The sequence below is a fragment of the Oncorhynchus mykiss genome, chromosome 18 (assembly GCF_013265735.2).
Source record: "Oncorhynchus mykiss isolate Arlee chromosome 18, USDA_OmykA_1.1, whole genome shotgun sequence".
NCBI lineage: Eukaryota > Metazoa > Chordata > Actinopteri > Salmoniformes > Salmonidae > Oncorhynchus > Oncorhynchus mykiss.
This window is the reverse complement of record NC_048582.1, coordinates 48,769,482-48,913,660: the sequence shown is the minus strand read 5'-3', so window position 1 is coordinate 48,913,660 and position 144,179 is coordinate 48,769,482. Positions and strand designations below refer to the sequence as shown.

The 144,179-nt window shown below is 43.6% G+C and overlaps 4 protein-coding genes, 2 long non-coding RNA genes and 5 other non-coding genes across 21 annotated transcripts; 4 read left to right on the top strand and 7 right to left on the bottom strand.

Annotated features, from left to right (window-relative positions):
• Positions 1-49,112: 49,112 nt before the first annotated feature.
• Positions 49,113-62,734, bottom strand: LOC118941179. Its single transcript, XR_005037495.1, has 3 exons — positions 62,664-62,734; positions 52,211-52,404; positions 49,113-52,095 (listed from the first exon to the last, which is right to left on the bottom strand). It is a non-coding gene; the product is annotated as an uncharacterized LOC118941179 (long non-coding RNA).
• LOC110496409 (CTP synthase 1) lies at positions 62,426-76,248 on the top strand. Of its 3 annotated transcripts, none has more exons than XM_021572293.2 (17): positions 62,426-62,537; positions 63,946-64,118; positions 67,908-68,078; positions 68,625-68,725; positions 68,891-69,091; positions 69,216-69,296; positions 69,516-69,667; positions 70,238-70,370; positions 71,552-71,640; positions 71,926-72,020; positions 72,170-72,276; positions 72,367-72,463; positions 73,957-74,012; positions 74,092-74,188; positions 74,283-74,427; positions 74,554-74,636; positions 74,733-74,909. In XM_021572293.2, exons 1-17 carry the CDS (start codon positions 62,488-62,490, stop codon positions 74,747-74,749), a joined length of 1,848 nt encoding a protein of 615 aa, XP_021427968.1. In that variant the 5' UTR covers positions 62,426-62,487; the 3' UTR covers positions 74,750-74,909. The 3 variants fall into 3 exon arrangements, with proteins under 3 accessions (XP_021427968.1, XP_021427967.1, XP_021427966.1); XM_021572292.2 differs by lacking the exon at positions 62,426-62,537 and adding an exon at positions 62,710-62,931 and having other exon boundaries at positions 74,301-74,427; positions 74,733-76,248; XM_021572291.2 differs by lacking the exon at positions 62,426-62,537 and adding an exon at positions 62,710-62,931 and having other exon boundaries at positions 74,733-76,248.
• Positions 75,019-77,994, bottom strand: LOC110496411. Of its 3 annotated transcripts, none has more exons than XR_002469553.2 (9): positions 77,925-77,994; positions 77,219-77,283; positions 76,894-76,952; positions 76,605-76,671; positions 76,364-76,411; positions 76,078-76,136; positions 75,712-75,791; positions 75,465-75,522; positions 75,019-75,272 (listed from the first exon to the last, which is right to left on the bottom strand). It is a non-coding gene; the product is annotated as an uncharacterized LOC110496411 (long non-coding RNA). The 3 variants fall into 3 exon arrangements; XR_002469550.2 differs by having other exon boundaries at positions 75,716-75,791; positions 77,925-77,992; XR_002469551.2 differs by lacking the exon at positions 77,219-77,283 and having other exon boundaries at positions 75,716-75,791; positions 77,925-77,964.
• LOC118941244 lies at positions 75,338-75,411 on the bottom strand. Its single transcript, XR_005037573.1, has one exon. It is a non-coding gene; the product is annotated as a small nucleolar RNA SNORD99 (small nucleolar RNA).
• LOC118941231 lies at positions 76,498-76,576 on the bottom strand. The gene has a single exon (XR_005037560.1). It is a non-coding gene; the product is annotated as a small nucleolar RNA SNORD103/SNORD85 (small nucleolar RNA).
• LOC118941232 lies at positions 76,769-76,848 on the bottom strand. Its single transcript, XR_005037561.1, has one exon. It is a non-coding gene; the product is annotated as a small nucleolar RNA SNORD103/SNORD85 (small nucleolar RNA).
• On the bottom strand, positions 77,042-77,177 carry LOC118941233. The gene has a single exon (XR_005037562.1). It is a non-coding gene; the product is annotated as a small nucleolar RNA SNORA16B/SNORA16A family (small nucleolar RNA).
• Positions 77,995-79,012: 1,018 nt separating the features above from the next.
• Positions 79,013-84,473, top strand: LOC110496408 (ras-related protein Rab-39B). Its single transcript, XM_021572290.2, has 2 exons — positions 79,013-79,509; positions 80,605-84,473. The coding sequence occupies exons 1-2, from the start codon at positions 79,295-79,297 to the stop codon at positions 81,038-81,040; spliced, it is 651 nt and encodes a 216-aa protein (XP_021427965.1). The 5' UTR covers positions 79,013-79,294; the 3' UTR covers positions 81,041-84,473.
• Positions 84,474-85,556: 1,083 nt separating this feature from the next.
• LOC118941242 lies at positions 85,557-85,692 on the top strand. Its single transcript, XR_005037571.1, has one exon. It is a non-coding gene; the product is annotated as a U11 spliceosomal RNA (small nuclear RNA).
• On the top strand, positions 85,579-94,724 carry LOC110496407 (glucocorticoid modulatory element-binding protein 1). Of its 7 annotated transcripts, none has more exons than XM_021572288.2 (10): positions 85,579-86,007; positions 87,064-87,211; positions 87,411-87,457; positions 87,540-87,661; positions 88,122-88,225; positions 88,496-88,644; positions 88,961-89,098; positions 92,029-92,166; positions 92,559-92,681; positions 92,947-94,724. In XM_021572288.2, the coding sequence occupies exons 2-10, from the start codon at positions 87,081-87,083 to the stop codon at positions 93,924-93,926; spliced, it is 1,932 nt and encodes a 643-aa protein (XP_021427963.2). In that variant the 5' UTR covers positions 85,579-86,007; positions 87,064-87,080; the 3' UTR covers positions 93,927-94,724. The 7 variants fall into 7 exon arrangements, with proteins under 7 accessions (XP_021427963.2, XP_036808876.1, XP_021427961.2 ...); XM_021572286.2 differs by having other exon boundaries at positions 85,580-86,007; positions 87,067-87,211; positions 92,544-92,681; positions 92,947-94,723; XM_021572287.2 differs by having other exon boundaries at positions 85,581-86,007; positions 87,543-87,661; positions 92,544-92,681; positions 92,947-94,723.
• A 15,945-nt stretch (positions 94,725-110,669) lies between these two features.
• Positions 110,670-112,117, bottom strand: LOC110496406 (intelectin-like). The gene has a single exon (XM_021572284.2). It carries the CDS (start codon positions 112,105-112,107, stop codon positions 111,112-111,114), a length of 996 nt encoding a protein of 331 aa, XP_021427959.2. The 5' UTR covers positions 112,108-112,117; the 3' UTR covers positions 110,670-111,111.
• Positions 112,118-144,179: the final 32,062 nt, after the last annotated feature.

Below are 144,179 nucleotides of genomic sequence, written 5' to 3'. Positions count from 1 at the left end.
AAGTGGGACTGTGAGTTAAGTGTAAGTCAGTCAGTCAGTCAGAAGTTGGTCAGGTGGGTGGTATGTGAGGGTGGTGACATTAAGCCAAGATCATGAATCATTGAGTAGCCCAATTAACAGTGTGGCAGCTCCACGGAGTGGGAGCTCAGCTCAGCTCTGGGAATAAGCGCTGATAACAGCTGAAGGTGCAGGCGTGGCAGTCGCCTCAAGCCACAGATGGGCCAAACATAACACAATAATCACGGAGATGTGTGTAGTTAAGAGCCAACCCCAGTCCCCGAACATTAAAGAAGATTATTTTCAATTCAGTCAATTTTGTATTTTAGATTATTTTTTATGAGGATTTTTCAAGAAATTCACCCCAACCCTGACCCCTAGGGAGAATGGGGAGTAGGGTCCTTCTTGTATATGCAGTAGAGGAGTTGGTATGTGTTACCAGCCCAATGGGCAGGGTAGTGTGTAGTGGAGGCCTCCATCCCACCACTCTCTTTGTGTTAAAGTGGGACTGGGAGGGAGCAATGTGGCCATGGACATCAGGGGACAAAAAGCTGGATGCACAGGAATCACAGACAGACAATGCTTGTGGCAGAGCGAGAGAGCGCGCTCGCTACACACACACACACACACACACACACACGCACACGCACACGCACACAAGAACAAATGCATGCACGTACACATACTCTTTCTCTCCCCTCTCTCTCCCTCTTTGTCTCTCTCTCCGTCTCTCTTTCTCTTTGTCTCTCATTCTCTCTCTCTGTCTCGCTTTCTCTCCACTCTGTCTCTCTCTTAATTCATTAGTGAAGTGTGGTGTACCCATTGACATCTCTCTGCTCTGCTCCTGAAGAGTCAGGCTTGGTTTGGGGCTTTTCCTTCTCTCTCCTTGACAAACAAAAGGCTGTGACACAGTCATTGTCAAACCACAATTGAGCCTCACTACACAACAATTACACTGTGGTGATGCCTCATGCATAGCCACACAAGCCATGGACATATGCCGCCAGTGGCCTAATGAAGTCATGTGCGCGCACACACACACACACACACACACACAAAGCAGCTTGGCTGTGCTGTGCTCACCACTCAGCACTAATCAATGCAAGGCTTAGCTGTGACAAGGCAGCAAAAGTCACACAGCAAATGCCAGCTTGTCTTTACATTACTGTGGAGATTAATGATATAAACTACTACCAAAAAATTATATAGTTGAAAACTAGAATTTTTACAAATAAAATAAATGTATAAACATTTGTTGTTGTTTTTCTCTCCGCATGGAGATACTGTGTAACATATGTTTAATGCATATCATTAATTAGTCTAATACAGAATTATAGGCCTTCATTAAATATAATATTAAGAAAACACGTCTACACACAGGAATGGTAAGGATTTGAAACACCAAGCTGCTCTGACATAACCAGGTGGCCTAGCAGTTAAGAGCATTGGGCCAGTAACCGAAAGGTGGTTGGTTCAGGTGAAAAATCTATCGATGTGCCCCTGAGCAGGGTACTCAACCCTAATTGCTCCTGTAAGTCACTCTGGATAAGAGTGTCTGCTAAATGACTCAAATGTAAAGGTAAATATAAGACTTTACTTCAAAGTAGATAGCTAACTGGTACATTATTACATGACAACTCAGGTAAAGGTAAAGTTTGCTTACATTGAATACCCCCTTAGGTGGACACACAGGATCCAATTCAGGTGTTGCCCAGCTAGTGTCTCTCCTATTTCTAATGCCTTGTATGTTCTCATACAAAGACAACTCTATGTGGGCAGCAGCAGTAGTCTGACTGCTGGTCTTCCCATGACCGGGCCGGGCTGACCGGCCATGTGTAACTCTATAGCAAAGTAACACACACACACACACACACACACACACACACACACACACACTTACTAACATTAAAACGGGGCGGGTGCCACAGCGACAGTGTCACGGCAACAGTGTGACGGACAGGCCTGTGTCATGGATAACACGACGTGACTGTTGCCTTCGACTGCTGTGTCAGACGTGTTAAGCAACAGGAACAGGGGGTGGGGTCAGTGGACAGTAGAGTACAGGGCATTGGGTTGGATTCCTCTAGAGCAAAGGGCAGGGCAACAGAATAGAACACAGTGATTCAATGAGATACTGCTATTTATCACATGCGCTGAATTAAACTTTACAGTGAAATGCTTGCTTACGAGCCCTTAACATACAGTACAGTTTAAAAAAAATAGAGTTACTAAATAAACTAAAGTCAAAAAAAGTAACACAATAAAATAACAATAACGAGGCTATATACAAGGGGTACTGGTAAGGAGTCAATGTGCGGGGGTACAGGTTAGTCGAGGTAATTGAGATAATTTGTACATGTAGGTAGGGGTAAAGTGACTATGCATAGATAATAAACAGCGAGTAGCAGCAGTGTAAAAAAAAAATGCAAATAGTCTGCGTGGCCATTTGATTAATTGTTCAGCGGTCTTACGGCTTGGGGGTAGAAGCTATTGAAGAGCCTGAAATTTGCAATGCATTAGAAGGTAAAGCCTCATTGGCCTTTTGTTTTTTCCTGATTGGATTGTTGTCAGGCTGTAACTGTTGTTGACTACAACACACACACATACGCACACAAACAAACAACAAAGTGTAATGAGGGACATCAAACCCCCCCAGTCAGTGCTGTGCGTATCAGCCACCTCCCTTTCCAAATGACCAGTAGTCCTTTCCCAACACACACTGTGGACTAATCCTGTACAGGGGTAGTTAAGGAAAACAATGAGAGGGGGTAGGATAGAGGGAAGGAGGGAGGGAGGGATAGAGGGATATGTGTCAGAGACAGAACAAAGACAACTCAATCTAACTGCAGATGACTGTTTCACACCATTAGCATAGGTCTGGCCCCAACACAATACCCTGGCATAGCATATCCTCTAGGGTCACAGGAGTTAAAGAGAGATTTGATGGTGTTGGATTTGATGGTATGTTTGAAGGCCATTTGATCAAACCATTTGAAATTCTGATCAACTCATTTCTGCAATAGAAGATGCATGTATATTGAATGTCAAACTGATGAAAATAACCATATATTTGACAGTAAACAGGTTGGTGTATGGACTGGGAGGAGGAGAACCCCAAAACATTCCCTGGCTAGTTTCCATGCCAAATATTCCTGAAATTCTGTGTTAACCTGTTCAACCAGAACAAATAAATTTCACACGAACACTCGCGCATACACAGACATACACACGCACTAATTTCTGACAAGAGTCATCTTTTCATAATCCAGGCAGACAGAATGATTATGTAAGCAGTTATCCAATCGAAACCCGATTGGATCACAGAGTCCTCTCCTTTCTGCTGCCTGTTTGTTCCCATAGCAGAGAGACACCGACCAACTCTGCTGCTGCCTGTTTGTTCTCATAGCAGAGAGACACAGACCAACTCTGCTGCTGCCTGTTTGTTCTCATAGCAGAGAGACACAGACCAACTCTGCTGCTGCCTGTTTGTTCCCACAGCAGAGAGACACCAACCAACTCTGCTGCTGCCTGTTTGTTCTCATAGCAGAGAGACACAGACCAACTCTGCTGCTGCCTGTTTGTTCTCATAGCAGAGAGACACAGACCAACTCTGCTGCTGCCTGGAGGACAGCAGGACAAAGAAACCAGACAATTTAACAGAGGTTTATGTAACAATACAGAACACACACACACACACACACACACACACACACACACACACACACACACACACACACACACACACACACACACACACACACACACACACACACACACACACACACACACACACACACACACACACACACACACACACACACACACACACACACACACAGTCTTGTACAACTAACCTTGTGGGGCCAAACAATTAAGTCCCATTCAAAATCCTATTTTCCCTAACCCGTACACAAACCGTAACCTTAACCCTAACCTTAACACGAAAACCTAACTTTAATCCTAACCCTAAAACTAACCCTAGCTCCCAACCCTAAACCTAATTCTAACCCTAGCTCCTAGCTCCTAACCCTAAAACTAACCCTAAACCTAATTCTAACCCTAGCTCCTAACCCTAACACTAATTCTAACATTAACTCTAAACCCCATAGAAATAGCATTTGAACTTGTGGGGACCAACAAAACGTCCCCAGTTTGTCAAATTTTTGTTCATTTACTATTCTTGTGGGGACTTCTGGTCACCACAAGTATAGTTAAACGCATGCACACGTGCAGAGGACCTGGACATGCCTGGCTGAGGCAAGGAGAGTAGGAGAGTAGGGTAGACGCACTGTATAGCACAGAACATGAATACAGAATGAGTGAGTGAATGATTCTCCTTTGGCCCGTTTTACTGCGTTGAATGGTAGACTGTATAGTTCAGGGGCAAGACTTTGAGACACAATTGAGTACAGGCTAACGAGGGTGCTTGATAGAGTGATGTAAGTGATTCTCCTTTGGCCTGCTTTCAGTGCAGACTGCACGGAGGCCAGGCAGACTGGAGAGGGAGTGGAGGAATTCACAGGTCCACCTTTGACCTATCTATCTATCTATCTATCTATCTATCTATCTATCTATCTATCTAGAATATATGTAGCATCTATGTAGGGCATATATGTAGCATCTATGAAGAATCTATGTAGCATCTATGTAGGGCATCTATGTAGAATATATGTAGGGCATCTATGTAGCATCTATGTAGTGCATCTATGTAGCATATATGAAGGGCATCTATGTAGCATCTATGTAGGGCATCTATGTAGCATCTATGTAGTGCCTATATGTATCGTCTATTTAGGGCATCTATGTAGGGCATCTCTGTATCATTTCTGTAGGTCATCTATGTAGGGCATCTATGTAGGGCATCTTTGTATCATCTATGTAGAGCATCTATGTAGGGCATCTATGTAGCATCTATGTAGAGCATATATGTAGGGCATCTATGTAGCGTCTATTTAGGGCATCTATGTAGGGCATGTCTGTATCATCTCTGTAGGGCATCTATGTAGGGCATCTATGCATCATCTGTGTATCATCTAAGTATCATGTATGTAGAGCATCTATGTAGGGCATCTATGTAGCATCTATGTTGCATCTATGCAGCATATATGTGAGGCATCTATGTAGGATCTATGTTGAATATATGTAGGGCATCTATGTAGCATCTATGTAGGGCTTTTATGTAGGGCATCTTTGTAGCATATATGTATCATCTATGTTGCATTTATGTAGGGCATCTATGTAGCATCTGTTTAGGGCATCTATGTAACATCTATGTATCATCTACATATCATCTATGTATCATCTACGTAGGATCTATGTAGAATATATGTAGGGCATCTATGTAGAATATATGTAGGGCATCTATGTAGAATATATGTAGGGCATCTACGTAGCATCTGTGTAGGGCATCTATGTAGCATCTATGTAGGGCATTTATGTAGCATCTATGTAGGGCTTATATGTATCATCTATGTAAAATATACATTAGCACCTATGTAGGGCATCTATGTAGACTATATGTGGCATCTATATAGGACCTATGTAGCATCTATGTAGCATCTATTTAGGGCATTTATATAGAATCTATGTAGGGCATCTATGTAGGGAATCTATGTAGCATCTATGTAGCATCTATGTAGGGCATCTAGGTAGAATATATGTAGGGCTTTTTTTTACCTTTTAACTACGTAAGTCAGTTAAGAACAAACACTCTAACCACTAGGCTACCTGCCGCCCGAAGTAGAATCTATGTGGAATATATGTAGCATGTATGTAGGATCTATGTAGAATATATGTAGGGCATATATGTAGCATCTATGTAGCATCTATGTAGAATATATGTAGCATCTATGTAGGGCATCTATGTAGGATCTATGTAGAATATATGTAGCATCTTTGTTGGGCATCTATGTGGGATCTATGTAGAATATATTTTTTTATTTTTATTTTTTTATTTTACCTTTATTTAACCAGGTAGGCAAGTTGAGAACAAGTTCTCATTTACAATTGCGACCTGGCCAAGATAAAGCAAAGCAGTTCGACAGATACAACAACACAGAGTTACACATGGAGTAAAACAAACATACAGTCAATAATAAAGTATAAACAAGTCTATATACAATGTGAGCAAATGAGGTGAGAAGGGAGGTAAAGGCAAAAAAAGGCCTTGGTGGCAAGGTAAATACAATATAGCAAGTAAAACACTGGAATGGTAGTTTTGCAATGGAAGAATGTGCAAAGTAGAAATAAAAATAATGGGGTGCAAAGGAGCAAAATAAATAAATTAATTAAATACAGTTGGGAAAGAGGTAGTTGATAGGGCTAAATTATAGGTGGGCTATGTACAGGTGCAGTAATCTGTGAGCTGCTCTGACAGTTGGTGCTTAAAGCTAGTGAGGGAGATAAGTGTTTCCAGTTTCAGAGATTTTTGTAGTTCGTTCCAGTCATTGGCAGCAGAGAACTGGAAAGAGAGACGGCCAAAGAAAGAATTGGTTTTGGGGGTGACTAGAGAGATATACCTGCTGGAGCGTGTGCTACAGGTGGGAGATGCTATGGTGACCAGCGAGCTGAGATAAGGGGGGACTTTACCTAGCATGGTCTTGTAGATGACATGGAGCCAGTGGGTTTGGCGACGAGTATGAAGCGAGGGCCAGCCAACGAGAGCGTACAGGTCGCAATGGTGGGTAGTATATGGGGCTTTGGTGACAAAACGGATTGCACTGTGATAGACTGCATCCAGTTTGTTGAGTAGGGTATTGGAGGCTATTTTGTAAATTACATCGCCAAAGTCGAGGATTGGTAGGATGGTCAGTTTTACAAGGGTATGTTTGGCAGCATGAGTGAAGGATGCTTTGTTGCGAAATAGGAAGCCAATTCTAGATTTAACTTTGGATTGGAGATGTTTGATATGGGTCTGGAAGGAGAGTTTACAGTCTAACCAGACACCTAAGTATTTGTAGTTGTCCACGTATTCTAAGTCAGAGCCGTCCAGAGTAGTGATGTTGGACAGGCGGGTAGGTGCAGGTAGTGATCGGTTGAAGAGCATGCATTTAGTTTTACTTGTATTTAAGAGCAATTGGAGGCCACGGAAGGAGAGTTGTATGGCATTGAAGCTTGCCTGGAGGGTTGTTAACACAGTGTCCAAAGAAGGGCCGGAAGTATACAGAATGGTGTCGTCTGCGTAGAGGTGGATCAGAGACTCACCAGCAGCAAGAGCGACCTCATTGATGTATACAGAGAAGAGAGTCGGTCCAAGAATTGAACCCTGTGGCACCCCCATAGAGACTGCCAGAGGTCCGGACAACAGACCCTCAGATTTGACACACTGAACTCTATCAGAGAAGTAGTTGGTTATATATATATATATATGTATATGTAGGGCATTTTATAGCATCTATGTAGGGCATCTATGTATCATCTATGTAGCATAAATATAGCATCTATGTAGGGATTGTATGTAGGGCATCTATGTACCATCTATGTAGGGCATCTTTGTAGCATCTATGTAGGGCATCTATGTAGTACCTATGTAGGGCATCTATGTAACATCTATGTAGGGCATCTTTGTAGCATCTATGTAGGGCATCTATGTAGTACCTATGTAGGGCATCTATGTAACATCTATGTATCATCTACACATCATCTATGTATCATCTATGTAGCATTTATGTAGGGCATCTATGTAGCATCTATGAAGAATCTATGTAGCATCTATGTAGCTTCTATGTAGGGCGTCTATGTCAGATCTATGTAGATTATATGTAGCATCTATGTAGGGAATCTATGTAGCATCTATGTAACATCTATGTAGGGCATCTAGGTAGAATATATGTAGGGCTTTTTTTACCTTTTAACTACGCAAGTCAGTTAAGAACAAACACTATAACCACTAGGCTACCTGCCGCCCGAAGTAGAATCTATGTGGAATATATGTAGCATCTATGGAGGATCTATGTAGAATATATGTAGGGTATATATGTAGCATCTATGTAGCATCTATGTAGAATCTATGTAGCATCTATGTAGGGCATCTATGTAGGGCATCTTTGTAGCATCTATGTAGGGCATATATGTAGTACCTATGTAGGGCATCTATGTAGGGCATATATGTATTATCTATGTAGCATACATGTTGGGCATCTATGTAGCATCCATGTAGGGCATCTATGTAGCATCCGCGTAGGGCATTTATTTATCATATATGTATCATCTATGTAGGGAATCTATGTAGCATCTATGTTTCATCTATGTAGGGCGTCTATGTAGAATATACTTACGGCATCTATGTAGGGCATCTTTGTATCATCTACAGTGGGGCAAAAAAAGTATTTAGTCAGCCACCAATTGTGCAAGTTCTCCCACTTAAAAAGATGAGAGAGGCCTGTAATGTTCATCATAGGCACACTTCAACTATGACAGACAAAATGAGAACAAAAAAAATCCAGAAAATCACATTGTAGGATTTTTAATGAATTTATTTGCAAATTATGGTGGAAAATAAGTATTTGGTCACCTACAAACAAGCAAGATGTCTGGCTCTCAAAGACCTGTAACTTCTTCTTTAAGAGGCTCCTCTGTCCTCCACTCGTTACCTGTATTAATGGCACCTGTTTGAACTTGTTATCAGTATAAAAGATACCTGTCCACAACCTCAAACAGTCACACTCCAAAATGGCCAAGACCAAAGAGCTGTCAAAGGACACCAGAAACAAAATTGTAGACCCGCACCAGGCTGGAAAGACTGAATCTGCAATAGGTAAGCAGTTTGGTTTGAAGAAATCAACTGTGGGAACAATTATTAGGAAATGGAAGACATACAAGACCACTGATAATCTCCCTCGGTCTGGGGCTCCACGCAAGATCTCACCCCATAGGGTCAAAATGATCACAAGAACGGTGAGCAAAAATCCCAGAACCACATGGGGGGACCTAGTGAATGACTTGCAGAGAGCTGGGACCAAAGTAACAAAGCCTACCATCAGTAACACACTACGCCGCCAGGGACTCAAATCCTGCAGTGCCAGACATGTCCCCCTGCTTAAGCCAGTACATGTCCAGGCCCGTCTGAAGTTTGCTAGAGAGCATTTGGATGATCCAGAAGAAGATTGTGAGAATGTCATATGGTCAGATAAAACCAAAATATAACTTTTTGGTAAAAACTCAACTCGTCGTGTTTGGAGGACAAAGAATGCTGAGTTGCATCCAAAGAACACCATACCTACTGTGAAGCATGGGGGTGGAAACATCATGCTTTGGGGCTGTTTTTCTGCAAAGGGACCAGGACGACTGATCCGTGTAAAGGAAAGAATGAATGGGGCCATGTATCGTGAGATTTTGAGTGAAAACCTCCTTCCATCTGCAAGGGCATTGAAGATGAAACGTGGCTGGGTCTTTCAGCATGACAATGATCGCAAACACACCGCCCGGGCAATGAAGGAGTGGCTTCGTAAGAAGCATTTCAAGGTCCTGGAGTGGCCTAGCCAGTATCCAGATCTCAACCCCATAGAACATCTTTGGAGGGAGTTGAAAGTCCGTGTTGCCCAGCAACAGCCCCAAAACATCACTGCTCTAGAGGAGATCTGCATGGAGGAATGGACCAAAATACCAGCAACAGTGTGTGAAAACCTTGTGAAGACTTACAGAAAACGTTTGACCTCTGTCATTGCCAACAAAGGGTATATAACAAAGTATTGAGATAAACTTTTGTTATTGACCAAATACTTATTTTCCACCATAATTTGCAAATAAATTCATAGAAAATCCTACAATGTAATTTTTGGATTTTATTTTCTCATTTTGTCTGTCATAGTTGAAGTGTACCTATGATGAAAATTACAGGCCTCTCTCATCTTTTTAAGTGGGAGAACTTGCACAATTGGTGGCTGACTAAATACTTTTTTGCCCCACTGTATGTAGGGCATCTATGTAGGGTAGCATCTATGTAGTGCATTTATGTAGCATATATGTAGAGCATCTATGTAGGGCATCTCTGTAGGTCATCTATGTAGGGTGTCTATGCATCATCTATGTATCATATAAGTATCATCTATGTAGAGCATCTACAGTGCCTTGCGAAAGTATTCGGCCCCCTTGAACTTTGCGACCTTTTGCCACATTTCAGGCTTCAAACATAAATATATAAAACTGTATTTTTTTGTGAAGAATCAACAACAAGTGGGACACAATCATGAAGTGGAACGACATTTATTGGATATTTCAAACTTTTTTAACAAATCAAAAACTGAAAAATTGGGAGTGCAAAATTATTCAGCCCTTTTACTTTCAGTGCAGCAAACTCTCTCCAGAAGTTCAGTGAGGATTTCTGAATGATCCAATGTTGACCTAAATGACTAATGATGATAAATACAATCCACCTGTGTGTAATCAAGTCTCCGTATAAATGCACCTGCACTGTGATAGTCTCAGAGGTCCGTTAAAAGCGCAGAGAGCATCATGAAGAACAAGGAACACACCAGGCAGGTCCAAGATACTGTTGTAAAGAAGTTTAAAGCCGGATTTGGATACAAAAAGATTTCCCAAGCTTTAAACATCCCAAGGAGCACTGTGCAAACGATAATATTGAAATGGAAGGAGTGTCAGACCACTGCAAATCTACCAAGACCTGGCCGTCCCTCTAAACTTTCAGCTCATACAAGGAGAAGACTGATCAGAGATACAGCCAAGAGGCCCATGATCACTCTGGATGAACTGCAGAGATCTACAGCTGAGGTGGGAGACTCTGTCCATAGGACAACAATCAGTCGTATATTGCACAAATATGGCCTTTATGGAAGAGTGGCAAGAAGAAAGCCATTTCTTAAAGATATCCATAAAAAGTGTTGTTTAAAGTTTGCCACAAGCCACATGGGAGACACACCAAACATGTGGAAGAAGGTGCTCTGGTCAGATGAAACCAAAATTGAACTTTTTGGCAACAATGCAAAACGTTATGTTTGGTGTAAAAGCAACACAGCTGAACACACCATCCCCACTGTCAAACATGGTGGTGGCAGCATCATGGTTTGGGCCTGCTTTTCTTCAGCAGGGACAGGGAAGATGGTCAAGTCAAAGTCCAGACCTGAATCCAATCGAGAATCTGTGGAAAGAACTGAAAACTGCTGTTCACAAATGCTCTCCATCCAACCTCACTGAGCTCGAGCTGTTTTGCAAGGAGGAATGGGAAAAAATGTCAGTCTCTCGATGTGCAAAACTGATAGACATACCAAGCGACTTACAGCTGTAATCGCAGCAAAAGGTGGCGCTACAAAGTATTAACTTAAGGGGCCTGAATAATTTTGCACGCCCAATTTTTCAGTTTTTGATTTGTTAAAAAAGTTTGAAATATCCAATAAATGTCGTTCCACTTCATGATTGTGTCCCACTTGTTGTTGATTCTTCACAAAAAAATACAGTTTTATATCTTTATGTTTGAAGCCTGAAATGTGGCAAAAGGTCGCAAAGATCAAGGGGGCCGAATACTTTCGCAAGGCACTGTATGTAGGGCATCTATTTTGCATCTATGTAGAATATTTGGAGGGCATCTATGTAGGGCATATATGTATCATCTATGTATCGTCTATGTAGGGCATCTATGCATCATCTAAGTATCATCTATGTAGAGCATCTATGTAGGGCGTCTATGTTGCATCTATGTATAATATATGGAGGGCATCTATGGAGGTCATCTATGGAGGGCATCTATGTGTCATCTATGTATCGTCTATGTAGGGCATCTATGTGTCATCTATGCATTGTCTATGTAGGGAATCTATGTAGGGCATCTATGCATCATCTAAGTATCATCTATGTAGAGCATCTATGTAGGGCATCTATGTAGGGTATCTATGCATCATCTAAGTATCATCTATGTAGAGCATCTATGTAGGGCATCTATGTAGCATCTATGTAGAATATATGTAGGGCATCTATGGAGGGCATCTATGTAGTGCTTATGAATGTTCTATAATGCCTTATAAAGTTGGACCAAACAGATTAAAAATAACACAGACTCCCATTCAAACACATTCCAGTATTGATATTCTGTCCAATCTATATACTGTTCAGGTGTACTGCAAGAGAAAGTCATCTACCTTGGAAGAGGGGATAATTGCATTTCAGTGTTTATGTGGATAACTTGATCAGAGCTGAGGTGTGTTAAGGTAAGCCTGTTCGTGAAATCACACAGACAGAGGAATCAATATTGTGAAGGGCACATGTTACTGTGGTGTACGATAAGCCCTGCTGTTAGTGCCAATGTTATTTTACCATTCTTTCTCCACGTTACACCACGTCAAATAAAAGTCTAATAAAGATGAAGGGTTGGCATCATGAAAAAGGCTTCAATCAACTGGAGCAGTGAGTGGAGAAAAGAGATGGGTGAGTGCAGAGAACAGAGATAAAAAGAGGTGAAAACATAGATAGAAATGATCTTGTCCCTCCTCTCTTTCTCTCTCCTCTCATTCTCCCCTCCTCCCTGGTCCCTGTCAGTCCACTCAGTGTTGATTTCCATATCAATATTTGAGTGGTGCTGAATAATTTAAAGGCATGTGGTGACACAACAGGATGGGAGGCAGAGTGGCACTTCCCTTGCCACCGCTAGCTAGCTCCTTATTGTGTGATTACTGTGTGTGTGTGTGTGTGTGTGGGGGGGGGGGGGGGTCTGAATAAAACGTGGGAGAAAAAGGATCTCAAATGCTCATGGGAGAAGAAAAAACATGTTGGAAAACAACCAGTAAGAACACTTGACGAAATGACAAAAATAAGTGACAATTTCTCTGAATGAAATACATTGCTTTGTATCAGCCTGGTTTGTAAGGTAGGCATATGCACTTTGTGTTGTGAGGCCAATGCACTGGCAATAACCTGATGAAGCAAGCCACCTTTGTGGAGAGTATACCAGTGATCACTGGCACACAGCTGAGAGATAGAGAGATTAGATATAGAGTAGAGGGAGAGAGAGCAAAGAGAGAGTAGAGGGAGCAGAGAGAGAGTAGAGAGAGTGTCACGAATCCCGTTTCCTGAGTCTGTTTTTTACCTATGTTCTGTCCTGGAGAGTTTTTCCGGCGTCCTGGAACGCACCCTGTCTGGTTGCCGGGCAATGTAGCCAGTTGGGGTTTCTGATTACCCACACCTGTATCCCATCAGCTATCTGCACACCTGGTCCTGATCATCTCTCCTCTTCATAAGCCCGGACCTGACATCCATTCCCTGCCGGATCGTTAGCCATGAACAGTATGTTGTGCTAGAGTATCAGCCTCAAGTTGGATAGAAGTTGTTTTGTTGTTTGTTACGTATTGCTTGCCTTGAACTTACCTCTGTTTGTTCTGTCTTCAGTTACTCACCCGGATCATTTACCCCATTCCCGCCTGGTCGTCAGAAGATTCCGCTTCCCCATTGGATCCACCTATTTACTCCCATCAACTCATCACCGCTACCCGCTACACCACCTGGATATATCTACCCATTCACTTGTAAATAAATACTCACCTTTTTCCTACTCTCCTTGTCCTGGTCTGCTTCTGGGTTCGACTTTGAAGAATCGTGACAGAACGATCCAGCCAAGAATGAACCCAGCGGACCTGGATTCCGTTTGCCATGCCATTACCCAGCAGGGGAGGACATTGGGACAACACAAGACGGAGCTACAGGAGATAGCGGTTGCAATCCAGAAATTATCTGCTAGCTTGACACAGATCCAGGATCAGCTCAGTTTGCTGGTGATTCATTCACCACCTATTTCACCCATCTTACCTGCCGGGCCTGATGCGTTTTCCTTCCGTGAACCCAAGGTACCGACGCCTGATAAATATGAAGGGGATTTGGGAAGATGCCGTTTGTTTCTTATGCAGTGTGGGTTAGTGTTTGATCTGCAGCCCCATTCCTACGCCACTGACAAGGCTAGGATAGCCTTTGTTATTGAACTGCTGCGTGGAAGAGCTCTGGAATGGGCTTCAGCCGTTTGGGAACGACAGGGGACCTGCATGTCTTCATACCAGGAATTCACGGGAGAGCTGAGAAGGCTTTTTGATCATCCAGTCCGAGGTAAGGACGCAGCTAAACGTTTGTTCACTCTTCGCCAAGGAGCTCGCAGTGTGGCAGACTTTATGATCGAGTTCAGGACATTGTCTGTGGAGAGTGGTTGGAATGAGGAGTCACTACAAGCGGCTTTTTACCAGGGGTTGTCAGAGCAACTCAAGGACGAGCTGATATCCTATCCAGAGCCTAGTGATCTAGACAGCTTGGTCACTTTATCTATTCGGGTAGATAATAGAGTCCGAGAGAGAAGGAGGGAGAAGCATTGGGGCCCCTCCAATCAATCAGCAACTCGGTTACCATTCGGTTCAGGAAGTCAACCAGAACGTATTGATCGTTATTCCCCACACGGGATTAGTGGAGGGGTCTTGCCACCAGATCCTGAACCAATGCAAGTGGGGCGACACAGGCTAACTAAGGAGGAGCGCCAATGTAGATGTGAGACCAACAGCTGTTTCTACTGTGGTAGCTCAGGACATTACATCTCCACTTGTCCACAGCGCTCGTTAAACTGCCCGGCTCGCTAGTTTTGGGAGGAATTCAGTAAACAGAAGGCTCAGTCCCTTCCTCCCCACCGACCTTATGACTGTGCGATTAATCTGTTTCCTGGAGCTTCCTTACCCAAGGGACGGTTATACAGTATCTCTCGACCTGAACGTGAGGCCTTGGAGACCTACATCAAGGAGTCTCTAGCTGCAGGTCTCATTCGGCCCTCATCATCACCTCTGGGAGCAGGATTTTTTTTGTGAGCAAGAAGGATGGCTCTCTTCGACCGTGTATTGATTATCAGGGTTTGAATGATATTACGGTCAAGAACAAGTATCCCCTGCCCTTGATGAGCTCGGCTTTCGATTCTTTACAGGGTGCTACGGTTTTTACGAAGCTTGATTTACGTAATGCTTATCATTTGGTTCGGATCAAGGAGGGAGACGAGTGGTTGACTGGGTTCAATACTCCGATGGGACATTTCGAGTACCAGGTGATGCCGTTTGGACTGACCAACGCTCCTGCTGTGTTCCAAAGTATGGTGAATGACGTTCTGAGAGATATGATTGGTATTTTTGTGTTTGTTTACCTGGATGATATCCTCATCTTCTCGAAGGAGCTTTCTAGCCACGTTCAGCATGTCAAGCAGGTCCTGCAGCGGTTATTGGAGAACCGTCTGTTCGTGAAGGCTGAGAAGTGTGATTTTCACGCCCACACAACGTCCTTCCTCGGTTACATCATCTCCAGGGGAGAGCTCAAGATGGACCAAGAGAAGGTTCGGGCGGTTCGGGATTGGGTCCAGCCCGGTTCGAGATTGCAGCTCCAGAGATTCCTGGGGTTTGCAAATTTTTATCGGAGGTTTATCCGTGATTACAGCCGGGTGGCCGCCCCTTTAACTGTACTGACGTCTTGCACCAGAAAATTCTGTTGGTCTCCTGAGGCAGACCGAGCATTTCTAGATTTGAAGAGCCGATTCACCAACGCCCCGATTCTCTCTCAACCTGACACTTCCCGTCAGTTCGTTGTGGAGGTGGATGCGTCTGATGTGGGGGTGGGCGCCATCCTGTCCCAGCGTAGCTCCACTGACGGTAAACTCCATCCCTGCGCCTTCTACTCTTGTCGTCTTTCTCCAGCTGAAAGAAACTACGATGTGGGTAACCGGGAGCTTCTCGCTGTGAAGCTTGCCTTGGAGGAGTGGCGTCACTGGTTGGAGGGAGCGGAGCAACCGTTTGTGGTCTGGACTGACCACAAGAATCTGGCTTACGTGCAATCGGCTAAACGTCTCAACTCTCGTCAGGCCCGATGGGCTTTGTTTTTTGGACGCTTGAATTTTTCCCTGACGTTCCGACCTGGGTCGAAGAACGGGAAGGCGGACGCCCTGTCCCGGATGTTCTCCAAGACGGAGGAGAGTGGGGCCAAGACTGAGACGATTCTTCCCCAGAATGTTGTCGTGGGAGCCGTTACATGGAGGATTGAGGAGGAGGTGATGGCGGCTCTTCGGACACAGCCCGGGCCCGGTAACGGTCCACCCGGTCGGTTGTTTGTGCCTGAGTCGGTTCGTTCTGCTGTCCTTCAGTGGTCCCACGCCAGCAAGATAGCTTGTCACCCTGGTGTTGCTCGGACTATGGCGCTACTGCGCAGACGATTTTGGTGGCCTGCCATGGGAGAAGATACTCGGAGGTTTGTTGCCGCTTGTCCTGTTTGTGCGCAGAATAAGAGTACCAATCGGGCCAGCTCTGGGCTTCTTCACCCCCTACCTATTCCCCGGCGACCTTGGTCGCATCTGGCTCTGGATTTTGTCACGGGGTTGCCCTCTTCTGTTGGTAACACGGTTATTCTGACCATTGTAGATATTCTGACCATTCAGCAAGTTTGCCCACTTTGTTCCCCTCTCCAAGCTGCCTTCTGCCACTGAGACGTCCGAGATCCTGGTTAGGGAGGTGTTCAGGGTCCACGGGTTACCCTGTGACATTGTTTCTGACCGTTGTCCTCAGTTTACCTCTGCTGTCTGGAAATCCTTCTGTTTGGCCATTGGAGCTACAGTCAGTCTCACATCTGGATTTCACCCCCAATCTAATGGTCAGGCGGAGAGAGCCAACCAGAAGATGGAGTCCACGCTGCGTTGTCTTGTCTCCTCTGATCCCACCTCTTGGTCAACTCAATTACCCTGGGTCGAGTATGCCCATAATACCCTTCCTTCATCTGCCACTGGGATGTCCCCCTTCCAATGCCTGTACGGATACCAACCTCCCTTGTTTCCTTCTCAGGAGAGGGATCTTTCAGTCCCTTCTGTCCAGGCCCACATTCGTCATTGCCACCGGACCTGGCATCGGGCCAGGAAGGTCCTCCTTAGAGTTTCTGACCGGTATCAGATCCAGGCGAATTTTCGCCGTATTCCTGCTCCCGCTTATACCATCGGAGATAAGGTGTGGTTGGCTACACGGGATCTTCCTCTACGGACTGAGTCGAGGAAACTGTCACCAAAGTTCATTGGTCCGTTCGTGGTGGAGAGAATCATTAACCCTGCTGTGGTCCGACTCAAATTGCCGGCAACGCTTCGAGTACACCCCACCTTTCATGTCTCCTGCCTCAAGCCGGTTCACCTCAGTCCTCTGTTACCCCCTCCTCCTCGTCCTCCTCCTCCTCGGATGATCGGAGGTGGTCCTGTCTACACGGTGCGCCGCATCATGGACTCCAGACGGCGGGGTCGAGGGTTCCAGTATTTAGTGGATTGGGAAGGATATGGTCCTGAGGAGAGGAGTTGGATTCCTCGGCGTCAGATCCTTGACGATGACCTGCTTCGTGACTTTTACCGCCTCCACCCTGGCGCTCCGGGTAGTCCGCCCGGTGGCGTTCGTCAGAGGGGGGGTACTGTCACGAATCCCGTTTCCTGAGTCTGTTTTTTACCTATGTTCTGTCCTGGAGTTTTTCCGGCGTCCTGGAACGCACCCTGTCTGGTTGCCGGGCAATGTAGCCAGTTGGGGTTTCTGATTACCCACACCTGTATCCCATCAGCTATCTGCACACCTGGTCCTGATCATCTCTCCTCTTCATAAGCCCGGACCTGACATCCATTCCCTGCCGGATCGTTAGCCATGAACAGTATGTTGTGCTAGAGTATCAGCCTCAAGTTGGATAGAAGTTGTTTTGTTGTTTGTTACGTATTGCTTGCCTTGAACTTACCTCTGTTTGTTCTGTCTTCAGTTACTCACCCGGATCATTTACCCCATTCCCGCCTGGTCGTCAGAAGATTCCGCTTCCCCATTGGATCCACCTATTTACTCCCATCAACTCATCACCGCTACCCGCTACACCACCTGGATATATCTACCCATTCACTTGTAAATAAATACTCACCTTTTTCCTACTCTCCTTGTCCTGGTCTGCTTCTGGGTTCGAATCGTGACAGAGAGAGCAGAGAGTAAAGAGAGAAAGTAGTGAGAGTAGTGAGAGTAGTGAGAGCAGAGAGAGAGTAGCGAGAGTAGAGAGAGTAGAAAGAGAGTAGAGAGTATAGGAAGAGAAAAAGAAAGAGAGTAGAGAGAGGGAGAGAGTATAGAAAGAGAGTAGAGAGAGGGAGAGTAGATAGTAGAGAGTAGAGAGTACAGAGAGAGAGAAAGAAAGAGAGTAGATAGAGAGAGAGAGTAGAGTAGAAAGAGTGTAGATAGAGAGAGAGAGTAGAGTAGAAAGAGTGTAGATAGAGTATAGATTATATAGTCTGTAGAGAGAGAGTAGAGAGAGTAGATAGAGAGTAGAGAGTAGCGAGAGAGATTAGAGAGAGAGTAGAGAGAGTAGAGATAGCGAGGGAGTAGAGAGAGAGTAGAAAGAGTAAAGAGAGGGAGATTAGAAAGAGAGAGAGTAGAGAGTTGAGAGTGAGATTTTAGAGTGAGCAGAGAGATAGTAGAGAGAGTAGAGTGAGTAGAGAGAGTAGAAAAAGTGGAGAGAGAGAGAGTAAAAGTTACTGAAAGTGGTGTAGGCGGTAAAACATCTGACATAATTAAATCAATGTATACTGGCAATATGTGCAGCATTAAAATTGATAGGAAAAGAACATAAGTCTTTAACCAGGGGCGGGGCCTTCGCCCGGGTTGCAATCTGAGCCCTGCACTCTTCAAAATATACATTAACAAATTGGCCACTATTCTAGAAAAATCCTCAGCTCCTGGTGTTAGTCTCCACAATTCAGAAGTTAAATGCCTACTCTTCGCAGATGACCTATGCCTGCTGTCACCCACAGCACATGGCCTACAGCAGAGCCTGGACCTGCTAGAGCAGTAGTGGGCTCTGGCAGTAAACCCCAAAAGACTAAAAATAATGATTTTCCAGAGAAGATCAAGATCTCAGGGAATTAGACCAAAGTTCTCAATTGGTACAAAATATATAGAGTACTGTACACACTACAATTTCTTAGGTTTAAAAATAAGCTCAACTGGACACCTTAATTAATGAGGCAGTGAATGAGCTGAGAGAGAAAGCATGCAGGGCATTCTATGCCATTAAAAAGTTAATTCCAATTGAAATAGCTATTAAAATGTGGCTAAAACTAATTGAATATGTCATTGAACCAATTGCACTTTATGGCAAGGAGGTGTGGGGTCCACTTGCAAAACAAGATTTCATCAAATGGGACAAACACCCCATTGAAACCCTGCATGCAGAGTTCTGTAAGATTATCCTACATGTCCAGAGGAAAACTACAAACAATGCATGCAGGGCAGAATTAGGCCAATATCCACTAATAATAAAAACTAAAAAAAGAGCAGCTGGATGAGTCCCCTCATCCAGCTAGTCCTGGGGCTGAGTTCACAAACCTGTTCTACTAACGCACTGAAGCTTCAGGACCAGAACATCCAAATCAATCAGGATAAACCAAATTACAAGACAGTCAAAACAAAACTATATTGCTTATTGGGAAACACAAACACAAGCACAAAGCTAAATGTAGTGCTATCTGGCCCTAAATCGACAGTACACCGTGGCTAAATATTTGACCACTGTTACTGATCAAAACCTTAGAAAAACCTTGACAAAGTACAGGCTCAGTGAGCACAGCCTTGCCATTGAGAAGGCTAGACACAGGAAAACTTGGCTCCCTGTAGAGGAAAGGCTGTGCAACCACTGCACAACAGCAGAACCTGAGACGGAGCTGCATTTCCTGACAAAATGTCAAAAATATAAAACAATTAGAGAGTGTCATTTTCTCAAATTTGAAACCCTTCAAGGTTTCAAAGACCTCTCTGATGAGGATAGGCTACCCGTCCTGTTGGGGGAGGACACAGAGAGCTGTGGGTTGGCAGTGCACTACATTGCTGCCTGTCATAAGATGAGGGACAGTGTTGGACAGACCAACCAACCTGCACATGTCCTCTACTGTATGCTTATTGTTATTGTTGAATGTATGGTTATTTTGACCCTTGGTTATTGTTGTCCCGTTGACAATTTTGATTCTCATTTTTTATTTATTTTTATAATGTAAATATCCAAAATAAGCCTTGGCAAAATGTACATTGTTGCGTCATGCCAATAAAGCAAATTGAATTGATATTGAAAAAATTGAGTAGAGAGAGCAGAGAGAGAGTAGAGAGAGTAGACAGAGAGAGTAGATAGAGAGTAGAGATAGAATAGATAGAGAGTAGAGAGATTATATCGAGAGTACAGAGAGAGTAGAGAGAGGAGAGAGAGTAGATACAGAGTAGAGAGAGTAGAGAGGGAGAGAGAGCGTAATTAGAGAGTAGAGAAAGAGTAGAGCAAGAGAGAGAGTAGATAGAGAGCAGAGATAGAGTAGCGCGAGTAGATAGTAGAGAGAGGGTAGAGAGAGAGAGTAGAGAGAGAGTAGAGAGAGAAGATAGGGAGTAGAGAGATTTTATAGAGAGTAGAGAGAGGGCAGAGAGATAGTAGAGAGAGTACAGTGAGAGTGGAGAGAGTAGAGCGAGTAGAGAGAGAGTAGAGAAAGTGGAGAGAGAGAGAGTAGAGAGAGTAGATAGAGAGTAGAGAGATTATATAGAGAGTTGAGAGAGAGGAGAGAGAATAGATAGAGAATGGAGAGAGTAGAGAGTGTAGAGAGATTAGATAGAGTAGAGAGATTATATAGAGAGTAGAGGGAGAGTAGACAGTCGAGAGACGGAGAGTAGAAAGAGAGTAGAGCCAGAGAGAGAGTAGAGAGAGAGTAGATAGAGAGCAGAGATAGAGTAGAGAGAGAAGAGAGTAGATCGAGAGTAGAGAGAGAATAGAGAAAGAGTAATTAGACAGTAGAGCGAGAGTAGAGTGTAGAGACAGAGAGTAGAGGGAGAGTAGAGAGAGGGTAGAGAAAGTTTAGAGAGAGTAGAGAGAGAGAGTAAAGTGAGAGAGCGAGAGTAGAGAGAGTAGGGCGAGATAAAGAGTGGAAAGAGTAGATATAGGGTAGAGAGAGAGTAGATAGAGAGTAGGTAAAAAGCAGAGATAGAGTAGAGAGAGTAGATAGTAGAGAGAGAGAGTAGAGAGAGAGTAGAGAGAGAAGATAGGGAGTAGAGAGATTTTATAGAGAGTAGAGAGAGAGCAGAGAGATAGTAGAGAGAGTAGAGTGAGATAGGAGAGAGTAGAGAGAGTAGAGAGAGAGTAGAGAAAGTGGAGAGAGAGAGCAGAGAGAGAGTAGAGAGAGTAGATAGAGAGTAGAGAGTAGAGATAAAGTAGATAGAGAGTAGAGAGATTATATAGAGAGTTGAGAGAGTGGAGAGAGAATAGAGAAAGAGTAATTAGACAGTAGAGAGAGAGTAGAGTGTAGAGACAGAGAGTAGAGAGGGAGAGTAGAGAGAGGGTAGAGAAAGTTTAGAGAGAGTAGAGAGAGAGTGTAAAGTGAGAGAGCGAGAGTAGAGAGAGTAGGGTGAGAGAAAGAGTGGAAAGAGTAGATATAGGGTAGAGAGAGAGTAGATAGATAGTAGGTAAAAAGCAGAGATAGAGTAGAGATATTATATAGACAGTAGAGAGAGAGTAGAGAGCGAGATAGTAGAGAGAGTAGCCGTGGCTTTTGTGGCGCGATGGGTAACGATGCTTCGTGAGTGACTGTGGTTGATGTGTGCAGAGGGTCCCTGGTTTGAGCCCAGATTGGGGCGGAAGCTATACTGTTACATTGGCAGCAGCACTTGGCAGCAGAGAGAGAGAGTACTGTAGACTACTACCTCACCGACCTAAACCCAGCGTCTCTCAGAGCCTTCACAGTCAGCCCACTAACACCTCTCTCAGACCACAGTAAAATCACAGTGTATCTGAGAAGAGCAGAACCCAACCATGAAGCATCACGGCCCAATAATTTATATGGTACAAAACAGGCCTATAGATGGAGTGCAAACAGTACAGACATCTACCAAAAAGCATTTAGTAGCCATGAAGGTGTAAATGTGGCTGTTTGGAACATAAACTTTATATTTGACAAATTAGCCTCCTTGGCTAATTTAAAGAAGCATAAGAGCAAACCAGAAATAACAGATAATGAAAAATGGTTTGAAAATGATTGCAAAAATCTAAGAAAGTCATTGAGAAATATATCTAATCAAAAACACAGAGACCCAGACAACAAAAATATACGCCTTCACTATGGGGAAACACTGAAGCAATACAAACACACCCTAAGAACAAAAAAGGAACAGCACATTAGAAGTCTGCTGGCTGTAACTGAGGAATCCATAGAATCCAACCACTTCTGGGAGAATTGGAATAAATTAAACAAACCTCATCATGAGGAATTGGCTATCCAAAATGGGGATATGTGGAGAAATCACTTTCCAAACCTCTACAGCAATATAACAAAGAGCCCAGAACAAAAGGATATACAAGAAAAATGACAAATCCTTGAATCAGCAGTCAAAGACTATCAGAATCCTGTGGATACCCCAATTACAGAAGAATAATTATTGGGAAAACTATGCACTCTCCAACCCAAAAAGGCCTGTGGTGCTGATGGTATTTTAAATGAAATGATCAGATATACAGACCACAAATTCTAATTGGCTATACTCAAACTCTTCAACATTATCCTCACTGCAGGTATTTTCCCCGATATTTGGAACCAGGGATTGATCACACCAATCTATAAAAATGGAGACAAATTTGACCCAAATAATTACAGAGGAATTTGCATTAACAGCAACTTGGGGAAAATTCTCTGCAGTATTATAAATAGCAGACTATATCATTTCCTTGACGAACACAACGTCCTGAGGAGAAGCCAGATTGGATTTCTATTTTGTTTTTTGTACAACAGACACATTTACACCCTCCACACTCTAATTGACAAACAAGTAAATCAAAACAAAGGCAAAATCTACTCGTGTTTTGTAGATTTCAAGAAAGCATTTGATTCAATTTGTCACAAAGGCATTTTTTATAAACTAATAGAAAGTGGTATTGGAGGTAAAACACATGATTTTACTAAATCAATGTACACTAAAAACAAATGTGAGGTTAAAATTGGCAACAAGCAAACAGACTTCTTTTCTCAGGGATGTGGAGTGGAACAGGGCTGCCCAATAAGTCCAACACTATTTAACATCTACATTAATGAACTGGCAAAAACATTAGAAGAATCGGCAGCACCTGGTATCACCCTACACAACACTGAAATCAAGTGTCTGCTGTACGCAGATGACCTGGTGCTGCTGTCTCCCACTAAAGATGGGTTACAGCAGCACCTAGACCATCTTCACAGGTTCTGTCAGACCTGGGTTCTGACCGTTAACCCCAAAAAAACAAATATAATGATATTCCAAAAAAGGTCCGGTAATAAGGATGACAAATATAAATTCTATTTGGACACAGTTCTATTAGAACACACCTAAAACTACACATATCTAGGACTAAATATCAGCCTTCACATGGCTGTGAATGAGCTGAGAGACAAAACAAGAAGAGCATTCTATGCCATTAAAAGGAACATCAAAATCGAAATTCCAATTAGAATCTGGCTCAAAATGTTTCAATCAGTTTTAGAACCAATTGCTCTATATGGCAGTGAAGTGTGGGGTCCAATCTCTAATAATGAATTTACCAAATGGGACAAACATCCAATCGAAATACTGCATGCAGAGTTTTGCAAGACCGTATTGCAAGTGCAAAGAAAAACTCAAAATAACGATAACCAATACCCCCTCCTCATTCGAATAGAAAAAATATCCATCAAATTTTACAACCATCTAAAAACAAGTGACCCCAAAACATTCCATCACACAGCTCTACAATGTCAAGAGATGAAACAAGAGAAGAGTCCCCTCAGCCAGCTGGTTCTGAGGCTCAGTTCACCAACCCAAACCAACCCCATAGAGCCTCAGGACCGCTCTCAGAAAATCTGGCCCAACCAAATCATCACACAACAAAAATAAAAATATATCACCTATTGGAAAGACACCACAACAAATCTAAGTAAACTTCAATGATATTTGGCTCTAAACAGACAGTACATGGTGGCAGACTATCTGACCACTGTGACTGATAGAAAACTGAGGAAAACATTGACTAGGTACAGACTCAGTGAGCACAGTCTGGCTATAGAGACCGGTCGTCACAGACAAACCTGGCTGCCCAGAGAGGACAGGCTGTGCTCACTCTGCTCCAGGGGAGAGGTAGAGACAGAGCTGCATTTCCTATTACACTGTGACAAATACTCAGACCTAAGAGAATATTTCTTTCCCAAAATTATAATTCAATACAAAGAATTTGAAACTATAAAATGGGTTGGGTGAAAAGCCAAAATATGCAGTTTTGGCAGCCAAATATGTGTCCTCCTGCCACAACCTGAGGGACAGCCAGTGAAAAGTGCAAAGTAATGTTGATAATATTTCCCATCTTGTTTTGTTTTGTCTTTCCTACCACGTCATGTGTCTTCTCAGTCATGTTGCCAATGCTCTACTACCATTGCTTTAATGTATTGTTGTTCTCATTAATATTGTTGTTGTAGTTCTTGCTAATGGTAATCCCATGTCCACTACGACTATTATTATTGCTGTTGGTCCTACCATTTATTTATATATAAATATGTATATATATTTCATATATAAATATATATTTTTATTTTTCGATATGTATACTTTGACAATGTAAGTAATAATGAACTTGCCATGTCAATAAAGTCAATTGAATTGAATTGAGTAGAGAGAGAGTTGAGAGAGTAGATAGAGAGTAGAGCGCGGGCACTAGAAAAGTCTGCAGCACCCGGCCTCACCCTACTAGAATCTGAAGTCAAATGTCTACTGTTTGCTGATGATCTGGTGCTTCTGTCACCAACCAAGGAGGGCCTACAGCAGCACCTAGATATTCTGCACAGATTCTAAATCTCAGTAAGACCAAAATAATGGTGTTCCAAAAAAGGTCCAGTCACCAGGACCACAAATACAAATTCCATCTGGACACCATTTCCCTAGAGCACACAAAAAACTATACATACCTTGGCCCAAACATCAGCGCCACAGGTAACTTCCACAAAGCTGTGAACGATCTGAGAGACAAGGCAAGTAGGGCATTCTATGCCATCAAAAGGAACATAAAATTCAACATACCAATTAGGATCTGGTTAAAAATACTTGAATCAGTCATAGAGCCCATTGCCCCTTTATGGTTGTGAGGTCTGGGGTCCGCTCACCAACCAAGATTTCACAAAATGGGACAAACACCAAATTGAGACTCTGCATGCAGAATTCTGCAAAAATATCCCCCGTGTACAACGTAGAACACCAAATAATGCATGCAGAGCAGAATTAGGCCGATACCTACTAATTATCAAAATCCAGAAAAGAGCCGTTAAATTCTACAACCACCTAAAAGGAAGCGATTCCCTAACCTTCCATAACAAAGCCATCACCTACAGAGAGATGAACCTGTTGAAGAGTCCCCTAAGCAAGCTGGTGCTGGGGCTCTGTTCACAAACACAAACAGACCCCACAGAGCCCCAGGACAGCAGCACAATTAAACCCAAGCAAATCATGAGAAAACAAAAAGAGAATTACTTGACACATTTGAAAGAATTAACAAAAAAACAGAGTAAACTAGAATGCTATTTGGCCCTAAACAGAGAGTACACAGTGGCAGAATACCTGACCCAAACTTAAGGAAAGATTTGACTATGTACAGACTCAGTGAACATAGCCTTGCTATTGAGAAAGGCTGCCGTAGGCAGACCTGGCTTTCAAGAGAAGACAGGCTATGTGCACACTGCCCACAAAATGAGGTGGAAACTGAGCTGCACTTCCTAACCTCCTGCCCAATGTATGACCATATTAGAGACACATATTTCCCCCAGATTAAACAGATCCACAAAGAATTCGAAAACAAACCCAATTTTGATAAACTCCCATATCTACTGGGTGAAATCCCACAGTGTGCCATCACAGCAGCAAGATTTGTGACCTGTTGCCACAAGAAAAGGTCAACCAGTGAAGAACAAACACCATTGTAAATACAACCCATATTTATGCTTATTTATTTTCCCTTTTGTACTTTAACCATTTGTACATTGTTACAACACTGTATATATACATAATATGACATTTGTAATGTCTTTATTGTTTTGAAACTTCTCTATGTGTAATGTATACTGTTGATTTTTATTGTTTATTTCACTTTTGTATATTATCTACCTCACTTGCTTTGGCAATGTTAACACATGTTTCCCATGCCAATAAAGCCCCTTGAATTGAATTGAATTGAGTAGAGAGAGAGAGTAGAGAGTAGAGAGAGTAGAGAGAGAGCAGAAAGTAGAGAGAGAGTTGATAGAGCGATGACACAGAGAGCAGAGAGAGGAGAGACATTAGCGAGAATAGATATAACGTAGAGAGAGCGAGAGTAGAGAGAGAGAGTAGAGAGAGAGAGTAGAGAGAGAGTAGAGGTAGAGAGATTAGAGAGAGAGTAGAGAGTAGAGAGAAAGAAAGAGTAGAGAGAGTAGAGAGAGGGAGAGTAGAGAGAATGAGAGAGAGTAGAGAGACAGAGAGTGTAGGGAGAGAGTAGAGAGAGTAGAGAGAGAGATTAGAGAGAGTAGATAGAGAGCAGAGAGAGGAGAGACATTAGCGAGAATAGATATAACGTAGAGAGAGCGAGAGTAGAGAGAGAGAGTAGAGAGAGAGAGTAGAGAGAGAGTAGAGGTAGAGAGATTAGAGAGAGAGTAGAGAGTAGAGAGAAAGAAAGAGTAGAGAGAGTAGAGAGAGGGAGAGTAGAGAGAATGAGAGAGAGTAGAGAGACAGAGAGTGTAGGGAGAGAGTAGAGAGAGTAGAGAGAGAGATTAGAGAGAGTAGATAGAGAGCAGAGAGAGCGTAGATAGAGAGTAGATAGAGAGTAGAGAGAGTAGAGAAAGTGGAGAGAGTGAGTAGAGAAAGTGGAGAGAGAGTAGAGAGAGCAGAGAGACTAGAGAGAGTAGAGAGAGAGTAGAGAGATTATATAGAGTAGAGAGAGAAGATAGAACAGAGAGAGAGAGTAGAGAGAGCGAGCGAGAGTAGAGAGATTATATAGAGAGTAGAGAGAGAGAGTAATTAGAGAGTAGAGGGAGAGGAGAGAGTAGAGCGAGAGAGAGAGAGAGTAGATAGAGAGCATAGAGTAGAGAGAGAGAGAGTAGAGAGACATCAGAGAGAGAGCGAGAGTAGAGACTAAAGAGAGTAGAGAGAGAGAGTAGAGAGAGTACAGAGAGCAGATAGAGAATAGATAGAGAGTAGATATACAGCTGAGATAGAGTAGCGAGAGTAGATAGTAGATAGAGAATAGAGAGAGAATAGAGAGAGTAGAGAGAGAATAGAGAGAGAAGAGAGAGTAGAGAGAACCAATGAAGAACAAACACCATTGTAAATACAACCCATATTTATGCTTATTTATTTTCCCTTGTGTACCCTAAAGCCTGTTAAAGAGGCTGCGAATTTTCGCAGCTTTTTGTTAAAAATCGCGCAACATTTCAACGTCCTGCTACTCATGCCAGGAATATAGTATATGCATATGATTAGTATGTGTGGATAGAAAACACTCTGAAGTTTATAAAACTGGTTAAATCATGTCTGTGACTATAACAGAACGCGTTTAGCAGGAAAAATCCCAAGGAAAACTGTTCACAAAAAAAAACAAAAAATATCCCTCCGCCAGTCTCTGTATTGTCTATGGCAAGGGAAAATAGATAGGGCCCTGTTTACAATGCCTACAGCTTCCACACAATGTCGCCAGTACTGTCAATTGATAAATTAATCCTTGGTAACATGAGGAATAGGCACTTCCTGTCGTCCACCACACCACAGGAAGTAATGAAACAGAGAATGTGGACCATGATTTCAAAACGTGCTGCTATTGAATACAGATCGCCCCGTGATCAATTTGATTGATTACTAACGTTTACTAATACCTAAAGTTGGATTACAAAAGTAATTTGAAGTGTTTTGTCAAAGTTTATAGGTAACTTTTTTAATTTAAAAAAATTACGGTGCTTTTCCATGGATCAGACGGCCTTCATAAATGGACATTTTGGGTATACATGGACGGATTTAATCGAAAAAAAGACCCAATTGTGATGTTTATGGGACATATAGGAGTGCCAACAAAGAAGCTCGTCAAAGGTAATGAATGTTTTATATTTTATTTCTGCGTATTGTGTAGCGCCGGCTACGCAAATTATTCTGTTTACGTCCCCTTTGTGTATTTCGGGGTTGCATGCTATCAGATAATAGCTTCTCATGCTTTCGCCAAAAAGCATTTAAAAAATCTGACATGTTGGCTAAATTCACAACAAGTGTAGCTTTAATTGAGTACCCTGCATGTGTGTTTTAATGAAAGTTTGAGTTGTATCGAGTACTATTAGTTGTCACTCTGAAATTTCCGCTGATGTCCGCTGATGTTGATCCCTGTACAGGGACAGCAGCCGTAACAGGTTTTAACCATTTGTACATCGTTGCAACACTGTATATATACAGTGGGGCAAAAAAGTATTTAGTCTGCCACCAATTGTGCAAGTTCTCCCAATCCAGAAAATCACATTGTAGGATTTTTAATGAATTTATTTGCAAATTATGGTGGAAAATAAGTATTTGGTCAATAACAAAAGTTTATCTCAAAACTTTGTTATATACCCTTTGTCGGCAATGACAGAGGTCAAACGTTTTCTGTAAGTCTTCACAAGGTTTTCACACACTGTTGCTGGTATTTTGGCCCATTCCTCCATGCAGATCTCCTCTAGAGCAGTGATGTTTTGGGGCTGTTGCTGGGCAACACAGACTTTCAACTCCATCCAAAGATTTTCTATGGGGTTGAGATCTGGAGACTGGCTAGGCCACTCCAGGACCTTGAAATGCTTCTTACGAAGCCACTCCTTCGTTGCCCGGGCGGTGTGTTTGGGATCATTGTCATGCTGAAAGACCCAGCCATGTTTCATCTTCAATGCCCTTGCAGATGGAAGGAGGTTTTCACTCAAAATCTCACGATACATGGCCCCATTCATTCTTTCCTTTACACGGATCAGTCGTCCTGGTCCATTTTGCAGAAAAACAGCCCCAAAGCATGATGTTTCCACCCCCATGCTTCACAGTAGGTGTGCTTTGGATGCAACTCAGCATTCTTTGTCCTCCAAACACGACGAGTTGAGTTTTTACCAAAAAGTTATATTTTGGTTTTATCTGACCATATGACATTCTCACAATCTTCTTCTGGATCATCCAAATGCTCTCTAGCAAACTTCAGACGGGCCTGGACATGTACTGGCTTAAGCAGGGGGACACGTCTGGCACTGCAGGATTTGAGTCCCTGGCGGCATAGTGTGTTACTGATGTTAGGCTTTGTTACTTTGGTCCCAGCTCTCTGCAGGTCATTCACTAGGTTCCCCCGTGTGGTTCTGGGACTTTTGCTCACTGTTCTTGTGATCATTTTGACCCCACGGGGTGAGATCTTGCGTGGAGCCCCAGATCGAGGGAGATTATCAGTGGTCTTGTATGTCTTCCATTTCCTAATAATTGCTCCAAGGGTTGATTTCTTCAAACCAAGCTGCTTACCTATTGCAGATTCAGTCTTCCCAGCCTGGTGCAGGTCTACAATGTTGTTTCCGGTGTCCTTTGACAGCTCTTTGGTCTTGGCCATAGTGGAGTTTGGAGTGTGACTGTTTGAGGTTGTGGACAGGTGTCTTTTATACTGATAACAAGTTCAAACAGGTGCCATTAATACAGGTAACGAGTGGAGGACAGAGGAGCCTCTTAAAGAAGAAGTTACAGGTCTGTGAGAGCCAGAAATCTTGCTTGTTTGTAGGTGACCAAATACTTATTTTCCACCATAATTTGCAAATAAATTCATTAAACATCCTACAATGTGATTTTCTGGATTTTTTTGGTCATTTTGTCTGTCATAGTTGAAGTGTACCTATGATGAAAATTACAGGCCTCTCTCATCTTTTTAAGTGGGAGAACTTGCACAATTGGTGGCTGACTAAATACTTTTTTTGCCCCACTGTACATAATATTTTTAAAAATAAGTTTTTATTGTTGTGAAACTTCTGTATGTGTAATGTTTACTGTTAATTTTTAATGTATATTTCACTTTTGTATATTATCTACCTCACTTGCTTTGGCAATGTTAACACGTTTCCAATGCCAATAAAGCCCCTTGAATTGAATTGAATAGTAGAGAGAGAGCAAGAGTAGAAAGAGAGAAAGAGAGTAGAGAGTAGATAGAGAGAGAGATTAGAGAGAGCAGAGAGTAGATAGAGAGTAGAAAGAGTGAGAGTGTAGAGAGAGAGTAGATAGAGTGAGAGTGTAGAGAGAGAGAGTAGAGAGAATGAAAGAGAGTAGAGAGATAGTAGAGAATGGGAGAGAGGGAGAGAGAGAGTGATAGAAAGAATGAGGGAGTAGAGAGAGAGAGGGAGAGAGAGTATAAACAGAGTAAACTGAAATGACTGCCCTTTGGATCCCATTGAGCCACATCAGATAATTTTCTCCTGTCCGCGTGACGGATCAGCCATTTATCACCGTGGTAACTAACCTGGGACTGAGTAGCTAGGCTCTACTGTCGTCACAGAGCCTTTGTCCTGGTTGGCTGGTATAGGGCTGTTCTCCTTTCATCCATTTCAGTTAACACAGTGGAAAGGAGGATGATACTATAAACCTGTCTTGAATATTGTATAATACATTGTAATAAAGTTACTAGAAGAGGCATACCCATTCAAGTCAATGAGGCTCTCATTCTATTCTGCGGTTTTCTAACAGCAAGGCTCAGTGCAACATGGCAGTTGTCATCGTTTATAAAAGTTTTTCTCTAAAAGGTCCAAATAAACATGTCTCCAACCGCCATATAACACACTGAGAGCATAAAACATTAGTAATTAGTAATTGGTAACATTACTAATTTTGAGTTGCACCCACTTTTGCCCTCAGAACAGCCTCGATTCGTCTCTAATGCGTTTCACAGGGATACAGGGATACTGGCCCATGTTGACTCCAATGCTTCCCACAGGTGTGTTGAGTTGGCTGGATGTCCTTTGGGTGGTGGACCATTCTTGATAGACATGGGAAACTGTTGAGTGTGAAAAACCTTGCAGCATTGCAGTTCTTGACACACTCAAACCAGTGCCCCTGGCACCTACTACCATAACCTGTTCAAAGGCACTTAAATATGTTGTCTTGCCCATTCACCCTCTGAATTGCACACATACATCTACACTGATTGAAGTGGATTTAACAGGTGACATCAATAAGGGATCATAGCTTTCACCTGGATTCCCCTAGTCAGTCTAAGGGAAAGTGTTCCTAATGGTGTTCCTAATGTTTGTGTACATTGTACAATCAAATCAAAATCAAATCAAATCAAATGTATTTATATAGCACTTCGTACATCAGCTGATATCTGAAAGTGCTGTACAGAAACCCAACCTAAAACCCCAAACAGCAAGCAATGCAGGTGTAGAAGCACAATCAGTTGGCGAGAGAGAGAGGGTCTTAAATATCACATTAATTTGTACATATGCATTAGCATACATGAATTACAGCAAAGTTGGTTCCCGTTTCAGTCATGTCTTTGGTCACGTTCGCGTGCGTCAAACAAAAACACCCAAATTGATTGGTTGCCAATAGAGCAATACAGACGATGGATGAAGACAGTGAAGAGCAACTGTGGAAACTGTTCATCCTGCAGCCATCACCTGCATTGTGGGAGGATCTATTGTCAACCAATCATTAAGGTGTTTTTGTTTGACCCACCTAAACGTGACCAAAGACATGACTGAACCAAGGAAACAAATGTGAGCCTCTCTCTCTCACTAATTGATTGAACAATGTTCACACATGCAGTATATTTTCAGTTTGCAAGTGATGTGTGATTTGGGGTTGGAGACTGCCATGTTACACTGAGCTTTGCTGTAGGAAAACCACATCAGTGTCTTCTGGCTGTCCCCCAACTCCACTCCTCAACTTGTCTACAGTCAGTTGCTTTTGCCTTACCACTCAAATGAGCCCATCTCTCTTTCTCTTTATCTCTCTCTCTCTCTCTCTCTCTCTCTCTCAGCTCCCACATGTGTGGGTCAATACTCAATAGATTTAGAGGTCACTGCGATGGATGCTTCCCTCGGATATGATTGAAAAGGACAAAAGTGATTTTAGTCCATCACACTACAAAACCAAACTATAAAATAGGAGCACCACTGACCATGCTTGGGTTGAAATATGTTCAAACATGTACAGCCCTTCAAAACTACTCTGAATCCTCAACCTCAGACTATATATGGTATAATATCAAACAGCTTGTGGTCACCTTCCTCATGGTCATACATGTCATATACAGCCAGGGGAAGGGAGGAAGGAAGGGGGAGGAGGGGAGGGATATTATTGTGCCAAACCCATCCCTCTCACACCACATGATTCGGAGAGATAGCCAGGGAGAGAAAGAGAGAGAGTGGAAAAGAAAGAGAGGGAAAGACAGAGGGACAGTGACAGAAAAAAAGAGAGCTCAGCCATCCATGAGTTATTTATATTCTAATTAAACTAGTCAATGAAGGCATGTTGGGCAGGCAAGGAGAGGAGAGAGAGAGAGGCTGTTTTCCACCCTGAAACAACATTCATGGTCATGTAGCACAATGGGCTGAGCCCCCACCAGATAACGCTCTCTCTCTCTCTCTATCTCTCTCCTCCCTCTCTCTCTCCTGCCTCCCTCTCTCTCTCTCTCCCTTGCATGTCTCTTGGTGGTGAGAGCCAGGTCCAGGGCTGCGTGTGTGTGCATTCTGTTAAAAGGTCCTTGCTGGATGAATGATCAGAGATCGTCACCTTCTAGTTAGTACATTCACTTTCCTGTTCAGGGTTTCCGCCCTCGTCACTGAGCATCAGGGATGAACTGGTACCAGAAATAAGGGGTATTTCACACACACCGGACCATTTTTCCCTTTAAAAACCTTCATTATTCGCCAAATAATGGACATTTTGTGCAAAACCCTACGTTTTGACGGGCACACTGGGCTAAAAATGGACCAGCCTATCTAGCAGTTGCCGGAACTGCCCTGTGGCCAGTCCGTCGCTGCGGGGCATAAAAAATAACAACTCGAGCACACTGGTAATCTGAATGCTTCCAACAATTTAATGGATCTTATTTACCAACATTCCGGTCAAACGACCTTCATCAGGTTGTTTTAGTACTGAACATGCCGACATCTCACATTCTGGAGGGAGATTATCATTGTATAAAGAATGTTACAGGTAATCAGTAAAGCATGGCAGAGATATTCAGTCTCGTTGAAAGCCACTGATTCTCCAGAGAGAGGAAGGTCTAATCTACTCCTCAGAAGAATGCATGCATCCTGGGATAGCTGATCCCAATGTATTCCTTTCTGAATTACATTTTTAAATGCATGCAATATAATCACGTGAAAGCGGTTATAATGTTTAGAACAGAGGCTAAGTAGCGTCTTTGTGTCCATCGAGTGACGGAGCCTGTATCTGACAGCCTATGGAAGAACAGTCAAACACACACACACACACACTCCGACACCAGTGAATGGCAGCCCTGTCATGGTAAGTGGACTGTCAGTACAGTCTCTCCTTTATTCTTCTGCCCTCTAGCTATATAGTCTACTGTCTGTCTCTTGACTGTCATCTGGTCATGGCACACAGGGCAGCTCAGCTCAGACACACAGCAGGTGGTCAATACATACATGCATACTACACTCCATGGCAGAGGATGGAGGACCACTTGACTCAGGAGAGTCTATGTCTGCGTCCCAAAAGGCCCTGGTATAAGGAAGTGCCCTATTGAGGCCATATGTTGTCAGGAGGGCAGTTTACATGTCTGTGATGGGATGGACAGTCACAAGGCTGTGGAGTATGGGTACACACAATGGATCTGTATGTTAAGCCATGATCTACACCAGCAGCGGTTATTTCAAGAACAGATGGGGTTTTTGTCCCCTTTCTTTGTCTCTTCTGTTGTGAGTGGGAAAGTCCCCTGTGTTCCTCTGAACTGATAACTAGGAACTATGAAACAGACACGGAACTGCCAGCTGCAGTGTCCTAATAAGAAAACATATTTGGTTTTGGTTTTCAGTTCTCAGACCAAATGGAGAGCTTTGATTTCACAAGTGCCCTACTGTTAGCATGTTGTTATTCAACAACAATTCTCTGTCCATGACTGCCGTTATGTATAGTCAGAAGGTTAGAATTACAAGAACAAACAAAGCCCCTTAGATCATGGCTGTGTCCCAAATGGCACTCTATTCCCTATTGAGTGCACTACTTTTGACCAGGGCCCTTAAGGAATAAGGTGCAATTTGGGACATATCCCACAGCTTAGCGTCTCAGTAGAGCTCTCCAGATTTGGTATTCGTCTGTTATCTGCTGTAGTAGAGTGCTATTTCTGTCGCTCAGATGGTGAGCAGCTTCAAGCTGTCTCATGGAATTCATTCTTCAATACAACTTGAATTCCTCCCTCTCCTCCTTGGGTGTTCTCTGGACAAGTGTGTGGAATGAGAGAAAGGTCAGCTGCCTCATTGGGAAACGCCATAGAATAGAAACAACATAGCCTCGCAATGTATGTAAATGATAGGAATTTCCTGTCTCTCTGTTTTGGTCTGGTCTGGCCTAGTGTAGCATAGGGTAGCCTAGCCATATATATGAATGATAGGAATTGAATTCCCTCAGTCTGTACAATATAGTCACACAAAAGAATGCTCACGCCTGTCTGATATCTACAACTGTGATATGTGGTTGTCTTACCTAGCTACCTTAAGATGAGTGCACTAACCGTAACCGTATGAGTGCACTAACTCTGCAATTTAAAAAATGTAAATGCTGGTCTGGAGGTTGGGGTCGATTTGGATGTCATTCCTTCTCCCTCTCCCTCTCTCCCTCCCGCCCTTTGTCTGTGCATCCAGCTGGGAGCTCGGCCAGGCTGTGGGGGGAACATCACTCTTCTCTCTCTGTGATTATTGTGTTGTTATAGCAGGGTGGAGGGAGGTGACAGGGGCAGACAGAGGAGGTAGAGGAAAACACAATAGACTGGCTGGCTGATGTTGGCCTACGCCATGTGTGAGTGTATGTGTGTGTGTGTGTGTGTGTGTGTGGGTGCATGCTTACGTCCATGCGTCTGTGTGTGTCTGTGTGTGGGTGCATTTGTAGAGGGTGGCAGCGTATGTGTGTGCATCCTGTCCCCTCCCTTGAATCCCTCATATTGTTGTGATGGGGCTGTCCTGAGCAGTGTGGCGTTGCTGTAGACCCACTCTTAATCACTTCCCTGCATTGTGTGTCCCTGCTGAAGGAAGGGGATGGAGAAAGACTGCACTTCCTTTCAACGCAACACAACTGTCGCCTGGTGGCTTTCTGTTTAGGAAAAGTGTATTTTCTGAGGCAGCTGCTGGGGGTGTGTTTTGTACTGTATGGATGTAGAAGTGGTGAGCGAGGGAGGAAGGTTTAGTAACAGGAGGAGGAGGAGGAGGAGAGGAGCGGTGAAATATCTCAAGGGTGTTCGATTTGGAGAGAGGACAGACAACAAGATGGAGAGAGACAAAAAGGAGTAGGCAGTAGAATGTAAAGAGGGAGAGGGTGGAGAGGAAAGAGAGAGGGAGAGTGGGGAGAGGAGAGGGAGAGTGGGGAGAGGAGAGGGAGAGTGGGGAGAGAGGGAGAGAGAGGGAGAGAGGAGAGAGAGGAGAGAGAGGGAGAGAGGGAGAGGAGAGAGAGAGGAGAGAGAGAGGGAGAGAGAGAGGGAGAGGAGAGAGAGGTAGAGAGGAGAGAGGGAGAGAGAGGGAGAGAGGAGAGAGAGAGGGAGAGAGGAGAGAGAGAGGGAGAGAGGAGAGAGAGGAGAGAGAGGGAGAGAGGGAGAGATAGAGGAGAGAGAGAGGGAGAGAGGAGAGAGAGAGGGAGAAGGGGGAGAGGGAGAGAGGGAGAGAGGAGAGAGAGAGGGAGAGAGGGCGGAGAGGAAAGAGAGAGGGAGAGTGGGGTGAGGAGAGAGAGAGGGAGAGAGGAGAGAGAGGGAGAGAGGAGAGAGAGAGGGAAGGAGAGGAGTGAGAAGGGGGAGAGGGGGAGAGGGGTAAGAGGGGGAGAGGAAGAAGAAGGGGAGAGGAGGAAGAGGGTGAGAGGGGGAAGAGAAGGTCAATAACTTCAAATTCCTCAGTGTACACATCTCAGAGGATCTGAAATGGTCAAACCACACAGACACCGTGGTGAAGTAGGCACGACAGCGACTCTTCAACCTCGGGATGCTGAAGAAATTCAGGCCCTCACAGTGTTCTCCAGAAGAACCATCAAGTACATACTGTCAGGCTGCATCATAGCCTGGTACGGCAACTCCACGGCCGTGGACTGCAAGGGGCTTCAGAGGGTAAAACCCATAGCCGAACTCACCATTGGGGGCCCACTGCTTGCCCTCCAGGACAGATTCAGATTCAGAGATTCAGAGTGTTTAATAGTCACATGTAAAGGGTTGCATGTGTGATTGCAGGGTACAGTGAAAATCTATTGATTTACTCTGTCTCCACCCAGTCCAATGGAAATGTGTTTATTCATACTGCTACGGTTGTTATTATGTATATAGAGCTATTTTTATTTCTATTGTTGTTGTTGTTGTTGTTGTTTTATTACCCCTTTTATTGCTTTTTTTTCACATAGTCCTGCATGTTGGAGCTCGGAAGACAAGAGTTTCACTGTACCCTGCAAACACACCTGCAACCCTGTACATGTGAATCTGAGTGTGAAAAGAGGGGGAGATGAACACAGAGAGAAGCAGGAAGTTATTTGAGGAAGATAGAGTTTAAATAGAGATACCAAATGAAAAGCTGCTTGTTGAAATGCTATCTGGGTAGCATCTTCACTCAATAATTACCACTCAGCCTGTCTCTCTTTCTCTTGTCTTTCCCCCTCTGTCTCTCTCTCTCGCTCTCTCTCTCTCCTTTTTCTCTCTCTGTCATTGTTTCTGTCTCTCTCTTTCACACGCACGTACCACACAGACAGACAGACACACACACACACCAAACACACAGATCATCGCCCTTTGCCTGCACGTCCTCACAGTAACGCTACCCTCACAGAAGCATGTGTGGCACACTCTCCATGAATCATTAACCATCTGCTGGCTAGGAGGAACAAGGGAGGGGAGGAGAGAGGGGAGGAGAGAGAGACAGGGAAGGAGAAGATAGTAACGAGAACAAAGTCTTCCTTTTGTTTGGCATGTCTTTGACCCAAAACAAAGGGTCTGTTACGTTGCCTGCAGGAGGACAGCACAGGGTGGCTGGGAGGGGAGGGATAGAGGGACGGAGAAGGGGGAGAGAGGGAATAAACTGCAACACAATTTGACCCAACCAAATCATGAGAAAACAAAAATATATTTATTTGACACATTGGAAAGAATTAACAAAAAATCTGAGCAAACTAGAATGCTATTTGGCCCTAAACAGCGAGTACACAACGGCAGAATACCTGAGCACTGTGACTGACCCAAACTTAAGGAAAGCTTTGACTATGTACAGACTCAGTGAGCATAGCCTTGCTATTGAGAAAGGCCACCGTAGGCAGACCTGGCTTTCAAGAGAAGACAGGCTATGTGCACACTGCCCACAAAATGAGGTGGAAACTGAGCTGCACTTCCTAACCTCCTGCCCAATGTATGACCATATTAGAGACACATATTTCCCTCAGATTACACAGATCCACAAATAATTTGAAAACAAATCAAATTTTGATAAACTCCCATATCTACTGGGTGAAATACCACAGTGTGCCGTCACAGCAGCAAGATTTGTGACCTGTTGCCACAAGAAAAGGTCAACCAGTGAAGGACAAACACCATTAGAAATACAACCCAGATTTATTTTCCCTTTTGTACTTTAACCATTTGTACATCGTTACAACACTGCAAATATATACATAATATGACATTTTAAATGTCTTTATTCTTTAGGAACATCTGTGAGTGTAATGTTTACTGTTAATTTTGATTGTTTATTTCACTTTTGTATATTATCTACTTCACTGCTTTGGCAATGTTAACACGTTTCCCATGCCAATAAAGCCCCTTGAATTGAATTGAATTGAGTAGAGAGAGAGAGTAGAGAGTAGAGAGAGTAGAGAGAGAGCAGAAAGTAGAGAGAGAGTTGATAGAGCGATGACACAGAGAGCAGAGCGAGGAGAGACATTAGAGAGAATAGATAGAACGTAGAGAGAGCGAGAGTAACGCATGTTTCCCATAATAATAATGATAATAAAGCACAGTAAGCACATCCTTCCAGTGGATACAGCTGCTCTCCTTGGCCTGGCCACTAGTCCTTGCCATCAGGGATCCTTGGAACACCCAAGTCTGACGTCACCCAATTCAAGTTGACATTTAAAATGGTTAAGGTAAGGGTTAGGTAAGGGTTTAGGGTAAGGATGTCCAAGGATACTCAATAGCACTAACCATGGCCACTCCCCACTGACCACCCAAGGCCTGGTCCTCACAATCTGCCAAACAGCTGTTTCAATTACCCAGCAGGTTAGTCAGCACACACACACACACACACACACACACACACACACACACACACACACACACACACACACACACACACACACACACACACACACACACACACACACACACACACACACACACACACACACACACACACACACACACACACACACACACACCAGTGGCGGTCATTGCCGTTTATGATGAGGCAGGACACATTTTTTGTTCATGAGCATGGCCTTATTTCTATTACAGCATATTGGATGACTGTGATTCATATTCCATTCACCCAGCTCAATGTAACATCGGTAGGTTTAGGCTACTACATGATACTCTCATTTCCCCTATACCCATCATGAGGTTGCTACAACCTAACCTATGAATGAAAGTTTACAACGTAGGTGCACACAGGTAGAGACGAATTTGAGGTGACAGTGACACATGGACAGACAGTGACATTCAATACTGTCTTGCACACTCTTGCCTGCATCTAGCTGATATAGGGTGTGATCATTAGTCCAAAAGTTGCAAACAAGAGTTTCTATTGTACAAATTCAGGTATGTTTATCCCCGTTTTGTTCCGTTTGCTTCCGTTTAAGAAACGTTTTTCAACAGATTCGTCAGAATGAATACACCCCTGATCACGAGTAAACACAGTTCACTTTCATAGCAGCCACATTGTATTAATTCTCGCATCTATGCGTCTCCTCCTCTCACCTCTTCCCTTTGCTTGTGGACTTCAATGCACAACACATCAGCTGTATGTGACCAGGCGAAAAAAAAGATTTTCAAGCCAAACCTCTACAAACAACCTACATCATTGTCACCATATTAGCTAAAGTAATGCCATAGTCAGCATAGCTAATAGAACTAATGTGTTGGTAAACCCACTGCTATCATACAGTAACGTTACAGGGTACAGTCAGTAAGTGGTTACACCGGAGGGCCCCGGTGGCATTAAATTAGTCAAATCAAAAGCTTACCTTGACATGGAAGAGTTCCAGTGTTGTGTTGGAAGTCATAGCCAGCTAGCTAACATAGCATCCCTCTGTTTGACCAGGGTGTTTCAGTAGGCTAAACTAGCTAGCTGCATTTGCTAGCTAAGTAACGTTAAATGAAACTGAAGGTGAAAAAAAATATTTCTCTCTTGCTTCTTTTTCATTTTGGAAGAAATGAATTTGTTAAAAACTGTTCATCTACTGTCTTTCTCTCTCTTTGAGTCAACTACTCACTACATGTTATGCACTACTGCAGTGCTAGCTAGCTGTAGCTTATGATTTCATACTAGATTCATTCTCTGATCCTTTGATTGGGTGGACAACTGTCAGTTCATGCTGCAAGAGCTCTGATAGATTGGAGGATGTCCTCCGGAAGTTGTCATAATTACTGTGTAAGTCCATGGAAGGGGGTGAGAACCATGAGCCTCCTAGGATTTGTATTGAAGTAAATGTACCCAGAGGAGGATGGAAGATAGCTGTCCTCCGGCTACACCATGGTGCTGCCCTACAGAGTGCTGCTGAGACTACTCTTTGCAAAATAGTGTGTTTTAGCCAATTATTTGGTCATATGTGATTGTATTTAGCATAGTTTTATCTAAAAAATAATAACTTTTTAAATGTTTAACCATTAAAAAAAAACATTCCATAAGTAGGATGGTCCTCCCCTTCCTCCTCTAAGGAGCACCCACTGACACACACACAAGAAGGCTGGCTGGCGGTCAAACCCAGCCTCAGGTATTCATATTTAGTCCTGACAGCCTAAGTTGGTTGACCACGTTCATAGTTCACTATGGCTGGCCACAGGCAAGTTGTATTCTGGTCAATTGTTGGCTAAAACCAAGAGTCTAATGAATGGTGTTTTAAACTATTATTCTATGCATCTGTGCTGGTGTTATTAAACCCTCGAATATTATCTAAGGATTTATCTAAACTCATGAGGAGTCCATGGCGAGTCTATGGCAATGTGTTACAATGTGTCATTGTGAACCCGCAAATAAAGCTTTGAGCTGAGTGTGTGAGGCAGTGTGTGACAGTGTGTGGCAGTATGTTTAGTGGTGGGGGGTAGAGGCTGGTGCATAGCTGCAAGCTGTTACACTCCTGGCTTAAAGAAGCAGCCTGCAGACTCCTTCCAACAGCACACAGCGGCACACACTCACACTCTCACACACTCTTACACACTCACACACATACTCACACACACAGTGGCTGAAGGAGCCCATTGTTGCAGCAGGCAGCCAGTCTGGGTGGAAGGAAAAGCACACACACACACACACACACACACACACACACACATCCTCCAATGGAGTCCATTGTCGAGGGAAGAGAGACAAACACAACAAAGAAAGACTGGGACAAAGAGAGGAGCGGAGAGGGCCACTGAGAAAGCAGAAGAAAAGAGAATGGAGAGAATTAGAAAGCGAGAGATGAGAAAGAGAACAGAGGGGGTGTTGTGATGGACAGGTGGAAGGATGCAGGGAGGGAGGGAGGGAGGGAGGGAGGGGTGAAGCAGTCTGTGTACTATGTGTACTGTGTACTGGTATATTGAATGTATGTCTGGCTATGTGTCTTTCTCTGCTTTATAAGTGTAGAGGGCTTTCATATGTTGTCATTTAGCATGTACGTAATGGACCACTGATCCTTACTAATGTGATGTATTTCTATAGTGATGTATTGACTGTCTATAGATTGATCACTTGCAGCTTGGGATCAGGGTTAAGAAACGGTTCTACACCTATATCCTCCCTCATGACACCCCCCAGAACAGTATTGCGGATGGCTAATACTTCCCCATGCACTCTCAGATACCTAGGCTGGCCTATGGGCGCTGGTCAAAGTAGCTGACTAATAGAATAGGGTGTTGTTTGGCACGCAGCCCTATTGTAGTCATAGGAAAGCAGCAGCTGGGGGTAGCACAGGATTAGAGCTATTTAAGGACCTGCACGTCTGGCTATCTGACTCCAGGCCCAGGCACTTTGTAAAGCACACGCACATGCATGAACGCACGCACGCACTCATAAACACAAACACACACAAACGACAAACACACACACACACACACAAACACACGACACACACACAACCATCCCCCCCTCCTATAGCTGTAGTGTTCATAGAATAAGAGGTCAGTGAGTGCAGTAGCCCAAGGCCCAGATGATTCTACTTCCCTCTACCATGGAGGATGATGTTATATAACCTAGCCCAGAAGACCAGGCCTGTCTGCCTTCCTGCCTAGCCTAGATAGAGAATAGAAAGTGAAGGACACACAGAGAGAGACAGAGAGAGAGAGAGACAGAGAGAGAGAGAGAGAGAGAGAGAGAGAGAGAGAGAGAGAGAGAGAGAGAGAGAGAGAGAGAGAGAGAGAGAGAGAGAGAGAGAGAGAGAGAGAGAGAGAGAGAGAGAGAGAGAGAGAGAGTGAGAGAGAGAGAGAGAGCGAGAGAGGGAGAGGGAGAGAGAGAGAGAGAAAGAAAGAACAAGACAGAGAGAGCTTTAATTCCATAAGTGTTTCAGTCTCACAAATCACCTGTAAGCGATGATGAGGTAGAATTGCTGGACATGTTCTCACGAAATATCCCAAATCCTGTTTAACTACAGGAATTCTCCTCGGCACATCTGGTTGGGGTGGGGAGAGGGGGAGAGGGAGAGAGGGGAAGAGGGAAAGAGGGGGAGAGGGAGAGAGGGAGAGAGGGAGAGAGGGAGAGAGGGGAAGAGGGAAAGAGGGGGATGGTTACTATTGAGTAATGGAGGGATGACAGTCTGATGTGTGTCCTTGTATCGAGGTTAACACAATGTCTGTTGGACATAAGCTGTAGTTCTGACTGAAGCATGCAGAATGGAGATGTCTGTCTGTCTGGTCTGTCTGCTTCTCTCTGTTTAAAGGAAACACACTGCACAGCAGACACGCACACTGTGCTTGATTGAGCTTGTCTGGCCCAATGAGCCAATGGAATAGTACCAAAAGTGCAAACACAGCTCATCGAGCTCACCAGGGCAGGTTCAAGCAAACTCGCAGTATTTGACAAAGTTGGAATAGGGAACTCAGGTCTGCCACACAGCCTTCCTCCCATGGGACCCTGCGTCTTCCTTTCCCTGACACCCAAGTTAATTATGTAGCTTAGAGGGTTTCTCCCTTTGGGGATTCAAACCTCTTTCAACATGCTTTAAAAATACTTCACTTGCAGAACTTCACTTGCAGGATGAGAAGCAGACTGTGCGTGTGTCTCTCCATCTTTCAATTTATCTCTGCTACATCTGAGCTGGGGGTTGACAGTTTGACAGGTCTGATCTGTGAAAGGGGTCACGGCCTAGCCTTGCTGTGTTTTGATGCTGTCATCCTGCCTGCCGCCTCACGCTGCTACGGCTTCAGACCATCACCAGTGAGACTCCTGCTGTGTTTCTATAGCAGGCAGCTTTTCTGTTGGGGCCATTGAGCACCTAAAGCTGGAGAGCTGCTGGTAGGAAAATAGCCTTGTAGAAAGCAGTGTGAGTGCAAAGGACTCTTCATTTGTGCCTTCCAGTCCTGTCTCTCCCAGTAATTACCTCACCACAACGCCACAGAGACTGAAGCTGAGACTGTGCATAACGCAAAACATTTTTCTACATTTAAATTTTTGCTACAATATTTGCTTGCCCTAATGAACACAACCATGCTCTGTTTGGTAGCAGGACTGAGGCAGAACACATTCAGCCTGGCCCAGGGCTGAGGCCCATCATTAATGACCTCCCTCCCTTCTTCAGCCTGGCCGAGGCCTGGCCCAGGGGAAGGGAGCTGCGAGCTGACTCTGAGGCAATCTGTCGCTTGTTTGTGCCTGTGACATCTGCTCCCATGGGGACCAGGATTAGTTCTCTCCCTGAGAGAGAGAGAGACAGCGAGAGAGAGAGAGCGCACAGGCACATAAACAGCGACAGTGTACACAAACAGGCATGTACACTCAGGCATGTACACACACATAGTCACACCGACATATTGTATATATTCGTTGGGGAGGTTCATATCCTTATGGCCTCTGTAAAGGTCTTGTGGAGACCTGATAATTCATAACAAGGCACAACACCACACAGGGACAGTGCAGTGTGCCATGTATAGCAGCTCTGAGAGAGAGGAGTAGAGGGAGAGAGAGAGAGAGAGAGAGAGAGAGAGAGAGAGAGAGAGAGAGAGAGAGAGAGAAATGAGAGGAGGAGGAGAAGAGTGACAGGCAGGGGAGTATGTGTTTTTCCTGAGTGAAAAAATCTAGCGTGCATATTGGTTTTTCAGTATTCATCACACGTCGACACAGCAGTTCTATGTCCTTAATCACGACTTAAACACAGTCAGCTATATAACACTATCATGGCTACCCATCCATAGAGAGACAGAGACCGAGAGAGAGACCGAGAGAGAGAGAGACCTAGAAAGAGATAGAGGGGGGAGAGTTTGATAGAGAGAGAAAGAGGAGGGAGAGAGAGGGAGAGAGATGCTATGTTGTGATAGCATAGGAAGACCCTACTGCTGGTTATGAGGGGACCAAACCATTGCCTCACTTCCCATTGATGTGAAACACATCAGCTCTCCAAACAGACGGGTCAGTTCTGGAGCTGTCCAGTGTCCCGTGGCCTGCTTGCTGAGTCCCAGCCTGCTGGGTGCATGTTAAGCTGCTCAGAACAGCTCTGATGACACACAAGATACAGGACTGTGTCACGATGCTGAGAGGGAGTTGAGTAAGGGGCATGTCTCTCACACACGTAAAAGACTTGCTTAGCAAGCACCACATCCTCCTGATTCGGCTCACACCAAGGCTTGAACAGAGGACCTCTGCTGTGCTAGCACACGTGACCACCCTCCTGAAGCACCTTACCAGTCACGCCACGTGAAAAGCTAGCGACTCACTGGCACAAGTGGTGCCACTTCAGGCTGAGGAGAACGTTTTACATCTCCCCATGTGCTACACACACACTTATCCCTCTCTCTCTCTGTCTTGTTTTTCCTAGCAAGCAGAATACATTTTGTTCCACGGTGTTGTGCTACGTTCGTAAGACTTGCCACTAGTTCTTAGAACTGAAACAAACAGACTTAGGACACAGATATTGTGTTCTCCCTTTTTCCTCTCTTTCTCCCCTCCTCTCGCTCTATTTTCTCTTGCTGTTAGCTCTGAGAGAAACAAAACATTCTAAACATTCCAGACGTTCTGATTGGACAGTGTGGACGCAGCTGGCCTCATTCACAACTATCCCAATCTTCATCACAATCATCATCTTTGTCATCATAATTTCTAAAACATAACACCCTGAACTGAAAAAACAACACAATACACCCTACTAACCGTAATGGTTCTGGAAGTATAAACATTATCAGGTGTGTTGCAAAGTCCTGAGTAACCTTCACTCCGACGAGCGTCGGAGCCGATGTAGTATGATTCAATCTTAGCGTCAATACAGGGCTAAGATTAAATCATACTACACCGGCTCCGACGCGCGTCGGATGTGGCAGGGCTTGCAAACTATTACAGACTACAAAGGGAAGCACAGCCACGAGCTGCCCAGTGACACGAGCCTACCAGACAAGCTAAATCCCTTCTATGCTCACTTCGAGGCAAGCAACACTGAGGCATGCATGAGAGCATCAGCTGTTCCGGATGACTGTGTGCTCACGCTGTCCGTAGCCGACGTGAGTAAGACCTTTAAACAGACCAACATTCACAAAGCTGCGGGGCCAGACGGATTACCATGACGTGTGATCCAGGCATGTGCTGACCAACTGGCAGGTGTCTTCACTGACATTTTCAACATGTCCCTGATTGAGTCTGTAATACCAACATGCTTCAAGCAGACCACCATAGTCCCTGTGCCCAAGAACACAAAGGCAACCTGCCTAAATGACTACAGACCCGTAGCACTCACGTCTGTAGCCATGAAGTCCTTTAAAAGGCTGGTAATGGCTCACATCAACACCATTATCCCAGAAAGCCTAGACCCATTTAATTTGCATACCGCCCAAACAGATCCACAGATGATGCAATCTCTATTGCACTCCACACTGCCCTTTCCCACCTGGACAAAAGGAACACCTATGTGAGAATGCTATTCATTGACTACAGCTCAGCGTTCAACACCATAGTACCCTCAAAACCCATCACTAAGCTAAGGAACCTGGGACTAAACACCTCCATCTGCAACTGGATCCTGGACTTCCTGACGGGTCGCCCACAGATGGTGAGGGTAGGTAGCAACACATCTGCCACACTGATCCTCAACACTGGAGCTCCCCAGGGGTGCGTGCTCAGTCCCCTCCTGTACTCCCTGTTCACCCACGACTGCATGGCCAGGCACGACTCCAACACCATCATAAAGTTTGCAGATGACACAACAGTGGTAGGCCTGATCACCGACAACAATGAGACAGCCTATAGGGAGGAGGTCAGAGACCTGGCCGGGTGGTGCCAGAATAACAACCTATCCCTCAACGTAACCAAGACTAAGGAGATGATTGTGGACTACAGGAAAAGGAGCACCGAGCACGTCTCCATTCTCATCGACGGGGCTGTAGTGGAGCAGGTTGAGAGCTTCAAATTCCTTGGTGTCTACATCAATAACAAACTAGAATGGTCCAAACACACCAAGACAGTCGTGAAGAGGGCATGACGAAGCCTATTCCCCCTCAGGAAACTAAAAAGATTTGGCATGGGTCCTGAGATCCTCAAAAGGTTCTACAGCTGCAACATTAAGAGCATCCTGACCAGTTGCATCACTGCCTGGTACAGCAATTGTTCGGCCTCTGACCGCAAGGCACTTCAGATGGTAGTGCGTACGGCCCAATACATCACTGGGGCAAAGCTGCCTGCCACCCAGGACCTCTACACCAGGCGGTGTCAGAGGAAGGCCCTAAAAATGGTAAAAGACCCCAGCCACCCCAGTCATAGACTGTTCTCTCTACTACCGCATGGCAAGCGATACCGGAGTGCCAAGTCTAGGACAAAAAGGCTTCTCAACAGTTTTTACCCCCAAGCCATAAGACTTCTGAACACGGACTATCTGCATTGTGTCCCACCTCCCGCCAACCCGTCCTTTTACGCTACTGCTACTCTCTGTTCATCATATATGCACAGTCACTTTAACCATACCTACATGTACAGTGGGAAAAAAAAGTATTTTCTGTAAGTGAAGACTTACAGAAAACGTTTGACCTCTGTCATTGCCAACAAAGGGTATATAACAAAGTATTGAGATAAACTTTTGTTATTGACCAAATACTTATTTTCCACCATAATTTGCAAATAAATTCATTAAAAATCCTACAATGTGATTTTCTGGATTATTTTCTCATTTTGTCTGTCATAATTGACGTGTACCTATGATGAAAATTACAGGCCTCTCTCATCTTTTTAAGTGGGAGAACTTGCACAATTGGTGGCTGACTAAATACTTTTTTGCCCCACTGTACATACTACCTCAATAAGCCTGACTAACCGGTGTTTGTATATAGCCTTGCTACTCTTATTTTCAAATGTATTTTTACTGTTGTTTTATTTCTTTACTTACCTACACACACACACAGACACACACACACACACAGACACACACACACACACACATACATACCTTATTTTCCGCACCATTGGTTAGAGCCTGTAAGTAAGCATTTCACATTCCAGCTATTTGACTTGGCATATTGCGTTCTCGACTGCCGGGTGACCTGTTGTATTCGGCGCACGTGACAAATAAACTTGGATTTTATTTGATTTGAACTCCAGTTATATTCCAGCTATATGACTTGGCATATTGCGTTCTCGACTGCCGGGCGACAAAAAAGTGAGTTACTGCATCTTTATTCGATGTAAACAAAGGTCCATAGAAGGTTGACTTCTTTTTGTCACAAACAAGATTGAAGTCCGGCAACATGGCAGTACCCATGAAGTGTTGAGTCTACATGGTTACTACATACTACACGCCTGTCCCACACAGCCAACCGATTACTGTAGAAAGGCACAGATCATATGGGTTGTGAACTGTAGATGTAGCTTAGACCTTACACAAGAGTACAATTTTACCTCATTCAATGAAACGTTTTGTATTGTTACGCATGTACTATGGCGCAAAGTGTTCATGAATCTGTCAGATAGCTTATGTTTCACGAGGCTTCTAAGGATTCATGTCGCTTGTTCTTCAGTACAGCTGTGACTCATTGTTACCATTGTGCCTATGCAAACATCCTTCTCCGTCTCTCTTGCCCACTCTCTTTAACACACACACACACACACACACACACACACACACACACACACACACACACACACACACACACACACACACACACACACACACACACACACACACACACACACACACACACACACACACACACACACACACACTGAAGCTAGAACACTCCCCCCACTGCTGCCCTTGTTTGAAACATATATCCTGCCTAATTCACTGTTATATAAGACACAATTATACAAGCAATTCACGGGGCTCCTCAAAGACCCCGCCCGCCTAGCGTCACAAGGGCACTTCAAACACATAGCAGGGAAAGGAAGGGGGCAGGGGAGAGAGAGAGATATAGGAGATAGAGTGTGGGGGGGAGAGCGAGAGAGAGAGAGAGGGGATAAACGTTATTGAGGGAAAAAAACATTATAGAAATGGAATAGAGCTGGAGATCCCTCACAGAGAAAAGGGGAACAAGGGAGGAGAGGGGGGGGATATAGGGTGCTAGACTAGTAACCATTAATCATTACAGTTTATGGAATATTTTTCTTCTCTATATAACTGCACTCTTCCATTCCTCTCCTGCTCCTCCAGATATGAGTGTCTACATAGTGGCAAGGCAGCAATGCTGTGTCCAAAAGGCTTTTGCTTCCTCTTTGCAATTCTGTACACTGATGACTGTGTGTCCGGCCTTCTCACACCAGCCTAACATTCCAGTAAACATGTGACTGATCCTCCTCTCCCTAGTACCTTCCCTACCCCCGACCATGTGACCGCAAGCCTCAGCTAGCCATCGACAAAGTTGATAAGGAATCGGATATAAGCAAATGAGTTAGGGCAGTGCCAAAACTATTATTATGATTCATAGCTACCACCGCCTGCCTGCCCACACACACACACACACACACTCACACACACACACACACATCCCCAAATGGACAGACATATTGGTTTGCATGTCTGTCACCACTAAAGACAGCAAATCAAACATCTGTTGAAGACTGTCCAATCATCTGGCCTGGCCATCACGTCTAGGAAGGTCACTAATACAGCCAGCGGTTGGAATGTACCCACACACACATCTGCCTCTCACAGAGAAATAGTAGTCCTGTGTGGGTCAATTGGTAAAAGTGTGATGCTATCAATGCCAAGGTTGTGGGTTTGATTCCTGCAAGAGTCATTTACAAAATGGATGCACATACTGTAGCCTACTATAATACCTCTTATATACCAGGTGGTGTTAGAGGAAGGCCATAAATTGTCAAAGACTCCAGCCACCCAAGTCATAGACTGTTCTCTCTAGTACTGAGGCGCCAAGTCTTGGAGAAAAAGGCTTCTAGACATAAGACTGCTGAACAGTTCATCAAATGGCCACCTACTTGCATTGACCCCCTTATTTATTACTATTTTTTGCACTGACTCTCTTGCACAGGCTGAATGTACACTCACTGGACTCTACCCACACACTCATAAATACTACACTGACACTCCAACACACACACACACTCACATTCCTTCACATACACTGCTGCTACTCTCTGTTTATTATCTATGCATAGTCACTACCCCTACCTACATGTACATATTACCTCAATTACCTGGACTAACCCATACCCTGCACACTGACTCAGTACCGGTAGCCCTTGTATATCGCCTCGTTATTGTTCTTTAATGTGTTACTATTTTTCCTTTAGTTTAGCAACATTTTCTTACTTTTTTAAAACTCTGCATTGTTGGTTAGGGGCTCGTACAAGTACAATTTGATTTGTACGTTGCTTTGTATAAATGTCTCTGTTAAATGGCATATATCAGGAAGATACATCAACCGACCAGTAGATATAGAGTAGAACCAACTGGATTTACACTATGTAAGTTCAACAGGGAATGACATAAAGGATACATTGGGATAGTATAATACAATATGTGAAACCTGCAGCTTGTGTATGCACCATTATACTGTACTGCCAAGGTCATAGAGGAATATATAGGTTAGGAAGACCTCACACAAAGTAACATCCTAGAAGATTTTATGGGATTTGTTTTTCAGCATGAATATGTTTTTGTCCCTCTCTTTTCCTTTCCCCTCACCAGCTGTATCATGTTGTTCTGTTGGGCCAGGAAGACACCCAACCAGCTGCATCACGTTGTTCTGTTGGGCCAGGAAGACACCCAACCAGCTGCATCACGTTGTTCTGTTGGGCCAGGAAGACACCCAACCAGCTGCATCACGTTGTTCTGTTGGGCCAGGAAGACACCCAACCAGCTGCATCACGTTGTTCTGTTGGGCCAGGAAGACACCCAACCAGCTGCATCACGTTGTTCTGTTGGGCCAGGAAGACACCCAACCAGCTGCATCACGTTGTTCTGTTGGGCCAGGAAGACACCCAACCAGCTGCATCACGTTGTTCTGTTGGGCCAGGAAGACACCCAACCAGCTGCATCTCGTTGTTCTGTTGGGCCAGGAAGACACCCAACCAGCTGCATCACGTTGTTCTGTTGGGCCATGAAGACACCCAACCAGCTGCATCACATTGTTCTGTTGGGCCAGGAAGACACCCAACCAGCTGCATCACGTTGTTATGTTGGGCCAGGAAGACACCCAACCAGCTGCATCATTTTGTTCTATTGGGCCAGGAAGACACCCAACCAGCTGCATCACGTTGTTCTGTTGGGCCAGGAAGACACCCAACCAGCTGCATCACGTTGTTCTGTTGGGCCAGGAAGACACCCAACCAGCTGCATCACGTTGTTCTGTTGGGCCAGGAAGACACCCAACCAGCTGCATCACGTTGTTCTGTTGGGCCATGAAGACACCCAACCAGTTGCATCTCGTTGTTCTGTTGGGCCAGGAAGACACCCAACCAGCTGCATCACGTTGTTCTGTTGGGCCAGGAAGACACCCAACCAGCTGCATCACGTTGTTCTGTTGGGCCAGGAAGACACCCAACCAGCTGCATCACGTTGTTCTGTTGGGCCAGGAAGACACCCAACCAGCTGCATCACGTTGTTCTGTTGGGCCAGGGAAATGAAACAGTCATATGCTGGCCTTTCCATCCCCCTCTTTTCAGCCTGTGATATAGATATGAATGAGATGTGTGGGGGATGAGGCTTTAAATATTATCACTGTGTCCTTGTCCTCTCTCTCTCTCCCCACTCCTCTCCCTCTCATCGCTCCCCACCCTCGCTGCTTCTCTCTCCATGGCAGCAACAGTAGTTTGATTCATGATTTGTGTTATCTGTTCTCCAGGAACCACCAAGCCCAGCTGTTCCAACAGTCACCGTGGAGCAGAAGGCTAAATGTAATTAGCCAATGGATGGGAGAGTGGGAGACGGGGCCTGGGTTTGGCTGTGTGTGTGTGTGTGTGTGTGTGTGTGTGTGTGTGACACTCCAACATGAGTGTCACACACTGTATAAACACACTGCACCATGTATAAACCCCCTGGTCGAATGTCATCCTCTCAGAATAATCAAATGAGATAAAAGTCACAGTGGGTGGAGGAGAACAGCCCCAAACACCCACACACACACCCTTCACACACACGCACACACTGCCATGACTATTAGCTGGGTTTTGGTTGTTCTGATGTTGATGAGATAACATGTGTGGATACATGTGGCTGTCCTCCTGACTTGGGACCCTAGGGAGATAGCTGTAGATTAGAAAGTGAGAGAAAGATTGAAAGAGAGAGAGAAAGACAGTGAGAGAGAGCAAGAACACACAGTCCTCACTACCCTTCCCCCCTCACACACATACTCACTCTATCAGCCTGGTCAGTGGTATGCTCTGAGCATGTCAAGGTAATCCACACCAGCATTAAAGAGCCTCCACTAGGTCTGACCCCTACCTTTATTACAACCCAGCCTGACCCGAAGATATTACTCTCTTTTCCCACCCCCTATGTTGTTACCTGCACTTCCCAGTCTCCAGCCTCACAGATCAGGCAGGATTGAGAAAGGGATGAAACCCTGTTATTTTCTTTTATCACACAAGGCAAATGGGACTTAGGCCTAGTACACCATGTGGTTAATCAGCTGCCATGCTGCTTTTCCATTTCTAACCAGAGGAAATGGCTTGTGGAGGAGGCAGGCAGCCAATCAGCCAGTCACACTGTGGGAGTTTAATGAGATCATTGCCATGGTCAGATTCCATATTAAAATGGACTCATTAGGCGTTACTTCCCAGAGACAGGGGCCTGATGATAATATTCACTAGCGTGGGATGACTGTTCTGGACTAAAGGAATCATTTAGCCCTAGGAAGTGCTGTGGTCGTCACCCCTCTGGTCCAGTCGTCAGTCAGACACTCCAATACTCAATGCCCAGGGTTGTGTTCAATATAGATGAACGTTCTAAAACGGGGAGGTATTACCTGAACACATATTTTCATTGTCTGTTGCTAAATGTTTTCCTACTGTGTGCCATATTGGAATATTGAAGATAACCCTGCTCTCCTGTATATTGGCCAGTGGCGCCCCGTCATTCAGGGCAGGTGGGACAGAGCCCCACCTATTTTGAGCTCCACCTGTTTAGCAAAAAATAAATGGAAATGTCATGTAATTCTGGCATTATTACGTGTCACATATCAGTTTGCAAACAACGTAAAAAATGTTAATAATTGAGTTAATAAAGCTGCATACCAACATGGTCTCTTTTTTGCTTTCTTCAATGAGGCAGCTCCAAAATGCAGGTGTTTGAGCCTAGCTCAGTGTTTTCTGTGGTAGTGGGGCAGCCAGCGGAAAATACAGCGCGTAGGGGTTGGTAAAGTTCTCTAGTTGTGCCATGATTGGCTCAGTTTTCTGTCACTCATGGGGACGCTACGTCACCGCAAATTCTACGGGGAGAGCAAAAAAATTCAAGCACCTAGGTTGCTGCCATAGAAGTGCCCATCCAAGAAGGCTCAAGGTCATTGGCCAGATAAAATGATGTCAAATCACGTTATATCTACCATAGCTTTGATTGGTCTGATCATATCAACATCATACTTTCAAAATCTTAGCTAGCAAGCATGCAATCATCATCATGAATCAACTGGCAAATTATTTTCAATCCTTTGTCATTTGAAGAGAAATTATAGATCAAACTCATCGACCATAAACATCACACAATAAGTTAGAAATCACAAATTCAACAATGAGTGGTTTGTAAGGAATCAGTGACTAACTGCAAGTATGGCAAAACAATCACTAGCCTGCTATTCAGTGGAGTGGCTGTGTGGTCCAAATCTGGGTTTAAAGGTTTATTTTCAATCCAGCATGACTTCTGCCACGTTAAATACAATTGGAAATGTCATACTGGGAAACCTCAGACTTCAGTGAGTTCAAGACAACTGGGAACTCTGAAAAAACTAGCTCTGACTGGGAAAATAAGTTTTCAAAAGTCATCCAACTTGGAATTGCAAGTTGGGAACTCGGGCCTCTTTCTAGAGCTCTTGAATCATGTCATGATTCCACCTTGTTTTTTTCAGAGTTCCCAGTTGTTTTGAAAGCACCATAATTCCAGAGAATGCCAGACTTTGATGACAAAGTCTGATGACAGAATTTGTCCATGAAGGACCGCCATACCCCCTTCCTGTTCAAGTGAGCACAGCACAACAAGGTGAGTCCAAAAATGTCTTGTATGTTGCTGCATAAATGATATGCTGTACCTAAGAAAGTAATACTAAGTGTATGATGTGTAAGCTGTTGGTAGCCCATGTGCCTCGCCCTAATCATTTGGTCCTAACAGTCCATGTGCCTCACCCTTATAATTTAGTCCCTTTTCCTTTCATAATTTAGCGTACTGTTCTGACTTGGTGGTGGACATGTAGCCTTTAGCCTGTTTTAGAGAAATGTCATCAAATATTGAAAAATATTGTCAGCTTATATGCCCCCTTTTTTATCCTAACGTTCTGACTTGGTGTACAGGGAAAATACTGTAAGAATGGCTCATGTTCTGAATTCTGTCGCTGTACATTTCAAAAGAGCTGAACAAATAGTTACAATGCATTCGGAAAGTATTCAGACCCCTTGACTTTTTCCACACTTTGTTAAGTTACAGCCATATTTTTTCATTGATTTAACAAATGTTTTCCTCATCGATCTACACACAATACCCCATAATGACAAAGCGAAAACAGGTTTTTAGAAATGTTTGCAAATAAAGCCCTAAGCCTAATTTATTTACTTCAAGTGACTGATTTCATTGTATGAACTGTAACTCAGTTAAATCTTTGAAATTGTTAGATGTTAGATTATATTTTTGTTCAGTAACATTCCCCCATAGTAGAAAGGTGTACGTATTCTATTGGTCAGTATGTCGAAAAAGAAATAACTCAAACAGACTATGGGACAGTAGTGGGAAGATAGATCCCAAATTCATATAACCAGTAGGCCTAGGCTACATAAAAATATGTTTAAAATGATTGAATCTGATGCAACAGATCAGAACGTTTAGCTTAACATTTTGAGAAACTATTATTTCTTAACATTGTTAGCACATCAATGCGCACACGGCTGTAGGCTACGCGCAAATCTGCATTTGGCTACCAGACAATGAAAGAAAGTTGAAAACCAAAGAACATGAGAGAAATAGGCTACTGGTTCCAATGCATGTGGAAGTCTTATAAAATAATTGCCTCTTCTAATATGGACGGATTTTGCCTAGGCTACTTTGAGGCAAGGTAAAACATGCCTAATAATTTGTAGTAAAACATTCAGGTTTCAAACAATTAAGTAGCTACAGTGCCTTGCAAAAGTATTCGGCCCCCTTGAACTTTGCGACCTTTTGCCACATTTCAGGCTTCAAACATAAAGATTTAAAACTGTATTTTTTTGTGAAGAATCAACAACAAGTGGGACACAATCATGAAGTGGAACGACATTTATTGGATATTTCAAACTTTTTTAACAAATCAAAAACTGAAAAATTGGGCGTGCAAAATTATTCAGCCCCCTTAAGTTAATACTTTGTAGCACCACCTTTTGCTGTGATTACAGCTGTAAGTCCCTTGGGGTATGTCTCTATCAGTTTTGCACATCGAGAGACTGAATTTTTTTCCCATTCCTCCTTGCAAAACAGCTCGAGCTCAGTGAGGTTGGATGGAGAGCATTTGTGAACAGCAGTTTTCAGTTCTTTCCACAGATTCTCGATTGGATTCAGGTCTGGACTTTGACTTGGCCATTCTAACACCTGGATATGTTTATTTTTGAACCATTCCATTGTAGATTTTGCTTTATGTTTTGGATCATTGTCTTGTTGGAAGACAAATCTTCGTCCCAGTCTCAGGTCTTTTGCAGACTCCATCAGGTTTTCTTCCAGAATGGTCCTGTATTTGGCTCCATCCATCTTCCCATCCATTTTAACCATCTTCCCTGTCCCTGCTGAAGAAAAGCAGGCCCAAACCATGATGCTGCCACCACCATGTTTGACAGTGGGGATGGTGTGTTCAGGGTGATGAGCTGTGTTGCTTTTACGCCAAACATAACGTCTTGCATTGTTGCCAAAAAGTTCAATTTTGGTTTCATCTGACCAGAGCACCTTCTTCCACATGTTTGGTGTGTCTCCCAGGTGGCTTGTGGCAAACTTTAAACTACACTTTTTATGGATATCTTTAAGAAATGGCTTTCTTCTTGCCACTCTTCCATAAAGGCCAGATTTGTGCAATATACGACTGATTGTTGTCCTATGGACAGAGTCTCCCACCTCAGCTGTAGATCTCTGCAGTTCATCCAGAGTGATCATGGGCCTCTTGGCTGCATCTCTAATCTGTCTTCTCCTTGTATGAGCTGAAAGTTTAGAGGGACGGCCAGGTCTTGGTAGATTTGCAGTGGTCTGATACTCCTTCCATTTCAATATTATCGCTTGCACAGTGCTCCTTGGGATGTTTAAAGCTTGGGAAATCTTTTTGTATCCAAATCCAGCTTTAAACTTCTTCACAACAGTATCTCGGACCTGCCTGGTGTGTCCCTTGTTCTTCATGATGCTCTCTGCGCTTTTAACGGACCTCTGAGACTATCACAGTGCAGGTGCATTTATACGGAGACTTGATTACACACAGGTGGATTGTATTTATCATCATTAGTCATTTAGGTCAACATTGGATCATTCAGAGATCCTCACTGAACTTCTGGAGAGAGTTTGCTGCACTGAAAGTAAAGGGGCTGAATAATTTTGCATGCCCAATTTTTCAGTTTTTGATTTGTTAAAAAAGTTTGAAATATCCAATAAATGTCGTTCCACTTCATGATTGTGTCCCACTTGTTGTTGATTCTTCACAAAAAAATACAGTTTTATATCTTTATGTTTGAAGCCTGAAATGTGGCAAAAGGTCGCAAAGTTCAAGGGGGCCGAATACTTTCGCAAGGCACTGTATATGTTTTCAAAATGCGAACTGCCTCCAGATCATTGCAAAGCGGTGTGTGAAGCGCCGATGAAGTCTGCCTTCCGTTGTCTATTCATTTGAACGGCGAATGGGAAGCTTGCTTCAATTAATTACCAGTTGTGAAATAAAAAGAGTAGCTTTTTTAGAATCTTGCATTTAGAACTGTTGCGCAATGATTGGGCTTATAAAAGCGCTGTCTGACAGGCCCTGTATCTGTATGCTGTGCAAGTGTGATACATAAGATACATAACGAATATACACACGCACCAATTGAATTCCACTGAATTATGCAAATTAACTCATAGACCAACTTCCACTTCTATTTCCATCAATGAATAGGCTGAAAAGCATTATTTCTAAATAGTATTTTTTTTCCTTCTCCCAGTGTGAATTTTATTTATCTGCATTTCAACAACATAAAATTTACCTGCTAAGGGAAATGCACACGCACGCACACACACACACACGCACACACACACGGAGCCAGTGCGTTGGAGTGGAGGACAGCATGTAAGTGTAGTGCTCCTATGAATTACTATGAGTCAGAAGGAGATCGTGTAAGATGCACCACTCTGTCCTGCCCAGGAAGCTCTATAAAGGGACGGTTTGATTTGGAGTTTGCTACATAAGAGAGGGTGACCTTTGTCTGTTCAACTACACTGAACTGAAACTCACCCTAAAACATGCGCTTTTACTCCCCCCACAAATTATTTTAGCCGACTCCTGCTGTACCCTGATAAACTGCCTGCATGCTTGGAAGCACATCAACATGTCACTGGCAAGAAACCATATTGATATACTGTAGCAATGCTCCAAGAAACACACAAACTCCAAAAGGACTCACATAGAATAGAGAACCATTTGTTCAAACTGGCTGCTTGTTCATCAGCCCCATACAAAACTAAGGGTGTAATCATACTGATACATAAGAAACTCAAAATCACCATCCTTGGCAAAGGTAGAATCACTTTCCTTAAATATATCCAAAATTGAACAAAAATGGCCTTTATTAATGTGTATGTTCCAAGTTTTTTGAGTCTCTGAAGAGCATATTGTTATAATTAATTGAATTCCAACTAGATATTGGGACAGACATGAATGCCATTTTGGACATGTGGGACAAATCTAATAAGACCAACTACAATCCACAGGCAACTAAGGCTCTCCAACATATACTCTCTGATTACAACCTCATTGATGCCAGGCGAACTCATAACCCTAAAGCCAAAGAGTACACTTTCCATTCAAAAAGGCACAAAACATTCCCCCGAACCCATTTCAAAACGATTATCTACTACTCTATTTTCTTCAATCACGAAAATAGAAATTTGGCATATGAGCCTATCTGATCATCATGCTTACTACTTACTGCCTGTTACACATTTCAGAATTTCCTAAAATTGCCACAAGATGGTGCTTTAATGTTTACTACAAAATCATTACTTTTTATGAAGAATTTGAAACTGAATTGAATGAATTCATATTAACTAACAAAAATTCAGTCGATGACCCCTGGATTCTATGGGATGCCACCAAAGGCTTTATTAAAAATAATAATGCAACTGCATTTGCATCTAGGTTGAATAAATCACAATTAAAGAAGATATCAGAATTTTAAAGGTTATTAACTGTGATAGAGCGTACTCAACAAACACACATTTCAGACCTTGGTAGCTGTTACTCTTTCCAAAGTCAGGACAGAAGAATTAAGAACTCCTCTTTCAACAGAGGTAGCCACCTCGCTGGGAGACCAAATCACTCTCAATGAACTCAAAAGGACATTGGATAGCATGAATAAAGGCAAATCACCTGGATGGGACAGTATTCCTCCTGAAGTCTATTTAAAATGTTTGAAGTTAAATAAAGGTTAAATAAAAAATAAATAACATTTTTTAATCAATTAGGTCCACTATTGCACAAAATGATTAACAAAGCCGTTCAGTATCTTCCACTATCTTTGATGAACACAGATATTAAACTGTTTTACAAAATGTTGTGGTTCTGTCTAGACATTTACTTACCCAAATTGTTCCACACGGACCAGAGCTGGTTTGTTTAAAAAAAGACCTTTATCCCTGGATTACCTCAATTGACTATTTATTACATATCTTAAATGCTTCATCAGAAACAACTGCTTATTTCTCGATACAGAAAAAGGTTTTGACAGACAAGAATGGCCATATCTCTGGTCTGTCTTGGAACATATGGGAATTGGCTCAGATTTCATGAATATGATTAAAATGCTTTAATCCCTCAGCCAAAGTTATAAGAGACAATATCTTCTCTACTCCGTTCAGAATCACTAGAAGCAGCATACAAGGCGATTCAAAATTCATAATGCCGTTTTCTAAATTTATATGGCAAGGTAGGCTAAATGATCCCCGGAAAAAATTAACAAACCTACAAAAAGGGAAAGACGTAGGAGGAATATCCGTACCAAACATAAATAGTATTTCCAAGCATTAGCATTTCACCCAATCCTAAATTGGTTTAGACATGGTTTACCCCGACTGAGTATAGAGAGAAATATGGTGTCTCCTATTGCCCTGGAAGAGGTGGTCTTCACTGATATACAGTGGGGCAAAAAAGTATTTAGTCAGCCACCAATTGTGCAAGTTCTCCCACTTAAAAAGATGAGAGAGGCCTGTAATTTTCATCATAGGTACACTTCAACTATGACAGATAAAATGAGAAAATAAATCCAGAAAATCATATTGTAGGATTTTTAATGAATTTATTTGCAAATTATGGTGGAAAATAAGTATTTGGTCAATAACAAAAGTTTATCTCAATACTTTGTTATATACGCTTTGTTGGCAATGACAGAGGTCAAACGTTTTCTGTAAGTCTTCACAAGGTTTTCACACACTGTTGCTGGTATTTTGGCCCATTCCTCCATGCAGATCTCCTCTAGAGCAGTGATGTTTTGGGGCTGTTGCTGGGCAACACAGACTTTCAACACCCTCCAAAGATTTTCTATGGGGTTGAGATCTGGAGACTGGCTAGGCCACTCCAGGACCTTGAAATGCTTCTTACGAAGCCACTCCTTCGGTGCCCGGGCGGTGTGTTTGGGATCATTGTCATGCTGAAAGACCCAGCCACATTTCATATTCAATGTCCTTGCTGATGGAAGGAGGTTTTCACTCAAAATCTCACGATACATGGCCCCATTCATTCTTTCCTTTACACGGATCAGTCGTCCTGGTCCCTTTGTAGAAAAACAGCCCCAAAGCATGATGTTTCCACCCCCATGCTTCACAGTAGGTATGGTGTTCTTTGGATGCAACTCAGCATTCTTTGTCCTCCAAACACGACGAGTTGAGTTTTTACCAAAAAGTTCTATTTTGGTTTCATCTGACCATATGACATTCTCCCAATCTTCTTCTGGATCATCCAAATGCTCTCTAGCAAACTTCAGACGGGCCTGGACATGTACTGGCTTAAGCAGGGGGACACGTCTGGCACTGCAGGATTTGAGTCCCTGGCGGCGTAATGTGTTACTGATGGTAGGCTTTGTTACTTTGGTCCCAGCTCTCTGCAGGTCATTCACTAGGTGTGGTTTTGGGATTTTTGCTCACCATTCTTGTGATCATTTTGACCCCACGGGGTGAGATCTTGCGTGGAGCCCCAGACCGAGGGAGATTATCAGTGGTCTTGTATGTCTTTCATTTCCTAATAATTGCTACCTCAGATGATTTCTTCAAACCAAGCTGCTTACCTATTGCAGATTCAGTCTTCCCAGCCTGGTGCAGGTCTACAATTTTGTTTCTGGTGTCCTTTGACAGCTCTTTGGTCTTGGCCATAGTGGAGTTTGGAGTGTGACTGTTTGAAGTTGTGGACAGGTGTCTTTTATACTGATAACAAGTTCAAACAGGTTCCATTAATACAGGTAACGAGTGGAGGACAGAGGAGCCTCTTAAAGAAGGTCTGTGAGAGCCAGAAATCTTGCTTGTTTGTAGGTGACCAAATACTTATTTTCCACCATAATTTGCAAATAAATTCATTAAAAATCCTACAATGTGATTTTCTGGATTTTTTTTCTCATTTTGCCTGTCATAGTTGAAGTGTACCCATGATGAAAATTACAGGCCTCTCTCATCTTTTTAAGTGGGAGAACTTGCACAATTGGTGGCTAACTAAATACTTTTTTGCCCCACTGTATCCCTTAATGCAAACTATGCTTTGGTCCTATTATTGCTCCCAGAATTTCTATTTGGCGCAACATTTTAAAACAATGTAACTGGGAATCAAAATGGCATGCTCCTACTCAAATATTTCACAATAATGACTTGCGATCTGGCGGACCGCCTTTTGCATCCCCCTAATGGTCCAAATGTGTAATCCATACCCATGTCAATATCATGGACAGTAATGGTTTGAGAACATTCCATGATTTGGAAGATACATACACATTACCAGGCAAATCCTTTTTTCTATATTTACAATTTATGTAAACTATGCTGCCTATGGAGTCCCTTGGGAAACCCAACTACCGAACTAGCTAATGATGGTATTTATAAATAAATGATCTGGTCAACTTTTGGAAAGCTCATAGTCTGAGCTAGCCATTAAAAAAGTATGGTCCACAGATCTATGTTGAATCTGAACAACCCTTTATCTGGAACAGAATATGGAAAAATATGTCCTTGGCATCCCGTAAACAGAACCATCAGTTTGCTCACAAACTGTTTTTAACACCAAGGAAACAGTTTATGATGAAATTGGCCCCAACTCCCATCTTTTCACTGTTCCCAGAGTTTTTATTTAACTAGGCAAGTAAGTTCAGAACAAATTCTTATTTACAATTACAGCCTACCCCAGATGAAGCTGGGCCAATTGTGCACCGCCCTATGGGACTCCCAATCACTGACAGATGTGATACAGCCTGAACTTGAACCAGGGACTGTAGTGACACCCCTTGCACTGAGAAGTAGTGCTTTAGACCTCTGCACCACACAGGAGCCCTAAATTAGGTATGCACATTCCTCTATTTGATGTGGGAGTGCCCTGCAGTTAAATACTTATAGGGTAAAGTTTTTATTCGTGCAAGAATGTAAATATTCAATTATTTGCATCTATTATGTTACCTAACAATGATAGCTCCTTGAATCTCTCCATAAATCAGAGACGATTACTGCTGGCAGGCAACACTGCAGCAAAAACCATGTTGGCTCTTAGAAGGCAATCACCTACTATTAGAAGTTATAAAAATCAACAGTGAGAAGGAATGGTGCTAGTCAAAGAACAATTGAGGCCTGGACAAATATACTTGACTTTAAAGTCAAGTATATTCGGTTCCTGTATAGCACAGTGGTCTAAGGCACTACATCTCAGTGGAAGAGGCATCACTACAGTCTCTGGTTAAAATCCAGGCTCTGTCACATCCAGCTGTGATTGGGAGTCCCATAGGGTGGTGCACAATTGGCCCAGTGTTGGCTGTCATTGTAAATAAGAATTTGTTCTTAACTGACTTGCCTAGTTAAATAATTATCTCAGCAAAAGCCCAACACTTACAAATGAGCCATTCATAAAGCCCAACACAAGCATGTAAGGGATCATGGATTCACCTGGTCAGTCTATGTCATGGAAAGAGCATGTGTTTCTATTATTTTATACACTCAGTATATATACTATATTTGAATCTTTTTTACTTTCTTTGCTTTCAGGCCCATGAGAAAGGGTTAATATGGGGACGGTTTTCTCTGGTCTGAGGGAGGGTGGGGGTTGCCTGATGAGCAACCGTAGTTGCTAGGGAGGTGGGAAGGTTTCCGTGGGGGAAACGGGAGGTTGGGGGTTGAGGCCCATTTATTTTTGTTTTCTTTTCCTGTTTATACTGAAAGTATTATTACTTAAACTCTGTATTTTTTTCTTCTTCTTCTTTTGAGTGGCAGCTTACTAGTACATGTTTTATAAACATATCATTTGAAATGGATAATGGATAAAAAATAACAAAACAAATAAAAACGTGGTAAAAAAAAATAAAAAAAATATGTCAACCTGCCCCCAGGTAGAACAGAGTTTGAAAGTGGACGTGATCTTGTGTGTTTGCATGTAAACATAATTATAAAGGCCTTAGGTACCAGGGGTAGAGCGAAGAGGCATTGCACCACTATTGTACTCCCTCCATTTCAGAATATATTATATACTTTTCAAAATATGTCTATGCATTAAAGACAACGTTTATTGTTTCTAGTTTATTCATTGCATTTTTCTGCCATGTACAGCCCGTCAAAGCAGCCAACAAGAATTTTAGATGGAGCAATACTGTCACCTGCCGGTTGTCCCACTAATTATCAGCTGTAAACACTTACCCCCACCATCACGTGGACTGTTCGGAGTATTTTTTGTTTGTTTATTTAACTAGTCAGTTAAAGAACATATTCTTGTTTACAATGACGGCCTACCAAAAGGCAAAATACCCCCTGTGGTATTTTGGGGGCTATGATAAAATTAAATAAATAACATAAATATAGTACAAAACACACATCATGACAAGAGACAACACTACATAAAGAGAGACCTAAGACAGACACCAACGTAGCAAGGCAGTAACACATGACAACAAAGCAACATGGGAGCAGCACAAAAATTATTGTCGTATGCTGGTTTGTATCGGACATCGTTTGACTATTTTACTCACAATAATGCAATTAGTATGAAAATGTAGACAAAAAATTGCAATAACGATTGGCATATTGATATAGCTACCCTTAAAAAAATACAATAGTTACATTTCCAGCGTGTTGAATGCGCAGATCCTACGCAACCTTGGCGTCCTCGTCGCGCGTCGTTTTCTGTACTGCTCTGATACAAGATTTGGCCAGTGAACACGTGTTGGAACTTGGAGTGGATGGATAGTCAATTCTAATTAAGTCACCTTTTTTAAAAGTATTATTCAAAATTTGAAGGAAAAATTTAAATGTGTATATATATCGACAATTTAAAATCAATCAAGTCCAAATATTTACCATTTGACCGCCTTACACTATTTCGTTTTTGGTGAGTTGAAAAATATGCTTCCTTTGTGAACTTCACCGCAGCCCTGAGGTAGCCTAGCCTGCGGTTAGCTCAATTGACGCGATGGAGTCAAATATTTTTTTATTATAAAAAAAAGATTATTCATAATACAAAAATCAACTTTATGGAGTCAAATATTTGTAGAGCTCGTTGTTCTATCTATGACGGAATCCTCGGGCCTGTTTCCCGTGGAGTCCGCGTGTTCTACATCCCCTGTACTGTATTATGACAGGTTTGGGCGCGTGGTACATCAATGCATTGTCCTAGGTTAGGATTCAGTTTAGCTAGCTATCCGGCTAGTGTGGCTCAAAGTTATTGATAATGGAATAGGATATCAAGCTAACTAGCTAGTAAAGCTAACTGTTCTGTAGATAACGTTACTTTATATGTTGCAAGACCTTTACTGTTAGGTAACTTGTGTTACAACCTTTGCACCTGGCTAACTGCAATGTTTATCAACGAGCTCAGTTGTTGTACATTGTTGCATTTACTTGGTGGTTGTAACCGCTGAGAGTAGCTAGATTTCCGATTTTAGAAAAAAAGTAACGTTGATGCCTTAGATGCGCGCGCCCTCTTTGTCCTTTATTTCTCTGATCAATGTAACGTTAGCCACCACGCAGCTACCACTGTACGGTCTTTGCATGTACAGTACTATTGAACGATAGGAATCAGCAAGACCCCTCCCATCCTGAGGGGAAGGACTGTTGATTACAAAAAACTATTGTGCAATTTTTCCACCATTGCAGAGGGGTAGACCTGCTTGGTTGAGCAACACCACCTGAAAAAGACAGAGCTTTATTGCTTAAGGTCACAACAGCAGGTGATGGCATCTAGGTGTAGGATACCTAGAATCATCCCAGTCGGACTTGGGATTCGAACCAGAAATTATCCAGTTTTTGTTGCACCTCTCCAGCTTCTAGGCTACCTGCCGCCTCAAGTAGCTACTAGAATCAATTAACTACATTACTATAATCTGTATTTTTGTCTCCTACCCAGTGCCACAATGAAGTACATCCTGGTCACTGGTGGTGTCATCTCAGGCATCGGGAAGGGCATCATAGCCTCCAGTGTGGGAACCATCCTCAAGTCATGTGGTCTGCGTGTCACCGCCATCAAGATTGACCCCTACATCAACATAGATGCAGGGACCTTCTCTCCGTACGAGCATGGTGAGTTCAGGAAATGTTCTGTATTATAGAAATAGTGATTTTAAGATCTGTCTTGTGTGTATGCTGTGTAACGTGGTTCACAATGGTGAGTCCAGGGTCATGAAACAGAAGAAAATGCTAACTAACTATTATAGGTTGAAACGACAATGTCAATGCAGTTATATGCCATGATGAGGCGTCCTAAGTACTATTCTCTGTTTGTTATGGAATTACTTTCTTTGCTCAAGCACAGTTGTCAGAATCAGAAAAATGTTATTGCCATACAATAAATGTTACTAGGAATGTGTGTTGGTGTCCTGTGTACACAGAAGGGTAACTCAACATCAATAGTCTTGATCCCTCAAACTCAACTCTGGACCTTGAAGTCAGTTCCCCTCCCCTCTAATCAGGGACTGATTTTGACATGGGGCTCCGGGTGTGTGTAATTAATTATCAGGTCAAACAGAGAACCAGCAGGCTCTGGACCTCAGGGTAAGAGTTTAATACCCCTGGTCTAGATCAACATCGATACAGATGGAGACACCTATTCAAATATACAGAATCCTGTCCCTCGCTCTGTGTCTATGTGACATGTTTGCGTGTTGGCTAGGGTTTTCAAATCAAATCAAATTTATTTATATAGCCCTTCGTACATCAGCTGATATCTCAAAGTGCTGTACAGAAACCCAGCCTAAAACCCCAAACAGCAAGCAATGCAGGTGTAGAAGCACGGTGGCTAGGAAAAACTCCCTAGAAAGGCCAAAACCTAGGAAGAAACCTAGAGAGGAACCAGGCTATGTGGGGTGGCCAGTCCTCTTCTGGCTGTGCCGGGTGGAGATTATAACAGAACATGGCCAAGATGTTCAAATGTTCATAAATGACCAGCATGGTCGAATAATAATAATAATAATAAGGCAGAACAGTTGAAACTGGAGCAGCAGCACAGCCAGGTGGACTGGGGACAGCAAGGAGTCATCATGTCAGGTAGTCCTGGGGCATGGTCCTAGGGCTCAGGTCCTCCGAGAGAGAGAAAGAGAGAAGGAGAGAATTAGAGAACGCACACTTAGATTCACACAGGACACCGAATAGGACAGGAGAAGTACTCCAGATATAACAAACTGACCCTAGCCCCCCGACACATAAACTACTGCAGCATAAATACTGGAGGCTGAGACAGGAGGGGTCAGGAGCTTGAAGGTTTAGAGGCCATGATTATTTTCATCATTGTGTCGAGAGATATAGTCCTAAAACACTTGAGCGTCTCTCTTGATCCTAGGTCCTGGCAGAGTTGTGCAGACTCAGGACAACTGAGCTGTGAAGGAATACGCAGATTTAAGGAGGAGTCCGTAATTTGCTTTCTAATAATCATAATCTTTTCCTCAAAGAAGTTCATGAATTTATCACTGCTAAAGTGAAAGTCATCCTCTCTTGGGGAATGCTGCTTTTTAGTTAGCTTTGCGACAGTATCAAAAAGGAATTTCGGATTGTTCTTATTTTCCTCAATTAAGTTAGAAAAATAGGATGATCGAGCAGCAGTAAGGGCTCTTCGGTACTGCACAGTACTGTCTTTCCAAGCTAGTCGGAAGACTTCCAGTTTGGTGTGGCGCCATTTCCGTTCCAATTTTCTGGAAGCTTGCTTCAGAGCTCGGGTATTTTCTGTGTACCAGGGAGCTAGTTTCTTATGAGAAATGTTGTTAGTTTTTAGGGGTGCAACTGCATCTAGGGTATTGCGCAAGGTTAAGTTGAGTTCCTCAGTTAGGTGGTTAACTGATTTTTGTCCTCTGGCGTCCTTGGGTAGACAGAGGGAATCTGGAAGGACATCAAGGAATCTTTGTGTTGTCTGTGAATTTATAGCACGACTTTTGATGATCCTTGGTTGGGGTCTGAGCAGATTATTTGTTGCAATTGCAAACGTAATAAAATGGTGGTCCGATAGTCCAGGATTATGAGGAAAAACATTAAGATCCACAACATTTATTCCATGGGACAAAACTAGGTCCAGCGTATGACTGTGACAGTGAGTGGGTCCAGAGACATGTTGGACAAAACCCACTGAGTCGATGATGGCTCCGAAAGCCTTTTGGAGTGGGTCTGTGGACTTTTCCATGTGAATATTAAAGTCACCAAAGATTAGAATATTATCCGCTATGACTACAAGGTCCGATAGGAATTCAGGGAACTCAGTGAGGAACGCTGTATATGGCCCAGGAGGCCTGTAAACAGTAGCTATAAAAAGTGATTGAGTAGGCTGCAAGCCATGTTTCAGTCAGGCCAATCACATCAAGATTATGATCAGTGATTAGTTCATTGACTATAATTGCCTTTGAAGTAAGGGATCTAACATTAAGTAGCCCTATTTTGAGATGTGAGGTATCATGATCTCTTTCAATAATGACAGGAATGGAGGTGGTCTTTATCCTAGTGAGATTGCTAAGGCGAACACCGCCATGTTTAGTTTTGCCCAACCCAGGTCGAGGCACAGACACGGTCTCAATGGTGATAGCTGAGCTGACTACACTGACTGTGCTAGTGGCAGACTCCACTATGCTGGCAGGCTGGCTAACAGCCTGCTGCCTGGCCTGCACCCTATTTCATTGTGGAGCTAGAGGAGTTAGAGCCCTGTCTATGTTGGTAGATAAAATGAGAGCACCCCTCCAGCTAGGATGGAGTCCGTCAATCCTCAGCAGGTCAGGCTTGGTCCTGTTTGTGGGTGAGTCCCAGAAAGAGGGCCAATTATCTACAAATTCTATCTTTTGGGAGGGGCAGAAAACAGTTTTCAACCAGCGATTGAGTTGTGAGACTCTGCTGTAGAGCTCATCACTCCCCCTAACTGGGAGGGGGCCAGAGACAATTTCTCGATGCTGACACATCTTTCTAGCTGATTTACACGCAGAAGCTATGTTGCGCTTGGTGATCTCTGACTGTTTCATCCTAACATCGTTGGTGCCGACGTGGATAACAATATCTCTATACTCTCTACACTCGCCAGTTTTAGCTTTAGCCAGCACCATCTTCAGATTAGCCTTAATGTCGGTAGCCCTGCCCCCCGGTAAACAGTGTATGATCGCTGGATGATTCTCAAGTCTAATACTGCGTGTGATGGAGTCGCCAATGACTAGAGTTTTCAATTTGTCAGAGCTAATGGTGGGAAGCTTCGGCGTCTCAGACCCCGTAACGGGAGGAGTAGAGACCAGAGAAGACTCGGCCTCTGACTCCGACCCGCTGCTTAATGGGGAAAACCGGTTGAAAGTTTCTGTCGGCTGAATGAGCGACACCGGTTGAGCGTTCCTACAGCATTTCCTTCCAGAAACCGTGAGAAAGTTGTCCGGCTGCGGGGACTGTGCCAGGGGATTTATACTACTATCTGTACTTACTGGTGGCACAGACGCGGTTTCATCCTTTCCTACACTGAAATTACCCTTGCCTAGCGATTGCGTCTGAAGCTGGGCTTGTAGCACAGCTATCCTCGCCGTAAGGCGAGTACAGCGACTGCAATTAGAAGGCATCATGTTAATGTTACTACTTAGCTTCGGCTGTTGGAGGTCCTGACGAACCGTGTCCAGATAAAGCGTCCGGAGTGAAAAAGTTGAGTAGGAAAAAACAAAAATATAAACGGTAATTAAAAAGTAAAAACAAGCAACTCAAAAACAAGTCTGCAAGTCGTGACCGGAAATGACGTCCAGCAAGTCCTTCTCCAACCCTGTCTTCATAGAGAATGATAAGGTTTAACCATAGTTTTAAGTTTTAACCATACCACTCGACTTCTTCCAGGTGAGGTGTTTTAACGCTGTTCCTCTGCTCTCCCTCCAGGTGAGGTGTTTGTGCTGGACGATGGGGGTGAGGTGGATCTGGACCTGGGGAACTACGAGAGGTTCCTGGACATCAGACTGACCAAAGACAACAACCTGACCACCGGCAAAATCTACCAGTCTGTCATCAACAAGGAGAGGAAAGGAGACTACCTGGGAAAGACCGTACAGGGTAAGATTAACTATAAAACAGTGCGGGACAAGGGCTGGCTTGTAGAAACTGTGTATATATATATTTTTTTCCTTTATTTAACTAGGCAAGTCAGTTAAGAACAAATTCTTATTTTCAATGACGGCCTAGAAACAGTGGCCGTCAGGGGCAGAACGACAGATTTGTACCTTGTCAGCACGGGGGCTTGAACTTGCAACCTTCCGGTTACTAGTCCAATACTCTAACCACTAGGCTACCCTGCCCTGTATATACAGGGGTTAAAGGAAGAGCTACCAATCTGTCATCAACAGGAAGAAGAGACAGAAAGATAGTCATGCTGGGAGAGAGACTGGGTATACAGGAGTTCAGACCCTTGTTGAATAGTTGATTTTGATTTATGCATTTGCATTTATGCATTTGATTTAGCTTGTGTGACATGGCAGTTCTGACCTCAGTCCAATATCCTATGAAGAACCAATGACAAAAAGGAAGGGTATGAGCTATCAAGTTCTCGTCACTTTCTCTGCATCTCTAGACTAACTGTCCCTGTTTGGTGTATCCTTGCAGTGGTGCCCCACATCACTGATGCGATCCAGGAGTGGGTGATGCGTCAGGCCAGAGTACCTGTTGACGATGACGGTGTGGAGCCTCAGATCTGTGTCATCGAGGTAAAAGATTATGGTTAACACTGGTAGATCAATGACTTCCAGAGAACCTTTATTGGTTTGATAATAGTGTGACATATGTACTTGCGGAGCCATTTCAGGCTGGGTAGTTACTAGTTGTATTCCTGTGTAATTGTGTTTCCCGGTATGTCTGTTTCATGTGTGCAGCTAGGAGGCACTGTGGGAGACATCGAGAGCATGCCTTTCATCGAAGCCTTCAGGCAGTTCCAGTTCAAGGTGAAGAGGGAGAACTTCTGTAACATCCACGTCAGCCTGGTCCCACAGCCTAGTGCCACAGGAGAGCAGAAGACCAAACCCACTCAGAACAGTGTCAGAGAGCTCAGAGGACTCGGCCTGTCTCCTGATCTGGTGAGTTTAAATGAACCCAAGTTTTTTTTCTAATCCTAGCAAGCCGTCATAACCACTGTCCATTTGTACATTTAGTGCAAGGATTGTCTGTTAGCTAATTGTGTTTGTTGTCAATTCCCTCCAGATCATGTGTCGCTGCTCCACTTCCCTGGAGAACTCTGTTAAAGAGAAGATCTCCATGTTCTGTCATGTAGAACCTGAACAGGTAAGACCTGATCGTACAGTCACACACTAGGATGAAATGACACTGGCTCAATAAATCTTCCCAGTGATTCCTCACATCCTACCTTGTCACCTCCTTCTCAACTGTATTAGAGAAGGTCCAATAAATCTCCCCTTGGTTGATGTGAGGAATCAAGGAAAGATGAATAAAGAACCACTGAAGCCTCTAGTTGTGACTGTTAGTTCTCCCCTCCTCTCCCAGGTGATCTGCGTGGCAGACGTGTCGTCCATCTACAGAGTGCCTCTGCTACTGGAGAACCAGGGGGTGGTGGGCTACTTCTGTCAGAGATTAGACCTTCCTATAGAGACCCGCCCCAGGAAGATGCTCACTAAGTGGAAGGAGATGTCTGACAGGTGGGTGTGTCTGACAGGCGTGCGGGCAGGCAGTCTCTGGGACTGGTAGTGCTTGATTATTTAGACCAGGGCTCAGTTTCCCGTGATTAAGATGCTTTTGGGAAACCGGGCCCTGGGCTGTTAATTGTCGGTTCTAATAAGGGACCGATTCAGACCTGGGACACCAGGTGAGTGCAATTAACTACCAGGTAGAAACAAAAAACAAGTGTGTCGACCCTCCAGGACCAGAATTGAACAGCCCATATTTAGACCCACCGAGTTTGAGTTTGACCTCTGGATAAAGAACTACAGAGGTATGTAATGATGCTGTTTGATTGCTCTGCCTGTTCACCTGTTGTATTGCAGCACTATGGAGTGACCTGTATTCAGATGATTGGTGCTTTAAGCCAACTGGGAACTCTGAAAAAGGGGGTCAAATCATGACAGCGGTTATCTTCAAGTCGGGAGCTCTAGAAAGATGTCATAGTTTCCGAGTTCCCAGTTGTCTTGAAAACACCGAAGTTGGAGATTTCAGAGGTCTCAGTTTTGAACACGGCATATAACTTTGCCTGTGGTGTTTTTGAATCCCAGGTCAGACAGGCTCCTAGAGCAGTGTTCTATAGCCCTGGTGGGGAAATACACCAAGTTCACAGACTCCTACGCGTCAGTCATCAAAGCGCTAGAACACTCGGCCTTAGCCATCTGCCACAAACTGGATATCAAGGTAAAACGCACACAGCCAGGCTAAAACACATGTACAAACTACACATTTGGAAAGGCACTACTGGCTGGTTTCCTGGGCATATAATAAGACTAGACCTGGACTAAGAAAGACTTTCAATGAAGAAAGCGCATTCTAGTCCAGGATTACGCTTAATCGGTATCTGGGAAACCAGCCCAACATCCACAAGCATCTTAACCTGTGCATGACAGTGCATCTTTTTCTATTTAGTTTATTTCACAGCAAGGCTAAATTATACTGTTCCTCTGGCTTGGATGTCCTCAGGAATAGGTTTTATTTTGAAGAAGATTGCTGCTATAATGTGTGATTTCATGTTTAAGTCTTACTTGTTTGTGCAGTCATGTCAACGATACTGAACAAAAATATAAACGCAACATTTAAAGCGTTGGTCCCGTTTTTCAAGAGCTGAAATAAAAGATCCCAGGAATGTTTCATATGCACAAAAAGCCTATTTTGCTCAAATTTGTTTACATTTCTGTTAGTGAGCCTATATCCTTTGCATAGATAATCGATCCACCTTGACAGGTGTGGCATATCAAGAATCTGATTAAATATCATGATCATTACACAGGTGTACCGTGTGCTGGGGACAATTTAAAAGGCCACTCAAAAATGTGCAGTTTTGTCACAACCCAATGTCACAGATGTCAAGTTTTGAGGGAGCGTGCAATTGGCATGCTGACAGCTGGAATGTCCAACAGAGCGGTTGCCAGAGAATTTAAGGGTAATTTCTCTACCATCAGCCACCTCCAACGTTGTTTTAGAGAATTTGGCAGTACATCCAACCGGCTTCAACTGCAGACCACATGTAACCACGCCAGTCCAGGACCTCCATATCCGGCTTCTTCACCGGGGGGCTGCTGAGGAGTGTTTTGTCTTTAAAGCTTTTTGTGGGGGAAAAACTCATTCTGATTGGTTTGGCCTGGCTCCCCAGTGGGTGATCCTATGCCTACCTATGGCTGTGCCCCTACCCAGTTATGTGAAATTCATAGATTATGGCCGAATGAATTTGGTTTAAATTGACTGATTTCCTTCTATGAACTTTAACTCCGTAAAATCGTTTGACATTTTTGTGTTATGTATTGGATAAGCTATGTCCGATCAGGTCAATAGCAACCCATTCTCATGTCTCCCCCTCCCCTCATCTATTTTTTTTTTCTCAGTATATTGACTCAGCAGACCTGGAGCCAAACACACTGAAGGAGGAGCCTGTGAAGTACCATGAGGCGTGGCAAAAACTCTGCAGTGCTGAGTAAGTATGGTAGGGTCCGGGGTAGAAGGTCTAGCGGTGGGATGTGGCATCTTTTATGGTATTGTTCACTTATTTTATGTACGGTAGTCCAGTACCAGCACAGCTGATTCATCCAGTTGAATAGGGTATGCCTGAACTTAAATACATAAATTAAGTAGAAGTGGCTGGGGGACACACGGGGAGAAACACTGAGATATGGCATCACGGGGGGTCAGTTGGACTGGTAGAGAACAGGGTCAATATTGTGACTATGTTCATGATAATGGTGTTTCCCTCCCTCCACAGTGGCATCCTGGTACCTGGAGGATTTGGAGTCAGAGGGACAGAGGGGAAGATCCACGCCATCAACTGGGCACGCAAACAGAAGAAACCCTTCCTAGGTACAGAATTGTCTGTATTGGTGGCAGGTAGCCATGAGGATGCAGTCTTTACATCAAGGAAAAAATTACACCTAAGGATGGAATTAAAGCTTTCCATTCACATTCCTTCATGTATGTGCAGCGTTAACCTGACTTCTATGGGTTTGCAGGTGTGTGTCTAGGGATGCAGCTGGCTGTGTGTGAGTTTGCCAGGAATGTGCTAGAATGGGAAGATGCCAACTCTACAGAGTTTCATCCCGAATCAAAGCATCCTGTTGTAGGTTCCACCTTCATAAGATCTCGCCTCCCTTTTACTGGTCGTGAAGGCCAACAAAAAGAAATCTGTTTCCTTACTGGTTCTTTCTAGGTGATTGACATGCCAGAACACAATCCTGGGCAGATGGGTGGGACCATGAGGCTGGGAAAGAGACGGACCATTTTCAAGACCACCAACAGTATACTAAGTAAGAGACCAAACTTTGAGAGTAAAGTCACTGTTGTAATCACACACTATACAGTGCATTCGGAAAGTATTCAGACCCCTTGACTTTTTCAACATTTTGTTATGTTAGACTTATTTTAAAATTGATTAAATAAAACATTTTCCTCATCAATCTACATACACTACTTCACATTGATAAAGTGAAAACTAGTTTTTAGGATATTTTTGCACATTTATAATAATAATAAAAAGATACCTTATTTACAAATATTCAGACCCTTTGCTATGAGACTAGAAATTGAGCTCAGGTGCATCCTGTTTCCATTCATCTTCCTTGATGTTTCTACAACTTGATTGGAGTCCACCCGTGGTGAATTAAATTGATTGGAAATTATTTGGAAAGGCTCACACCTGTCTTTATAAGGTCACACAGTTGACAGTGCATGTCAGCAAAAACAAAGCCATGAGGTCGAAGGAATTGTCCATAGAGCTCCGAGGAACAGATCTGGGGACTTGTAGAAAGTGTACCAAAACATTTGTGCAGCATTGAAAGGTCCCTAACAACACAGTGGCATCCATCAATCTTAAATGGAAGAAGTTTGGAACCACCACAACTCTAGAGTTGGCCTCCTGGCCAAGCTGAGCAATCTGGGGAGAAGGGCCTTGGTCAGGGAGGTGACCAAGAACCCAATGGTCACTGGCAGAGATTCAAAGTTCTTCTGTGGAGATGGTTGTCCTTCTGGAACGTTCTCCCATCTCTGCAGCACTCCATCAATCAGGCCTTCATGGTTGTGGCCAGACAGAAGCCACTCTTCAGTAAATGGTCCATTACAGCCCGCTTGGAGTTTGCCAAAGGGCCCCTAAAGAAACTGACAAAAGATTATCTGGTCTGATGAAACCATTTGAACTCTTTGGCCTGAATGCCAAGCTTTACGTATGGAGGAAACCAGGCACCATACCTACGTTGAAGCATCATGCTGTGGGGATGTTTTTCAGCGGCAGGGACTGGAAGACTAGTCAGGATCGAGGGAACGATGAACAGCGTTAAGTATAGAGAGATCCTTGACGAAAACCTGCTCAGGACCTCAGACTGGGGGTGAAGGTTCACCTTCCAACAGGACAACGACCTTAAGCACAAAGCCAAGACGATGCAGGAATGGCTTCGGGACAAGTCTCTGAATGTCTGTGACCCAGCCAGAGCACGGACTCAAACCCGATCCAACCTGACAGGGCTTGAGGATCTGCAGAGAAGAATGGGAGAAACTCCCCAAATATAGCCGTGCCAAGCGTGTAGCGTCATACCCAAGAAGACTCGATGCTGCCGGATGTGATTCAACTAAGTATGGTGTAAAGGGTCTGAATACTTATGTAAATATGTTTATTTTAAATGAATTTGCAAAAGCTTCAAACCCTTTTTTGCTTCATTATAGGGAACAGATTTGTAGATTAGGGGAAAAAACTTCCATCCATTTCACAGTAAGTCTAAGGTAACGATGTGGAAAAATTTCATTGCAGGAAGACTTTACGGAGATGCTGAGTACGTGGATGAGAGACACCGACATCGCTTTGAGGTTCACGTCACTTTCTCTCTATATACTTTCTCTACATGTTACGAGTTTTTCAGTGTGCTTACCTTGTTTCCGTTCTCAGGTGAACCCAGAGCTGAAGGATCACTTTGAGGGGAAAGGCTTTCACTTCGTGGGTCAAGACGTAGAAGGCGAGCGAATGGAAGTCATTGAGTTAGACGGTAAGAGTGTCCGGGATCATGTGTATAAGTGGACAAAATGTTTTCTGGTATGGTACCTTTTATACCTACTACACCCCTCTGCTTTTAATTCTAGATCATCCGTATTTCGTAGGAGTGCAGTATCATCCCGAGTTCACCTCTCGCCCCATCAAACCATCGCCTCCCTACTTTGGCCTCCTGCTGGCATCAGCCGGGAAACTACAGAGCTACCTACAGAAGGGCTGCTGTCTGTCTCCACGGTAATCGAAAATTCACTCAGTATGATTCCTAAACCCGTGTTGAATGTTACGAGAACTGGCTAAATGAAGTGTTGTGGAACTTCCATTGTATAGTAACAATATGCCGTTTGAATACCATCTCTGTAGGGACACATACAGTGATCAGAGCGGCAGCAGCACCCCAGACTCAGAAATAGTTGAGTCCTCCACCTCACAGGATTGTGTGACTGGTAAGCAACAATTTCATTGACTTTTAAAGCCTGGAATTGAAATGGAGCATATTTGGCTACCCTACTATTCATCTTCCCACACTTTATTTCTTGCAGAGGGAAAGGAACAATGAAGTGTTGAAAAAGGAAATTCCTTTCTAAACGGAGGATGAAGACAAGTGCTAAAATTAGCTCGTAAGATGTTTCCTGACCTGAATGGGTTATTTGGCATGTCTATATGCTCCCGACAACAGGCCGTCAAATGAAACTGACAGTTTCTTTACCCAGGATAACTCCCTTGAGATGAAACCAATGGATGGGGAGCGTCTCATTTCATTGAAACACTGAATGTCAAGGAACCCCCCCCCCCCAATATTTGACAAGAAATGATGTCTGTACATTGCAGGGTTAAGTCATCTTTATTGCAGTAAACGGGCTTTACAAGTGGAGAGGAAATATTTTACCACTCAACCTGGCTCATGGGACGTGATGAGCTTATAGCACCAGGGCACAAATAATATTGTCTTATTTTAGCTTCACTCATTGGATGGATGTGAGCCGCATACAGGCCGTTAGTAGAATTCCCACGTCGATGTTATGCTGGCAGGATAAGGCCATTAGGATGTATGACAGGCCTCAATCATTTTTTCACAAGACCTGAGAATAAAGTAATGTTTTAGTGGCTGGAGACAATTTGTATCATATACACTTTGAAGGTGCTGTTCTGATCTCAGTCCCATATCCGCATGTTTCATCCATCAGTCACATTTTAAAAAGGTATCAATCATTGATCAGAACACACCAGACCCTGCACAGATGACTGATTAGCACGAGGCAAAACAGAAGTACCTTAAAACCCGTATTACGGGTATATCAACGTTGAAGTGTAATTGGTCAGTCATAAGACCTGCAAATGAAATAAAGTTTAGCATCTTGATATATACACATTATATCCAAGGATTTACTTTGATCTTAAGTCCGATATCCGCATGTTTCATCCAGCAGTCACATAAAAGGTATCAGCATTGATCAGAACATACCAGGCCCTCTAAGATGAGTGATTTATCCCCCCCCAAAATGACAGTTCAGGATATACCTACAGATTGACATTCCCATCAAGGGACCTGGATTGGGCCATTACATCTTAAGTGTTAAGGCACACTTGTACCTCCATACCTGCAGAAATACCAAGTCAGACATTAGAAATTCAGCCGTGCACAAATTAAGCTCCAACAGCAGGATTTACATTGGTGGAACTATCAAAGCAACATTACTATGGTTCAAAGATGCAGCTAAATATCTGTAGGACAGTAGAGTGACTACCTCAGGCACAGAGAGGCTAGGACAGTCAAAGACTCCCCATTTCTCTGGCATGAACTTGGAGAACCAGAGGCTACAGACAAAGCCCGGGTCCTTAGGATAGCATGCGACCAGATAACACTTTGTTTTAAAAAATCCTTACCGCTGTTCAATCCCAAGGTGATTGGATCATCACCGCTACCATTTCAGTTGGTACGAGACCTGATGAGAAACAAAGTGACCTTAGTGGGCTGATCAATCTAGGTTCATTTCCATTCCAAAGCATGGATGTTTAATTCATTACTACTTTCAATAAACAGGCTCAGAAGTTGAATACTGGAATGTCCTCATTTATCATTTCACCCTAATTTAACCAGGTAGGTTATATTGCCATGGCAATGAGGGCAAGTGTGTCACAGCCAGAATGAAAGGCAGACATTTTGAATTACCTTCAGAATGTTCCGTGGTTAATTCTCAAGCCATCCGAGGTTATAAGCCTATAGAGAAAATTTAGTCAGGTGAGACGGCTACATGTGTTTTTTTAATACATGGTAAACCACACAATTCCCTCTCATTACAATATTTTGGCTCAGACGAGTACTATAAAACCTCATCAACGAGGTACTCCTCTAAGTGAGGGCAAGTTTGTCATCACAGCCAAAACAGATTTTTTTTAAAAATCAGTTTTACCTCGAATTAAAACGTCCACTGGTTCATTCGAATCCCATTTTATAGGGTCTTCAGATTGATCCTAATCCTGTAGAGAGCATTAGAAGATTAGGATCAGGTATAGAGATACTTTGTTGTATAGTCAAAACCACACAATTTACATTCAGTTTAAATCAATGATATATTTGGGCTCAGACGAGTACTAAGAAGTTCTCAGCATCGAGGCACTCCTCTAAGTGAGGGCAAGTGTCTCATCACAGCCAGAATGAAGGATGGTCAAACTTCTCAAAATCATCCTGCATAAACGTACCTTCTGCATATCCATTTGTTATTCCACCGTCTGAGGTCTGCTCAGAAGATACCATTGAGCTTAAACGGCATAGGGAAGCAATCCAATTAGAAAGCTTCATCCATCATATGACCAATACATCAACATTTTCTAGGTACAACGGTGCATGGAATGTCCTTCCCCTTAATGTTGCTGCGTCAGTTACTTTCGAACTGGACAGCGACCGTCGGTGAAAGTATTGTTTTTGGCATCCTGTTGACCATGTCTGCTACAAGAATGCAGGAACGGCTTCGATAGGTGCCTGGGTTTTCGAATGGGTTGTACAGAGTTATTTGACACTGCTCACCTATTCTGCAGTAGCAATGCAGCCATATTGGGCTGAGCAGGGTTTATCGTATGCCGTTTGTCCACCTAGAAGCAGAGATCAATGAGGTATACTCAGTAGGGCTAACCTTAACCAACTAACGTCAGCTGTGTGGGCCTACACTCACTGCACAAAATGTGACAATTGTTAGCATAACCATCTACTCAATGTTTGACATGATTAGCCATAGTTGCTGGCTCACTAAAAAAAAAAGAGTAAGTTCTATCCCACTGTTCTTTTCGGTAAAACCATAACTCCTTTGTTGATCGAGTCAGCCGGAAGAGTGTACTGACTCGGCTTCAATAAGTGCCGCGAGCAGCAGCCGCCACGTGGAAATCACAGGCCAACATAGCTGGCTAACAATGAGCATCGAACTAGCGTAGGTAAGCATTTTCGAAATGGTACATGCAACTTCACGATTAACATAAGTTTGCCCACAAGGGCCACAGAAACGACTTTAGTTGCTAACTTAGCTAGCTATATAGCCAACGAGAGCACAAGAAGGTGCAGATCCCGACGGAAGTTAGTCTACCCGTCCTAGGAACCGATAGCAAATCGACAGAAAACCCATTTTAACATTAAAGTACATGCTTTTCCCAAAACATCTGATATTGGCAAATAAGTGAAATAGCTTTCACTTGAATATAAAAGGTGATGTCATGCGATAACTCTTTTGCTGGCGACTCACCTTTGCATTTAGCTTGAACTGAAGAGAGAGAAAATGCACCCTCTATTGCTTTATATAGTGTGGGACAACCTGGCGATTGGTCCACATGTGTCACATGGACGAGATGTATGACGGTATATGACGTTCGCCATAAATCATAGACCGCTATCAACATAGCTACTAATGCTAGAATGTGGCATAAATTAGATAGCTAATGCATGCATTGGCTACTCATAAGATTAACAATAAAACATGAACAAATAATACAACGAAAATACACATGATTAAAAAAATGAAAATCCAAACAGAAATACCTGTTTGAAGAGAGGCAAACAAAAACATTTTCACTTGAAGCTATTGCTAATTTATTACGCCTGGTCAATGTAGTTCTGACCAAGACAAATCAATGGATTGCTGCACTTTGTGATTTTTGGATTAAGGCATCTGAGATTGATCAAACCCACACACTAGTATTTATTCCAGACGTCCTATGCCTACACGAGTTGGCGACAATGGGAAATTACACTTCCGGATTTGAAAATAGATGTGTAGGTCTGAAGGACATCTATGCAATCGAGGTGTATATTTTTAGTTGGCCAATAGTGTTAAAAGTGGTTACTTTAATCAATGCTGTTAGGCAAGCCTAAGTGAAAACTAGATTTAAACTGATCAAAGTCAACAACCCAACAAACGCACGCACTGACTGACGCCAAAAACCCGTCTCAACATTTCAGCACCAGGGACAGTTCCATGACTGCTGCGACCACAGTTTCATTGAAACGCCAGGATTTAATTGCCTTTCGAACAGACATAGCACAACAAATACAAGAATATCATGCAATGCATATCACAATTCGTGTACAGCGCAGGAAATAGTTTCGCCTACAGCTCATGGTACGCCGTCATGGCCATCTCAAGTCAATAAGCAATGTATAGACGGACCAGGCATAGGCTCCATGGAATTTCACACCAATTTGAGAGTCAGATAACATCTTGCCTTATCATCTGCTATCTAACTATATTTTCACACTGTATATGCCTCACGTACGATTCATATTTTCATTATCGAAATTACGCTTCGTGGCCTTGGCCCATAGGCTAGAATAAAGTACAATAAGGCTGTAGAGTTGTCATAACATAAATGTGACGCTGTATTCTTTTTATGGTGATGTTCTGAAGCAATAGGCCCTATAATAAAGCCCGTGCATGGACCTGGGTAGGTAGCCTATCACATGACTGCAGCACTATCGCTCTTTGCTCGCTGGCGCTCCCATCCTTGTCTGACCAGAAGGCAGTAGTAGGCAGCAGCAGTCACTGGCTTTGTAAACACAACGTGCTGCGCAGCTTTGTTTCGGAACCACCACCATTGTGGGTCTCTCTCTAGCCATGTCATGGATATTTTGTGGCAATATCAGTTCAGGATAATTTTGCTCGGAGACTCGACGGTAGGGAAATCGTCTTTGCTGAAACGGTTTACAGATGGAATTTACAGCGATGTAGCGGATCCAACGGTCGGTGTGGATTTTTATGCCCGTTCGCTAGACATTGAGCAAGGGATTAAAATCAAGCTTCAACTGTGGGACACGGCTGGACAGGAACGATTCAGGTGAGATGTAGACAATAAATGTTATCCTAGGCCTATATCTGTTATCAATAATATGTTGACAAGATCATGTAATTAATTATTTCCATCAGTATAAATTAACCGATTTGTAACAAATAAGTAACACGCACCAGCCCCCACGATATCTATTGTGATTGGTTTACAATTTCTGGTGAATAACAGTGGAGAAAAATATTTGTTTTTATTGTCTCTCTAGTAACCCACAGAGAAACGAGGTCAGTCATCGTCAGTCATGTTTTACCCTATGACTGTAATAACGGAGGCCCTTTACTCCAATCTCCATTATAAAAACAGTCACCAAATTGTGGCGCATCATCAGTTACATTCATTCACTGATGATGGGCAACAACCTCGCCTTGATATTGTTTTGTGTAATACACTAATTAAATATCCCTTTATAATACAATGATAAGAAGGTTTTGTCTTTGGATGGAGTACACTCAAATCCAGTTATTCTGTAAGTGTCGTTTGTTGCTGCTGAGATGGCCTGTAAATCCGCAGGCATGTCTGTCTCTCTCTATTACATACATGTTGTAATGTGCCTCATTGTAGCCTAGTCTGCAATGCCCGGACATGTACAGTAACCATCCAGGAGTTGAAAAGAACATGTAAAGAACATGTAAACAACATAATTCATTCCCCACTGATGCCTGTAGTCTCAGATACAATTCCTCTAAGATCATTATAACTGTGTTTGCAGACTGCTCTCAGATCTCCCTTTCCTCTTGAAGCCAAACCTGCATGTCTCTGACAGAACATTATGGAAGAAAGACTGTTTTCCCCTAGGAGGGTCACAGTACACACCTAAAATAGATTCTCAGTGGCATGAATGAACTGTCTCTACAGGTCTGTACTGTTAGTTATCGTTCCTTTGTAAGCCACAAGTTATGTTTTTCCCTGGACCTGCAAGGAGTCGTGGATCTTGTTATGCTGTTTTGCCAACTCCTATATGGCTATTGTCATGCTATGAGTGTAGTTTGGTTCAGAGTTACACTGAGATTCAAGTCAGCATTGTTTAAATGCACGTTTCACTATGGGTCAGAGCTGAATTGTAACATCTCCTACTCCAACTTCCAGGTCCATTACTACTTCCTACTACCGTAACTCAGTGGGCGGGCTCCTCGTGTTCGACCTGACCAATCGCAAGACCTTCGACCACGTGAGGGAGTGGCACAAGGAAGTGAGCGAGCATATTCTGCCTCACCACATGGTCTACATTCTGATTGGCCACAAAAGCGACCTAAACAAGGACCGGAAGGTGACGCGGGACGAGGCTGAGCAGCTGGCGGCGGAGATGGGGATCCGCTATGTGGAGACATCGGCTAAGTGCAACAGCAACGTGGACCGGGCCTTCCAGCTGCTCAGCAGGGACATCTATGAGCTGATGAAGATGGGGGAGATCACCACGAGGGACGGATGGGATGGGGTGAAGAGCGGCCTCACCACCGGGGTCCTGTACCCGGGCGAAGAGGACATTGAGGTGGAGCCAAGGGAGAAGAGCTGCAACTGCTGAGAGACTGAGCCTCGATCTCTGACCCCTGACCTCATCCATGGTCATGTTCATTAGGCACCAAATGGAAGAAAACGGACTGAAAAAGAGAGGGACTACTTGGAATTGTCCAATAAGAAACGCACATTTTTATTTTCCATTGCGAAACGTTTTAGAAAACGTGTTCCAATATGTGCCCTAATAAACACGACTCATGTCTCCACTGTTGTTCCCCCTCTCTTATCTCCACAAGTATCTCCCATCGTCTCACAGTTTAGTCAGTTTCCCATCGAAATTAAGCCACAGTCTAAAGTGAGGCCCTTGTCCTATGACATCATCATCACGCGTCCACGTGTTATCTTATGCTTAGTGTAGATAGGATGCCAGTCCCCTCTGTATCAGTTCCTACAGAGGTCAGGATGGGGCTGTTTTCTGATAGGAGTGCACAATACCCATCCTGTAGTATACATCTTGATGTGACAAAAGCTTCTCTACAAACACAAAAGTCTGAGTCTTTAGGCCAAACACTAGTGTAAATCCTTGCAGTGGAAAAGCATCATACATGTACATGCTAAACGTACAAAAATTAACAGACACAGAGGCTGCATTTTCACAGGCAGACAATTCTGATATTTTGCCCAATTATTGTTCATTTGGCCAATGAGAAAAGGCCTTTTGCCAATAAGTGGGCAAAAGATCAGAATTGGGCTGCAGCCAGAGACACCTGTATGAGAGCGATCAGGCCTTGAGTTATTCCAGTACATACCCTATTCATTCCTGGATGCCCTTTGCTTACTGGAGTTACTGGAGTCTCAAGCAAGCGAGGTCAGGACTTGCGGACAATGCATTATTGCGGTCTGGCATCACTCCCATTACGTTGTTGTTGGTTGGCTCCTGTTTGGCTCTGCGTGTGTGTGTGTGTGTGTGTGTGTGCATATGTCGTTGCTCTGTATGCAGTCCCCTGAGACTGTACATCATGTTCGGTATGGTTAGCTCTGGTGTTAAAAGGTCACTGATAATAGGCAGTGAGAATAAACTGTACTCTATATGTGTCACCACGACCCCCCATCCCCTGCTAATCAATATGGTCCTGTAGACTACTAATCTATGTAAGCCAAATCATTTTCATGTTGCATCATGTTGTGGACTTCCTACTTCAGAGCAGACGAGTAATGTTTTCAACATTTTTTAAAACATATCTACCATTTGTAGTACATTGCTGAAGCCACAAACAATTTGGTAGTCACTCTTTGTATTTGAATACTATATGGCATATTAAAAACAAAACAAACCTTCCAAGGTGGGTCTTCAAGGGGGAAAACCACACCAAGCCATTTTCCTTTAATTGGAGAGAGGTATTGGCTGACTTTAAGACTGCTCACATGGGGCTTTTGTAGCCATAATAACAATTTATTGGCATTATTACATTATCTGGTTGAGAACATGACATTTTGGCCCTAATGGCTTCCATGCTCCATCAGAATGGTTCCGATATCAAGACAGACAGAATTTTGCACTGCTCTGTTTATAGTCCCTTTCTGCTTGCAGAGAGGCACAGGAAGATAACTGTAGTTTCCTTTGTATATACTACCTCTATACAGCAAACCCCAGTGCAGATAACAGTTGCGCTGAGACTTGGCTGTAGATTCTGGTGTTACCATAGGAGTGTACAGCCATGGCTCAGGGCCTAGATAACAGCTCACTTTGCCTGGTTCCTCCTACCTCCCTCCTTCCTTCCCCTCAGCTCATCTTGTCCACCTCTCACCAGCACCACACCTCACCAGACACTTTACACACTGTAGATGACAGGAGAGACATTGTGCATTCAGCAACAGTGACTTTATAGGATATTGTGTTCTATGTTGGTTTTGTGTTTCAGTGGTCATTGGGCAAGGTCCAGGAGCATCCGGGCTGTATCATGGCCATGCGACTTGACTTGTTGAAAGGAATGTCTAACTAACTAACTTTTGTAAGCCTTTACATACATTCTGGCAAACAACTTACAAAGCCTCAGCAAACAATGTTTGTCTACATACAGTCCTTATGTTTTGCCTCTTGCTTTACAAAGTCTGATGCAAACATAGTTTAGTTGTTCCCACACTCATGGGTTTAACCAGGTTTATAGATATGCCGTGGTCAGTTTTTCAGCTCCAGTGAACATTCACAGACTTTGATTAAACCTCTGTTATCACAGGTCATAACCCATGTCTCATTTCTTTCAAAGTTAAATCAGTTGGCTAACTAATATCTATGACACTCTGTATTGATCCATGTTCTTGTTACGGTAAGGAAGGACACATCTACAAAGAGAAGGCAATACCGAGGCCTAGGGAGAAGAGACATACCCTTTAAATGAACAAAAACAGTCTTGCCTGGGAATGTATAGAAATGGAGAATTATATTTTTCAGACATGGTTTCAGAGGTATGATCATGTAGGCTGCTGTCTGTTTGGTCATCGCAATTCAACTCCTTTTGAAAAGCAGCAAATGTTTCCATTCTAATCCACAAAGGAAGTTAAAGTCAAATCATGTTCCTTATAGTACGTACCTCTTTCATTTTTCAGCTTTGTGTGTAATTTATAACAGTTTTTTTTGTACAGCTGTATTTTTAATGCTTATAATAATGATAATATGTGCTGTAATACAGCTGCTTGTCAGTGAATGCAACATATTCCTGATCACTGAATTTGATAAGGATTCTTATTGTATTGTTACATGAGATATGAAGAAAACAGGAAATAGCAAGCTGTGGTGATGATGATGCCGATGACGGTCTATGAAAAAGGTGTATCTGGAGAAAGGCCCATGTCACTGAGATGGAGCACCAGCTATATTCAACAGCCTAATCAGGCTCAAGGACTTGAAAGAAGAGATTGAGCTTGGTTCTTGGATCTTGACACATTGCCAGTCGAACTAGAAAAGTTTAGATTTTAGATTTTAATAATTTATATTTTAGAAAGTGTTGATTATAAGTAATAAGTGGCAATTTTCATTGTGATGATAGTTATATCATAATACTGTAACTCGAATATCAATTGACAAAACAATCTATTTAGGTCCATGATAGTACAACGACATATGACAAATCACTAATGCATTTTTCTTGCAAATTCTGTTTTTTGGCAAGCTTAGAACTAGACAAAGCATCACAGCAGTGCAGTTGATACCTCTATTTTGCCTCTGACTAAGTCTGATCACAGTTCACAGCTTGATGGAATAAATGTTATTTATTTTCTATTCTAAATGTTCTGGGCAAGGTACTCTACTGTTAAAGGGTTATTCAGTCAATAAACAACATTATGTCCATGGTGCCATATTATGATTGACCAGCTCCATGCCAGGGTTGTGGCGTCCTCTTTTGGTAACAACAGAACTGCATACCTGACCCACTTAGCTAAATCACAGTGCAAATAAAATACTAAACTTCAACTAATAAACATAAAACTGTGTATGGTAATAACAGTGATGGTGTGTTTTAATTTTCATAAGCCTCTGTTGAAAATCACAAGTGTTAATTGGTTTAACTAATCACTATCAACAATAACAGATTAATATCACTTGTGGAAATGAAGCTGTTCACTGATATTGCTTTCACTTGCACCCTCCACTGCTGTCCAAGCTCACCTTTAGAAACCATATATAGACTTATGGTAGAAACAACCGTGGTTCTCAATGAAACATCTGGAGTGAGGAAATGCAGATACACACAAGCTAAAGGTGCAAATTCATTAAAATGACAGTGCAAATCTCTCTGTGCAATTTCTAATGTACGTTTAGTTTAGCTGAGCTGTATCATATAGTTTTGTAAGCTGTCAAAATGTGTGATTATTTGATAGGTGGTGAAAGATAAAATAAATGTTATGTTAAATTAAAGAAAGACTTGATTCATTTATATGATCATATCTTTTTAAAGTTAATTATTTTATGAAAGTGATTAAAGCTATTTTGTAAGCCTACTGAGCATGGATTTTGGCCTGGTACCGAGTCTAGATTGGTCTAGCGGACCAATAATAGCACAATTAAATCAATTGATGAGATCCGTTTTTTTGTGGACCCCAATCAAAGTTTCCCATTCCGGAATGATTGACCCCTAGAGCTGGGTCCCAACCATCTCACATTTTTTCTGAAGTGTGCATTTGTTCCCTTCATGGATTTGAAAATAAATTAATGGTATATGGATGGAAACGCCAGTACACCGATCCAATATTTGTACATTTGCGGGGGAGTCGTGAACAAGTACACACTTCAGGCGGAATGGGACGCAGGGGGTAGGTGGTAGTGTCGATTTGGAATAAAATTGCAAGGTCAGCCTATCTATCCCATGATGCTTGGCGTCAGGAAAAATTAAAGATAAATGAAATGAATTCTGTTTGATTCAATGCTATCTCTTGTTTTGTCATCTAAAATATTATTTACATATTTAACCCAACTGAAAATCACAAACAGAACATGTTTCGTAAAATAAAGGTAAATATATTCTCTACCCTGACTGAAGTCCCTGTGTCCAGAGAGCAGATTGTAGAACTGTGTGTTTTAACGTAAAAAGGGCTTCTGCTATGTTTAGCACAGGGAAGGTAGTGATTCACCACTTTTCCTGCGGAATCTATATCAAGAGATTTCGGAAGCATAATTTTTAACTTCTGGGGTTGCGAATGAACGTGAATCTTTGCGCCCCAATTTATTATACAAATAAAGTAGTGATTAGTTGTTGTGCGACGCCTGTACAAACACAGACATGCCTGTATCACTGGTCCATAAAATTCAATCGCTAAAGCAGGTCATAACCCGAACGTCTGTGAAATAAGTGATGATTGCTGTCAAAACATTTTTTTACAGTGACTGATTGTCAACAGGCTTGTGTTTTATGTTTGACCTATTTTGGGGGAAGCAGCATGCATGACTGGCGAGCCGCGCTATATCTCAGGAAGTGTAACTGCACGAAGTGCGCATGCCCAGCAGCTTGTAGGGATGTATTCGACTTCGTAAAAACGGTAAGGAAAATCAGAACGATGGTTTTGTAATTTTAGGTTTATTCGGATTATAAGGGCGAACTGATTTATATATGTCTATCTCCACGTAGAGTTTGGTATTTGTAAAGGGGCAACACCCCGGGCTCGCAAAGAATGGCGGGGCAACGCCGTCGCCGCGTTGTTGTTTTCGTGTACGTGCTGCCGCACAGGGACGTAATTTTGAGGGAGCGGAGAAAAGGAAATAGTTGAACGAACGGGCGCACGCTTGTTCAGAAAAAAGCGTCACGTAACCGCCGTCACTATGTAAATATCCAAGGTGGCTAGTAACAGCCCAGCCGTTGGTTGCTTAAGCTCCAAACCTCTGCCCAAAGTCTATTACTTTAGTTAGCCTAGCCATCTTGCTAGCAAGATAGTACATTGTCATTGCAAGGGCGTTAGCCGTTCATATACACCTCACTGGTGTAGGCTATTCGGGCAAATGGTGCATTAGCAGCTAACTATCAATGTTAGACCTGATCTTATGACTAACTAATGCACCACACTGCCCATACCCATAGAAACGTTGTGAGTAGAAAAATAGTGAAAACTTGCCGTGCATAAAGCTTAACTAGTAGCTAGCTAACGCAAGTTTCTGTGGGTATGGGCAGTGCAGTACACTAGTTTCAGTTAGGAGATCCGGTGTAACAATAGCTGGCTACTAGTTAAAAGTTATGCACAGCAAGTTAGTAACCATGATGTGCCCCCTTTTCTAAATATGACAGAATAACTGAGTAATACTTTGGAGGTTAAAATGCTGAAAATCCATAGTCATTGGCTGGAACTTTGAGGCAATTGAATCTGTTTACGGGCATGGTCTGCCCTAAGAGCATCTTATCCAGATTCTGCCTTGTCGAGTCTGGCCTCCTGTAGTCTTTGTCTCTCTCTCTCACTCCCTCACTCCCTCACTCACTCCCTCACTCCCTCACTCACTCACTCACTCACTCACTCACTCACTCACACACACACACACACATTATTCTAATCTACTGTATTTGTAACCATTGTGCTCTTCTTCCCTATTCTCACCTGGGCATTCAGTAGGCTACACTGGGAGGATGGCACAAACCGAGGTGACAACGGTCTCCATGGGGGACCTAGTGGTGGTGAAGGCTACTGATGAAGAGAATGGTGATGATGAGGACAGCAACACACAGGTCATCCTCCAGCTACAACCAATCACAGCAGGGTAGGTACACACTGATGTTTACTTGGACCTGATAGGGGAAAAGGGGACAAGACTAGTGTAACAGTTGGTTCGGTGAACCATACTCACATGATGGCTTCCCAATCGAATTGCCCAGGCTTTAGGTTAGTGAGCTAACATAGTCAGACCCTGCTTTGTTTTTTGCCAACATTTTCATTTGTTGTTTCACTTTCCCTTGCAGTATGGATGAGTCAGGAGAGACAGACACAGCTGTGGAGGCACACCCAGGTAATTGACATATACACATATATAAATAAACACACTCATAAATAAACACAAACAAAGTATATCATAAACAATTTTCCTTCAGAAGAAGCCACAGTTGATGGGGAGGAGGTAGAGCTGGGTTATCCCATCACATGTGGAGAGTGTAAAGCTGTGCTGCTGGTCAAGAAGTTTGTCTGTCCTGGAATAAACGTCAAATGTGTCAAGGTTAGTCATGGTCATTGTATTTTCTACAGAAATCATCAAGTTTTTCAAATGTTGCTATGCAGAGAAGGAACAGCTCAGCCTGCCAGCTATTGATATACTTATAATCCTGTTTGTACAATGTCAGCAGAAGAGATTGTCACATACCATTTAATATATGCCATTTAGCAGCATTTTCATCCAAAGCCACTTAGTCTTGTGTGCATACATTTAACTTATGGGTGGCCCCAGGAATCAAACCCACAACTATGGCATTGCTAACACCATGCTCTACCAACTGAGCCATACAGGACCAGTTGTTTGCTTTAAGAATGCCTTAGACATCGGTTGAATGTTTCTCATTGGCCAGTTGTTTCTTTACTGTCTCCTTTCTAATAAGGTGGTGTAGGTATAGGATTGTAATCCCAGTGAATAGGTATGGTTCCTTTCTAAACTCTCTCACAATAACGTCTGCCCCATACAGTATGAAGACCAACTGATCAGTCCCAAGCAGTTTGTCCACATGTCTGGGAAGGCTACACTGAAGGACTGGAAAAGAGCTATCCGGATGGGAGGGGTCATGCTCAGGTGAGGAGTAGAGTTGACCAGTCCCAAATTAACCCCTGCCCTCTAGCCCCTAAGCACTTGTGCAGAGATCTGAGATCAATTTGATAGACAGACATAATCTAGAGGTAGTTTGAAGTTAGAGAGGTGGACCAGAAACTGGAGGGTTGCCAGTTAGGATCCCAGGTCTGAGGGGAAAATCAACCCGAGGTGATTGATGTAGACGATGTGTCCCTTCTCTTCCCTCTGTCTTTCTTCACTCTTGTCCTTTATCTAATAATCTCTCTCCTTCAGGAAGATGATGGACTCGGGTCAGCTAGACTTCTATGAACACAGCACTCTGTGCACCAACACGTGTCGTAGCACCAAGTTTGACCTACTGATCAACAACACACGCTTCCCCCCTGACGGCAGCGGACTCACCACGCCCATCTCCTCACAAGGTGAGACCAGACACACCCCTCACTGAGGGCTGTAAAGATCTCAGGTTGTCTGTGGCAAAACAATTTAAAAGTTTGTCAGGCAGTTATTTTCTGTAAGGGACCTTTTAATCCTATTTTCTCCCATTTTAACTTATTTTTTAATTGGTGATATTGTACACATGTCCATTAACTTGACATTTTCATTGGGATATATACACAAGTTTGGAATACAGTATCAGTCAATAAGCATCCAGGACCAGAACCATCTGTTTTATTTTGTGTATTGAATATTGTAAGTAGTGTAGCTGACCATGTCTCTCCCCTGTTGGACATGTAGCCCAGGTGGTTATAGGTAATGGTGGCCAGGTTGCCATGACAACAGAGGAGAGGTCAGATGTTCTGACTGGAACAATGGAGTGGAGTTCAGGGGCTGTAGCCATGGAGACAGAGAAGAAGGAAACCAGTGAGATATCAGGTGTGTTCTTCACCCCAACAGCTCCCACTAGTGACTATTTACGGTAGTTGCACTCACAACTCTGATGTCAAATATATTGAACAAAAATATAAATGCGACATGCAACAATTTCATTGATTTTACTGAGTTACAGTTCATATGAGAAAATCAGTCAGTTGAAATAAATTAATTCGGCCTCTAATCTGGCGCCCGAGTGGCGCAGCGGTCTAAGGCACTGCATCTCAGTGCTACAGGCGTCACTACAGACCGGTTTGATCCCGGGCTGTATCACAACTGGCCGTGATCGGGAGTCCCATAGGCCGGTGCACAATCGCACCCAGTGTCGTCCGGGTTAGGGGAGAGTTTGGCCGGAGTAGACCGTCATTGTACATTTTTTTATTTCACCTTTATTTAACCAGGTAGGCTAGTTGAGAACAAGTTCTCATTTGCAACTGCGACCTGGCTAAGATAAAGCACAGCAATTCGACACATACAACAACAACAGAGTTACACATGGAATAAACAAAACATAGTCAATAATACAGTAGAACAAAAGAAAACAAAAAGTCTATATACAGTGAGTGCAAATGAGGTAAGATAAGGGAGTTAAGGCAATAAATAGGCCATGGTGGGGAAGTAATTACAATATAGCAATTAAACACTGGAATGGTAGATGTGCAGAAAATGAATGTGCAAGTAGAGATACTGGGGTGAAAAGGAGCAAGATAAATAAATAAATAAATACTGTATGGGGGATGAGGTAGGTACAGTGCCTTGCGAAAGTATTCGGCCCCCTTGAACTTTGCGACCTTTTGCTACATTTCAGGCTTCAAACATAAAGATATAAAACTGTATTTTTTTGTGAAGAATCAACAACAAGTGGGACACAATCATGAAGTGGAACGACATTTATTGGATATTTCAACCTTTTTTAACAAATCAAAAACTGAAAAATTGGGCGCGCAAAATTATTCAGCCCCTTTACTTTCAGTGCAGCAAACTCTCTCCAGAAATTCCGTGAGGATCTCTGAATGATCCAATGTTGACCTAAATGACTAATGATGATAAATACAATCCACCTGTGTGTAATCAAGTCTCCATATAAATGCACCTGCACTGTGATAGTCTCAGAGGTCCGTTAAAAGCGCAGAGAGCATCATGAAGAACAAGGAACACACCAGGCAGGTCCGAGATACTGTTGTGAAGAAGTTTAAAGCCGGATTTGGATACAAAAAGATTTCCCAAGCTTTAAACATCCCAAGGAGCACTGTGCAAGCGATAATATTGAAATGGAAGGAGTATCAGACCACTGCAAATCTACCAGGACCTGGCCGTCCCTCTAAACTTTCAGCTCATACAAGGAGAGGACTGATCAGAGATGCAGCCAAGAGGCCCATGATCACTCTGGATGAACTGCAGAGATCTACAGCTGAGGTGGGAGACTCTGTCCATAGGACAACAATCAGTCGTATATTGCACATATCTGGCCTTTATGGAAGAGTGGCAAGAAGAAAGCCATTTCTTAAAGATATCCATAAAAAGTGTTGTTTAAAGTTTGCCACAAGCCACCTGGGAGACACACCAAACACGTGGAAGAAGGTGCTCTGGTCAGATGAAACCAAAATTGAACTTTTTGGCAACAATGCAAAACGCTATGTTTGGTGTAAAAGCAACACAGCTCATCGCCGTGAACACACCATCCCCACTGTCAAACATGGTGGTGGCAGCATCATGTTTTGGGCCTGCTTTTCTTCAGCAGGGACAGGGAAGATGGTTAAAATTGATGGGAAGATGGATGGATCCAAATACAGGACCATTCTGGAAGAAAACCTGATGGAGTCTGCAAAAGACCTGAGACTGGGACGGAGATTTGTCTTCCAACAAGACAATGATCCAAAACATAAAGCAAAATCTACAATGGAATGGTTCAAAAAGAAACATATCCAGGTGTTAGAATGGCCAAGTCAAAGTCCAGACCTGAATCCAATCGAGAATCTGTGGAAAGAACTGAAAACTGCTGTTCACAAATGCTCTCCATCCAACCTCACTGAGCTCGAGCTGTTTTGCAAGGAGGAATGGGAAAAATGTTCAGTCTCTCGATGTGCAAAACTGATAGAGACATACCCCAAGCGACTTACAGCTGTAATCGCAGCAAAAGGTGGCGCTACAAAGTATTAACTTAAGGGGGCTGAATACTTTTGCACGCCCAATTTTTCAGTTTTTGATTTGTTAAAAAAGTTTGAAATATCCAATAAATGTCGTTCCACTTCATGATTGTGTCCCATTTGTTGTTGATTCTTCACAAAAAAATACAGTTTTATATCTTTATGTTTGAAGCCTGAAATGTGGCAAAAGGTTGCAAAGTTCAAGGGGGCCGAATACTTTCGCAAGGCACTGTATTGTCCCCAGCACAAGGGGCACCTGTGTAATGATTATGCTGTTTAATCAGCTTCTTGTTATGCCACACCTGTTAGCTGGATGGATTATCTTGGCAAAGGAGAAATGCTCAGTAACAGGTATGTAAACAAATGTGTGCTCAAAACCTGAGACAAATTTTTGCAAATGGAACATTTCTGGGATCTTTTATTTCAGCTCATGAAACATGGGACCAATACTTTACATGTTGCGTTTATATTTTTGTTCAATGTAGTTTTCTGGTCATTAGTCTTGTATCAATCTAAGGTTCGTACCTGGGTCAAATACATTATGTCAGATACTTGCTATTGGGTGCCATTGGATTAGCTCGACCGGTAAAATGGAACCAATGGAATAATCCCCAAAGTGCAAACTCCGCCCACCCTATATGCCAGTCAAGCTAAACCAACCACATTGCAAGTATTTGAAAGTATGTGACATGTAATTGACTTAATGTCTTTCTCATCTCTCTCTACCTTGTTACTCAAATGGCATATAAACTACTTTGAACTCTGCTGTGTCCTTTGTTCCCCCAGAGGAGACATTGAACTTCTGGAAAGGCATAGCTGACGTGGGCCTGATGGGGGAGGTGGTAGACAACATCAGGACAGAGCTGTTGGAGATGCTGAGAGGAGTGCAGCTACGCAGCGAGCAGGCTGCCCTGCAGGACACTGGTGGGTACTGGCACCTAAGACACAGGGAATAGGGTACTTTCTAAGGGTATATGCATGGTGTCACACAGGTGCAATGTTGGTTTCTGTTGATCAAGTCTGGGGATTAAATGAAGTAAAGTCTACATTATGGGTCTTTTGTGGGGCATCCCCCAAAATAGGGGACACATTTTATGTCTTGTTGAATTGTCTTACTTTAGTAAGTGAATAAAGTTTACACTTCTTTGCTTTGATTAATTGATTGACTGATGATGTGTTGTTACAGACGATATGAGGGAGTGAGAGGGGTGGTGGATGGATGTGTTGTAAGCGACCCTGTGATTGGTTGATGGATGTGTTGTTACTGACCATGTGATTGGTTGCCCACTGATGGATCTCAGATTCCTGTCTGGTAGAGGTGGCAGTGTTGAGTAACCTGGCCCAGGTGTTTGGCCTGCTGGACTCAGTCAAACACATCCTGAATGTAAGGAGAGAACAGACTGACCCTGGAGAGGAGCAGGTCATTAGCACACTGACCAGTGAGTAATGTTCAATTCAGTAACTTCAGGCAGAGGAAGGGAGATTGAGAAATGTATATAAATATTCCTATGATGTTTTGTTTTGGATCATTTCCATTTTAGTCATATTATTTCATGTCAATGGTCAGGAAACAAAAAAGCCAAGTCTACATTCAATAGTAAAGATGGACCTGTATTGGATCTGGCCTCAAACTTGCTAATTGGTACGGTTGATTACTGTAGAGCTCCATCTGAGTCATTTCTGACCTCTGACTGATCTCCACAGACCTGGAGCTGCAGCTGGAGGAACAGAGACGACAGCAGCACTTCAGAGCTCAGCTCTGCCACCCCCAGCCCGACAACAACATCAGTCACACCCCAGGAGGCAAACCCACCAAGCCCAAGGCCAAACGACCTCGCTTGCAGCGGCCAGCCTCCACCACCCTCCTCACCTCTTCCCTCTCCCAGCCCCATACAGCCACCCTGCAGCCCCAGCAGTTCACTGTACTTTCCCCCATTTCATTCTCTTCCATGGGCCAGCCCTTCTCCCTGTCTGGCTTGTCTGGCCTGTCAGGCCTCCCCATGGCCACGCTGGGTCAACAGAACAACACGGTGACCCTCCACACCCTACCCGCTGGCACCCAGACCTTCACCCAATACATCACCACCATGGTTGGGGCCGACGGCAAGACAGAGACCTTGACCCTCCAACCGTCCCAAGGGCTGACGCTGGTGGGCACCACCCTCCAGGACCCAAGTCAGCTGGGAGGAACCATGATGAGTCCCTTGGAGCTGGTCCAACTCACCCAGGGAGGGGTGACCGTCAGTGGGGAGATGATGGTTGAGCAGCCCATGGGCCAAGTTGTGGAGAGTGGGACAATGGTACTCCACCAGGAAGGGATGATACAGGAGGGATTGGTGGAGGGAGTAGAGGACAAGAGCCAGGCACAAACGACAGTGACCGAGATTGACCCTGCCCCGGGCGACCAGACCATGGGGGCGGTGATGGAGCTACAGCTGGCCCAAGAAGGAAAGGCTGAGGTTGGGGAGGAGGGTTCCGCCATGGTCGTCCATGGTGGGATGGATGTGACCATTGTCTCGGAGGAGGGGAAGGGAGGGGAGGGAATGGTGGTTCAGGGGGAGGTTCTCGAAGCTGGGCAGCAGAGCCAGGTAGAAGGGGTAGAGCTGGATGCTAACGGGCAGATCTCATGCCTAAGGATAATGGTGATCGAGGAGGAGACTCGGGAAGAGGAACAGTCCAAATGACCCAGCTCTGCTCTGCAGACAGAGACAATACCCTCTCCTCTCCATGTTGCAATGTGAGACAGTAGGGATGGACTAGCCTGGTTCCAGATATGTTTGTGCTGTCTTGCCAACTCTCTGTGACAATGATCATAAGAGCTGGAAAAACAGCACAAACAGAGGGTGGACTCATTGACAGAACATAAAAGAGCATGCAGGCAGACTTGTGGTGTGAGTAAGTGTTTGGAGTATGCTATTTACACAGAGAGATGCCAAAGACCTTGCCTTCTTAGAGAAGCTGTGGTCCTTAGCAGCTAGGCCAGGGTGTCCATTATTTTCATTGTTGTTTTTATCAAAACGACAACACAGCCAGGCACGGTATCTTATGTTGTTTGTTTTGTAACACGTGTGTTACCCTTTTGGTGTGTGTGTGTGGGGCTAGAGGTCTACTGTGGGATGACAGCAACAGTTCTAAAACAATAAAGTCTGCTCTATATTTCTTTCATTAAATAGAAAGCATACCACTCCTCCTCTGTGCAGCTTTTGGGATGAAGTCTTTTCTGCAGTTTTTGTAAAACAAAACAAAGATAATATGTTGAGCTCACTGTTGTCAGTTCTGTGAATCGACACATTGTATTCTTCACTGGAAGCCTTTTTCTTTTCAAGATTTGCATAATTTTTCACACGATTGTCTGTATGGCGATAAATGCAGTAGATGTACAGTATCAGTCAAAAGTTTGGACACACCTACTCATTCAAAGGTTTTTCTTTATTTTTACTATTTTCTACATTGTAGAATAATAATGAATACATCAAAACTATGAAATAACACATGGAATCATGTAGTAACCAAAAAAGTGTTAAACAAATCAAAATATATTTGAGATTCTTCCAAGTAGCCACCCTTTGCCTTGATGACAGCTTTACACACTCTTGACATACTCTCAACCAGCTTCACCTGGAATGCTTTTCCAAGGAGTTTCCACATATGCTGAGCACATGCTGAGCACTTGTTGACTGCTTTTCCTTCACTCTGCGGTCCAACTCATCCCAAACCATCTCAATTGGGTTGAGGTCGGGTGATTGTGGAGGCCAGGTCATCTGATGCAGCACTCCATCACTCTCCTTCTTGATCAAATAGTCCTTACACAGCCTGGATGTGTGTTGGGTCATTGTCCTGTTAAAAAGCAAATGATAGTCCCACTAAGCTTAAACCAGATGGGATGGCGTACCGCTGCAGAATGCTGTGGTAGCCATGCTGGTTAAGTGTGCTTGAATTCTAAATAAATCACTGACAGTGTCACCAGCAAAGCACCATCACACCTCCTCCATGCTTCATAGTGGGAACCACACATGCAGAGATCATCTGTTGACCTACTGTGCTTCTCACAAAGACACGTCGATTGGAACTAAAAATCTAAAATCTGGACTCATCAGACCAAAGGACAGGTTTCCACTGGTGTAATGTCAATTGTTTGTGTTTCTTGGCCCAAGCAAGTCTCTTCTTATTATTTAGTAGTGGTTTCTTTGCAGCAATTCGACCATGAAGGGCTGATTCACACAGTCTCCTCTGAACAGTTGATGTTGAGATGTGTCTGTTACTTGAACCTATCCTCTGCTGCAGAGGTAACTCTGGGTCTTCCTTTCCTGTGGCGGTCCTCATGAGAGACAGTTTCATCATAGCTCTTGAGAGTTTTTGAAACTGCACTTAAAGAAACTTTCAAAGTTCTTTACAATTCCAGATTGACTGACCTTCATGTCTTAAAGTAATAATGGACTGTCATTTTTCTTTACTTATCTGAACTGTTCTTGCCATAATATGGACTTGGTATTTTACCAAATAAGGCTATCTTCTGTATACCACCCCTACTTTGTCACAACACGACTGATTGGCTCAGACACATTAAGAAGGAAAGAAATTCTTCAATTAACTTTTAACAAGGCACATCTGTTAATTAAAATGCATTCCAGGTGACTACCTCATGAAGCTGGTTGAGAGAATGCCAAGAGTGTGCAAAGCTGTCATCAAGGCAAAGGGTGGCTACTTTGAAGAATTGTTAAACACTTTTTTGGTTATTACATGATTCCATATGTGTTATTTCATAGTTTTGATGTCTTCACTATTAGTCTCCAATGTAGAAAATAGTTTTAAAAAATTAAGAAAAACCCTTGAATGAGTAGGTGTGTCCAAACCTTTAACTGGTACTGTATATGCAAGTTCCATAGAGAACAACATATTTCTCTCCATTGCATTTTCTTTCTCTGTTTATGATTTTTAGTGTGTGGTTATTTTGCCTCACAAGTTTAATAGATATAAATGGACCTAAAGTTAAAGTATGACTAAGATGGTTATTTATGTAAGTCAAAGTAGAATAACAGGGACTCTAATGTCAAGCTGAACAAAATGCTGTTAACACTTTAGGAAGGGGGTATACATACGGCATTCATAACACCTTTATGAAACCATTCATAACAATTCACTAGCCTACGGATATTGTTGCACTCGTTTTGTCTAGGGGTCCTAGGCGTAGTTACATGGTCTGTAACCTGAATTAATATTTGCATTTATGTGAGAAATCAGTGTTTGAGGCGGCAGGTAGCCTAGCTGTTGAAGGCGTTGGGACATTAACAGAATGGACGCTGGTTCAAATCCCTGAGCCAACTAGGTGAAAAATATGCCGATGTGCCCTTGAGCAAGGCACTTAACCATAATTGCTCCTGTAAGTTGCTTTGCATAAGAGCGTCTGCTAAAATACTAAAATGTAAAGCTTGCAGTATCATTCATAACAACCGTCAGATAGTTTTACCCAAACCGCTGCCCAGCCTAGAACAAAAAACAAAAGTTCTTACTTTGTTTTCTTTACTCATAATAACATGCAAAGTTCCATGATCCTGATTGCTTTCAGACACAGAAGTGCAGTGTTGAGACAGAAATTAATAAATCCATTCAATTATTTTGGTCAATGAATGTGAACATACTTGCAGGGTATTTGAAGTTAACTAATATATATGTAATGACCTGTTCTATAGTTAACCTCTGTTTACTCAAGGCTTGAAAAGTTATTTCCATAATGACTTTGTAATGTGTTTTAATATTAAAATTAAAAGACAAATAAATTGGTGGTGGTTGGTGTGGGTGTGGTGGTTGGTGGTGGTGTGGTTGGTGTGGGTGTGGTGGTTGGTGTGGTGGTGGTGTGGTGGTTGGTAGTGGTGTGGTGGTTGGTGGTGGGTGTGGTGGTTGGTGGTGGGTGTGGTGGTTGGTGGTGGTTGGTAGTGGTTGGTGGGTGGTAGTTGGTGTGGGTGTGGTGGTTGGTGTGGTGGTTGGTAGTGGTTGGTGGGTGGTGGTTGGTGTGGGTGTGGTGGTTGGTAGTGGTGTGGTGATTATTGTGGGTGTGGTGGTTGGGAGCGCACCAGTCATGTTCTGTGGAGGAGGGGATGGAGATGGATGGATTGGCCACACCCTCTTAAAGTCCCCTCCAACATCACCAGGCAAGCTCTGTACTAGATGCAGCTCGGGACCTCAAACTCAACTCTGGACCTCGAAGTTCAACAGAGCTTTTTAACTGTTCTCTTATAATCAGAGATTGATTTAGACCTGGGACACTAGGTGGGTACAATAAATTATCAGGTATAACAGAATCAGTAGGCACCGGACCTCATGGGGTAAGAGTTTAATACCCCTGCGCTAGGGAAATAGAAGAGAGGGCATCCATAAACACCTGGAGGTGAGCGCTTGAAGCAGATACCAAAAGATCTGGCAGGGGGTGGAATGAGCTGGAGAAGTCCAGAAGAGAGTATTATGGAGAGGAGTCGTTGATTGCCTGCGTAGGGTATTCAACAGAGGTGTGGACTTGAGTCACATGACTAGGACTTGAGTCAGACTCGAGTCACAGATATGATGACTTGCAACTCGACTTTGACTTTAACACCACTGACTCGTGACTTCGACTTGAGCCTTTTGATTCAAGCTAACTTGATAAAGTAATAAAAATATAGATATTTTTAAAAGCATTCATGATTTGTGTAAATGTAATATACTAACTATTACTCTTGTTAAAAATATAAAATGGTATTACATTTGGCGAAGAGCACATTATGACTTGTTAAGGACTCGAAACTCAAAGTTTATTACTTGAGACTTGACTTGACCACAAGCCCGTCCTCCCCAATTTAAGTCCCACCAACCTCCTGTGGTGGAACTGGCTTCGAGGTCCAGAGTTGAGTTTGAGGGTCCTGCTGCATGCTCCTAAAGAAAGGAAGAAAGTAATGTCCTTATATCACCACTAGAGAGCAGTAGAGATCTATTTCATTGTAGGTTGCAGAGCTTGAGTCAAGGATTGCTTCTGCCCTGTCCTTCATTAATATAGACAGCACGCATACACTGTCTGGATTCTGGATTCTCTCTATCATGCCCACTGCTCTGCAGGGTTTAATCCGCCTTGTCATGTGATGTATCCATGAAGGGCGTGGGGCTTGTCGCAGTGCATTGCTGACATGGTACCTGGGCCCAGCTGGTTATTATATGGGATGTTTTCCTTACACTGAACAGTCAGAGTGTCTGAGGGCTAAGCATGTAGGCAGGAGGAGTAGCACAGGTGGCATATTGACGTTAGGGAGAGGCATGTGTAGCCGAGTGATCATAGGGTCCAGTGAGTAGCTAGGCGAGCTGGAGGCACGGCGATTCAGACAGCTAGCAGGCCGAGGCTAGCAGCAGCATTGCAGATGGGCCTCAGGTGGACGTTGCAACAAGAGTCTGTTGAAACCCCTCTCGGACGGTTACGTCGTCAGACCAGTTGTGATGGATCGGCGGGGCTCCGTGTCGGCAGCAAAGGGTCCAGGCCAATTGGCAGAAGAGGTATTGAAGCCCAGGAATTATCTGATGAAATTCTTTGGCTTGCCGGGAGAAGGGCCTAGCTCGAGGTTAGCTCCAGGCTAACTGGTGCTTGCTTCGGGACAGAAACCCCCTTGGACGGTTACGTCGGTAGACCAGTCATGATTGATTGGCGAGGCTCTGTGTCGGCAGCAAAGGGTCCAGGCCAATTGGTAAAAGAGGTAATTGAAGCCCAGGGATTGCTTGATGGAATCTCTTCAGCTAGCCGGGAGATGGGCCTAGTTCGAGGCTAGCTCCAGGCTAACTAGTAGCTAGGGGATTCCGGTTCCAAAGTGTAAAAAGAGCAGATCCATACCACTTTGGGTGAGGTGGGTTGCAGGTGAGTATGTTAAATCCGTAGTTTGAAAATGTGATTTAAAAAATATATAATAATACAAATATATACGAAATATATACGAAGAAAAACGACATATACAAGGGACGTGACAAGACAATCATAACAGATATCCCCACTGCTACGCCATCTTGTATGCATCTTGGATGCATGCCACACACACACATGCAGGCCACACACATTCTTCCTTTACAGACTCCATGAAATTATGACCTCTTCCTAAATATTTTGTCAAATTGTACATTTTGTGTATGGTTTCCAAGAAGCTAGTGTGGCTCAACATACCCACTTAGGCTCAAGTTACACCACTCTCCCCTACAGCAGAAATAACTATGGATCCAGGCTAGAGGCAAGTTCAAACCCCCGAGCTGACAAGGTACAAATCTGTCGTTCTGCCCCTGAACAGGCAGTTAACCCACTGTTCCTAGGCTGTCATTGAAAATAAGAATTTGTTCTTAACTGACTTGCCTCGATAAATAAAGGTAAAAAATAAAATAAAAAAGAGGAGCCAGACATTATAGACTTTACTGAATGATCCCCTTGGGGAAATCTGTCTTGTGTCAGAGTGTCTCCAATCAAACACACAAGCAAAGCATTACATTACATGACATGACCACAACACAGAAGTTTAGCAACATACATTGCAGCCACTTAACACCATTGAAGTGGCCAAGTGGGTGGGGTTGTTGTGAACCAATCACAGGGTATTCTGTCATGAGGTGTCAAGCAACAACAGCACATGAGGGGATGTGACGTGCCCATCTCACCTGTGCCCATCTCACCTGTGTCGGGTGAGTTACAGAGGTGTGTGAGTGGGTTTGTGTGTGTGTGTTAACCATCTTTAGCACGTCAGCAGGAGGAAGTTGCCAACGCTAAACTAGCGATGATGTGATTGTTTGGAGCGCACATGCACACACACCTGTGTCAAGGTGAGAAGCTGTGGACAGGTCTATTACAGTGTCTGGATAGTGTTACCTTTCCATACATCTTCAGAGGACGAGAAGAAAGAGAAGACCCGTAACTGTAGTGTCCTTTTCCAGCTAGAATGGTAGCTGAGTCTATTCAGTGTTTTGGCTATTCAGAGTATTCTGACAACACAGTTGACACATTGTGTATAGATGGGTACACTTAATCTCTTAATGTATCTAGTATTAATTTGCTAAATTGTAATTACTTCGCTACTATGGCCTATTTATTGCCTTACCTCCTCACGCCACTTGCACACACTGTATATAGACTTTTTTTTCTATTATGTTTTTGACTGTACATTTGTTTATTCCATGTGTAACTCTGTGTTGTTGTTGGTGTCGCACTGCTTTGCTTTATCTTGGCCAGGTCGCAGTTGTAAATGAGAACTTGTTCTCAACTGGCCTACCTGGTTAAATAAAGGTGAAATGTAAAAAAATTAAAAACGTATCCAGTGACTGGCTGCTCACACATCTCTCTCCAGAACTCTGTATGCAGGGTTTCAAAAGGGTGTTTGTCCCATTGGGTGAAATTTTGTTCTGAAAGTGGACCCCACACACAGATGCCATAAAGTGCAATTGGTTTATAGACACATTCAATTAGTATTAGCCAAATTTTAGTAGGTATTTCATTTTGAATTAGTTTTTTAATGGCGTAGAGGCCCGTAGGTGCTTTCTCTCTCAGTTAATTCACAGCCTCATGTACAGCTTTCGGAGCCATCATTGACTCAGTGGGTTTTGTCCAACATGTCTCTGGACCTACTCACTGCCACAGTCATAATCTGGACCTAGTTTTGTCCCGTGGGATAAATGTTGTGGATCTTAATGTTTTTCCTCATGATCCTGGACCATCGGACCAACATTTCATTATGTTTGCAATCGCAACAAAAAATCTGCTCAGACCCCAACCAAGGATCATCAAAATTCGTGCTATAAATTCTCGGACAACACACAGATTCATAGATGCCCTTCTAGACTCCCTCCACCTACCCAAGGACGTCAGTGTACAAAAATCAGTTAACCACCTAACTGAGGAACTCAATTTAACCTTGTGCAATACCCTAGATGCAGTCGCACCCCTAAAAACAAAGAACATTTGTCGTAAGAAACTAGCTCCCTAGTATACAGAAAATACCCAAACTCTGAAGCAAGGTTCCAGAAAATCGGAGTGGAAATGGCGCCACACCAAACTGGAAGTCTTTCGACTAGCTTGGAAAGACAGTACCGTGCAGTATCGAAAAACCCTCACTGCTGCTCCATCATCCTATTTTTCCAACTTAATTGAGGAAAATAAGAACAATCCAAAATTTATTTTTTGATACTGTCGCGAAGCTAACTAAAAAGCAGCATTCCCCAAGAGAGAATGGCTTTCACTTTAGCAGTGATAAATTTATGAACGTCTTTGAGGAAAAGATCATGATAATTAGAAAGCAAATTACGGACTCCTCTTTAAATCTGAGTATTCCTCCAAAGCTCAATTGTCCTGAGTCTGCACAACTCTGCCAGGACCTAGGATCAAGGGAGACACTCAAGTTTTTTAGTACTATATCTCTTGACACATTGATTAAATTAATCATGGCCTCCAAAACTTCAAGCTGTATACTGGACCCTATTCCAACTAAACTACTGAAAGAGCTGCTTCCTGTGCTTGGCCCTCCTCTGTTGAACATAATAAACGGCTCTCTATCTACCGGATGTGTACCAAACTCACTAAAAGTAGCAGTAATAAAGAATCTCTTGAAAAAGCCAAACTTTGACCCAGAAAATATAAAAAAAACTATCGGCCTATACTCCCATTCCTCTCCAAAATGTTAGAAAAAGCTGTTGCGCAGAAACTCAGTGCCTTCCTGAAGACAAACAATGTATACGAAACGCTTCAGTCTAGTTTTAGACCCCATCATAGCACTGAGACTGCATTTGTGAAGGTGGTAAATTACCTTCTAATGGAGTCAGAACCGAGGCTCTGCATCTGTCCTCGTGCTCCTAGACCTTAGTGCTGCTTTTGATACCATCAATCACCACATTCTTTTGGAGAGATTGGAAACCCAAATTGGTCTACACGGACAAGTTCTGGCCTAAATTAGATCTTATCTGTCGGAAAGATATCGGTTTGTCCTCTGACAAATCAACTGTAAATTTTGGTGTTCCTCAAGGCTCCGTTTTAGGACCACTATTGTTTTCACTATATATTTTACCTCTTGATGAAACATAATGTTAACTTTCACTGCTATGCGGATGACACATAGCTGTACATTTCGATGAAACATAGTGAAGCCCCAAAATTGTCCTCCCTGGAAGCCGGTGGTTCAGACATAAGGAAGTGGATGGCTGCAAATGTTCTACTTTTAAACTCGGTCCCAAGATTCTGTTGAATCTGAGAATTAATCTTGATGGTTGTACAGTCGTCTCAAAAAAACTGTGAAGGACCTCGGCGTTACTCTGGACCCTGATCTCTCTTTTGACGAACATATCAAGACTGTTTCAAGGATAGCTTTTTTCCATCTACTTAGCATTGCAAAAATCAGAAACTTTCTGTCCAAAAATTATGCAGAAAAATTAATACATGCTTTTGTCACTTCTAGGTTAGACTACTGCAATGCTCTACTTTCCAGCTACCCGGATAAAGCACTAAATAAACTTCAGTTAGTGCTAAACACGGCTGCTAGAATCTTGACTAGAACCCCAAAATTTGATCATATTACTCCAGTGTTAGCCTCTCTACACTGGTTTCCTGTCAAAGCAAGGGCTGATTTCAAGGTTTTACTGCTAACCTACAAAGCATTACATGGGCTTGCTCCTACCTATCTTTCTGATTTGGTTTTGCCGTACATACCCACACGTACACTACGGTCACAAGACGCAGGCCTCCTTACTGTCCTTAGAATTTCTAAGCAAACAGCTGGAGGCAGGGCTTTCTCCTATAGAGCTCAATTTTTATGGAATGGTCTGCCTATTCATGTGAGAGACACAGACTCGGTCTCAACCTTTACCTTTAAGTCTTTATTGAAGACTCATCTCTTCAGTAGGTCCTATGATTGAGTGTAGTCTGGCCCAGGAGTGTGAAGGTGAACGGAAAGGCACTGGAGCAACAAACCACCCTTGCTGTCTCTGCCTGGCCGGTTCCCCTCTCTCCACTGGGTTTCTCTGCCTCTAACCCTATTACAGGAGCTGAGTCACTGGCTTACTGGTGCTCTTCCATAGTGCCCCTAGGAGGAGTGCGTCACTTGAGTGGGTTGAGTAACTGACGTGATCTTCCTGTCTGGGTTGGCACCCATGGGGGAGTGCCGTGGGGGAGACCTTCTTGGGCTATACTCGGCCTTGTCTCACGATGGTAAGTTGGTGGTTGAAGATATCCTTCTAGTCAAAGTGGGTCGGGTTATATCCTGCCTGTTTGGCCCTGTTCGGGGGTATCATCGGATGGGGCCACAGTGTCTCCCGACCCCTCCTGTCTCAGCCTCCAGTATTTATGCTGCAGTAGTTTATGTGTCGGGGGGCTAGGGTCAGTCTGTTATATCTGGAGTATTTCTCCTGTTTTATCTGGTGTCCTATGTGAATTGAAGTATGCTCTCTCTAATTCTCTCTTCTCTTTTTCTCTTCTTTATTTCTTTCTTTCTTTCTCTCTCTCTCTCGGAGGACATGAGCCCTAGGACCATGCCTCAGGACTACCTGGCCTGATGACTCCTTGCTGTCCCCAGTTCACCTGGTTGTGCTGCTGTTCCAGTTTCAAATGTTCTATGGAACCCTGACCTGGTGTTTTCAACTTTCTAGAGACAGCAGGAGCGGTAGAGATACTCTGAATGATCGGCTTTGAAAAGCCAACTGACAATTACTCCTGACGTGCTGACCTGTTGCACCCTCGGCAACCACTGTGATTATTATTATTTGACTGCTGGTTATCTATGAACATTTGAACATCTTGGCCATGTTCTGTTATAATCTCCACCTGGCACAGCCAGAAGAGGACTGGCCACCCCTCATAGCCTGGTTCCTCTTTAGGTTTTTTCCTAGGTTCTGGCCTTTCTAGGGAGTTTTTCCTGGCCACCATGCCATGGAATTGGTATATCAAAAATCTCTACCCATTCATTTTGCAACCTGTGTGGCGCAGCTGTCATGCGTATGTGACATAACTCCTCAATTTCTATTCATAATATCATTAATAAGAAAGAAAGGGCCATACTTTAAACAAAATTTGATTTTCAATTAGTTGGAAATGAGAAGTTGTAATCTGTTTAAAGGCACAAAGGCCATTTTGAACAAAGGATTATTATCTACTGGAAAACCATTTTGGGTTTAAGTATATTTTATGTATGAGTGAAGCTTTTAGTGAGAGGTTTAAAGTTTTAATATTTAATAATTTTAGCCACCCAAACACATATGCATTATATAAATAGGCACGTTTAATTTTGTAAAATTAAATATTTTTTGCTCATATGATTTAAAAAACAAGTTGTGTGGAGTAGGCAGTGCCATAAGCAAGTAAGTAAACTGTGATAGGAACAAAGAGTTAATCAATGTGATTTTTCCATAAATAGACAAGTATTTACCTCTCCCTGGTTGCAGAATCTTCTCTATTTTTGCTAATTTTCTATTGAAATTGATTGCAGACTTAAGAAAATAAAAAAACTTGAGTCATCAGCATACAGTGACACTTTTGTTTTTATCCCTTGGATTTCTAACCCCCTGATGTTCTTGTTGGATCTCATTTTAATCGTATTTCAATGGCCAAAATAAATAGATATGGAGACAACAGACTGCCTTGTTTTACTCCTGTTTGAAGCTAAATACTTTAATAAAGAGTTGCAAAGAAAAAGCCATATTTCAGACTGGCCAATAAAAAAAAAGATTAAGATGGGCAAAAGAACACAGACACTGGACAGAGTAACTCTACCTAGATGGCCAGCATCTTAGAGTTGCCTCTTCACTGTTGATGTTGAGACTGGTGTTTTGCGGGTACTATTTCATGAAGCTGCCAGTTGAGGATTTGTGAGGCATCTGTTTTTCAAACTAGACACTCTAATGTACTTGTCCTCTTGCTAAGTTGTGCACCGGGGCCACCCACTCTTTCTATTCTAGTTAGAGACAGTTTGTGCTGTTCTGTGAAGGGAGTAGTAGTACACAGCGTTGTACGAGATCTTCAGTTTCTTGGCAATATCTCGCATGGAATAGCCTTAATTTCTCAGAACAAGAATAAACTGATGAGTTTCAGAAGCAAGGTATTTGTTCCTAGCCATTTTGAGCCTGTAATCAAACCCTCAAATGCTGATGCTACAGATACTCAACTAGTCTAAAGGCCAGTTGAATTCCTTCTTTAATCAGAACAACAGTTTTCAGCTGTGCTAAAATAATTGCAAAAGGGTTTTCTAAGGATCAATTAGCATTTTAAAATGATAAACTTGGATTAGCTAACACAAAGTGCCATTGGAACACAGAATTGATGGTTGCTGATAACGGGCCCCTGTACGCCTATGTAGATATTCCATAAAAAATCAGCTACAATAGTCCTTTACAACATTAACAATGTCTACACTGTATTTCTGATCAATTTATGTTATTTTAATGGACAAAAAATTAGCTTTTCATTCAAAAACAAGGACATTTCTAAGTGACCCCAAAATTTTGAACGGTAGTGTATGAGGGAGATTTTTAAGAAAACTAACCAAATATCATGGAAAACAGCCAGAATGTTTTTTTTGTAACAATATTAGATAATATTAATATCAATTATAACAGCACGTGAGTGACAATGGTGCCAATATTAGAGTAGTTGGCTAAAACTGTGGGCATGAAGGAGTTGATGTCTTGGAAATGGGTGCCTGGGTGACAGTGAACCTTGGTCTGCCCACAGGCCACAGGCAGGCCAAAATCTCTCACCGTCGAGCAGTCCACGACAATGGTGGGGGGAGGAGGTTTGTACATGTACCAGTAGCAGTGGATGGCGTAGGAATCCTCTGGGAAATAGAGGAGGTCCCAAGACCTAGTTCCCTTTGATCAGCGACCGGCTGAGCTGTGGAGGGTGTCCTTACGCAGCTGATGGCTGTTGGTGTACTCCCAGGATCAGAGCTGACACCCGGGGCCAGTATGTCCACCTCCAGCAGGGTAAAGCTGTTAAAAAGCTGGAACTGATCCTCTAGGATATATGGAGGCCGACCAGACTGCCTTTCACCCGACCTCCTTCGTCTTTCCAGTGTCAAGTCTCCCACGGGCCGCAGAGTTGAGCTTACCATCTGTCCAGTGGATTGGATCACGTCATTCCCACCCGTCTTGTCGGCACCCCTTGGCGGTAGCAGGCATTCAGAACTGAAATGCTGTGTTTTTTCCACAGCTAAGCTAGCAGTCGGATAATCTCTTCTCTAAGCTCCTTGATGATGATACATTTGGAACAGACAAGAATTTGTTAATATATCAGTTCCACCTTATTTTCCTACTCTTGCATAGATATGATCTCGCACCTAGCGCATTTGAGCCCAGACGTAGACACAAATACCGCTGGTGTTTTGACTCTAGCGCTGCTAGCATGATCTTGCTTTGTTAGCATGATGGCTAACCAATAACATTCGTGTTTTTTTTGCAGGAATCCGGGAAACAAACTTGCGGTCTCAACCAAATAAGCTAACCGCGTTGCGGAATCCTTAGCTATCAGAACCTCCAATCGTTAAAGATGTTGTTGTTGTTGACATGATTAAAAACAATTTAATCAAAACTACAATATGTCATGAAAACAACAATGTAGACAGTACACTGATCTTTTGTGCGCTCTGATGACGTCTATTGCGTGATGGGTGATGACGTATGCTCTCAATGGCTCACTTAAAGGTGCATAACTCAGTGTCCCATGTAGAGTTTGTTTCAAAACTATGACATACCTCATGCTGTGTGTGCGTGCAGTGAGGGTTCCCTCCTAATAATGCACTAGCCTGTAGGTTACCCTTGTGTTTCTCTCTCACACACACACACACACACACTAGACCTTGAATCTGTGCACACACACACACACACTAGACCTTGAATCCACGACCTTGAATCCACGCATACCCGACTGTGGAGTCGGGTATGCGTGGCCATACCCGACTCCAACACTATCATTAAGTTTGCTGACGACACAACAGTGGTAGGCCTGATCACCGACAACAATGAGACAGCCTATAGGGAGAAGGTCAGAGACCTGGCAGTGTGGTGCCAGGACAACAACCTCTCCCTCAATGTGAGCAAGACAAAGGAGCGGATCGTGGACTACAGGAAAAGGCAGGCCGAACAGGACCCCATTAACATTGATGGACCTGTAGTGGAGCGTGTTGAGAGCTTCAAGTTCCTTGGTGTCCACGTCACCAACAAACTATCATGGTCCAAACACACCAAGACAGTCATGAAGAGGGCACAACAACACTTTTCCCCCCCAGGAGACTGAAAAGGCATGGGTCCCTAAATCCTCAAAAAGTTCTACAGCTGCATCATTGAGAGCATCCTGACCGATTGCATCAAAGCCTGGTATGGCAACTGCTCGGCATCTGACCATAAGGCGCTACAGAGGGTAATGTGTACGTCTCAGTACATCACTGGGGCCAAGTTTCCTGCAATCCAGGACCTATAAAATAGGCGGTGTCATAGGATAGCCCATAAAATTGTCATAGACTATTTTCTCTGCTACCACATGGCAAGCAGTGCCGGAGCGCCAAGTCTAGGACCAAAAGGCTCCTTAACAGCTTCTACCGCCAAGCCATAAGACTGCTAATCAAATCATTATCTACATTGACCCCCCCATCCCATTTGTTTTTTACGCTGATGCTACTAGCTGTTTATTATCTATGCATAGTCACTTCACCCCTACCTACATGTACAAATGACCTCGACTAACCTGTAACCCTGCACATTGACTCGGTATTGGCACCCCCTGTATATAGCCTCGTTATTGTTATCGTTATTGTTATTTTATTGTGTTGCTTTTTATAATTTGTTAACTTTATCTTTATTTTCTTAACTCTTTCTTGAACTGCACTGTTGGTTAAGTAAGTAATCATTTCACCGTTGTATTCGGTGCATGTGACAAATAAAGTTTGATTTGATGCGTGTGTGTGGCAGTGAAGGCTGCTGAGGGGAGGACGGCTCATAGTAATGGTTGGAATGGAGTCAATGGAATGGTATCAACCACATGGAAACTACGTGTACCATTCCATTGACTCCATTTCAGCCATTAATATGAGGCGTCCTCCTCTCAGCAACCTCCACTGGTGTGTGTGTACGGCTGTGTGTGACTGTGATCCTAACACAAAGTGAAGTGTGTTAGCCAGAACACTCTAGTTATGTGTCCTTTACTCTGATAGTGGTGGTAGCATCTCTGGCTCTCAACCTCCAGGAAAGCCTCAACCAGGGAAACAGACCCAGAAATAATGATGCTGTATTGCCATGGACTTTCTGAGGCCAGACTGGCTGCTTTTCTTCTCTTCATCATTGTGTCACATGCTGCTTCTCAGCCATGTGTGTGTGGCGGAGGAGCACTATTAGTTGGATACGATCATGTTCAGTGTCTTTCGTCAAGTGACAAACATGTTTTAATCCGACAGACAGCAGCATATAATGTATATCTACATTTCAAAACATTACATGCACTCTAAAAAAATGCTGGGTCAATTATGACCAATTTGCGTAAATCCTGTAACCCAGCGCTGGGTCACTACAGTACATACCCAGCACTGGGTTATTTTGATCCAGCACTGTTGGGTTATGTGATTTACCACAGCCTCTAGTATCAGGGCCATGCAGTCTCCAGTATCTGGGCCATGCAGCCTCCAGTATCTGGGCCATGCAGCCTCCAGTATCAGGGCTATGCAGCCTCCAGTATCAGGACCATGCAGCCTCCAGTATCAGGGCCATGCAGCCTCCAGTATCAGAGCCATGCAGCCTCTACTATCAGGGCCATGCAGCCTCTACTATCAGGGCCATGCAGCCTCCAGTATCAGAGCCATGCAGCCTCTACTATCAGGGCCATACAGCCTCCAGTATCAGGGCCATGCAGCCTCTAGTATCAGGGCCATGCAGCCTCCAGTATCAGGACCATGCAGCCTCCAGTATCAGAGCCATGCAGCCTCTACTATCAGGGCCATGCAGCCTCCAGTATCAGGGCCATGCAGCCTCCATTATCAGGGCTATATAGCCTCTAGTATCATGGCCATGCAGCCTCTAGTATCAGGGCCATACAGCCTCCAGTACCAGGGCCATGCAGCCTCTAGTATCAGGGCCATGCAGCCTCTAGTATCAGGGCCATGCAGCCTCTAGTATCAGGGCCATACAGCCTCCAGTACAAGGGCCATGCAGCCTCTAGTATCAGGGCCATACAGCCTCTAGTATCAGGGCCATACAGCCTCCAGTATCAGGGCCATGCAGCCTCTAGTATCAGGGCCATGCAGCCTCTAGTATCAGGGCCATGCAGCCTCTAGTATCAGGGCAGTTGGTGACAAAGACAACGTTAACGCAGATTAAGTGGAGAGTCTAAACTTGGATGAACAATTGAGACGCTTTTTTCATTTCAATATGAAGTTAAAGTAACTGTCTGCATTCAGACTGAGACTAGGGGGAGGCAGGTACCCTAGTTGTTAGAGCATTAGGCCAGTAACCAAAAGGTTGCTGGGTTGATTCCCCGAGCTGACAAGGTAAACATATGTTGTTCTGCCCCTGAGCAAGGCAGTTAACCCACTGTTCCCCAGGTGCCGTGGATGTCAATTATGTCGATCTCTGATTCAGTGGTTGGGTTAAATGCGGAAGACACATTTCAGTTGTATAACTGACTAGGTATCCCCATCTAGCTAGCCAATTCAGAAACCATTAGGATTTAAAAAATACAACCAAACTTAAAATGTTTAGTACCACACACAGCACAGGAAAATAGCTTGCTAGCCAGCTAAATTAGCAAATGTTAGCTAAGTAGTTTGCTAGCTCTGATTATATAAAATTGTCAATTACTGAGATAATATAATTAGGATAGCTAGGTAATTTAATCCTAGCTTTTTTGGGGGGTCAGCCACAAAGCTTTGCCCATTTGCCTGTCTAAAAGTAATTCTACTCAGTGCCAGCTGCACTGTATGGTACACAGCTGCAACAATCCTCATTCACGAGCTTGCTGGATCACATTGATCCTCTACATTTGTGGGATAAATAATCCACCCACTGGGTCATATCTCAATAACCCAACATCAATAACCCAGCATTAAGATCAGAACCTTGCTCTTGTTAAAGAAAACACAACTAAGTGACCCAATCCCTGCAAACCAGCAGTTGGGTTGTTCTAACAACCCAGCATTTTTTGTTGTTGAGTGTATCTAGTTGTGTCAAACAATTGGGCATCATTACAGCACTCAGAACAAGTCCTCTCTATGTCCCTTTGCCTCCCCTCCTTCTGATTCTCTCTCTCTCTCTCTCTCTCTCTCTCTCGCTCACCTTATAGCTCTCTACTCTCTCTCTTGTTTCCCTCTCTCCTCAGAATATGTCCTCTCTGTCTCTCTCTCCCTCCTTGACAAAAGGTAAGCTCATCTTAACCCCCCCCACCAAAAAGAGAAATTGTATAATGAAAAAGTACAGTAGGCTCATTTCATGCTTTCAGACCCACAGACTACTTTATTGTTACATTATTGCAGGAAGAAAGTTCCAACAAGCACACACAATCCATACACTGAATTTCCAACCCTCATCACCCCAACACAACAGGTGTTACAAAGTGGTTTACACTAACCTTACCGTAATTCAGTTATTAAGAGCCTCACATGACAGAATAATACTTGTCACTATCAGCTATAACTATTTAATGATTGTATGAGACACAAATATTTTTATGATGAATGGAATGGTTATTGCTTTATGATGTTTCTTTGTAGTAATGGAATGAATAGATAAAAAATATAAAAAGGTATTACTAATATTTCCAAAATTACTTTTAAATGTACTTTTCATTTTAAACTGTATGAATTGTTTTACCCAAAAATCTATCAATCAATCTATGAAACAATCAAAGAAAAATAAATGAACTGTGAATTAGCGGTAAAAGAGTAACACAGCTGACTCCAGCATCTGTTTTGATGCACTCCAGCCTACATTGGTCCCATAACCGTTCCAGGCAAAGGAGGTGAAATCCCCACACTGTAGAGGGTTACCCTGAGGGAAAAACCCACCACCACCAATACAGTATGCATCAACCTCACCGCCTTTGGGTTTGACCCCAGAGCAGATGGCTGTGGCCGCCCGTTCAAGATTTATGGCTCTGAAACTGATGAAGCCTCCCTCAGTCTCCCCTCTAGTGTTAGGGCCGTAGAACATTTTGGTGGACTCTTTGTCCCCGAGGTCATAAACTATGGGAATGGAGGGTCCATTGTCGGACAGGTGTTTTCCAACGTTGTACTCGACCGGGTAGCGGTGGAAGAGGTAGTACAGGTTTCCTCCGTACAGATGGAGGAAGCGCCTCTCAGTGTGGTAGCGCATGATGGCGGCCAGGTTCCAGTGGTAAAAGGGCGTTTTGTTGGGAACGTGCCACACCGACATGTCTTCTGCATCTATGTCATAGTAGCCAGGATTCTTGAAGTCATCGTCCGTGGCTGCCTCCACTGTTCCGAAAGTCTTCCTGTTGGCCCAGTTGCCTTCCCCTTTTGGCCAGTTGGCGTTGTTTCCCTGCTGGCTGGTCCAACGATCGCCAACTGTGCACTTCGCGTAGATGTTGTCCTCGTGCACGCTTGCCACCAGAGTCCAGCCACCGCCCGCTGTGGTCATGTCACAGAAGGTCTGGTACACCACCCCAGTAGACGTGGTCAGGTAGTACAGACCGTCTTCAGCTTGACCATATCTGTCCTTAACTTCCTTGCAGCTTCTGCCAATGAATTTAGCCCTATTTCTTAGCTCATCAAGACGGCTCAAGCTAACTTTTGGAGCTCTTGCCTGCTCAATCGTTTTTACAGAATCAAGCGGTGAAGTGTTTATGCACGACGTCTGAAACACCATCAGTAGAGGGATCGCCAGCAGAAAAGCCTGGTACATCATGTCTGTTGTAGTGAGGATCTGTTGAACGTTGCTTCCTTGAGGTACTTATATGTTAAGTTTTGGCAATGTTCCAATATCAATGTTTGTTAAAGCACATAGCTGTCAGTACTATGGCAGTTATTAACAATGACACACCTGGCAAATGGGGTAATGTTGAAATCAAAAATCTTTGCAGACTTGGTAGAAAAAAAATGACTTGGGAAACATTTTCCTCTCATGAAGACACCTGTCAGGTGGGAAATGTTGCCCTCAATTTTACGCTCCACAATGTGTTTAATGGATCTGGTACTAAACATTGGTGGTGGTATTTTGACAAAAAAATGCAAGTGTGCTACAGTTTCCTTTTCAAACAGAAAGTTTGAATTCCACGTCAGTATACCTGTTCTGTCCATCTCATGGAACGAAACCTCAGCATTCTAATATTTCTTATTGGGTAAGCCCTTTTTTGGATTCCTGTCCTTGTTGTTGAGCACTCATTTCAAATGTAGTGTACACACATCTAATGACTTATAGGAGCTGGGTACAAAAAATGTACTTCTGAAATAATGAAAAGATATCTGCACGCTGATGAACGCCAATGTTGTTTTACTGTGCATTGTTAACAATGGGAGCATTCATCGCAGGTTGGCATTTATTGTCATGAATCCTGCCTTGGAGACAGCTCTGCAGAGTGGTCACTAGCTGGCACAGCCACAAAGTAGTAAAGTATGATTTGAATCCTTAACCCTATCCTTAACCACACCGCTAACCCTAACCTAGTTTTTCATGACTTTTTACGATATAGCCAATTTTGACATTGCAGCTGACCCATCTAGTGGAAATCACTTAGTCCTACAAGGCAAGATTCATGAAAATAAATGTCTACCTGCACATTCAGTAGTGTGTGGGTATTTATTCTATATTACATTATTGTTGAACACCCCTCCTATTTTCCTCTGTTTGCTGATATATATATACCAGTGGTGGTAAAAGGACCCAATTGTCATACTTGAGTAAAAGTCACTCAGTAAAATACTACTTGAGTTTCAAGTCTAAAAGTATTTGGTTTTAAATATACATAAGTATCAAATTAAATGTACCTGCTAAAATATACTTAAGTATCAAAAATAAAAGTATAAATACAAAAAGTATTAAAAAATATAAATGCAACATGTAAAGTGTTAGTCCCATGTTTCATGAGCTGAAATAAAAGATCACAGAAATGTTCCATACGCACAAAAGCTTATTTCTCTCAAATGTTGTGCACAAATTTGTTTACATTCCTGTTAGTGAGCATTTCTCCTTTACCAAGACAATCCATCCACCTGACAGGTGTGGCTTATCAAGAAGCTAATTAAACAACACAATCATTACACAGGTGCACCTTGAACAATAAAATAGAAAGGATATTTTCTCCAAATGATTTCCTGAGGGAGTGCGCACATGAGGCTATTCTTTGTTGAGTGATTAAAAAGAAACACGTCCTCCTATATGTTTAATTTAGAGTTATTTATGCAACTTTAGTTGTGATACAAACACTAGTCTATATGTTTCAATTTTTTATGCATTCTAAGGCTGCATGATGCGACTCTTAATGATGATTTGAAAAAAGTTGCAAAAATGGCATGAGCTCTGCTCTGTTTCTTGTGTAGGCTGCAAACACTTAATCAGTCTCTCATTCACAATTTGACCAGCACTTAATATTAATATAATATAATATTAAGATAATATTCTCACCCATCAGACTATCTGGTCTTTACATATATTATATTATAGCCTATAGGTGGAATAATTTTTTATTTAGTATGGCCCACAAAAAAAACGTCATCCCTAGCCTGCACTGGAATAGCAAATGGAGGTTACTGGCTGTTATGTTTTTAAGTGATGCATAGGTGGCGCGTCCTAAAGTAAATTGAATTGGCAAAATGATATAAAAAAAACAGCTTCTATCTCAAGACCATCAGACTGTTAAACAGCCATCACTAACATTGAGTGGCTGCTGCCAACATAATGACTGATCTCTAGCCACTTTAATAATGAAAAAATGTATGTAATAAATGTATCACTAGTCACTTTAAACAATGCCACTTTATATAATGTTTACATACCCTACATTACTCATCTCATATGTATATACTGTACTTTATACCATCTACTGCATCTTGCCTATACCGTTCGGCCATCGCTATATTTTTATCTACATATTCTTATTAATTCCTTTACACTTGTGTGTATAAGGTAGTTGTTGTTAGGTTAGATTACTTGTTTGATATTACTGCATGGTCGGAACTAGAAGCACAAGCATTTCGCTACACTCGCAGTAACATCTGCTAACCATGTGACAAATAAAATTTGATTTGATTTGATGACGGCAGCATCCGCTCTTTGGCCAAAAGATGGCTGGCTTGAAAACCCTTGGCTACAGTGAAAACACAACACTCCTTTTATTGATGGATTATAATGTAGCCAGGGGAAATTGCCAAACCATATCTCTTGAATCGTCAGCACTCTATTGGCAAGAATTTGCGGTTCTAAAAATTGTGGGTGTGACTGATATGGTTTTGTGCCATCACTGAGGCAACTGGACAATGCTGTGCCACTGTCCCCTATACTGGTGCAGCTGGCAACAAGGTTGACACCTGGTCCTACCGTGGCTGTGACACTGTCCCCTATTCTGGTGCAGCTGGCAACAAGGTTGACACCTGGTCCTGCCATGGCTGTGCCACTGTCCCCTATACTGGTGCAGCTGGCAACAAGGTTGACACCTGGTCCTGCCGTGGCTGTGCCACTGTCCCCTATTCTGGTGCTGCTGGCAACAAGGTTGACACCTGGTCCTGCCGTGGCTGTGACACTGTCCTCTGAAGTCTCTCCCTGGCTCTTTCCCTTTCACCATCCTCACTGACTCACAGTCTGTCTCCTAGAAAAGAAATAAGGTGTTTGCCGTACTCCTAACTACCAGTACCCAAAACTACACAATTAATCACAACAGCAATACCATTGCCTTAAACAAATCTTAGTTAATTCACCAGTTTAAGTTGAGAGTGGGGGTATCCATGGCATCTTCCAATTATTATGTGGGTTTTTTTCGCGATATTTGTAAATTATTTTGTACATAATGTTTCTGCAACCATATCTTACGGAAGAAAATAGCTTCTGGATATCAGGACAGCGATCACTCACCTCGGATTATACAAAGATTTCTTCTTCAACAACAACAAGCAGGTCTCAAACGATACTCTCCAAACACCCCACAGGGCAGACATCCCAATTATTCGCAAAAGGAAGCGACGCAGAGGACGAAGAGCCGGATGCCTCGTCCGGACCCGCAGAAGACAACTAGGAAAGCTGCCGTCACCGTCAATATTACTCTTCAACGTGCAATCATTGGACAATAAACTAGACGAGGTAAGATCACGAATATCCTACCAACGGGACATCAGAAACTGTAATATCCTATGCTTCACGGAATCGTGGCTGAACGACGACATGGATATTCAGCTAGCGGGATACACGCTCCACAGGCAGGATAGAACAGTACACTCTGGTAAGACGAGGGGGGGGGGGGGGTCTGTGCATATTTGTAAACAACAGCTGGTGCACGAAATCTAAGGAAGTCTCTAGATTTTGCTCGCCTGAAGTAGAATATATTGTGATAAGCTGCAGGCCACACTACTTGCCTAGAGAGTTCTCAGCTATGCTTTTCGTGGCTGTTTATTTACCACCACAGACAGATGCTGGCACTAAGACCTCACTCAGTCAGCTGTATAAGGAAATAAGCAAACAGGAAACCACTCACCCAGAGGCGGCGCTCCTAGTGGCCGAGACTTTAATGCGGGGAAACTTAAATCAGTTCTACCAAATCTCTATTAACATGTTAAATGTGCAACCTGAGGGAAAACAATTCTAGATCACCTGTACTCCACACACAGAGACGCGTACAAAGATCTCCCTCGCCCTACATTTGGTAAATCCGACCACAACTCTATCCTCCTGATTCCTGCTTACAAGCAAAAATTAAAGCAGGAAGCACCAGTGACTCGGTCTATAAAAAAATTGTCAGATGAAGCAGATGCTAAAGGACTGCTTTGCTATCACAGACTGGAACATGTTCCGCGATTCTTCCGATGAAATTGAGGAATACACCACATCAGTCACTGGCTTTATCAATAAGTGCATTGAGGACGTTGTCCCCACAGTGACTGTACGTACATACCCCAACCAGAAGCCATGGATTACAGGCAACATTCTCACTGAGCTAAAGGGTAGAGCTGCCGCTTTCAAGGTGTGGGACTCTAACCTGGAAGCTTACAAAAAATCCCGCTATGCCCTGCGACGAACCATCAAACAGGCAAAGCGCCAATACAGGGCTAAGATTCAATCATACTACACCGGCTCCGACGCTCGTCGGATGTGGCAGGGCTTGCAAACTATTACAGACTAGAAATGGAAGCACAGCCGCGAGCTGCCCAGTGACATGAGCCTACCAGACAAGCTAAATCACTTCTGTGCTCGCTTCGAGGCAAGCAACACTGGGGCATGCATGAGAGCATCAACTGTTCCGGACGACTGTGTGATCACGCTCTCCGTAGCCGATGTGAGTAAGACCTTTAAACAGGTCAACATACACAAGGCTGTGGGGCCAGATGGATTAAGAAGACGTGTGCTCCGGGCATGTTCTGACCAACTGGCAGGTGTCTTCACTGACATTTTCAACATGTCCCTGCTTGAGTCTGTAATAGCAACATGCTTCAAGCAGACCACCATAGTCCCTGTGCCCAAGAACTAAAAAGGCAACCTGCCTAAATGACTACAGACCCGTAGCACTCACGTCCGTAGCCATGAAGTGCTTTAAAAGGCTGGTAATGGCTCACATCAACACCATTATCCCCGAAACCCTAGACCCACTCCAATTTGCATACCGCCCAAACAGATCCAAAGATGATGCAAACTCTATTGCACTCCACACTGCCCTTTCCCACTGCCCTTTGCTAGATTTGTCGCTGGACAAAAGGAACACCTATGTGAGAATGCTATTCATTGATTACAGCTCAGCGTTCAACAGCATAGTACCCTCAACGCTCATCACCAAGCTAAGGATCCTGGGACTCAACACCTCCCTCTTCAACTGTACCCTGGACTTCCTGACAGGCCGCCCCAGGTGGTGAGGGTAGGTAGCAACACATCTGCCATGTTGATCCTCAACACTGGAGGTCCCCAGGGGTACGTGCTCAGTCCCCTCCTGTACTCCCTGTTCAACCACGACTGCATGGCCAGGCATGACTCCAACACCATCATTAAGTTTGCTGACGACACAACAGTGGTAGGCCTGATCACCGACAACAATGAGACAGCCTATAGGGAGGAGGTCAGAGACCTGGCCGGGTGGTGCCAGAATAACAACCTATTCCTCAACGTAACCAAGACTAAGGAGATGATTGTGGACTACAGGAAAAGGAGCACCGAGCAGGTTACTTACAGTAGGAGATGGGCTTCTATCATTTTCTACCATTCTAGATTGACTTCGATCTAAAAAGGTAGCTAGCTAGACAGCTAGCAAATGTGAAACGGATTACAGTGACAAGGGTTGACAGCTGTACGAGTTCACCATTTACACAACGTATGCTGCAACCTTTTGTAATTTTCATATAGTTTATGTTTAAGTTGGCTGGATTCCAACAATAGCTGAATTTGCCGAGCCAGCGAGCACCAATTCCGTTTCTGTGGTGTTTGCTATAACGTCGTGTGAGAGACAAAAAGTAAAACACACCATAAATATGTTTAGAACTTCAAATTAGCTTTCTTCTGACGATTCTTGTTTTTTTAATGTCACAATTCCAAACCCTCCTCCTTTATCCAGGCTTGGGACCGGAAAAAGTGACCCAAAAGAGACACTGGTGGAGTTACTTAGTTTTATTTGTATTTCTTTTTTTTTTAGTTTAGTTTAGTTTTCTTAATTTGGTTTGGTTTTTAACCTTATGGTCCACTTAGGAGTATTACAACAAGTCACAGTAAAACATGAACACTTTTAACCATAACATTTTTTATATTTTTTTGTATACAATCTACATTTTAACAATCTAAATGGACCAAAAAGAGACAATAGAAAAAACTGTCAATGGCAATGTGAGAAAATTAGGGTAACTAGTCTGGCCCTAATTCAGGTTATTTTTTAACATTTTTTATGTAAGCCAGGGCGGGATCAGCCAGCGGTGACTTCCCGCATGTGCAATTCATTTGCAGTCTGGACGCGGAGGGGTGAACATCTCCTGCTCTGACTGCAGCTGGGAGGGACTGCTGCGCGAGGACTGGGCCGCCTGTGATTACTTCGGGACGGGGTGGGGCGCATGGCAGCGTAAGAACGTGCTTTCACGTCAGAGTCTCCAAAGGTCTCCAATAACACCAGAAAAAGTTGCTAGATTTGTCGCTAGTCGCTTTTTTGAAAATGTGTCGCTAGAGGGTCTGAATACTCGCTAAGTTAGCAACACTGCATGTGCCACTGCAGAGAGCTGGGAGGCAGTGGATCAAACCATTGTGAGGCAAAGAGCGGGGGGGGTCGCAATCTTTTGAAACTTAGAAACGCGCTATTAAGTGTCTATAATCAGCACAAGAGCTTTCATTGCGTATTATTAATATTATTGAAATTACAGTTATACTTCCAGTGATATGTTAGGGGGGACAAATCATATTTTCCCAGGATGGGATTTCCACCTATGTCTGTTTGTCAGTGTCAGCAGAGTAGGCTACCCTGTAATTTGTAGGCTACCCTGTAATTTCTCAAAAAAAGACTCTGCTAATGTCTCCAGTCATATAAAGTGTAGTAGAATTGCACCCCAAGTGGTCCCAAAGTGGTTTACAATAACTTCATCATAATTCAGTTAAGTGCGTCACATGACATGATAATATTTGTCACAATATCAAATCAAATATTATTTGTCACATTCGTCGAATACAACACCTTACCGTGAAATGTTTACTTACAAGCCCTTAACCAACAATGCAGTTTTAAGTAAAATAAGAGATAGGCAAATATTTTCTAATTAAACTAAAGTAAAAAGAAATTAAGAAAATTAATAAAAACAAAGAGGCTACAAATAGGGGGTACCAGTACCGAGTCAATGTGCGAGGGTACAGGTTAGTCAAGTTAATTGAGGTATATGTACATGTAGGTAGGGGTAAAGTGACTATGCATAGATAAAAAACAGCAAGTAGCAGCAGTGTAAAAAAACAAAGGGTCAATGCAAATAGTCCAGGTAGTCATTTGATTAACTGTGCAGCAGTCTTATGGCTTAGGGGTAGAAGCTGTTAAGGAGCCTTTTGGACCTAGAGTTGATGCTCCAGTACCACTTGCCGTGCCGTGTGGTAGCAGAGAGAACAGTCTATAACTAGGGTGGCTGGAGTCTTTGACACTGTCTGGTATAGAGGTCCAGGATGGAAGGAAGCATTGCCCCAGTGATGTACTGGGCCGTACGCACTACCCTCTGTTGCGCCTTGCGGTTGGATGCCAAGCAGTTGCCATACCAGACGGTGATGCAACCAGTCAGGATGCTCTCGATGGTGCAGCTGTAGAACTTTTTGAGGATCTGAGGACCCATGCCAAATCTTATCAGTCTCTTGAGGGGGAATATGGGTTGTTTTGCCCTCTTCTCAACTGTTTGTGTGACCGGACCATGATAGTTTGTTGGTGATGTGGACACCAAGGAATTTGAAGCTCTCGACCTGCTCCACTACAGCCCTGTCGATGTAGTCCATGATCAGCTCCTTTGTCTTGATCACATTGAGGGAGAGGTTGTTGTCTCTGCACCACACTGCCAGGTCTCTGGCCTCCTCCCTATAGGCTGTTTCGACGTTGTTGGTGATCAGGCCTACCACTGTTGTGTCGTCGGGAAACTTAATGATGGTGTTGGATATGTGCTTGCCCACCCACTATGGTGTTGAACGCTGAGCTGTAGTCAATGAACAGCATTCTCAGTAAGGTGTTCCTTTTGTTCAGGTGCGAAAGGGCAGTGTGGAGTGCAATAGAGATTGCTTCATCTGTGGATTTGTTGGGGTGGTATGCAAATTGGAGTGGGTCTAGGGTTTCTGGGATGACGGTGTTGATGTGAGCCATGACCAGCCTTTCAAAGCACTTCATGGCTACAGACGTGAGTGATACGGGTCAGGTGGTTAAGGCTGGTTACCTTGGTGTTCTTGGGCACAGGGACTATGGTGGTCTGCTTGAAATATGTAGGTATTATCAACTCGGTCAGGAACAGGTTGAAAATGTCAGTGAAGACACTTGCCAGTTGGTACACGTCCTGGTAATCCATCTGTGAATGTTGATATGTTTAAACATCTAACTCACATCAGCTATGGAGAGCGTGGTCACACTGTTACAGCAACAGCTGGTGCTCTCATGCATGCTTCAGTGTTGCTTACCTCGAATTTCACGGTATAGTATAATTCAATCTTACTCCTGTATTGACACTTTGCCTGTTTGATGATTCATCGGATGGCATAGCAGGATTTCTTATAAGCGTCTGGGTTAGAGTCCCGCTCCTTGAAAGCGACAGCTCTACCTTTTAGCTCAGTGTGAATGTTGCCTGTATTCCTTGGCTTCTGGTTGGGGTATGTACGTACCTTCACTGTGGGGACGACGTCATTGATGCACTTATTGATGAAGCCGGTGACTGATGTGGTAGGATTAATCTGTGCTAGCAAAACAGACCTGTAGCTTAGCATCTTCGTCATCTGACCACTTCCGTATTGAGTGAGTCACAGGTACTTCCTGCTTTAATTTTTGCTTGTAAGCAGGAATCAGAAGGATATAATTATGGTCAGATTGGCCAAATGGAGGGGAAGGGAGAATTTTGTAAGCGTCTCTGTGAGTGGAGTAAAGGTTTGCCCTTTGGAGAACTCCAAGCGTGCTGTCATGTGCATTTTTACTGAGGAGTGGCTTCCATCTGGCCACAACCATAAAGGCCTGATTGGTGGAGTGCTGCAGAGATGGCTGTCCTTCTGGAAGGTTCTCCCATCTCCACAGAGGAACTCTCGAGCTCTGTCAGAGTGACCATTGAGTTCTTGGTCACCTCCCTGACCAAGGCCCTTCTCCCCTGATTGCTCAGTTTGGCCGGGAGGCTAGCTCTAGGAAGAGTATTGGTGGTTCCAAACTTCTTCCATTTAATAATTTTGGAGACCACTGTGTTTCTGGGGACCTTCAATGCTGCAGAAATGTGTTGGTACCCTTCCCCAGATCTGTGTCTCTGAGCTCTACAGACAATTCCTTCGACCTCATGGCTTGGTTTTTGCTTTGTCATGACCTTTCATTTTGCTTTGTCATGCCTTTCCAAATCATGTCCAATTAATTGAATTTATCACAAGTGGACTCGAAATCAAGTTATAGAAACATGTCAGCGATGATCAATTTGAAACAGAATGCACCTGAGGTAAATTTCGAGTCTCATATCAAAGGGTCTGAATACTTATGAAAATAAGGTATTTCTGTTTTCACTTTGTCATTATGGGGTATTGTGTGTAGATTAATGACGAAAACAATTATTTAATCCATTTTAGAATAAGGCGGTACCTTTAACAAAATGTGGAAGAAATCAAGGGGTCTGAACACTTCTCGAGTTAGTCACCTGGAATGCTTTTCCAACAGTCTTGAAGGAGTTCCCACATATGCTGAACACTTGTTGGCTGCTTTTCCTTCACTCTGTGGCTTCACTCTGTGATTGGAGGCCAGGTCATCTGATGCAGCACTCCATCACTCTCCTTCTTGGTCAAATAGGCCTTAGACAGCCTGGAGATGTGTTTTGGGTCAGTGCAAACAAGATGAGATGGCGTATTGCTGCAGAATGCTGTGGCAGCCATGCTGGTTAAGTGTAACTTGAATTCTAAATAAATCACAGACAGTGTCACTTGAAAAGCACCCCATACTATCACACCCCCTCCTCCATGCTTCGCGGTGGGAACCACTCATCCGATCACCTACTCTGCATCTCACAAAGACACGGCGGTTGAAACCAAAAATCTCACATTAGACCAAAGGACAGATTTCCACCGGTCTAATGTCCATTGCTCATGTTTCTTGGGCCAAGCAAGTCTCTTCTTCTTCGTGGTTTCCTTTAGTAGTAGTTTCTTTGCATCAATTTGACCAAGAAGGACTGATTTACACAGTCTCTTCTGAACAGTTGATGTTGAGATGTCTGTGAAACATTTATTTGAGCTGGTTGAGAAAATGCCAAGAGTGTTTAAAGCTGTCACCAAAGCAAAGGGTGGCTACTTTAAAGAATCTCAATTCTAAAATATATTTTGATTTGTTTAACACTTTTTTGGTTACTACATGATTCCATATGTGTTATTTCATAGTCTTGATGTCTTCACTATTATTCTACAATGTAGAAAATTGTAAATATTTTATAATGCTGTGCTATTCTCCATCTGATGTGTTTATTGGAGTGAGGTAAGTTACACTTCTTCTAAAAACGAATTATTGCCCCACGTCCCAACAATCCACACAGTCAAGCAAAATTATATGGTATTTGATTAGTTCATCAGTAGACTTATCCACCAGCCAGATACAAATTAGTCTGGCGAAACAATGCTTAGGTCAACCAATATTTGCCCGTTATACAACGGGTGTGTCTAATCCTGAATGCTAATTGGTTAAAACCGCTTTCCAGCCGGTGTCTATTCCACAAGATACTACCGACAAATGATATGGTGTTAAAATGCCTAGTTACTTTGTTCCATCTGACTGCGCAGTCCGCTGTCTTATCAGCCCAGCAAGGCAATTTATAAACTTGATCTCCTCTATAAAAAGCATGTAGACATAGTCTAAAAGACAAACGTTTTGTTTTCAACAGCGGAGATTTGCATAAACCTTGCTGTCTGTCTCCGACATTTGCAACATTGTTTCAATATTCAAATTTGACCTTCAGTTGTCGCATAGTAATGAACTTGTCGGGAGTCGGGAGTCGGGATGAGACAGGCAGCGTTTCTCAGCCAGTCGAAATCATGAATCAGCCTCATTTTTATGGATATATACAAAGACATATTGATAGAAAACACGTAAAACAAAACAAAGTGCAGCTAGTTTGCAGTCTTTTGAGCTTCAGTTTGAAGTGATTGTGTTAGCTCTGTTGTTGGCTAGCTTCTCTGAACAACAGCGTCATGATGAGAGACCACATTTTCTATGCCAGGCGAAATCGCTTATCATTAGCTCATTGTTACAGATGTATCCAAATAAATGTCACTAGAAAACACCTGAAACAAATGCATCTTCTTTGTTGTTATTCTGGCAGCACTGTTTGATGTGACTGTAAGTTAGCCATAGTTGGCTAGCTAGCAAGCAAGGGATAAGACCCGACTGGGTCGCGTCTCTGGCAACCGAACCGATAGAACAAACGACCAGCCGGCTTGTGTAGCAACCCTAGATTTGCGTTGAAATACTATGAATTAATTCATCAAAATAACATTTTTAATGACAATGTGTAAATCATTATTTAGATATGTTGGTAACCCGTTGTATAAAAGTTATTATGCCCTCGAAGCCAAACACTGGCTTCTCGGGCATTATCACTTAATTATGTCCTTTTACTATTGCAAAATATTCAAGATAATATAACATTTTGCAATAGTACACGAACGTACAGTATCTTCTGCAAATATTGGTTGATCTAAGCATTGTTTCTTCAGGCTAATTTGGGTCATCTGGCTGGTGGAGAAGTCTACTGATAACCTAATCAAATACCATATAATTCTGGGTGACATGTCATACACATCAGGTAGACCTCTGCGCTTCAGCAAACAAAGGAAAATAGGAGGGGTGCTCAACAATAATGTAGTATAGAAAAAATACCCACAAACTGATGAATGTGCAGGTAGACATTTATTGTCATTAATCTTGCCATGGAGGCAGGAATGATTAACACATGTCTGACCTAGAACACTGTGGTGTGATCATTTAGGTGAACCTGATAAGTACATCCCATATTAAACCAGCACCTAAACTGTAGCCCATGTGTTTGCCTTGTTTTAATCTTCCTACATGATAATGCCAACTAAATAAAATATTTTTAAAGACCCCCTCATCGCTGTGGCACCAAAATTGTAAATGAAACCCTAAAGAAACCAAACTGGAGTGACGCTGAAAAAGTAAGTTACACCTCTTCTAAAAATGAATTCTTGCCCAACCTCCTAATAATCCACACTGCCAGAAAACTAGTAAATAAGACTAGAACAGAGAGGGATTGACCAGTAAAGCAACTCAGAGTATGGCTGATTAAACTGCATGTATTCCTCAATGTTAAATAGATCATTCTTTACCTCGATCCTTCAGGCTCACCATACACAGACACAGTGAACCCCAAATGACATCGATAAATTGAGAAGGTGGCTGATGGCAGCCAAGCACACAACACACATGCACACACACAACTCCAATATCTTGTTATTTACCCTTATTTTACCAGTTAAGTTGACTGAGAACACATTCCCGTTTACAGTGCAGTTCAATAAGAGTTAAGAAAATATTTACCAAATAAACTAAAGTAAAAAATAACAAAAAGTAACACAATAACATAACAATGATGAGGCTATATAAAGGGGGTACCGGTACCGAGTGTGCTGGGGTACAGGTTAGAGGTCATTTGTACATGTAGGTACGGGTGACTGTGCATAGATAATAAACAGCTAATAGCAGCAGTGTACAAAACAAATGGAGGGGGGGGTCAATTTAATAGTCCGGTGGCAATTTTATGAATTGTTCAGCAGTCTTATGGCTTGGCGGTAGAAGCTGTTAAGGAGCCTTTTGGTCCTAGACTTGACGCTCCGGTAACACTTGCCATGTGGTAGCAGAGAAAACAGTCTATGACTTGGGTGACTGGAGTCTCTAAAAATGTTATGGGGTTTCCTCTGACACCACCTATTTTATAGGTTCTATATTACAGGAAGCTTGGACCCAGTGATGTACTGGGCCGTACGCACTACCCTCTGTAGCACCTTACGGTCAGATGCCGAGCAGTTGCTATACCAGGCTTTGATGCAACCGGTCAGGATGCTTTCGATTGTGCAGCTGTAGAACGTTTTGAGGATCTGGGGACCCATGCCAAATCTTTTCAGTTTCCTGAGGGGGAAAAGGTTTTGTCGTGCCCTATTCACGACTGTCTTGATGTGTTTGGACCATGACAGATCGTTGGTGATGTGGACACCAAGGAACTTGAAGCTCTCGAACCGCTTCACTACAGCCCATTGATGTTAATGGGGGCCTGTTGGGCCCGCCAATCAGGTCCTTTGTCTTGCTCACATTGAGAGAGAGGTTGTTGTCCTGGCACCACACCGCCAGTTCTCTGACCTCCTCCCTATAGGCTGTGTCATCGTTGTCGGTGATCAGGCCAACCACTGTTGTGTTGTCAGAAACGTAACGATGGTGTTGCAGTCGTGTTTGGCCATGCAGTCATGGGAGAACAGGGAGTACAGGAGGGGACTAAGTACACACCCCTGAGGGGCCCCAGTGCTGAGAATCAGCGTGGCAGACGTATTGTTGCCTACCCTTACCACCTGGGGGCGGCCCGTCATTATGTCCAGGATCCAGTTGCAGAGGGAGGTGTTTAGGCCCAGGGTCCTTAGCTTAGTGATGAGCTTCGTGGGCACTGTAGTGTTGAATGCTGAGCTGTAGTCAATAAACAGCATTCTCACACAGGTGTTCCTTTTGTCCAGGTGGGAAAGGGCAGTGTGGAGTGTGATTGAGATTGCGTCATCTGTGGATCTGTTGGGGCGGTATGCAAATTGGAGTGGGTCTAGGGTATCCGTGTGTGCATGCTGTTGATGTGAGCAATGACAAGCCTTTCAAAGCACTTCATGGCTGCCGACGTGAGTGCTATGAGGCGGTAATCATTTAGACAGGTTACCTTCACTTCCTTGGGCACAGGGACTCTGGTGGTCTGCTTAAAATATATACAGTTGAAGTCCGAAGTGTACATACACTTAGGTTGGCGTCATTAAAACTCATTTTTCAAACATTCCAGAAGTTAACAAACTATAGTTTTGGAAAGTTGGTTCGGACATCTACTTTGTGTAAGTAATTTTTCCAACAATTGTTTACAGACAGATTATTTCACTTATAATTCACTGCATCACAATTCCAGTGGGTCAGAAGTTTACATACACTGAGTTGACCGTGCCTTTAAACAGCTTGGAAAATTCCAGAAAATTATGTCATGGCTTTCGAAGTTTCTGATAGGCTAATATACATCATTTGAGTCAATTGGAGGTGTACCTGTAGATGTATTTCAACGTCTACCTTCAAACTCAGTGCCTCTTTGCGTGACATCATGGGAAAATCTAAAGAAATCTGCCAATACCTCAGAAATAAATTGTAGCCTCCACAAGTCTGGTTCATCCTTGGGAGCAATTTTCAAACACCTGAAGGTACCACGTTCATCTGTACAAACAATAGTACGCCAGTATAAACACCATGGGACCACGCAGCCGTCATACCGCTCAGGAAGGAGATGCGTTCTGTCTCCTAGTGATGAACGTACTTTGGTGCGAAAAGTGCAAATCAATCCCAGAACAACAGCAAAAAACCTTGTGAAGATGCTGGAGGAAACAGGTACAAAAGTATCTATATCCACAGTAAAACAAGTCCTATATCGACATATCCTGAAAGGCCGCTCAGCAAGGAAGAAGCCCCTGCTCCAAAACCGCTGCAAAGATCGTACTTTTTGGAGAAATGTCCTCTGGTCGGATGAAACAAAAATATAACTTTTTGGCCATAATGACCATAGTTATGTTTGGAGGAAAAAGGGGGAGGCTTGCAAGCCAAAGAACACCATCCCAACCGTGAAGCACGGGGGTGACAGTATAATGTTATGGGGGTGCTTTGCTGCAGGAGGGACTGGTGCACTTCACAAAATAGATTGGCATCATGAGGGAGGAAAATAATGCGGATATATTGAAGCAACATCTCAAGACATTAGTCAGGAAGTTAAAGCTTGGTCGCAAATGTGTCTTCCAAATGGACAATGACCCTAAGCATACTTCCAAAGTTATGACAAAATGGCTTAAGACATCAAAGTCAAGGTATTGGAGTGGCCATCACAAAGCCCTGACCTCAATCAAATAGAACATTTGTGGGCAGACTTGAAAAAGTGTGTGTGAGCTTAGGAGATAACTTAACTTATAGATAACCTGGAGCCAGTGGGTCTGGTCGACGAATATGTAGCGAGGGCCAGCCGACTAGAGCATACAGGTCGCAGTGGTGGGTGGTATAAGGGGCTTTGGTAACAAAACGGATGGCACTGTGATAGACTGCATCCAGTTTGCTGAGTAGAGTATTGGAAGCTATTTTGTAGATGACATCGCCGAAGTCGAGGATCGGTAGGATAGTCAGTTTTACTAGGATAAGTTTGGCGGCGTGAGTGAAGGAGGCTTTGTTGTGAAATAGAAAGCCAATTCTAGATTTGATTTTGGATTGAAGATGTTTAATATGAGCCTGGAAGGAGAGTTTAGAGTATTTGTAGTTGTCCACATATTCTAGGTCAGAACCGTCAATGGTAGTGATGCTATTCGGGTGGGAGGGTGCGGGCAGCGAACTGTTGAAAAGCATGCATTTGGTTTTACCAGCATTTAAGTGCAGTTGGAGGCCACAGAAGGAGTGTTGTATGGCATTGAAGCTTGTTTGGAGGTTTTAACACAGTGTCCATAGAAGGGCTTTAGAGAGGCAGAGCAGGATGGATATAGGTCTAACAGTTTGGGTCTAGAGTGTCATCCCCTTTGAAGAGGGGGATGACCGCAGCAGCTTTCCAATCTTTAGGGATCTCAGACAATATGAAAGAGAGGTTGAACAGACTGGTAATAGGGGTTGCAACATTGGCGGCGGATAGTTTTAGAAAGAGAGGGTCCAGATTGACTAGCCCAGCTGATATGTACAGGTCCAGGGTTTGCATCTCTTTCAGAACATCTGCCATCTGGATTTGGGTGAAAGAGAAGCTGGGGAGGCTCGGGCAAGTAGCTGCGGGATGGTGAGGAAGGCGCTTTTAAAGAACGACCAGGCGTCCTCGACTGACGTGATGACGTCAATATCCTTCCAGGATACCCGGGCCAGGTCGATTAGAAAGGCCTGCTCGCAGAAGTGTTTTAGGGAGGGTTTGACAGTGATGAGGAGTGATCGTTTGACGGTGGACCCCATAGCGGATGTAGGCAATGAGGCAGTGATCGCTGAGATCCCGATTGAAAACAGCAGAGGTGTATTTGGAGGGCAAGTTGGTCAGGATAATATCAATGAGGGTTCCCATGTTTACGGATCTGGGGTTGTACCTGGTGGGTTCCTTGATGATTTGTGTGAGATTGAGGGCATCTAGCTTAGATTGTACGACTGCCGGGGTGTTAAGCATATCCCAGTTTAGGTCACCTAACACAACAAACTTTGAAGAAAGATGAGGGGCAATCATTTCACATATGGTGTCAAGGGCACAGCTGGGAGTTGAGGGAGGTCTATAACAGGCTTGATTATGGAAGTCAACAAATGAGAGTGCCTGGGGACACGCAGGGCCTGGGTTAACGTCCACATCACCCGAGGAACAGAGGAGGAGTAGGATGAGGGTACGGCTAAAGGCTTTCAAAACTGGTCGTCTAGTGCGTTGGGGACAGAGAATTAAAAGGAGCAGATTTCTGGGCGTGGTAGTATAGATTCAGGGCATAATGTGCAGACAGGGGTATGGTGGGGTGCGGGTACAGTGGAGGTAAGCCTAGGCACTGAGTGACGATAAGAGAGGTTGCATCTCTGGATGTGCTGGTTATACTGGGTGAGGTCACCGCATGTGTGGGGGGCGGGACAAAGGAGGAATCTGAGGCATGTAGAGTGGGATTAGGGGCTCCACTGTAAACTAAAACAAGGTTTTTGAGGTTTTTGTGGACTAAACTTTGATCAGTTCAGTAATCCAAGAGGGGGGGTATTTGTAACAGATCATGACGCCAGGGGGCGGGCCAATGACTTGGTTAAACTTTAAAGGCAATACAATTCTCTTTCATTTATGTTTTAACATCACCTTACATCATTTCACATATAGTTTAATCTTTACTCATTCATTTTATACAAGAATTAGATGCAAACCCCTTAATTGAGAAATGTACAGATTCAGAGACCTAGTCATGTGTGCTTCCTGTCCTCTCTGAGGTCACAAGATGAAATACACTCGTCATACACGTCCCTTAAGTGTCCACGGACCATTCCCACCTTCTCACAAGTGGACATTTTGTATCAAATCCTCATTTTGGGGATTTAGGAGTTTGCCATATGAAATTCTTTGTTCTCTCTTTATGTCTCTTTTTGCATGGCCAGGGGGAGAGAGTCTCCTCCAGGAATTTATGACCTGAGATAACAGAACCTGGGTGTAGGAGTGAGAGAGAGGGGAAGCAACTAGCTATACCCAAAAAGGGCCATGTCATGACATAAGCCATGCCATTATTTCACCACCAAAGAGCAGTAAAGGTCTATTTTATTGCAGGTTGCAGAGTCAAGGATAGCTTCTGCCTTGTCCTGCATTAATATAGACAGCATGAATAGACTGTTTGGAGTCTGCCATGGCACACAGACACACACACACACACACTATTAATCTCCATGTCTCTCTCTGTCACCCCCACTGCTCTGCAAGGTTTAATCTACCCTGTCATGGAATGAATCCATGAAGTGCGTGGGGCTGGTCGCAGTGCATTGCTGACATGGTACCTGGGCCCAGCTGGTTATTATATGGGATATCTTCCTTATTCTGAACTGTCAGAGCATTTGAGGGCTGGGCAAGTAGGCAGGAGGTGTAATGGTGCACAGGTCAGCTGTTTGTCACTCGCACCCACCTGCAATTGCTGATAACCCATCCATAACTGCAGGACTACATGTGATAAAGTGTAAATCTGAGGGCCTGTCGGCCTGTCTGTCTGTCTGTCTGTCTGTCTGTCTGTCTGTCTGAGGTGTTTGTCTGTCTGTCTGTCTGTCTGTCTGTCTGTCTGTCTGTCTGTCTGTCTGAGGTGTTTGTCCCATTGGGTGAAATCTTGTTTTGCAAGTGGACCCCACACCTCGCTGCCATAAAGTGCAATTGATTACATCAATTTGAATTTGTTTTTTAAATGACATAGAATTAGCAGCGTGCTTTCTCTCACAGTTAATTCATTGTCTCTTTTAGGTGCCCAGTTGAGCTTTTTTTTATACCTAAGTAATTATAGTGTGTGCTGTCCTTTTGGTCTAATTCCCTGAGATCGATCTCTCTCTCTCTCTCTCTCTCTCTCTCTCTCTCTCTCTCAAATATCTCAATGCCATATATATAAAAATAACATATTATACTGTAAGAAAGGAATAAAGTATGCTGAATAATATGTGTATAATATAGTATATGTTTGTAAGCACAGCAAAGAAAGTGGGGAGTTAGGCAATTAAATATTCAAAGGAACATTAGCGTTTTATTTGCTCAAAGATCATCTACTAACTACTCTTCTTTTAATTATACTGTAAGAAAGGTATAAAGTATGCTGAATAATATGTGTATAATATAGTATATGTTTGTAAGCACAGCAAAGAAAGTGGGGAGTTAGGCAATTACATATTCAAAGGAACATTAGCGTTTTATTTGCTCAAAGATCATCTACTACTCTACTTTTAATCCAATTTACTGCACATTTTAGTCAAATTAATCTACATGTTTTAAAGCTTAACCTGGCTGGCTGTCAAATACAGCTCACAGTTAGGTGACACTTTCCACAATTTGTTCCTGTCAGAGGATGCAAGCAGGAAAATGATTCAAAATGATTTAAGCCAAAGGAAAGGATGATAGTACCTCACATTTCAGAAACATTCCATGGACCCTGGTGCTTCTCAAATTAGTAAAAACTAAAAGGCCTTCATGGCGTAGCGTTCAAACATGGTACACATTACACTTTTTAGTTCAGTCACTGTCATCAGAGTATGAATATTTTTCAAAGTTTATATGAAGCAACCAAGAATGAATCTAAAAAAAGAGGAACTGTATTAGACAACCTCTATTCATCTTCTGAGTGGACAAGGGTACTTTAGAGGGCGAGACCATGCCGAGCATCCTTGTTGGCATGACTGTTAGAGCACCGGTTATGTGTATGCGTATGTTTGTATGTGTGTGTGTGTGTGGTGTCTGTGCTGTGCTGTGTGGAAGAGGACAGATACCACCATTGTAGCTGGCAGTGTGACTCGCGCCACCCTGTCAACCCTTCTATGCCAGCCATGTGTTATTGTGTACGTGCGAGTGTTTCACCCTGCCACTCTGTGCCAGCCATGTTGCCTGTTGGACTATGACGAGGAGAGAAAGAAGGAAAGGGAGGGAGGGAGGTAGGGAGGGAGGTAGGGAGGGAAAGGGGAAGGGAAATGAAGGAAAGAGGATGGGAAGGAAAGAGGGAGGGAGGGCAGGAAGGAGGGAGGTGAGGTATGAGAGGAAATAAAGACGAAGAGAGAGAGAGGGAGGGTAGTGAAAGAGCAAGGGAGGGAGGTGAAGGTGGAGAGGTAAGTAGTGAGGGAACGAGATGGACAGAGCTGTGAGCTGCCATCCTTCTTAGATAAAGAAGAGAAAGAAGAGCAGGGAGGGGCAGAAGAGGACCAAAGGGATGAATAGAGGGAGGGAAATAGCTACACCCTTATGGGTTCCATGTAGTACCCTCTGTGGAAATGGTTCATAATAAAACACAAAATGGTTCCACCTGGAACAAAAAATGGCTATTTAAAGGGTTCTCCTATGAGGACAGCCGAATAACTATTTTAGGTTCTAGATAATAGTGCCTATTTTTCGAAGAGTTTAGGGAGTGTCACGTTCTGACCTTTATTTCCTTTGTTTTGTCGTTATTTAGTATGATCAGGGCGTGAGTTGGGGTGGGCAGTCCATGTTTGTTTTTCTATGATTTAGGGATTTCTATGTTTCGGCCTAGTATGGTTCTCAATCAGAGGCAGGTGTCGTTAGTTGTCTCTGATTGAGAATCACACTTAGGTAGCCTGGGTTTCACTGTTGGTTTGTGGGTGTTTGTTTCCATGTCTGTGTTTGTCGCCACACGGTACTATTTCGGTTTATTGTTTTTGTATTCACAGTGTTCAGTTTATGTTTTTAAATAAACAACCATGGACACTTACCACGCCGCATCTTGGTCCGATCCTTGCTACACCTCTTCAGAGGAAGAGGAAGAAATCAGCCTGACAGGGAGAGAGAGTGTGGGAGTGAGATGGACAGAGGTGTGAACTCCTGTAGAATAAGAGTAAAGACATCAAAACTATGAAATAACACACATGGAATCATGTAGTAACCAAAAACTGTTAAACAAATGAATTCAATTCAAAGGGCTTTATTGGCATGGGAAACACATGTTTACATTGCCAAAGCAAGTGAAATGGATGAAGAGAAATAGACAATTAAAATTTCCAAAAGAATAAAGACATTTCAAATATCATATTATGTTTATATACAGTGTTTTAGAGATGTGCAAATATTTAAAGAACAAAGGGTAAAATAAATAAATATCATCCGTCTGGGACAGTAGGAGTGTCTGTTCTGGTCTGATCTGCAAGGGCTGTTACCCTGCCTGTCATGGAGGCCCTATTTCCCCCCTTATCTTTCTCAAGTCTGTGTGTGTGTGACCTTCACCCTGCCTGTCATGGAGGCCCTATTTCCCCCTTATCTTTCTCAAGTCTGTGTGTGTGTGACCTTCACCCTGCCTGTCATGGAGGCCCTATTTCCCCCCTTATCTTTCTCAAGTCTGTGTGTGTGTGACCTTCACCCTGCCTGTCATGGAGGCCCTATTTCCCCCCTTATCTTTCTCAAGTCTGTGTGTGTGTGACCTTCACCCTGCCTGTCGCGGAGGCCCTATTTCCCCCCTTATCTTTCTCAAGTCTGTGTGTGTGTGTGACCTTCACCCTGCCTGTCATGGAGTTCCTATTTCCCCCCTTATCTTTCTCAAGTCTGTGTGTGTGTGTGACCTTCACCCTGCCTGTCATGGAGGCCCTATTTCCCCCCTTATCTTTCTCAAGTCTGTGTGTGTGTGACCTTCACCCTGCCTGTCATGGAGGCCCTATTTCCCCCCTTATCTTTCTCAAGTCTGTGTGTGTGTGACCTTCACCCTGCCTGTCATGCTGACCCTATCGCCTTCCCCTTATCAATTCAATTTCAATTCAATTCAATTCATAGGGCTTTATTGGCATGGGAAGCGTATGTTAACATTGCCAAAGCAAGTGAAGTAGATAATAAACAAAAGTGAAATAAACAATATAATGAACAGTAAACATTACACTCACAGAAGTTCCAAAATAATAAAGACATTTCAAACGTCATGTTACGTGTGTTGTACAGTGTTGTAACAATATGCAAATGGCTAAAGTGCAAATGGTTAAGAATTCTGATTAGGTCACAGACCGTGTCACCAGCAAAGCACCGTCACACCTATCTCTGTCTGAGACAGCAGGGTTAGGCTGAACTGTGAGAGTGATGCCAGAGCTGTCTATGTATCCCACTCTCATCACCATCAATCATCATTTCCTCCCTACTCCTTTTCCGTTCTCCCCTTTCTGGTCTATAGATTTCATACTGTCACTGCTCCTCTATCCTCAGATAGTATCTTGTTGTTCTAGACTTGGCAGGGTGTGGATGGGTAGAGCTTAACCCCATGACCCCATAGCTCTTGGATTACTGAACTGATCAAAACAGCATCTCCTCCACATTGAAGCTCAAGCAGGAAATCCTTGCACTCAGATTGGCCTTGTAAAAGAGGGGCCTTGTGCGGACCAGGGGTACCCCAACTCAAATTGGGATATACAGTACATATATACCAAGCTCACCACTCCTCTCACATACCAACACTACTCTGACAATAAAGCCCAAAACAGGGGCTTATATTCACCACCCCTCCTTTGGTTCATACAAAAGTCAAATGTAAAATGCATATTCTATAGTCCTACAATACATTGTACAATAATAGTCTAAGCAGACATAATAAGAACCAGTTCATAAAAGGACCGTTATTTAAATTCACTAGAAAGTGTGTGTGTGTGTGTGTGTGTGTGGAGCTCGAGGTCTACCGTGGGATGATACCAACAGTTCTAAAACAATAAAGTGTGCTCTACCACTCTTCCTCTGTGCAGCCTTTTGTCTTTCTGCAGTTTTTGTAAAACAAAACAAAGATAATATGTTGAGCTCACCATTGTCTGTTATATGAATCAACACTTAATGTATTCTTCACTGGAAGCATATTCTTTTCATGATTTGCATCTGCTTTGCATTCAAGATTTGCATTTAACGTATCTGTAATCCGTTACGTTACCAGCGAAAATATTATAATCAGATTACAGATCGTTTTGAAAACTAGATGATTACTTTGAGGATTACTTTTAAATTCAGAAATGATGTTTGCAGAAACATATATTTGACACTTCTCTGTTTTCTCAATGACATTCAAATCAGCATTGAAAAAAAGTGCAAATTTAAGTTTGTTCCTCCTGAGTCTGACCACAAGTCAGAGACCACTATGGTGACACACCAAATGTGTTTGATGGATCGCGGGAAAAGAGCAGGACTAGACTTTTGTAGGCTACAGTCCAAGCTATGTCTTCCAATGGTACGACTGCGTCCAAAGATTATTCAACTTGAATAAATGCTTGGAGGTAGGATGACAGCAGTGGTTTAATGATACGGATATCACTTATTATTGATATTTACATAGCTCATTGATTTGAATCACGCAGCTGCTCTCTCATTTAGCTATTTGCGCCTTACGGATTGTGGTGGTTGTGGATGGCTATTCACAAATCTAAATGTGTATTTGAACCCAGTAATGGTTGAATTCAGGAAGTTTAAACTGCCTATCAATCATTGTTTTTGAAACCAGTGGACAGCCAGTGAAAATACGCTCTTGCAACGGCTGCATAGTGCGGATTCCAGCCTATGGAATAAAAGTGGGGCTTTTATTGCTCAATCTAATTCATACTGATAAAAATTGACACATTTTCAAACTCGCACACTTGTGATAGACTTAAAGGGGCAATCTGTAGGTGCTGCATCCATTTTTGGACTTATATATATTATATATATATTATATACCGGTCAAAAGTTTGGACACCTACTCATTCCAGGGTTTTTCTTTATTTTTACTATTTTCTACATTGTAGAATAGGAGTGAAGACATCAAAACTATGAAATAACACATATGGAATCATGTAGTAACCAAAAACAAATCAAAATATATTTTAGATTTTAGATTCTTCAAAGTAGCCACCCTTTGCCATGATGACAGCTTTGCACACTCTTGGCGTTCTCTCAACCACCTTCACTTGGAATACCTTTCCAACAGTCTTGAAGGAGTTTCCACATATGCTGAGCACTTTTTGAATGGTTTTCCTTCACTCTGCGGTCCAACTCATCCCAAACCATCTCAATTTGTTTGAGGTCGGGTGATTGTGGAGGCCAGGTCACCTGATGGAGCACTCCATCAAAAAGCCCTTACACAGTCTGGATGTGTGTTGAGTCATCGTTCTGTTGAAAAACCGAGAGGCTCTTGCTGCCAAGGGAATGCCTGACAGCTTGAAAAATGTTTTGGACACTACAGTAGCAAGGCCCCTGAACGCTTGTGTATTTTTGTTACTATGCAATGATATGGGCAGCGACCATGTAACGCTTTTACAACATACAGAATGCACTGGTTATGAAGGGGCAAAGTATTGACACATTTTTTTTTAAATTGAGAGACGAGGTTAAAGTTTTCTTTACTGACCATCATTTTCACTTGTCTTGCATGATGACGAGTTTCTCACAGGACAATTTGGGTGATGTTTTTTTTAGGATTACAGGGACTCTCCGCAACTATATTCAATGTGCAGGACAAAATTGAGGCTATCGTTAAGAAGTTGGAGCTCTATTCTGCCGGCATTAATTTAAACAAGGACAACATGTCAGGTGCGTGAATGAGGACCCAAAAGCGAATTAACAAACAGAGTTTCTTTAATGATGAACACACGTGGGCTCAGATGGACAGGTAGATTCCGACAGGACAAGGTTGCAGCAAACACGATGATAGTCTGGTTCAGGCATAAGACACACAAACAAGAATCCGACAAAGACAGGAGCAGAAACAGAGAGAGATATAGGGACCTAATCAGAGGGAAAAAGGGAACAGGTGGGAAAAGGGGTGAATGAGGTAGTCAGAGAAGACAAGGAACAGCTGGGGGAAAGAGGGACAGAAACGGTAACCTAGTACGACCAGCAGGGGGAGACAGGGTGAAAGGAAAGGACAGAAACAAGACACAACATGACAATACATGACAGTACCCCCCCACTCACCGAGCGCCTCCTGGCGCACTCGAGGAGGAAACCTGGCGGCAACGGAGGAAATCCTCGATCAGCGCACGGTCCAGCACGTCCCGAGAGGGAACCCAACTCCTCTCCTCAGGACCGTACCCCTCCCAATCTACGAGGTACTGGTGACCACGGCCCCGAGGACGCATGTCCAAAATCCTACGGACCCTGTAGATGGGTGCGCCCTCGACAAGGATGGGGGGGGGGGGGAAGACGAGCGGGGGCGCGAAGAACGGGCTTGATACAGGAGACATGGAAGACCGGGTGGACGCGACGAAGGTATCGCGGAAGAAGAAGTCGAACTGCGACAGGATTAATGACCCGAGAAATACGGAACGGACCAATGAACCGCGGGGTCAACTTGCGAGAAGCCGTCTTAAGGGGAAGGTTCTGCGTGGAGAGCCAAACTCTCTGACCGCGACAATATCTAGGACTCTTAGTTCTACGCTTATTAGCAGCCCTCACAGTCTGCGTCCTATAACGGCAAAGTGCAGACCTGACCCTCTTCCAGGTGCGCTCGCAACGTTGGACAAAAGCCTGAGCGGAGGGGACGCTGGACTCGGCGAACTGAGATGAGAACAGCGGAGGCTGGTACCCGAGGCTACTCTGAAAAGAAGATAGCCCGGTCGCAGACGAAGGAAGCGAGTTGTGGGCGTATTCTGCCCAGGGGAGCTGTTCTGACCAAGACGCAGGGTTGCGAAAAGAAAGACTGCGTAAGATGCGACCAATAGTCTGATTGGCCCGTTCTGCTTGACCGTTAGACTGGGGGTGAAAGCCGGAAGAGAGACTGACGGAAGCCCCAATCAAACGGCAAAACTCCCTCCAAAATTGAGACGTGAATTGCGGACCTCTGTCCGAAACGACGTCTGACGGAAGGCCATGAATTCTGAAAACATTCTCGATGATGATTTGTGCCGTCTCTTTAGCAGAAGGAAGCTTAGCAAGGGGAATGAAATGAGCCGCCTTAGAGAACCTATCGACAACCGTAAGAATAACAGTCTTCCCCGCTGACGAAGGCAGTCCGGTGACAAAATCTAAGGCGATGTGAGACCACGGTCGAGAGGGAATGGGAAGCGGCCTGAGACGGCCGGCAGGAGGGGAGTTACCGGACTTAGTCTGCGCGCAGACCGAACAAGCAGCCACGAAACGACGCGTGTCATGCTCCCGGGTGGGCCACCAAAAACGCTGGCGAATGGAAGCAAGCGTACCCCGAACGCCAGGGTGGCCGGCTAACTTGGCAGAGTGAGCCCACTGAAGAACGGCCAGACGAGTAGGAACGGGAACGAAAAGAAGGTTCCTAGGACAAGCGCGCGGCGACGGAGTGTGAGTGAGCGCTTGCTTTACCTGCCTCTCAATTCCCCAGACAGTCAACCCGACAACACGCCCCTCAGGGAGAATCCCCTCGGGGTCAGTGGAGGCTACTGAAGAACTGAAGAGACGAGATAAAGCATCAGGCTTGGTGTTCTTAGAGCCCGGGCGATAAGAAATCACGAACTCGAAACGAGCGAAAAACAGCGCCCAACGCGCCTGACGCGCATTAAGTCGTTTGGCAGAACGGATGTACTCAAGGTTCCTATGGTCAGTCCAAACGACAAAAGGAACGGTCGCCCCCTCCAACCACTGTCGCCATTCGCCTAGGGCTAACCGGATGGCGAGCAGTTCGCGGTTTCCCACATCATAGTTACGTTCCGACGGCGACAGGCGATGAGAAAAATACGCGCATGGGTGGACCTTGTCGTCAGAGAGGGAGCGCTGAGAAAGAATGGCTCCCACGCCCACCTCTGACGCGTCAACCTCGACAACGAACTGTCTAGAGACGTCAGGTGTAACAAGGATAGGAGCGGATGTAAAACGATTCTTGAGGAGATCAAAAGCTCCCTGGGCGGAAATGGACCACTTAAAGCACGTCTTGACAGAAGTAAGGGCTGTGAGAGGAGCTGCCACCTGACCGAAATTACGGATGAAACGACGATAGAAGTTCGCGAAGCCGAGAAAGCGCTGCAGCTCGACGCGTGACTTAGGGACGGGCCAATCAATGACAGCTTGGACCTTAGCGGGATCCATCTTAATGCCTTCAGCGGAAATAACAGAACCGAGAAATGTGACGGAGGAGGCATGAAAAGTGCACTTCTCAGCCTTCACAAAAAGACAATTCTCTAAAAGGCGCTGGAGGACACGTCGAACGTGCTGAACATGAATCTGGAGTGACGGTGAAAAAATCAGGATATCGTCAAGGTAAACAAAAACAAAGATGTTCAGCATGTCTCTCAGGACATCATTGACTAATGCCTGAAAGACAGCTGGAGCGTTAGCGAGGCCGAAAGGAAGAACCCGGTATTCAAAGTGCCCTAACGGAGTGTTAAACGCCGTCTTCCACTCGTCCCCCTCCTTGATGCGCACGAGATGGTAAGCGTTACGAAGGTCCAACTTAGTGAAAAACCTGGCTCCCTGCAGGATCTCGAAGGCTGAAGACATAAGAGGAAGCGGATAACGATTCTTCACTGTTATGTCATTCAGCCCTCGATAATCTATGCAGGGGCGCAGAGACCCGTCCTTCTTCTTGAGGAGGAGGGGACTATGGTACCGGCGGCAAGAGCTACAGACAAATAATCTTCGAGAGCCTTACGTTCGGGAGCCGACAGAGAGTATAGTCTACCCCGGGGGGGAGTGGTTCCCGGAAGGAGATCAATACTACAATCATACGACCGGTGTGGAGGAAGAGAGGTGGCCCTGGACCGACTGAACACCGTGCGCAGATCGTGATATTCCTCCGGCACCCCTGTCAAATCACCAGGCTCCTCCTGTGAAGAAGAGACAGAGGAAACAGGAGGGATAGCAGACATTAAACATTTCACATGACAAGAGACGTTCCAGGAGAGGATAGAATTACTAGACCAATTAATGGAAGGATTATGACAAACTAGCCAGGGATGGCCCAAAACAACAGGTGTAAAAGGTGAACGAAAAATTAAAAAAGAAATGGTTTCGCTATGATTACCAGAAACAGTGAGGGTTAAAGGTAGCGTCTCACACTGAATCCTGGGGAGAGGACTACCATCCAGGGCGAACAAGGCCGTGGGCTCCCTTAACTGTCTGAGAGGAATGTCATGTTCCCGAGCCCAGGTCTCGTCCATAAAACAGCCCTCCGCCCCAGAGTCTATTAAGGCACTGCAGGAAGCTGACGAACCGGTCCAGCGTAGATGGACCGACAAGGTAGTGCAGTATCTTGAAGGAGAGACAGGAGTAGTAGCGCTCACCAGTAGCCCTCCGCTTACTGATGAGCTCTGGCTTTTACTGGACATGAAGTGACAAAATGACCAGCAGAACCGCAATAGAGACAGAGGCGGTTGGTGATTCTCCGTTCCCTCTCCTTAGTCGAGATGCGGATACCTCCCAGCTGCATAGGCTCAGCACCCGAGCCGGCAGAGGAAGATGGTAGTGATGCGGAGAGGGGGGCAACGGAGAACGCAAGCTCCTTTCCACGAGCTCGGTGACGAAGATCAACCCGTCGCTCAATGCGAATAGCGAGTTCAATCAAGGAATCCATGCTGGAAGGAACCTCCCGGGAGAGAATCTCATCCTTTACCTCTGCGCGGAGACCCTCCAGAAAACGAGCGAGCAAAGCCGGCTCGTTCCAGCCACTGGAGGCAGCAAGAGTGCGAAACTCAATAGAGTAGTCTGTTATGGATCGATTACCTTGACATAGGGAAGACAGGGCCCTGGAAGCCTCCTCCCCAAAAACAGATCGATCAAAAACCCGTATCATCTCCTCCTTAAAGTCCTGATACTGGTTAGTACACTCAGCCCTTGCCTCCCAGATTGCCGTGCCCCACTCACGAGCCCGTCCAGTAAGGAGAGATATGACGTAGGCGACACGAGCAGTGCTCCTGGCGTAAGTGTTGGGCTGGAGAGAAAACACAATATCACACTGGGTGAGGAACGAGCGGCATTCAGTGGGCTCCCCAGAGTAACACGGCGGGTTATTGATTCTGGGCTCCGGAGATTCGAAAGCCCTGGAAGTGGCCGGTGGATCGAGGCGGAGATGGTGAACCTGTTCTGTGAGGTTGGAGACTTGGGTGGCCAGGGTCTCAACGGCATGTCGAGCAGCAGACAATTCCTGCTCGTGTCTGCCTAGCATCGCTCCCTGGATCTCGACGGCTGAGTGGAGAGGATCCGAAGTCGCTGGGTCCATTCTTGGTCGGATTCTTCTGTCAGGTGCGTGAATGAGGACCCAAAAGCGAATTAACAAACAGAGTTTCTTTAATGATGAACACACGTGGGCTCAGATGGACAGGTAGATTCCGACAGGACAGGACAAGGTTGCAGCAAACACGATGATAGTCTGGTTCAGGCATAAGACACACAAACAAGAATCCGACAAAGACAGGAGCAGAAACAGAGAGAGATATAGGGACCTAATCAGAGGGAAAAAGGGAACAGGTGGGAAAAGGGGTGAATGAGGTAGTCAGAGAAGACAAGGAACAGCTGGGGGAAAGAGGGACAGAAACGGTAACCTAGTACGACCAGCAGGGGGAGACAGGGTGAAAGGAAAGGACAGAAACAAGACACAACATGACAATACATGACACAACACACAGGTCTTTCCATCATTGTATGATTTTTTGTGTGCAAATTAACTCATGTTTACAGACAATGTCAAATGTGATATAGCGAAGCACCTGAGTGAGTTAGGTGTGCAATTACGCAGCTAATTTCCCAAAATGGATGACACAAACAACTGGATTCGTTATCCCTTTCATGCCCTGCCTCCAGTCCACTTACCGATATCTGAACAAGAGAGCCTCATAGAAATTGCAACAAGCGCTTCTGTGAAAATTGAATTTAATCAGAAGCCACTGCCAGATTTCTGGATTGGGCTGGACTCAGAGTATCCTGCCTTGGCAAGTCGCGCTGTTACGACACTGAAATACAGGCACAGACTGTGTGTGGAAAATGATTTAAGACTGAGACTGTCTTATATTTTATGTAAGATGGCTAAATAAAGAGCAAAATTATTGATTATTATATTATTATTTGTGCCCTGGTCCAAAAATAGCTCTTTGTCACTTCCCAGGAGCCAGGTTGTGACAAAAACTCATTCATTCACACTCATTCTTATGTTTAATAAATGTATCGTATAGTGTGTGTGTGTGTGTGTGTGTGTGTGTGCGTGTGTGTGTGTGTGTGTGGGTGTGTGTGGGTGTGTGTGGGTATGTGTGTGTGTGTGTGGCAGGCTTACAATGATGGCAAAAAACAACATTTGAGAGTGCGCTGACCCTGGTGCTAGAGAGGGTACGCAGCTGGAGGTTGATTGTTTGAAGGTGTACGGGACTATAAAAAGTTCGGGAACCACTGGTCTAGTGGATTGGAGCAGGTCGGTACCGCCCGACTCATCGAACCCATGGCTGTAGGAAGCATTCAGAACTAAAATGTTGTGTGCCTGGGCTGCATCAAAGTACTTTGAAATCACATCTTGTTTTTCCCGCAGCTGAGCTAGTAGCCAGAAAATCTCTTTCCTAAACTGCTTGATGATGACACATTTGGAACAGATAAATAATTTGTTTATTTATCAGTTCCACCTTATTTTCCTCCTCTCACTTAGATATAATCTCGCATCTAGCGCATTTATGCCCAGAAGTAGACACAAATACCACTGGTGTTTTGACTCTAGCACTGCTAGCGTTATCTTGCTCTGTTAGCAGGACGGCTAACTGCTAACTATTGTGAGTTTTTTGCAGGAATCTGGGACACAAACTTCCGCTAACTGCGTCGCGGAATCCTTAGCTATCAGAACTTACAATGGTTAAAGATGTTGTTGTTGTTGACATGATTAAAAACTATTTAATGAAAACTATTTTATAAAAGCAACAGACCGAGTGTAGACAGTACACTGACTGATCTGTTGCGCACCCAGTTGTCACGACTTCCGCCGAAGTCGGCTCCTCTCCTTGTTTGGGCGTTGTTCAGCGTTCGACGTCACCGGCTTTCTAGCCATCGCCGCTCCATTTTTCATATATCTATTTGTTTTGTCTTGTTCCCTGCACACCTGGTTTTCATTCCCCAATCAATTCATATGTATTTATTCCTCTGTTCCCCATCATGTCTTTTGTAGGATTATTTGTGTTACGTGTATTTTGATATTGTGGATATTGTGTATATTGTTTCGCGCATTACTTTTTGTCTATGTTCCGTGTTTTGAGCACATTTTATGTTATTTTGTCCTGTCATTTTTGACCGGAATAAAAAGTGCGCCTGTTCACTACACTCTGCTCTCCTGCACCTGACTTCGCCTCAAATACACACTCCACCAGTATAAATACTACACTAACACCAGTATATTCCCTCGCTACTGTTATTTTATCGTTGCTCTTTAATTATTTGTTATTTTTATATTTTCTTATTTTTAATTCATAAATTTTTTACCTCAGTTTATTTTAGTAAATACTATCTTAACACTTATTTTTCTTAAAACTGCCTTGTTGGTAAGTATTTAACTTATTCTGCAAGTGTAACGGCTCTCGTCGGTGGAAGGAAGAGTGGACCAAAGCGCAGCGTGGAAAGTGTTCATGATATTTATTTTCAAGAAACACTCAAACAAATATAACAAAACAAATGAAAACGAAAGCTAACAGTTCCGTCAGGCACAGACACTAAACAGAAAATAACACCCCACAAAACCCAAACGGAAAATCACAACTTATATATGATCCCCAATCAGAGACAACGATAGACAACTGCCTCTGATTGGGAACCGCACTGGCAAAACAACAAAGAAATAGAAAACATAGATTGTCCCACCCGAGTCAAAAACCCTGACCTAACCAAACATACAGAATACATAATTATCTCTAAGGTCAGGGCGTGCTAGCACATTTGATTTGATGATTTCATTGGATGACTTCTCAAGGGCTCGCCCAAAAGAGCATAACACTGTGTCCTATATAGAGTTTGTATCCATAACATACCTGCTAATCATGCTGAGAGAGTGAGCTGTGTGTGTGTGTGTGTGTGTGTGTGTGTGTGTGTGTGTACGGCTATGTGTGACTGTGATCCTAACACAAGGAGAAGTGTGTTAGCCAGAAGACCCTAGTTATGTGTCCTTTACTCTGATGGTGGTGGTAGCATCTCTGGCTCTCAACCTCCAGGAAAGCCTCAACCAGGGAAACAGACCCAGAAATAATGTTGCTTTATTGCCATGGACATGCTGAGGCCGGGCTGGCGTCTTTTCTTCCCTTCGTCATTGTGCTGCTGCCTCTCAGCCATGTCTGTGTGCCACAGGAGCACTATTAATTAAATACGATCATGTCCTGTGTCTTTCTCCAAGTGACAAACATGTTTTAATCCGACAGCCAGCAGCATATAATGTATATCTACATTTCAAAACATTACATGGCTAGTCATGTCCATACACTAAGGCATCATTACAGCACAGAACATGTCCTTTCTTCTCTCTCTCTCTCTCTCTCTCTCTCTCTCTCTCTCTCTCTCTCTCTCTCTCGACAAATTTGGAGGAGTAAATTCATCTTAGCTCCCCCCCCAACACTCCCACTAAAAAGGAAGTGAGAAAAAGTACAGTAGGCTCATTTCATGCTTTCAGGTCCATAGACAACTTTATTGTTACATTATTGCAGGAAGAAAGTTCAAACAAGCACACACAATCCATACACTGAATTTCCAACCCTCATCACCCCAACACAACAGGTCTCACATACTGGTTGACAGTAACCTTACCGTAATGCAGTTATTAAGAGCCTCACATGACAT

What these genes read in the sequence shown, in the direction of transcription:
- LOC110496409 (XM_021572291.2), top strand. Translation starts at nt 62,852, where the DNA reads ATGTGTATATATATCGACAATTTAAAATCAATCAAGTCCAAATATTTA. An exon ending in CCTGGGAAAGACCGTACAGG is followed by an intron (nt 68,079 to 68,624) that starts GTAAGATTAACT and finishes GTATCCTTGCAG; the next exon opens with TGGTGCCCCACATCACTGAT. An exon ending in TCGGCCTGTCTCCTGATCTG is followed by an intron (nt 69,092 to 69,215) that starts GTGAGTTTAAAT and finishes AATTCCCTCCAG; the next exon opens with ATCATGTGTCGCTGCTCCAC.
- LOC110496407 (XM_021572286.2), top strand. Translation starts at nt 87,081, where the DNA reads ATGGCACAAACCGAGGTGACAACGGTCTCCATGGGGGACCTAGTGGTG. An exon ending in ATGGGAGGGGTCATGCTCAG is followed by an intron (nt 88,226 to 88,495) that starts GTGAGGAGTAGA and finishes TCTCTCCTTCAG; the next exon opens with GAAGATGATGGACTCGGGTC. An exon ending in GGAAACCAGTGAGATATCAG is followed by an intron (nt 89,099 to 92,028) that starts GTGTGTTCTTCA and finishes TTGTTCCCCCAG; the next exon opens with AGGAGACATTGAACTTCTGG.
- LOC110496406 (XM_021572284.2), bottom strand. Translation starts at nt 112,107, where the DNA reads ATGATGTACCAGGCTTTTCTGCTGGCGATCCCTCTACTGATGGTGTTT.
- LOC110496408 (XM_021572290.2), top strand. Translation starts at nt 79,295, where the DNA reads ATGGATATTTTGTGGCAATATCAGTTCAGGATAATTTTGCTCGGAGAC. An exon ending in GCTGGACAGGAACGATTCAG is followed by an intron (nt 79,510 to 80,604) that starts GTGAGATGTAGA and finishes TCCAACTTCCAG; the next exon opens with GTCCATTACTACTTCCTACT.